General features: G+C 44.0%; 2 protein-coding genes across 5 annotated transcripts; both read right to left on the bottom strand.

Moving 5' to 3' along the window:
* Positions 1 to 238: 238 nt before the first annotated feature.
* LOC126980726 (uncharacterized) lies at positions 239 to 31,381 on the bottom strand. Of its 2 annotated transcripts, none has more exons than XM_050831003.1 (5): positions 31,220 to 31,381; positions 22,569 to 22,830; positions 21,565 to 22,331; positions 3,564 to 3,738; positions 239 to 1,926 (listed from the first exon to the last, which is right to left on the bottom strand). In XM_050831003.1, the coding sequence occupies exons 2-5, from the start codon at positions 22,806 to 22,808 to the stop codon at positions 736 to 738; spliced, it is 2,373 nt and encodes a 790-aa protein (XP_050686960.1). In that variant the 5' UTR covers positions 22,809 to 22,830; positions 31,220 to 31,381; the 3' UTR covers positions 239 to 735. The 2 variants fall into 2 exon arrangements, with proteins under 2 accessions (XP_050686960.1, XP_050686959.1); XM_050831002.1 differs by having other exon boundaries at positions 21,553 to 22,331.
* Positions 31,382 to 35,285: 3,904 nt separating this feature from the next.
* On the bottom strand, positions 35,286 to 106,656 carry LOC126980727 (COP9 signalosome complex subunit 1-like). 3 transcript variants are annotated; one of them, XM_050831006.1, is made up of 12 exons: positions 106,532 to 106,656; positions 90,713 to 90,802; positions 76,567 to 76,748; positions 65,040 to 65,208; positions 56,068 to 56,229; positions 51,726 to 51,809; positions 51,116 to 51,205; positions 49,957 to 50,105; positions 47,350 to 47,455; positions 46,983 to 47,071; positions 40,334 to 40,463; positions 35,286 to 37,049 (listed from the first exon to the last, which is right to left on the bottom strand). In XM_050831006.1, the coding sequence occupies exons 1-12, from the start codon at positions 106,562 to 106,564 to the stop codon at positions 36,819 to 36,821; spliced, it is 1,515 nt and encodes a 504-aa protein (XP_050686963.1). In that variant the 5' UTR covers positions 106,565 to 106,656; the 3' UTR covers positions 35,286 to 36,818. The 3 variants fall into 3 exon arrangements, with proteins under 3 accessions (XP_050686963.1, XP_050686964.1, XP_050686961.1); XM_050831007.1 differs by lacking the exon at positions 106,532 to 106,656 and adding an exon at positions 106,294 to 106,436; XM_050831004.1 differs by lacking the exon at positions 106,532 to 106,656 and adding an exon at positions 104,625 to 104,702.
* Between the last annotated feature and the right edge of the window lie 37,523 nt (positions 106,657 to 144,179).

The raw sequence follows: 144,179 nt of genomic DNA on the forward strand, positions 1-144,179 counted from the left end.
ACATACCCCAATCTCTCTACTTTACTTATTCCCCCCACCTTCCCCCCCACGCACCCTACCAAATATTTCGCTGCTTGGGAATAACATGCATTATTAACAGGACTTGGACAACAGCGCCCAGCATAACTCAAGCCGCCCTTGACTCCCATTTTTGTATTAATTAATCATCCCTCACATCCAGGTGGAGCCAAACATATGTTTTTATTTATTAATATATTTATGCAAAATAAATTAAACATTTTTCCCAAACATAAAAATAAATGCAAAACCAAGTGTGTTTCATTGTTCACCCAGCCTGGACGCGGCCGCACACTGGTGTCACGCCGTGAGCCTCTTAAATAACGCACATAGATCATTAACACAAAGATAGACATACGTGTGCACCTTTCAGGCCACGACGCAAGGCCGTCCGGCATCATAAATACATACTCTTCATAAAATATTATATAAATAAGGGAATTTCTAATTTTAAACGTACAGAAAAAATAAAAATAATAAAAAAACAGCATTTGAATCGCAATGAACTAAGAGAAAACTTAATTGAGTTACAAAGGAAATTTACTTCCTCCTCAATAAAACTTTACGTATTAAACCAATCAGTCAGATTCATGGCTAACACCTCCCCCCTCCCCACCCGCAGGCATACTGGGGAAGCGAGAAGGGCCGGTGGGGTGTCGCCCCTTATCTCATGAGTCATGCGTGCCGCGAGAAGTCCCACTGGGGTGCGGGCGTTAGCTAGTCAATATCGTGGGCAAATTGGCACCGGCTGCCGTACAGACAGTAACCCTTGTAGTGGAAGCTAAAGCACTGCTTGGTGCGGTACATCGGGTGGCGCGGGCACGAGCGCAGATCCAGCGTGCCATGGGCGTAGAGGCACGCGTCCCCGTAGCCGCAGTGGCTGCTATACTGATAAGAGCGGCACAGCTCCGTCTTATACTTAGATAGGTCATGACAGTGCCTGGTGGACCCACATTGCCGCCCGACTCTGCCCCGCTCCGGCCACGTCTCTGCAGTGTGGGACTGTTCCTGTACTAGGCCAGACAGCTGCTGCCATCCACTGCATCCGCCGTCGCCGCCGCCACCGCTGGCCTCTGAGTCAGAATCGCTCTGCAGAGTGCTGCACAGAACCGGCCGCTCCACGAATAGTGGCTTCACCTCGCTGACCCAGGTGTCATCACGCTGGTGTTGCCTTGGTAAGTATTCCCTCTTGCAGGACGATCCTCTCCTGCTGACATAGTTGGCCTCAAATCTAAAGTTTGTGATCTCACTGTATCTGGGCTTCAACAACTCACCGCCAGAAAAGCTCAAGTGACACCTCGCAGCGTCCATCTCATCGTCGGCTGGGCTCCACTGCGTCGTTGAGTAGCGTCGTCCTCCCTTAAGGATACTTTGCACCACCTCCAGATCCAGCAGCTCCTTGGCATTATACAAGCCGACACCGACTCCTCCACGCTTGCCGCCGCCACGTGGTGCCGGGACACTCAAACTTCCCTCTGAATGCAGGGGAAACCTGGCATTGCTGACTGGTGTCTGGGGCCGAAGAGGACTCTGCGGGGAGATGAAGTCAAACTCACTTGCTGAGTGTTTCCTCTTCAGGGGCGACGTAGGCGTTTCCGTCTTTGAGACATTTTTTTTGCCGCTTCGCAACAACGACGCTGAGGTCTTGTACAGGCCTTCTTGCTCCTTAGATGCCGCTGATGAGACGCTTCTAACGGCGGGAAGGGAACTAATGAGATCTGATTTGTGCTGGCATTCTTGTGGTTCACAGTCTGACCCCACGTCACCGTGCTGGCCGCACCATTTATTGGAAGTTAAGAAGTGGAGCTCGGGCGGTGGACTGGAGGAGGCGCCAACGAGCCTCCACGTGATCTTGGCAGTGCGGTACTCGTCCTCGTTGCCCGGGGAGTAGTGGAGTGCCTCCAGAACCTGCGTGTGGCACAGATACCATATGTTCTGGGAACGGTTTTGTTCACCTACACTAGTTGATTGATTGAACTGTAAAATCATGGCGCCGCAATTGCACTGGTCATATGGCGTCGAATAAAATAACCTAGTTTAAAATCTTAAATTTATAATAAGTTAAGAATAGTAAAATTATGAAAAGTAAAAGTGCATAATAGTAATTCTAGAAAACAATATAAATGTAACGACTACTGGCTGTAAGCCTACAGAATATGGAGGATACCAGCCTCCTGGAGGTAGTCGATGACCTCATGTCCCGGGGTGAGTGCATTCTCCCCCAGCAGCCTCTACACTTGTTACAAACCTATGTAATTTTCTGAGCCTAAATAACACATCAGAAGATACAAATCATCGGTCAGATCGACTGAACGGCAGCACAGAAATAGAATAACAGGCCAAAAGACTTACTCAAAGTCCGTCAAGAATGAGACAAAACAGATCAAACACTGAGGCACAGCTCGGGACACGTGGAACAGATGAACCTGAATGCTAAGGAGTGGAGAAACCCTTCCTTTGTTCCATTTATTCCATTTCCATTTACTCCATTTCATAATGTGCACGTCCGTCTGTTCCACTTGGTCACAGCTGTTTGAGTGATCGGCCTGTGTTGCTTCATTCCCGCCAATCGCCCCGCTACTGGCTCACCAGGTGGGCAGACACCATGACTCATTTAAGCAGGTCTAGTTGTGAGAGAGATTTAGGCATCTTATTGAGCTCTTATCTCCATCCAAGGGACCAAAGCATTCAGTCTAAGAATTTCGCAGAGGGTACCGAGTCTTATTTGAAGAAGCGTCAGAAATAGAAACGCTTAAGTCATTCTCAAGTTGTCCATAGCATTACTTAGAACTCTTCAGTGTGTTTGAGTCTGTGCAGAGAAGGATAAAAAATATTCACCGATTGTGAAAATTGCCAACAATGATAGGCTAAAACGTTTGAATTTGCATTTTTTCTTAGACAGACGAAGGGAGTGAAGAGGTTTTACAGGAACGATAAGACAGGATGCGGAAATAAAGTTGTGATCCGAGGAGTCCAACTGAGTTCAGTTTGACAGAATAAGGTGAAGGATTAGAGGTTAGGTTTAGGTCTAGAATGTTGAGCGTCAGGTATACGTGTAGGGTGCTGAACCAGCTACTCTAGATCAGTGAGGAGAGCAAAGTTGTTGGTTTGTTCACCAGGCTGGTCTGTGAAAGAGGATGACAGCCAAAGCTGGTGGTGAACATTGAAGTTTCCTAAGATGGAGGTTTCAGCGAAGGGGGGAGAGTCAAGATGTGCTTCATTTTGGAATTCAAAGAGTCAAAGAACTTTACTTAGTTGGTAGAGTTAGGTGAGCGATAAACATCACAGACGTATTTGGTAACAGAATAACAATTAAGTTTTATCCAGATGGTGGAAAATTCAGAAAAATCAAGACTGTGGGCACGAGAGCAAGTGATATCATTGCGCACATAGACGCAGCATTCATTTAATCCATTAGAGAAATTCATGCATAGGGAAGATAGGCGGCGTTAGGTTTACAGGAGCTTTCTGTGCAGAACCACTGGCCTCGGGTAGACTATATTCTTATGACTCTTAGCCCCTTTCTGTTTCTCCCCCTCACTCACCTCCTTGTTAGCGATAGAGCACTTGAGAACACCTTCCTCGGGGTCGTGGATGAAGGAGCAGCGGGCCCCGTAGCGGCAGCAACCTGTCTCATGGTAGGACTTGCAGTTGCGTGTCTTGTACTTGCCGTGGTGAGTGGCGCCGCGCAACTGGTGCAGTCCGTGGGCGTAGTTACATCTGGGATGACGGTATTAGGTTGTACGGCAGAACGGTTGGCAAGTGGATAGTAATGCACCCATAAGTGAAATGTTCTAGATATTTTTTTTTTCTAGTAGGAAAGTGTATTAAGAATAACAAAGAAAATAAAGCACGCCTGTCGTCAAATCTCTTTACATACATATCAATAACAAAACATTTTGCAGATGTGATCAAGAACCTAAGGCTACACACCAGAGATCTTTACGAGTACTTGACTTGACCTCGCACCCTGCCCACACCAGCAGTATATGTGTACTTGTACTTGTAGCAGACAGATCGGAGACGCTGGAATATATGGAGGCGGGCGCTGTGCGCATGCACTGAGAGGCCAACATATACTGTGTGTCTGCGTCGGTGTAATAGAATACAGCGAGATGCTCAGAATATTTATAGACGGCGGAACTCTGAGAAGCTAGAGCAGTGTATTGTAAACTCCGGTCGGTAGGGTCTCTATATATGCTTCACTTCTCATATTGCTTTCTACATCTGGGGATTGAGTGACTGGGTGGATGGGTGATTGACTGTCTGGCTATCTGGGTGAGTGCCTGACTGGTTTTGTGAGTTGTTAGCTGTGTGACAGACTGGCTGACTGTTTCAGTGAATGGCTAGGTATATGGATATCCGGGTGACTGCATGACTGGTTATGTGAGTTGTTAGCTGTGGGACAGTCTGATTGTCCACGGGCAAGGAGACGGTACGAGTGAGGGCTGCAGTGAGTGGCTGACAGCTGGTGGTTTAGCAGGGCATGCGCACAACGTCATCTCCAAATATTCTGGTATCGCCATATATTCTGCTGCATCGGCATTAATGACCGAGCTCTCGTGCAACACAGCAGCGGAGCTGTTGAGTCTCTCCGCGGACGGGCTGGCAGTCTGAGATGGGATGTTCAAAAGATCACAGACAGACGCTGTTTGAATCATCCCAACGCGCCCTTATCGTGATCATGGGCTACGAGGCCCACTTAAGTGTACTTTCTAAGGTTCGGAACTATGATCGTAGTTCACGATGATGCGACCTTAAGACACGATTCGTTCCGGTTCTTTGGTTCATAATGCATCCCAGTTGATTGTCGCTCGATTAATTAGAAGCAGGGTTTCATAGATGTTGGACACCGCAAACCAAACGTAATGCCCTATCAAAACGTAAACACGTACACTGCCAGCACATGCCTTCGTATCTTAACATCACTCAAGCTCACCCTCATGGTGGCACTCACAAACACAACGAAATTGGGAAAATAGCTGTTCTGAAGAATTTCCTCTTCGTTGCATATTATATTCTCCATCCCTGTGGATATATATTAATTCTGGTTGCCTCTTTACATAATGCAAAGGAAATACAGGTGTCCATTATGCATTGCATTGAGATGCGAGGAGGAGGGAAGGATGTTATATTATAAGAGTAAACGCATTTAGCATAGTTTCACAGAAAGGCGAAGAAAAAAACTTTTACTTATGCTTCTTGGCATCTTTATTTCTCCAAGAAACGTGTCATTCTGTCTATCAATTTCCTCATACATCTCTGTGGTAATCGATATGTCTCCCAGCACATTCTGGAAAGAGCCACTTAAAAAAATCTAAATGTCATTAAAATCTGCTAATGGCAATGCCCAGCACAGGGTCTTCTTGTCACTCGTACAACTACTGGTTCTAGTCTTTCACTCCTATGAATGAGTTCTCGTCTAGGGAACCTATACTATTTCGGCGAGTGCTCGTCACTGAAAGCAAATGGGCCCATTCTGTCGGTGTAATTTATTTTACCCCTCAGTGCTCTACGTGTCATGCTGCAATATCACATGTAACTTCATCTTCATTCACGTTACATGGGAACAAGGTAAATAAACTCAATATTACTAGAAACAAGATGTATTATTGTCGAGAAACATCCACTATGCGACCCTACAATACTCGCAGAGATAGTAGCTCTAAGAGCAAATATGGCGGACGGATGTTATAAAAATCGTTCGCACACACACCTTAGCGACCCACAAGCTCGCCAGGATTATCTTAGCTGCTTTGATGACCTCAGCGACCGCTGGAGCTGCTGAACATGCCACCCCTGATTCAGTGACTGGACAACAGAATCATGTTTCTATTAACTGTTCTGGGATTGGGAATGAGAAAATAAAGACTTGAAGATAAAACATGTGGGCAAAGTTTACTCGAAATAGGAATGCCATGCGTTCAGGAGCCTAGCGATGCAAGGTAACGTAGCCTCTGTCATGTCACTGGGTAACTGAGTGGGAGGTAAGAGCTGGGCGGGATCCGAGTATTAACTAACTAATGGGGAGCTATACCCAGGGGCGCTTCGCTTCACTCACTCGACGCCATACTCACGGCGGTCCTCCCGAGCAAGCTTCCACGCAGCCGCCCTATCCATCCCAAGTCCTTCCCGGCAGGATCGCCTGACTTGCCCCAGCCATGAGTTACGTGGGTGTCCCCTTGGTCTCCTAAACTCAGTGTTGTCTCGTGCAGAAACAACCCTGTGAGCAGGATCGACGTCCGGGAGGTACGCCACGTGCCCATATAGCCGGAGTTGGCGTTCAAGGACTAAGCTGGTAACAGGCCCCGATGCAGTTTCGCGGAGTAGGGGCTGGTTAGACACGAGGACATTCCATCGATGCCGTATGATCCTGCAAAGGCACTTGGTACCAAAGGCATCGACTCGCCTCTTCAAGTCACTATTCAGTGTCCATGTCTAACAGTCATACAGTAAGACAGGAAACACAAGCGACTTAAAGATTCGAATCTTTGTCCGCCTGTATAGATATCGACAATGCCATATACTCGTACTGAATAAGTCCATAACACCGTGGCCCAGGCTAATCCGTCGAGAAACTTCCTGGTGAGACCCACCATTGTTATACACTACGCTACCAACATCCTCCCACATGCATGAACAGACTGAACTATCTCATTCAGCAAGCCTCTAAACGATTTGACTTTAGTTTTGGCCCAGGAGACCTCCCGTCCCTGAGGCTTCGCCTTCTCATGCAGCACTTCGAGGACACACACATACCAGGACCTCCAGCGATACCTCGAGAAGTACAGCATCATCAGCAAAAACAAGGTCAGTGACCTTGATGTCGCCAGTAGATGCTCCGCAGCGACTTTAGTCAGCAACTTTGTCTGATACCCAGTCCATGCAAGTGTTGAAAAGTGTGGAGCAAGGACGCACCCCTCCCTTACTCCATAATTATCAGGGAAGAAGTCGACAACGCCTCCCCCACACTTCACAGCACTCTCAGTCGCAGAGTAAAGGCCAGTCATCAAGTTATTAATCCTTGCAGGAATCCGACGGGAATATTCCAGAGTGCTTCATGATGCACTGAACCAATACCCTTCTTGAGATCGACATAGGCTGCTAGCAGCCCCTGTCGACACTCATGTCGGCTTTCCACGAGGACGCTAAGTGCTAGGATCCGGTCAATTGTTGACTTATAGTGCGTGAACCCAGATTGCTCAGGTCTCTGAAACTTTAGCAGATGAGATCGAATTCGCATCAGCAGCGAATGAGCGAGCACATTGCCCGACATACTAGGCAGTGTAATTTCACGGTAATGGTTGAAGTCATATCGGTCCTCTTTCCCTTTTCAGATAGGGACAACCAACCCCCTTTTCTAGTCAAAAGGAATGACATCGGTCTGCCACACGGCAGACAGCACCTCATGCAACCCACGGATCATGGCTTCACCCCCAGCTCTCAACATCTCTGCACTGATATTACAGATTCCAGCTGTCTTTTCAACTTTCAACTTTCTTACAGCTTTTTTCACTTCCGCAAGCGAGGCTGGAGTTCGTCTGCTAGGGGATCAACAGCTGCCGTCTGCAACCCAGCCAGAGGGAGCTGTCCACTTGGTGACTCTGCTGTGTACAACTGCCCAAAGTACTCTGCCCAACGAGCCCGGTACCCATCCGCATCTGATACTATCTGCCCATCAGCCGTTCGGATAGTACTCGTCTGATGTGAGGATTTGGATCGGAGCTTCTTCAGAGCTCGAAAGGCAAGTCTAAGGTCGTTTGCATTTAGACAACCCTCGACATTCTCAACGAGACCTTTGACATACCTCTCCTTATCCCTCCTCAGAAGGGTTTTAGTCCTTCGTGACAGAGTTCTGTATCGCTCCGAGACCCCAGCAAGCCTGGCAGCACAACTCTCCTTTACATTCTCTAGTGTCTCCCTTGAGGCAACGCCACTCCTAGACCTTGGGTGTTCTCCAATGCACTCCGCGGCAGCTTTGAGAGTTTCACGTTTAAAAGTATCCCACAACTCTCCAGGGTCCTTCAAGTACTTCAATCCGATTTCAGACTGCCACTGCATACTCCTGAGCACATGCCTGATCCCTTAGTTTCTCAAGATGGAACCCTGGCGGGCTGCATCTGAGATTTTTTGGGACCTGATGCGAATCCCCAGTTTTACAACAAAAAAGCCTGTGGTCGGTATTGAATAACTCAGCACCCCGGAAAACCCTACAGTTCTGGAGGATCCTCCAACGAGTACTAACAAGGATGTGATCGATCTCCTTTGCCACACCGCCAGCATTGCTATACCAAGTCCAGCGGCGAGGCTCGCGTCTCTGGAACCAGGAACCAGCAATCCTCAGCCTTCTGGACTTTGCAAAGTTCAGAAAGAGTGAACTGTTTACGTTTCTGGTGCCAGAGCCATGGGGACCAACACATAACTCGTAGCCATCTCTCTATGTGCCAGTAACTGCATTGAAGTCGCCCAAGACAATGAGTGTGTCACGTGAGGGGCACTGGTCAACTATAGTCAAGCTTGGCGTAGAACATCTCTTTCTCCTCACATCTCGGTAGGGGAGTGCACTGCAATAAGAGATATGAAGTCAAAGATGTGCTTCAACCTCACCAGCATCATACGCTCATCAACCGGAGTAACCCCAACGACAGAGGACTGCAGTCGGCTAGAAATGGCTATAGCTACTCCCTTGCAATGAGCACCATCGCTCTGGCCTGACCAGTAGTAGGTATAATCTCCCCTACTGATCTCTCCATTGCCAGGTCTCTTAGACTCGGAGAGCCCCACTATGTCCATCCTCAGCCTCCTGAACTCGGCTGACAGATAGAATAGATGCTGATCATTCGAGAGGGTCTGGACGTTCCAGGCACCCACACGGAGAGAATGCCGGAGATTAACCCCGGGCCTGGCTCGACGAGCTCGTGTCTCGTCTCCACCGCCCTGGCGGTCCCCGAGAGAAGGGGGTGGGTGTGTTCGGGGAAGGGGAGCTCTCCTGCCCTGACCAGACCTGTCAAAAGTAGGTACTTGATGCCATATGTTCATGTTGGGAGGGTTAGCTCTCCTGCGACCTCACCCACAACGGAGCCCTACAAGGCGAGGCTGATCGTTGAACCTATAAACCAAACAGCCCCAGGGGTAGCAGGAGAGTATACGCGGCCACCACCTGACACAGTGGTGGTTGCTTGGCTCATGGTCACGCAGACTAGCCGATTGACCTCTCCGATCCAGAAGAGGCCGCCCGTCTTGGCCAGAATAAGGGACCAAAGAGGTGTGTTGCTAGCCGCAGCACACGACTACGGCATCGCTCAACCTCCAGGACTCCCACCTCCCAGCCTTACAGGGACGCCACACACGGCTAACGTATGGAAGGACTAGGATTAAGAGTGCACCAGCCTGTTCTCAGGGTCTGGCACGTCCAACAGAGAGAAGGATTAATTAGAAAGAGGGAAAGAAAGATACAGCTCGGGGTGGTTGGCCAAGATTGGTGACAATGGTTTAAACAGACACCGACCGGAAGAGGACGGTCGTAATACCATCTGTAGGTGATAACGACGTTAATAGGACGTTATTAGGACAGTTTGCGAACATCTTGAAACCTACTCACGTGTGTCCAGATGACAGTGAAAAGGGTACGTGCTCACCATTGATCCTACTTTGCCCAATTCTATAGCAACATCAACATCAACCACAGAGACTGCATGAAGGAGGATACAACCCAGAATTATGTGATTGCCTACCTCCACTACCGCCAGCAGAATGAATTGCAACACACATTGGATTTACTCCAACTGTTGATGAAGCTACGGCAATGGATGAAGCAAAGAAAAGCACGCCGGGTGTGGGTCAAACCTTATCTGAAACAGAAACCAATGCTTGGCCACTATGACAATCTGATCACGGAGTTTTTGGCTGAAGATCTAGACCTCTACAGAAACTTTCTCCGGGTTGACAATAACCTGTTTTATGAGCTAGTACATGTTGGTACTACACTGAAAAACAACAAACATTCTGGAGACAACCCCTGGCGCCTGGCCTGCGACAAGCGATCACCTTACGATCACCCTACGATCATCCCTCCTTCACACAGATGGTCGGTGCGGCGCTGTTATCACATCTGTATGCGGTCGCCAGACGTACGTTACAACCATCGGAAGTAGATGTTCTTAAATGCCGATCATTGCCGACGTCGAAACGACGTTGTTGAGATGGACATCCGAGGGTCGTGGCTTAATGCCGACGGATGACAGCTGTCGGGGAGGGCGCAGATTGTTTTGAAATTTCCTAAACCGTCGGCGTGTGGCCTGACGCGCCACGACGGTCGGTGAGGTATGGCGATGCCGCAAACGATCCCCGAGATAACTTGAAGATGATCGGGAAGAGAAATGGCGACCACCGTGGATGGCATAATATTCTAACGTCGGGAGGCGTCGGGACTCAAGATCGTGAATGTGTGACACTAGCCTTGGATCTTTGGCTAACGCTAGGCCTAATGGCGCAATGCGACTCTTTGAGTACCGGCCTTACGGACTTCACTTGAGCTTATCGTTGCGAAAGGACCCTTGAAGACATTCTAAGGGAGAGTTCTGAGTTGTAGGGAGTAGGCAGTTAGACAGCTACCGAATCGGGTGCAAGCTACTCCCGATGAGGTATATACGGGAAGCAAGGGGGTGCTGAAAGCCTATTAAAGACCCTCCCGTGTCCTCACTTTCCGTTTCCGTATTTTCTCACTAACACCAGAGAGTAGTTCAGCATGCGCTCTAAAGACAAAATTCACTTACTTCCCACACCACACCACATACACGCTACACACACTATTTCCTTAAAACTTTTTTACAAAATTCAAAAATTATTATGGCGAAAGAATATACTGCTTCGGAGTCCTCAGCTGCGAGGGGGACCATAAATACCCCCATATCCGACTTCCTTTTTGGTGCTGACAATAAGAGGTGTCCTGATAACTCTCCCAACTTTCTATTCATCTTCTGCCACATTCGCGGTCTTTACTCTATTTTCTATTCTGTGAAACACCATCTCTCCTCTAAATCTCACCTTCTCTTCCACACCAAAACACCGGGTTCTGAGGCGACTGACAGTAATTTCTTATGTTCCCTCTTATTATCTCAATCCTAAATTTCAATCCAAAGCTGGATGTTACGTCTACATACGCAATGCCATCACTTGCTCTCGTGCCCACGACCATGACTTCTGAATTTTCTACCATCTGGCTGAGGCTTCGTTATCATTCTATCACTAAATACATCTGTGCTGTCTATCCCTTGCCTAGTTCTAACAACGATGTAAAATTCATTGAGTATTTGAGTTCCAAAGTGGAGCACATCTTGACTCACTCTTCCTTCGTTGAAATCTCTATCTTAGGAGATTTCAATGTTCACCACCAGCTTTGGCTTTCATCCTCTTTCACTGTACAGCCTGATGAACAAGCCAACAACTTTGCTCTCCTCAGTGATCTAGAGCAGTTGGCTCAGCACCCTACATATATAATATACCTGACCGCCTTGGAGACACGCCCAACATTCTAGACCTCTTCCTAACCTCCAACCCTTCGGCTTACTTTGTCAAATTGTTCTCTCCGTTGGGCTCCTACGATCACAACATTATTTCTGTAATCTGTCCTATTGCTCCTGTACACCCTCTGGACCCACCGAGGAGGCGGTGCTTCTGGCATTTTGCTTCAGCTCGGTGGGACGACTGAGGATGTATTTTTCTGAATTCCCGTAGAATGATTACTGCTTCCTGGAGAGAGACCCCTCTGTGAGTGCCCATTGCATTACTGAGGTGATTGACTCTGGAATGGAGGCACACATTTCATGTTCTTTCTCTACTGCTTGGCTCAATAACGCTTGCTCTCGTGCTATCAAAAAATAGAGAGGAAGTTCACAAAGGATACCAGAGCCTTCGTACTCATGCTAATCATGATCTTTACATTTCTGCCCGGAATCGTGCCAAATCTACTCTCCAACTTACCAAAAATTCATCCATCGGGGATTATTCACGATAGGGTAGCCTACTAATTTCGAGATGCTGATTACTTATTTCTGGACAAAATATGATGCTGTTTATTATGGAGGCAGTATTTTTCTCCGGAAATCACTAAATGATTGACTTTTCAATGCCTTTTGTGCACCCGCCGCCGCAACCGCAAAAGAGCTCGCAGAGAGGTTCAACTTGCTCACTGTTTCTATATTTCACTCATCGCTCACAGAGATCACAAGTGGTGAAACTAGAACAAAACCAGGCATTTTTTTTTTTTTTTTTTTTAACGTCTTGGCCTATTGCACCGGTAGGCTTCTTCCCGGTGGATCCTGATGGTCGGCCCAAGCTTCTTCTTCCCGGTGGGGCCTGATGGTCGGCCCAGCCCGTTCTGGCGCAGGCGAGTGTTTATAGTGGCGCCATCTTGCGTTGGCTCATGCTGCCCTCCCGGAGCTCATCTTTAATCCTAGAATCTAGAGTCCGGGTTGATAGGTGGTCTTGTGGACAGCATGTGGGTAGTTTTAAGCCACTCGGCGGCGGCTGAAAAATCCCAGCTTGATGGCACCGGTCGGAGATTGAACTCCTCCTGAACGCCTGAACTCCTGAACGCGGGGCCGTCTCGCTATCTGTTCAGCCACCGCCTCCCCAAATTTATGTTTTTCCTGCTGTGTATTCCCCAGTGCATGTGTATTGAAAAACAGAGCAACTTGTTTCTGTGAGAAGGTATTTCTCGCAACACCGGCTGGACCGCCGCCGCCATATCCCGCTGCGTATTTTTCCGCCGCCCCGCACTGCGTGCTGAATACATTTAAACTAACCAAACCTAACTTTACATAACCTACCTAACGGGGGAGCTTCACCCCCCTCGACCCCCATTCCATTTGCGACGGAAAAGCAAAACGGCAGTGTACGTGTTGTATGGATACAAAATATACTTCATATATGGGGCTTCGCCCCCACCTCCCCCAGCCCCCCTTCTATTTTCCGGAAGTCACTTGTTACTGCACTGCATTCAGGTACCTACTAAAAAAAATCCAAGTTGTAGCTACGTATTAACTTAGCCAGAGGAGGCTATCCTTTCGTAAATATTATCCCTTCTATCAAGAGAAAGTGCCGCAATTTTACTTTCTCTAATTCTTCCAGAGACTTCTGGTACCTAGCCCAAACTATCTCTTACAAACTCACTTCGTCTTTCCCACCTCTCCTAAGTCCCGATGGCAGCACAGGTGTCACTTCTGTCTCTAAGGCTGAACTCTTCGATCAAACCTTTTCTAAAAATTCAACTCTGGACGATTCAGGGCATGTTCCTCCTACTCATCCCCCCCTCTGATTCAACTATGTCTGTTATTAAGATTCTTAGGAGAGATGTCTTCTATGTCCTCTCTGGCCTCAACCCTAGGAAGGCTTATGGGCCTGATGGAGTGCCTCCTATTGTCCTTAAGTCCTACTTCCGTGCCGACACTTTGCCTGGTAAAACTCTTTCGTCTCTGCCTTTCAACATCTATCTTTCTTTCCTGCTGGAAGTACGCCTACATACAGCCTGTGCCTAAGAAGGGTGACCGTTCCTCTCCCTCAAACTATCGTTCAATAGTTTTACTTTCCTGTCTTTCTAAAGCTTTTGACTCTCACCCTCACAGATGTCGTCCATAAACAAGGGCCTTGTCCACCTTCGTATGGAGTATGCATCTCATGTGTGTGTGTGTGTGTGTGTGTGTGTGTGTGTGTGTGTGTGTGTGTGTGTGTGTGTGTGTGTGTGTGTTGGGAGGGGGGGGGGGGGGAGACTTTATACACACACCTTTTGGGCACCGTGGGGTAAAAGGCATTTTGTCTTATATTCTGCCGCAGTGTTGCCTCTTTTTTTTTTTTTTTTTCTCTTCTATTGCTATTTTCATGCTGACTGCTCTTCTAAACTTGCTAACTGCATGCCTCCCCCCTCCCGAGGCCACGCTGTACTCGATTTTCTACTCAAGCAAATCGCTATACTGTCCTAATCACTTTTGTAATGGTTAACCAGTATCTTTATTCTTTTATCTCTCACTGGGAAATTCTGGAACAGCCTTCTTTCGTCTTTATATCCTCCTGCCAACGACTTGACCTCTTTCAAGAGAAGATTATCACGACACTGCTTCACCCGAAATCGGCCTCTTTTGGCCACTCTTCTCAATGTTATAATATAGGGGCATGTGATTAGCGGGATTTTTTTTTTTTTTGTCCTTGAACTGCTTTCTTTACTGTAAAAAAAATAATGTTTGTCTCAGACTATTAAAGATAAATTTGAACAACATTCATAACAAAACTATTTTTTTTTTCAGTCACCGCCGAGTGGCCTAAGACTACCCACATGCTGTCCTGAAGACCACTCATCAACCCCGACTCTAGAAGAACCGTCCAAGTAAATCAAGAATGAGTTCCGGGGGGCAGCATGAGCCAAGAATAGACGGCGCCACTATAATAATTGCCTGCGCCATGACGGGCTTGGGCCAACCACCGCATTCTGTACTATCACTCCTGTACAGCCTCCGGACCCACCGAAGAGGTGGTGTTTTTGGCATTTCGCTTCACCTCGGTGGGACGACCTAAGGATGTACTTTTCCGATTTTCCGTGGAATGATTACTGCTTCCAGGACAGAGACCCCTCTGTGTGTGCGCAGTGCATTACTGAGGTGATTGTCTCTGGAATGGAGGCATACATTCCACGTACTTTCTCTGGTCATGCTAAAAAGCCTTGGTTCAATCACGCTTGATCTCGTGCTATCAAAGATAGAGGCATTTCACAAAAAAATAGCAGAGCCTTCGCACTCCTGCTAATCATTATCTTGACGTTTCCGCCCGGAATCGTGCTAAATCTATTCTTCGACTTGCCAAAAACACTTCCATCAAGAGTAAATGCTAACACCTTGCTTTCTCTAATACTTCCATGGACTTCTAGCACCTAGCCAAAAACACCTCCAACAACATCACTTCTTCATCTCTCCCACCTCTCCTTAATCCTGACGGCAGCACCACCATCACATCTCTCTCTAAGGCTGAACTCTTCGCTCAAACTTTCCCTAAAAAGTCCGCTCTGTACGATTCAGGGCATATTCCTCCTACACATCCCCCCTCTTGACTCCACTATGCCTGTTATTAAGATTCTAAAAAATTATGTTTTCTGTGCCCTCTCTGGCCTCAATCCTTTGAAGGTATATAGACCTGATGGAGTGTCTCCAATTGTCCTTATAAACTGTGCTTCTGTGATGGCACCCAGCCTGTTCAAACTCTTTCGTCTCTGCCTTTCAACGTCTACCTTTCCTTCCTGCTGGAAGTACGCCTACATACACCCTGTGCCTAAGAGGGGTGACCGCTCTAATCATTCACCCTACTGTCCTATAGCTTTACTTTCTTTCTAAACCTTTTGAAACAATCCTTAACAGGAAAGTTCTTAAGCTTCTATCAACTTCTGACCTTCTCTCTGATCAGCAGTATGGATTCCGCAAGGGGGAGTTCTACTGTGGATCTTCTTGTCTTACTACCAGACTCCTGGTCATCCTCTCTTAGCCGTTTCAGTGAAACTTTTGCTGTTCCTTAGACATCTCGAAAGTTTTTGACAGAGTCTGGCATAAATCTTTGCTTTCCAAACACCCTCCTACGGATTCAATTCTTTTCTTAGTACTTTCATCTCCAGTTTCCTTTCTGGCTTATCTATCTCTACTGTGGTTGATGGTCACTGTTCTTCCCCTAAACATATCAACAGTGGTGTACCGCAGGGCTCTGTCCTATCTCCCACTCTGTTGTTCATTGATGATCTTTGCAAAACAAACTGTCCTATACATTCTTACGCCCATGACTCAACTCTGCATTACTCAACATCTTTTGATAGAAGGCCCTCCCAACAGGAACTACATTATGCCAGACTGGAGACCACAGAACCCTTAACCTCAGACCTTACTATCATTCCCGATTGGGGCAAGAAGAACTTTGATATCCTTCAACGCGTCAATTTTTTCACCTGTCAATCTCTCAAACACCTATCCCTTATTCTTCGATAACACTCAAGACACTCAGCTGTCACCTTCTTTTACAATAAACATCCTCGGTCTATAAATCCTAAACTCAAAATCTCAACTGGAAACCTCATATCTCCTCTATTATTAAATCAGCTAACTCGGGCCCATTAGCTGCTTCCTTTACTGTAAAATAAACAAACGGAAAAACTTTATGTACTCAAGGCGTTTCCTCACAAGCAAGAGCTGATATTCTCATTTGAGAATCAGAGAGAAAACTTAAAACATCGTCAGAGATGACATTGTCTGAAACTGAAAATTTCAGAAGCAATTAAATCCCCTCTAATGATGCCCAAGGAATGTGGGCGCCAGACTCATCGGGCCAACTGTCAGAGCAAGACAGCGGAGGAGTACTTCCGAGCAGCAGTGCTCATCCCATACCTGGATTCCTTGATAGAATCGTTGAGAACTCTAATATTATAATTATAATAATTAACGGTTCCGTGATAAATACATGCAACCTTTGGCTGAAAATATACAAACGCATAAAAGTCTAAAATATGTATAACCCTAAAATGAGGATAAAAAACAGACTGGTGACTTAAATTAAATGAATACAAACAGCCTACCGGCGCTATAGGCTCCTACCGGCGCTATAGGCTAAAACGTAAAAAGCAAAAACGGAAAATGATTTTTTTTTTTTTTACGTGCCAGCCTATAGCGCTGGTAGGCTTTGTTAAGGGCTCTGGATGGTAGTCGGCTCCAGCCCGTCATGGCGCAGGCAAGTGTTTTTATAGTGGCGCCATCTTTTCTTGGCTCATGCTGCCCCCCGGAACTCGTTCTTGATTCACTTGGACGGTTTCCTCTAGAGTCCGGGTTGATGGGTGGTCTTCACGACAGCATGTGGGTAGTCTTAAGCCACTCGGCGGTAACTGAAAAATTCGAGGTGGTAGCGGTGGATTCGAACCCGCGTCGTCCATCACGCGGTGAATGCGGGGCCCGCACGCTAATCACTCAGCCACCGCCTACCCTAAATGCAATGAATTGTTGAAAAAATTATCATGGTGACTATGAATGGAATTAACAGAAATAAAAGAAAAATGTACGTAATAAACTGTTGAAAACTCCACAATAGTGATTAAAGTAAAATGAATAAAGTATTAATGCAGTGGTTCCCAAACTGGGGGCCATGGCCCCCTGGAGGGCCATATAACAGAATGCAGGGGGCCATATTCTGAGGCTATGTACAGATAAAACCAAAGGAGTTTAGCGGGACAAGGATCATGTATGAAAAGTGGGTAACGACCAGAAAAAGTTTGGGAACCACTGTATTAATGTAATGAACTGATGAGAGCTTAAAATGTCTGGATATGGTCATCTATTACGTGTTTAAAAATCTTTCTATTGTCGGTTGAGTACTGTTCTTGTAGCGGTCAGTTCGGGCTCCGATGGGGACGCAGGCACTCCCAGAGATAGCCTTCACCTTGGCCCTTACATCTATGTTCCAGATCTGCACTGTGTTTTAGCTCCTGATTCTGTTGTGGTGTCAACCCAACACTTCCAAATTTTCCAAGGCTGTCTAGCCATCATAATCTAAGCCGAGCCGTGACACGTTTATTGCACTTTTGTTGAAATCAGTTAAATTCAGACTCAGGATTACATTCAGAGGATGGAGTAGGGTGAGCTTGCCTTTCGACTTGAGTACAAAAATGAAGCATAATTTTTTTCAATGGTGTCCTTTATCTTTTTGTTTGAGTTTGACATATGTATTTAATCTCCGAATGTAAAATACCGTCAGAACCCGAAATACATCAGAATAAAATACTTGGAGTCAAAAAGGACGAAAACCAGCTGAGCATGGCATTGAGTTGAATGGAAATAAAATGCAAGACACACAGCATCCTTCGCACCTGAATATTTTCGTATGTGTAATTTTCGTATTGTTACAAATTTATACTAGTGACTGGGAATGATAGAATTTTAGATATTGGATGTCTTGTCTTTCAATCTGAAGGAAAAAGGCACAAATAGAAGTGGGAAGTGAAGTGTGGTGAAAGTGATGTTGATCGACAGAACAGAGGATGGGGCGGGGGAGCCGCAAAACTCGAGGAAGGGAGGGGCTTATTATCGAGAGCCCATCATCGTCCAGGATGGATGAGATGCCGTTATTTATATTTTTATTTATATTTTTACACGACAGGGTCTTGCTTCACATAAAAAACAAAAAATTTATTTTTTATTTTATTTTATTGTTATATATTTATAAAATAAAACAGACCGAGTCCCTAAAAGATCACTTCAAAATTTGGTTCTTCACGTTCTATGAGAGTGACTATACCTCTCTATACTTGCCTTGGACGCAGGAGCATTACTTACTGTAGTTCTCTCTACATCCACATCTAATGATAGAGATAGATCACCCAGTCTTCAAGGACCGCATGCTGAAGCTTGGATGCAGTTTACTTTATATTCTACAGTCTCATGAATACTTCGATCACTGTATTTTTGAACCGGCAAATTCATTGAAATTAAGATCGTTGCTTTCAGCGTGCACAACGGCACGGATTCATGGGAATTTTATTTTTTAAATTGAGTAATCGATATATCACTCAGCGGTGTGAAATGCATTTTCGTCCATATAAGCATCCCGATTTTCAGACTACTTCTTTTATAATTAGAAATGTGTTTCAGGCAAACGGAATTTACAAGATCAGTAACTTCGCTAATCAATCTCTGGTGGTTCGATCTCTGGTGGCCAACACGGCTGATACCCTCATGGAGCTCCTGGGGAGATGTGAACTAATTTCAGCAGTTCGATAAGCCATTCTGGTGTTGCTAACACTTTCCGTTAGTACATGTGAAGTCGACAATTCATTTACCACACTGAGGAAAGTAGGAAAGTGGCTGCGGTCATCTATGTCGACTAGTCATCTCTCCTCCCGGTGTTTGCCGAGTGTGGACCGAAAACGGGTCGACACCCAAGAGATCACGGCCAGATACACTGAGGCTGTCTGTCACTGAACTCTTTCGTCATGATAATCGCCGACTTCAGTTTTTTTTTCTTCTAGTAACGTGTAAGTAGGCAAGCAGGTGAAGGGCAACGTCCTACTGAAGTTTTCTTCCGAGCCCGCATGAAAATGTGGAATATCATTGAAATATTATATATATATATATATATATATATATATATATATATATATATATATATATATATATATATATATATATATATATATAGTTTTTTTTCGTGGTGTGCATGACAAAAATTAATAATTGTGACCAGAAAAAAAAAAATCCAGCATCGATTGATTTGAGTTGTTGACGCTTGGTTTGGCTTGCACACTTTAAGCTGCCCAATCAGTGCAACGGTCCGATTGGTGGAATAGTGGCAAACTAGTTGGGGCATCACACCTGGTGCTGCAGTTATTGAAAAACTGTGCTGCCATTGCTTTGTGGCTCACCTTTGAAAATTTGAAATTTGATGCATATACAGTATGCATAGGCCTTAAAATAGCTTGGCTCTACTCCTCTTTTTTGTTTCATCTCCTTGTCATTCATGTACTTTTAATTTCATTAAATTTTCGTTTACAGTTTCAAATTCAGCACATCTTTCCGATTCAGATGGTATATGACATGTACAGTTGCGGAAATGAGTTCCTGTACCCACTGTGGTAAGCCTTCCCACCAACCGGCAACGTCGCAGTAGTACTACTCAAGTGTTGTTGTGAATGAACGGTGTTCGTCGTGTTTGGGTGTGAGTGGCGGAGAGGTTCACTGCTATTCAGGAAGTGTAAGGGAGGCTTTATTCATAATTAAGAGGTGAAAATAAATGTAGCATGTGTATGTAACACATGTTAAACCAAGATATCACTACAAAATAATAACAGCAGAGAGAAGACGAGACGTATTATCCAGAGTCGAGACTGATGTTCCGCTCCTCCATCAGCATTCACGTGTGAACGTGTGCACTCTCTCTCTCTCTCCTTCAGACACGAGAGAGAGAGAGAGAGAGAGAGAGAGAGAGAGAGAGAGAGAGAGAGAGAGAGAGAGAGAGATAATATATTTGACGGTTTGCTTGCCTGCCCACTACGTGACTACACCGCCATTCAATAGTTCACACTGTGTTACGAGAGCAGAAACCCACATGTAAGAGGTTGTTGTGGGTTACTGTTAACTTACTACAGTGAATCATGGCAGTGCTGAGGTAGAATGGCATATACTTATTTGGAGTTGATGGTCCTTTAACTGTATGGGTATAATTCAGGTGGTGTGTTTCGAAACCGTGGTCACGTGACGCCCACCATGGCTGAGTGCGTATAACATACTTCATGCAATAGTTTGTGGACCTTGCTCCTATTAGTTAAGTAATATTGTTTTTTACCACCAGCGTGTAGGTAGTAAATGGACAACAAACATTTGATCAGGTTCACGTTCATTGTGGGAGGTGTTCATGGTTTTTCGCATTTTCGTATACTGTTACTGCCAGTGTGCACACGTTCACACGTGAATGCTGATGGAGGAGCGGAACATCAAAGTCTCGACTCTAGATAATACGTCTCGTCTTCTCTCTGCTGTTATTGTTTTGTAGTGATATATTGGTTTAACATGTTACATACACATGCTACATTTATTTTCACCTCTTAATTATGAATAAAGCCTCCCTTACACTTCCTGAATAGCAGTGAACCTCTCCGCCACTCACACCCAAACACGACGAACACCGTTCATTCACAACAACACTTAAGTAGTACTACTGCGACGTTGCCGGTTGGTGGGAAGGCTTACCACAGTGGGTACAGGAACTCATTTCCGCAACTGTACCAATATAACAATAATCAGGGGGAAAAAAATGGACAAGAAAATAACAAGTCTATCTGACAGAGGATCGCCGAGGCGCTGCTAATTGAAGTAGCGAATAGTAGTAGCAGACATAACTATGTGATGTTAAGTTTCTCTGTCTCGCCATCCGTCACCCTAAGATGGCCGCCAGTTGCTTCAAAATCGAGGCTCTGGGAACCCTCTATGTATATAACTCTGTGGTTCGGCGCCTCTGAAAAAGGCACTGCTCTAGACCTTAGAATATTTTCAGACATTCCGCAAACTTTGTATCAACAATGATGCCTATAAGTGTTTAGAAACATCTTTTATGATCATGTAGAGGGAATAATGGCCTGAAACACTGTGCTGCCTAATTTACAGTCCTACTGTAGAATCTTATCAAAACACCCTCCACGGAATTCATTGTGAGTCCCAGGAACTAGACACACCATACACACTATCAATATAATTTTGGCTTGATATAATTTGTCTCATCATAGGCCATTCTACCTCAGCAATGCCAAAACAGAATTTCAAGCCGTCAGTGAATATCTTGACTGATGAGGTGATGCTGTTGTTTATGTAATTAACACATAGAAAGAAGAAGCCTCAAGACGGCCGCTGTCCAGGAAGACACAAGACCTTCTACCCTAAATGAACATAAAGCTGAAGCAGAAAATAGACTAACAACAGCCATTATCACTATGCCTTCTCTTTCCATGCGTGGGACCAGCCAGCCACTCACCTGGTGCCGTACCTGCAGTAGCCGTGCACCTGGAAGGACCGACACAGCTCAGTCTTGAATTTGGTTGGATCTGGTGTGTCTAATGATGTCACCTGCCCCCATCCGACCTCCCCACGGCAACAGCGCACCCCGTGCTGTATTTGAGTACTACAAGCTGTGAAGCAGGGGAGGGACGGTGAGGGTGGGGTAATCTGGGAGGCTTTTAGTGCTAGAATAGGAGGGGCAGGTAGGGAGGTACACTTGAGGGCGGAGTGGGAGGAAGAGGAAGAAATGGAGTGGTAAGCAAGGGTGGAGAGGGAAGGAGGGACAGAGCTCTTCGGATGTGTGTAGTGGGAGGCAAGGGGAGGAAGGGAGACGGGGGTAGGGTGGAAGGAAGGAGTGACGGAATAGGTGACAGGGAGTGGGCATGATGAGGCTGGAGAGTAGGTCGGGACAGAGTGGCAAGCATGGGCAGAGGGCAAGGAACCGGGGATATCTGTATGGGAAGCCGGAAGGGGAAAGGAGGAAAGGGACGTTGGAGGGTCAGAATCAGAGGGCGGGGCAGGAAGGGAGGCTGAATGAGAAACAAGTGTGAGTAAGGAGGAGTGGGAGGCAGGGGTAAAGGGAGGGGGAGGGGCGGAGTGGGAAGCATTATAAGAGCTTAGGGTAGGTAATGGTAGTGAGGGAGTGCTGTGGTGGGGCAGCTCTGGGTGGGGAGGGGGGAGTGAACTGTCGTGAAGGGGAAGGTTGGGCGGCGCGTGTTGCTGGCTCTCGTCTTTGGGGGTGCCGTGCTTATCAACCTGAGGGAAGATACGCACGTGAACCGATGACTTTTCTCACTTAAAGAAGTAATCTAACTTATTTTACCCACATGTGATTTGTTTCCTCATAATATATACAAAAAGGAGAGCGGAGCGGGAGGCGTGACACACGAACTGACTGACCCTCCCTGACACGTGCTGCCGGTCGACCAACACATGCATCTCCTGAGAACACATAGGAAGCAGCAAACTATGACCACTATGACCAGTTCTCACCTCGGTCCTAGATGAGGGAGAGAATTCTTCGAGCGGCTGCGTATACTCGAGGAAGGACGCCCTGCTGTTGGACGGATGTGGCGGAGACGGAGGGCTCACGGGCACTGAAGCCGAGGCACTCCAGCAAGTGGGAGGAAGGTAAGGGGTCCGTTTGGAGGAGCTGATGGATGCGGCGTGGAACTCCTTACTCTGGCCCGCCAGGAGTCTGTCTAAGGCTGCTGCCGCCTCCGCCAAGGTCATGTTCGGACACCTGGCACCGAGACTGGGAGAAAATGAGGTTAAGTGTAAGGTCAAGGATTCAGACTTGTAGTAAGTTATGTATCTTTATACCTAATGTATCATCTGATGCTTCCTGAAACTTAAACAAATGTAAATTGGAACTGTGAATCCCAATGGAGTTCCCTCCCTGGCGCCTATGTACTCAGTGTTTGGTTCAAACCCGCCACGCACGTTATACGAGAGGCTGCAGGCGTAAGTAAAGAAGTGGTTGAAGCATTGCAACTAACAAACACTGTTAGCCGATTGCCTCAAGCCTTCACTGTGCATAATAAAAATTGTGGAAGGGATTTTTCCACACTCGGATTATTCCAAACATACAATGTCGTCGGATTCTTTTCTTAAAACTATCCTTGCATGATATATTTTAATGGAGTGGCCATTTATCGATAATCAGCTCGGTTACCACCAATAATACTTAGGTCACTATTCATCGAGCAGACCTGAGTACGATGGGTTAGATAAGCGCCGATATATTGGCGGCACTGGGTTATTATCCGTTGAGTTGAGGTAGGGTTGTTTGTATATAGGTATAAGTAAGGTGATAGGTTGCGTCAATAGAGTTAACAGACTCACAAGAACAAATGATTTGCTGAGCTGCTCAGTAAGTAATTACACATAATCGATTCTTTTGCCTTCATTTTATTCGTCAGTCTTAAGATTATGGTTCCCCTGCCACTCTAAAGTTTAAAAGAATAGTGGCCGTACCATAAATCAGCTCCTTCGGCTGTTTAACATTGCCTATTTTGTGGTACTGTTAACGCGAAGAGGTTAGGGCAGGGGAGACGATGTGGGGAGGCAAGTGCGCATGTGCGAGCTTTGTTTACAAACATCTCATTCACTGCATTGAGTCTTTTAATGACTTACAATAATCCTACCTATCGTCTTATAATTTTCCTTCTGTCTCCTCAGAGTTCAGGGTGAAATGAGCCCTAAATGTCAGCCATTGATAAGCTCGTATCCTTTGAACCTGACGGAGAATCAAAAGAGAACTCTGAGGAGACAAGAAAAATCATATGACAAAATTAGGTAAGCTTATTATAACCTATTACGGGACTTAATGCAATCTATGAAATGTGTTTATAAATAAAAAACCGGACAGCTCGAGCATGCGCAGATTAGGGTGGGACAGCCCGTGATAGTGGGACAGCTCGTGACACCAGTGGCGAGAATGGGTGCGCGAGATTTCGAGGTTATTCAACAATTTCAACACTCAGCCATACCACCTTTCTCTCTCTCTCTCTCTCTCTCTCTCTCTCTCTCTCTCTCTCTCTCTCTCTCTCCTATTGCAATAGTTCCTTCAATCTTCAATAATATATCTTATACTGAACGGAGAGAGAGAGAGAGAGAGAGAATAATTATTACTATTATTATAGTTTGACAAAATCTCTCCAAACAAAATACACAAAAGAAACAAAATACTAAAAATACTTTAATAACAACAAAAATAAAATAAAATAAATAAATAAATAAATTAAAATTTCGTCCAGATAAAAACAGATTTCACTTTTCAAAATCATCCTTAACCAAATTAAAAAGGTAAAAAGGTAAAGTTGGGGGCATACGCTGTAGCAGCGCGTGGCCTCGGTGCTCATCTCCGTAACATTGGCCCTTGAGCCTGTGGTGGGAGGGAGCCCATTACCCCGGGACACAGGGCAAGTGTGACATCCGGGTTACCAGTTTACCTTCCCCGGGTTTCCCCAGGTACCCATTTATCGACCAGCCCGAAAGGGAGGATGAACAGCTGGGTGAGCTGCACGCCGACTGCCCGGGCCGGGATTCGAACCCGGGCCCGCGGAGTAGAAGCCAGGCACGCTGACCACTAGACCACCAAATTAAAACAGCAACGAAAATACATCTCTGCATGATAATGCATCTCTACAAATATTTTTTTTTAATAAATCGTATATACAACTACACGCGTTTCCAACTTCACTGTCCTTCTCCAATAAACTAGCTAGAGTGTTGAAATCCAGCATGTTAAATCTAGCTCTGCAGTCCCTAGAAGGAGAACAATCCATGATAACATGTGATTCGTTTTGTAGTACATTGTCGTTGCATGAACACAGATGCACCGGCGTTCCCTTCCTCAATTTTTGAATCGTGAGACATTAACCGTAGCCTCGTTAGTACTTATCGTTTGTAGTCCAGGATCAAGAGCCAATTTCACAGACCAACACAGTGGTTTTGTAATCGCCCAAACCAAACTATTTAATCTTCTACAATCCATGATGGTTAGGTTTTCGATGTAACACCACATACACAAGAGATTTTCCGAATGGTTTCTTCAAATTTCTCAACTTAAATATCAACAGCAAACACTACTCAAGGAATTTTCGAGGTCTCTGGTATTGGTCTGGAGGTTTACAAACCCATCACGCCGAACTGTGAAAGTGGCCCATAGTCAGTACTCGTATAAGCTGGATACGCAGATAGTTGGGGGTCAATTATTGTTCCGTAAGTTACATATTTAGAGGCTGTTGGAGTTTTTTTCTCGATGGCCCTCTTCACACTGAGCCGACTCTGGGCCACGACAGCCCAGCGACTTTTGGATTTGACAATTCGGCTCCCACGCTCTAAGAATGGGGGGAGTCTTTTGGTTTTGTTTTATTATTGTTGTTGTTGTTGTTGTTGTTGTTGTTGTTGTTGTTGTTGTTGTTGTTGTTGTTGTTGCCGTCTTGGTGTCGGCTAGTATAATTGCCGACGGTCGTCGCCTGACTGGGACATTCGGCCAACTAGTTGCCGGCATGTCGGCGACATGCAGGCAATTAGTCTCAAGACAAGTCTCAACGGTCATTTTTTTAAAAAATGGCGTCACGTTTACGACAACCACGACTCTGCCGACCGACTGGCCGACAGTCGCAGATGGTCTTGACGACGGTCTTGCAGACGGTCGCCCACTCTCGGCAAGACTGTTGTGAACTGGTTGGCCGACCAGCTGGCCGACAGTTTTCAAGGAGTTGGCCGACGGCCTTCCTGACTGTCTTGGCATGCAGCCTTGCCAACTGTCGCCGAAGTCCACCCAAATTTTAAAATGATATTTTGGTCGCAGGCATCTGCCTAGTGATCTCCTTTTCATGGGTCATGGGGTATATATATATATATATATATATATATATATATATATATATATATATATATATATATATATATATATATATATATATATATATATATATAATGGGCCGTGACTTTCTGTTGTGCCATTCAATCCCAGAGAGAGGCACCAGGAGTGTGTGCGTGCTGTGATGGCTCTCAAATTTGTGCCAATAAAACGTAACCATGCCCAAAAATTGTTTTGCTTGGGATTGCAAAAATGAAAATATAAAGTTCCTGATGGACGCAGTGAAGGTGCTCGAGGCCCGCAGAAGAAAAGGCTGAAGCGACGCATGTGGAGTTGTGGACTCGCCCCTGGCTGCTCCGCAGGACGCAGTATGGCATTTGATGAATTAATGGCCGAAATGGAGCAAGAAGACTCCACATCCACCCGAGAGTCGTCATGAACGTCCTTCATTATGCACGGTGGGCTAAAAAATCCAACATTGTCAGACTCTGCTCAGTCAATTGCGCAATCCTTCAATTAAGCCCGCACACGATGGAACTAGCTCAATCATGATTGCGGAATCACATGATTGCGCGATCATGATTGATAGTGTGTGGGCGCCTTTGTGTGTTTGTTATGATTATAAGCCGTGTCATCATCAGCTGATACGATTGCTGGTCGTTGTCGCTTCCCTTGACTGCCACTTCAACAAAGGCAAGCATAAAAATGTTTATATAATATTCATTATTTTAGCGCTATTATTTTATAAGTAGCTACGCCCGTCTTATTGCGGACACCTTTGCACTATGTGAAGTACTTTGTTCATGAAGAAATGTAACCCCACTGAGTGCCGGGGGGACCAAACCCTGAACCAGAGTACAAGTCGGGGCAGCACACAGCACACAACGCCGTATTGCTTTCCGTCGCAAATCGCTCGAGGGATAATTTCCGTTTATCGCATTATGGTGTTGGTACAGAGAGCAGATTATATTTAGTTAACTTAGATTAGGTCAGGTTAGATTTAGTTTTGTTATATTAAATTGTTTAAGATCAATAGGCTACTTTATACGCCTTGCGCTGTGCCATTGGTTGTTGTCACTGGGGGTCGGTGGTGGTGGTGGGCGTAGTACTTGTGGAATGTTACCATTTTTGCTTTGTTGTAATGGTTTAAAACGTGTTGGTTTAGACAGTTTAGATCCGGTGTGGTGTCATCTGCCACCCACGTATCCTAAGACATCCCATCCTGATTGCGCATCCGCGGGCTTTGTTTACAAACAGAGTGGATGAATTTCGACACGGTAGGCTACCGTGTCTTTTTTCGACTGCCTATTATGATCCGTCCCACCTAACTATTTTTTTTAAAGTAAATGATGACGCATGTTTTGAAATTGAAAATTACTTGAAATATGAAGGTTTCTTCCTGCGCCCCTTGTATGTCAGTAAATGTGAGAAAAGTGATATAGCCTGTAGGCCTACCCCTTGTATGTCAGTATATGTGATAAAAGAGATAACCTACACCCCTTGTATGTCAGTACATGTGATAAATGTGATAACCTGCACCCCTTGTATGTCAATAAATGTTATAATGTGATAACCTGCACCCCTTGTATGTCAGTAGGCCTAAATGTGATAAAAGAGATAACCTGCACCCCTTGTATGTCGGTTAATGTGATAAAAGAGATAACCTACACCCCTTGTATGTCAGTAAATGTGATAAAAGAGATAACCTGCACCCCTTGTATATCGGTTAATGTGATAAAAGAGATAACCTACACCCCTTGTATGTCAGTAAATGTGATAAAAGAGATAACTTGCACCCCTTGTATGTCAGTAAATGTGATAAAAGAGATAACTTGCACCCCTTGTATGTCAGTAAATGTAATAAAAGAGATAACCTTGTATGTCAGTAAATGTGATAAAAGAGATAACCTGCACCCCTTGTATGTCAGTAAATGTGATAAAAGAGATAACCTTGTATGTCAGTAAATGTGATAAAAGAGATAACCTACACCCCTTGTATGTCAGTAAATGTGATAAAAGAGATAACCTTGTATGTCAGTAAATGTGATAAAAAAGATAACCTACACCCCTTGTATGTCAGAAAATGTGATAAAAGAGATAACCTTGTATGTCAGTAAATGTGATAAAAGAGATAACCTTGTATGTCAGTAAATGTGATAAAAGAGATAACCTTGTATGTCAGTAAATGTGATAAAAAAGATAACCTACACCCCTTGTATGTCAGTAAATGTGATAAAAGAGATAACCTGCACCCCTTGTATGTCAGTAAATGTGATAAAAGAGATAACCTGCACCCCTTGTATGTCAGTAAATGTGATAAAAGAGATAACCTTGTATGTCTGTAAATGTGATAAAAGAGATAACCTTGTATGTCAGTAAATGTGATAAAAGAGATAACCTTGTATGTCAGTAAATGTGATAAAAGAGATAACCTTGTATGTCAGTAAATGTGATAAAAGAGATAACCTACACCCCTTGTATGTCTTGCGGCTCTTGCCGCCATCCTGCCTGGACAAACTACGATATCAACACTGTGTTTGTAAACATCGGGTTTCGCGCATGCGCAAATCAGGATGGGATGTCTTAGGATACGTGGATGGCAGATGACACCACACCGGCGCCAGGTATGCCAACCATAATATTCATATGTACGAAATAATTTTACCGATGTATTCATTACTCGATCGATCACTGTATGTATAATTATACATAAAAAATATATATACATTATTACACTGATGTGTTTTCCATATGCAGATGTCTGCCTGGGCTACCAACTTACTATGAGTTTCAGAGGCCGGGTTGTATTGTTTTTCGGGAACAACCTTTTTAACAAAGCGTCGGGTAAGGACGATAATCTGGCACAGCATGTTTCGGATCTTACCTCACTCTATTCAATATGTTCCATTAACAAGATATGGATAATTAAAGCATTTATAGGAGTGACGGAAGGGTAAAACTCAGCCAAATGTAGTGGATCGCGATGCGAGGCTAGTGTGACGGAGAGAGAGAGAGAGAGAGAGAGAGAGAGAGAGAGAGAGAGGTAAGTTAAATAGTTTATGAAAACGAGACTGACGCAATGAAACTTATCATCTTTGCTGCTGTTGCCAACTGTCAATGAAAAACAAAAAAACAAAAACATACACCGACCTCAAGAAGCATTCAATATGACTAGAAAATAGATAATGGGAGAATAAAGGCAATAGAAACAAGGTCAAACAAAGAATAAAGGATTAAAGCAAGCGGGTCAAAACAGAATATGTCAAGTCCAGATTCCAAACAAGGTTCACCGTGTCAACGCATCGTTCCGAAGCGCCAATACTCACGGCCCTGGCAGAAACAAGACGTCATCAAGAGGAGAGAATATTTAGTTTTGAGGGTACACTACAACAATCTCTCTCTCTCTCTCTCTCTCTCTCTCTCTCTCTCTCTCTCTCTCTCTCTCTCTCTCTCTAGTAAGTGTATGACTACGTCACAGCCACGTCTCGCTAGTCTTGCAAGGCGACCCACTACATTTTGGTTGAGTTTACCATTCCGTCACTCCTGCAAATGCTTTAATAATCCACATCTTGTTGATGAAAACTGTTGAATAACATGGGGCAAGGCCTGATACATGCTGTGCCAGATTACCGTCCTTATCCGAATCTATGTTAAAAAAAAGTTATTCCCGAAACACGATATAACACGGCTACGAAATCCATGGCAAACCGAAAGTATCCCCTAGGAAGGTAAGGGTTGGGTAGATTACTCGTAGCGATCGGAAAGGTAAAGGTACCATAGTTGGGGTATACGCTGTTGCTGTGCGTGGCCGCGTTGCTCATCTCCATCTCATTAGCCCTTGAGCCTGTGGTGGGAAGAGCCCATTACCCCGGGACACAAGGCCAGTGTGACATTCGGCTTACCACAGTTTACCTTCTCTAGGTTTCCCCAGCTACCCATTTATCGATCAGCCCGAAAGGGAGGATGAACAGCTGGGTGAGCTACACCCCGGCTGCCCGGGCCGGGATTCTAACCCAGTGTGGAGTCAACTCTTGTATACCCTTGTTATAGTGTTATAGTCCGTCCGCTTTGTTTACGTACACACTGGGGCGGATGAATTTCGGCACGGTGCCGTGTCTATGGTCAACTGCTCGTTATACAAGGGGTGCAGATTATCTCATTTATCACATTTACCAACATACAAAGGGTGCAGGAACAAACTTTCATATTTCAAGCATATTTCAAATTCAAAACATACGTCGTCATTTACTTTTATAAAAATAAAAATAAACTTGGGTGGGACAATGTCGGTAGGTAAATGTGATAAATGAGACAACCTTGTATAACAAGCAGTCGACAATAGACACGGTACCGTGCCGAAATTCATGCATCGCTGTGTGTATGTAAACAAAGCGGACAGACTATAACAAGGGTACGAGACTTGACGACACACCGGGCCCGCGCATTCGTGGCTCCTATAGTCTGAGTCAACTATTTAGTCAGTTTGGGCGGGGCCCGCTCGGGGAGTTCCTTGGCCACAGCTCTGCCAAAAATCTTAATTAATGTATACAGAATATTTGATACACAGTTTCAAATAATACGTAAATAACATATGAGGGAGAGAGTGATAGAAAGTGGGTGATGCAGCAGTGATGTGAAGTTTGGGCCCTACCCAAATTGACTTCATATTCGTGTCGGATTATAGACAAGCTAACCACCAGACCACGGGGGCAGGCGTAAATACCCCATATATGGGAAGAAGGGGAGAGTAATAGACCAAAAAAAAAAAAAAAAAAAAAAAAAAAAATGGTACGGGCGTAAGTCTCTCAATACACTGTTTTCTGTGGCTAGCAACACACAGGAAGACCACTCCCTACTTAAACTCAACCCCTTCAGACACTCCGTTCACCTCTGTCTCTGGAACACATTCACTGCACTAAGACCCATGGGCTCTGTTACACGTCTAAGTCTTCCACCATATTCCAGGTCATATTTGGGTCATTAATAACCCAGCAATACCTCACGCCTCCAGCACCTCAGGGCTCGGAATGGGGGAAGCGAGAACATGGCATCGTTTTGTTTACTTGTGACTTTCCTTTCATCACGGCGTCGGGGCAATATAAGTAACGTTCACTCTCTAATAAATCATAAGTCGACTATCAGGCATTAGACCACTTCACTACGCTGTCAATTTTCGCTGGTTCATCTCCTAAGAACAAAACTAGTCCCCTGAGGGTCATGAGAAACTACTTACACTTAATTAACAGGTGTATGCTCTCCATAGCCCAGTCACACAGCGTACTGACGGAAATACATACTATAGAAGACATACCCGAATCAGTTTGTCTCGAGTCCCCGACGTCAACAGGCAGGTAGAGGGCCAGAGGTGAGAAGCATACCTCCCCGAGACAACACACCCAAGGCAACAGAAAGAAGAGTGACCGCCAGCGCCGCCTGCCTGCTCTTGCCTCGCACGTCCACCTCGTCCAACGTCACAGTTCGGTCTCGTGTGCACGTGACTACAGAACAGAATAATGTTATGGATCCTTACCACTGCCAGGGTTTATTATTTTCTTATGATGTGCACTGATTAATAACTGTAGTGACTCGCCCATCGCGAAAAAGACACCAAAATATGCCACTTATCCGTTGGGTACCCTCCGTGGTGAAGTAGTTACTATAACCACGAATCCGTGGACCCGGGTTCGAATCCCGGCCCGGGCAGTTGGCGTGCAGCTCACCCAGTTGTCCATCCTCCACTTCGGCCGAGTCGACAAGTGGGTACCTGGGGAAGGTAACTGTGATAACCTGGATGTCACATTGGCGGGGTGATGGGCTCTTATCCTGAAGTTATCCACCACAGACTCATTGGCCAATGCGACGGAGATGAGCACCGAGATCACGCGCAGCTATGGCACAAGCCCCCAAGTTTACCTTATCGATCTTTACCCTGTTGGCAGCTAAATGAAACTTAATGGGTAATCAAAGCGCTGACTTCCCATCTCCATCGGTGCGATTTATTCCTCCCCTCCCCGGTTTCTGCTCATTCTGAAACATGGATATTTCATCTGTTAATTCTGGTCATCCAACCATCAAGTGATGACTCGACTGAGGAAATTTAATTTCTGTGGCAGAACACGGACTATATGCTGAAATGGATAGGTGGCCGACCCCGTTTTGTCTCTTTATCGTATTTGATAGACAAGAGGTTTTATTAATTTGCAAGTGTACCAGGTCTAACTGTTCCTGTTAATACAAATATTTAGTTTTCAAGATTAAAGGAGAATCTGAACCATCAGTCCCATGGTACTATTTGACCAAGTTAAATGGTCATGTAATTGAGTAGATAAGTTTTGATTTGATTTCATGTAGCCCATCTTGACAACATAGGGGTAATCTTCCATTATAAGGCAATGGTGAATTTCCAGCAGGCTGCATCCGTGTTGGTCCTAGGAATCTTCACATCCACGTGATGACCACTCACCCAGCTTCAAATGGAAGCATCACAGAGAAGGATGTGGCTGATCCATGGATGTATGTGTGGCGATTCTCTTTAAAGAGGTAAATATTTCAAGTATTTTCATTACTGCCACGTCCTATTTTTTTTTTTTTGTTCCTTTTAGCTTATACAGTATTTAGTTCATTTGAGTGTTTGGAGGCCTCATTTGTTGAGCAAATGAACGATAACCATAATATGACCAGGGCAATGAGTATATTGGAATTATTAACAGACCGATATCTCAGTTTTCTACTTCACCATCTGCTTCTCTGTTGTCATGTGTCTTCTAACCTTCACCCCTCCCAGAAAACTACAGGAAAGATTGTAACAATCAAAACAAGTGTGAAAATAGCCGTGAAATGTGTGTGCTAACCTGCCCGGCGGAGGAGTTGGAGTAGCCCATGGTGAGGTGGCAGTCAAAACCTGTGGCTTGCCAGTTGCCACAACTAAGATCCAGTAGGAGTGTGCACACACCAACAGGGGACTTAACCCCTTGCCCACCTTGAGTCAACATATATATAACCTCCTAACAGCCCCTGTGTTTCCACATTTCATCACATTGGACATTGGTCATATTATTGCTATCATTCATTTGCAAAACTGGAACTTAACTGGAAACTTCATATCTCTTCTCTTGCTAAATCAGCTTCCTCGAAGGGGGGGACAATATGAGCCTAGCAAGATAGTGCCACTATAAAACGCTTGCCTGTGCCACTAATTACCCCCAGTGGCACACGCACTCCCTCGCCGACAGACCGACTTGTTACCACGTCGACCAGTAGAGTCGGTCTGTCGGCTCCCTGGTACGGGCCACCTCTGGCAAAATCCCGAACTCTGTAGGGACCCAAAACTTCTCGGATTGGACGTAATACGGCCCCTAAACCGACCTTTGTAGGGACCCGAAACTTCTCGGGTTTGACTTGTAATACGGCTTCCCCCTACAGGGAGGGAGCATTCTTACACCACCACCACCACGAGAAAGATGACAGTGACACGCCCGTCCTTGTCAACAGACCGACTTGGTTGGCAAGTCCGCCATTTGAGTCGGTCTGTCGGCTCCCTGCTACAGGCCGCCTCTGGCAAAGGCCCGTGCTACCCCCTATAGGGAGGGAGCATTCTTAAACCACCACCATCACTAATTACTCAATAAAGGGTAAAGATGGGGGCATACGCTATAGCTGTGCATGACCACGGTGCTCATCTCCATTGCATTTTCCCTTGAACCTGTGGTGGGAGGGAGCCCATTACGCCGGTACAGGGTCAGCGTGACATCCGGGTTACCGCAGTTTACCATCCCCAGGTTTCCCCAGGTGCCAATTTATTGACCACCTCAAAAGGGAGGATGAACAGCTGAGTGAGCTGCACGCTGATTACTCGGGCAGGGAGTCTAACCTGGGGCTGTGGATTCGTAGCTAGGCACGCTAACCACTAGACCATGGAGGTGTAAAAACAATGATCGATGATATATGAGGACAGACTTAAGCATCAAATGCAGCAAATGTCAACAAGACGAGAAAACAATTAGAATAAGCAAATGAATTGAAGTTGCTAACCTTTGGCTGCACTGCACACATTCTAAATGTTTTGACTCATGATTTGGAAATTGGTAACATAAAAGAACATGTGGTTTACGTTGTAAAATACTTTTGAAATTATCACCACCTCAACAAGATACCGTCAAAAAGGCAGCCAACGTAGTATTCTGCCCCAGGACAATAGACAGACCATGTGTGACTGATTGAATAAATATATATATATATATATATATATGTATATATATATATATATATATATATATATATATATATATATATATATATATATATATATATATATATATATATATATATATATATGGTGTGGCGGTGGCGAACTGGTAGCGTACTGGGCCCACATTCACGCGTGATGGACGACGGGTTGAATCCCACGCTACCACTCGGATTTTCAGTCATCGCTGAGTGGCTTAAAACTACCCACATGCTGTCCTGAAGACCACCCATCAACCCGGACTCTAGAGGAAGCCGTCCAAGCAAATCAAGAACGAGTTCTGGGGGGCAGCATGAGCCAATGCAAGATGGTGCCACTATAAACACTCGCCTGCACCAGAACAGGCTGGGCCAACCATCAGGCCCCACCTGGAAGAAGCCTTGGGCCGACCATCAGGCCCCACCAGGAAGATGCCTACCGGCTCAACAGGCAACGACGTGGAAAAAAAAAAAAAACAAAAAAAAATATATATATATATATATATATATATATATATATATATATATATATATATATATATATATATATATATATATATATATATATATATAATGAACTAACTAGCCCCAAAAAATTTGGATAGGGAAAATATTAATAGCAAAGTTTCAGTGTTTTCTTTGTTTATTTTTGCCTTTTATATTGTTGTCCTGCAATAAGATAGATTTAAATCAATTACATTTAAAAAAATCATAATTTAAAGCAATGATTTTTCAAAATATCATTTGATTTGTCAACTTAATTTAAAGCAAACAACCCTGAATGAATCTTAAGTATCCTATTAAACAAACACATTTTCTGAGTTTTGGAACCTGGGGAAACCTTTGCCGTGTACCATCCAGCTCAACCCTTTCTTGATCCCTGACTATTCTTTTTAGTTCAGCAAGATACCCTCTCCTGTATGATCTAGACATTATTTTTCCCTGCCTCATTCCTTACCCAACTATTTTGCTGCAAGTCCTTCTGTCCTACAAGATTTTTTTTATACTGTGGGCAAAGTTGCACTGTACCTATCACCCTTTCATCCTGCTTTAGGAAATCCATATTCTGAAATACTGCTTCCACTCATTACTATATCCAAGATAAGATATTTAAAACTGTGTGTGCATAATCAATCCTGGGTAAGAGAAAGTCATTTGGTTGTGTCATTTTACTGTTGTCAATAGAAAATCACCATTACTCCCAGCCACTTCCAACATGATCAGGATCCACAGCAAGGTCTGCACAGTCCTTCCTATGAAAAGAAGCACTATAGTTCCCAACTATTGATGGACAGCACACAAGTGTGCCTGATAGTTTAAGTGAAAAGTGAACCCTTTGGATAGTATCTGACAATCCCACCGAGCGGAGGTACTGATCTTAACTCTCAACGTATGTATAGTGGTGGCAAGCCTTAAGAAGTGATGTTCCTGAAAATTCTTAAGACTATTATAAATAGTAGTATTTCCTGTGAATTCTCAACTCTGGGTACATATCAAGTGAATTTGAAAATACAGTACTATCTTGGCTACAGGAAATGATATATTTATCATTAATTTTTAGTGAATGTTAATACATCATGCCAGATATGATTTCCACTTATATATAGAATAACTGTGAAAATACTGTGTGAGCAAATTAAGCTTGTATAAAATTTATCATTCAGTGTATCTTATATGCTGCAGATATTTACTTCCTCAAAAATGTTAATATACTAAATTTACACAACTGCTGCACATTATAATACAATAACAATTAACAAAAATTGACAACCCTGTATATTTCCTAATTACCTCCTGTTTCTTCAACAGTCAAACTCCTAACTTAAGATATTTATATAGACTAGGGCTTGGTCTGTGCACAATAGAAAACTTTATGAATAAATAGAATAGTAAGACTTGAAAACTTAGAAAAAGCTAGTGGGTGAATTCATGGGTATCCAAAATGTAGTAGCAATGTAATAGCAGCACATGTGACCTACTCGTCACTAATACAAAGCCAACCCATCAACACCTCTTCCTTGCCACCACCAAATTTTAACATGACCAGTGAAACATGATCAATATATGTAAAAATGCTGAACTCAGTAATTTGCAAGTGTTATTTTCCCAGACAATGAATACAAAATTATTTGAAAATGTTACATAAATTATATTTCTTTCACATTAAAATAAAAATAAGTGTTTTGATCACTCCTAAAGATGCACTGTAGTCATGTGAGCGCTTTGAGAATTTATCATTTCTGTGTAGTGTGTAATTGCTATACAATATGGTATGATAAACACCAAGTAAATAGAGATACATAGTTCACAGACCTCCTGAGGTTCATTTGCTGGCATCTGTCATCAGAAAGTGCCAGAAACATGGAAGTAAGCTATGCACACTTTGATGTCATCTACTGTAGTGCTCAATATGTATGGCAAGAGTGTCATAGAACCCCTGCATAGTAAGTGTTCACAAGTGAGGAAAGTTCTTCCATACACATGATGCTCTGTCACATTACACAAGCAGCAATGTATCTGCAGAACTCAGGTGAGCAATATATTTTTACATAACTGTTTGAGTTTTGTTGCCCGTCTGGTGGCACAACACTGTGCCAGCAAACAAACAGTGCTGAAATTCAGCACAGGTTTAGTTTCAACACAGCCTGGGGACACTGGTCACTTGCGACTGTTAGTGAGTTAATTAGTTAGTTCCTTGGTGCAGCAGCAGAACTGTTGCTAGTTGCTATTGTCAAATCTCCGCTGCCCTGTCCTCCACCCCCACCCCCTTCCCGGGGAGGACTCTTCACGTGAATCTGGTTCTTTATGAGTGCCGACCGCAGGATGAGGCCCTTCACACGCATGATGTGTTCGCGGCCCATCTCCAGAGACCGCTCAAAGGTCATGCTTCTCTCCTCCACTGCCTTGGCATACAAGATCTGGGAACAGTGATGGATTAGAATACATATCAAGGAAATATAACCAATAATGTACAGTAGTCCCTCCACATGCATATTTTTATATGCATGATTTCAATTATGCATGGTTCAACTGGATAAAAAAATAAAATGTAAAATTATATAAAAAAAAAAAGTATTATATTATGTATTTATTATTTATACTAAGCATATAATTAACCCTTAAACTCCCTCATAGCATCTTAAGGTAACAGATGTTCCAAGCTGAATATCAAAAATTCCCACGATGGCAAGGCAAAATCCAATGAACCTCATGTTGTTACATCATCCCCTTCTCACACCATAATCTATCATGAGATCAATCGGCCTGTAATACTCATGGAGGGTTTTAATTTGTCAACTTTTGACACCAGCCAACCCCTGACTCTTGCAGTTGTGGCTGTGAAGGAGGCATTGGAGTTGGTAAAAAGGTGTTTGTGAGTAGAACGATTGTACTAGACTGTGTTCAAGGTGACATGATTCAGATTATAATTTTACAAGCATCAACTTATGCTGGTGTGAGGAAGCATGACAAGTGTAAATACGCTTCTGACACTCAAAGTCACTGACATGCTTCCAAACATAAAGTTACTGCCAAATATAGTGTCATTGATACCTTCAGAAATTTTAACATTGATTGTAGACTCTGAGCAACCACTGTCATCAATCTCCGATGGTCTACAGTGGCAGAAAGACCAGGAAAATGACAGTGGGGATATAGGAGAAGACTCAGCTGATGAACTGAGTGAGGGAAGGTTGTTAGCTAGAGTGAGAAAGGAGAAGGGGGAGGCAGAGGGAGAACAGAAGCCTCAGGGGGCTGATTCAGAAAGCACTTACATCGATGTAACTCCGAGATACATCCCTCCGTACTTATATCGGGATTCAGAAAACTGAAAAACGATGTAGCTGAGGATGTAACTCGGTTGTAAGTTACGCCTGTCTTGGAGACGGTGTAACACTTGCACCCTTTTTCAATTTTCAATGAAATGCTTTATATATAACGTTTCCCGATAAGATATGAGTACATGAGTCAATAAAGCAAAATCCTTCCATAATAGCGAGATACTACAGCAGGGATGGAATATATCTTGTGGAGTTCACTATAACCCTCAGTCCATCAATGGCTGAAAAAGAAGAGGAAGACTGGTGTTCTTTTTCTTCTTTTGACCTGTCCTACTTTGTATCGCTTCTTTGGTCCTCCTTGGTTATTCCAACTCAAATACTTAACTCTAAAAAACTTAACCCTTTCAATACGGTGATGCAGACGTTGTCGTCACAGTATGGAAAGAGTTAAGAGGAATGGGAAGAGGATTAATCCTCTTAATCCTCTTCCATTTCCTCTTAAGAGGTTTAGAAGAGGATTAAGAGGAAATGGAAGAGGATTAAGAGGTTTAGAAGAGGATTAACCCTTTCAGTATGGTGACGCCGACGTCGCCATCGGCGTCACCGTACTGAAAGGGTTAATAGTTAATTCACTTTGCTCTGAGCTCTTTTTTACCGTACACATTGCCTACACGGTCTTTTGATTGATTGATTAATAGTTTATTGTTGCAGGTAAACAACAAAGGAGAAGGGAGGAACATGCCATCCCAACCCCCAGGCAGTACAGTAATCCCTCGCCTATCGTGGGGGTTAGGTTCCAGAACCCCCCGCGATAGGTGAAAATCCGCGAAGTAGTGACCTTATATTTTTTTATTAAGGCTTTATAAACCCTCCACACTTACAAACCTTTCCTACACTCCTATTGACCTTTCCCACACTCTTTTAAACACTTCCTACGACGTTTCGTCATTACGACGCGGTCCCAATAAATGATTCTATAATTCTTGTTTTGACTTTCGACATTTGCTTCGTAAATATGAACTTCGCGCAGGAATTAGTTTGTTGAGCGGGGCGGAAGAATACTCAGAGAAAGGACAATGAGCGTAGCTCACTTCCTTTATATCACAATTAGGTAAATATGGATGGGGAAAGGGAGGAGAGAGACAGAGTCATGAAAAAAATACCGAGGATGTAAGAAGGGAGAACAAGGAAAAGGAGTGGAGGAAACAGGGAGAGATAGAGAGGATGAAAACAAAAAGGGTGTGGGGAAGGATGGACAGTGGGGAGTCAGGTGAGGTCCTGAGGGAGTCAGGTCAGGGCTTCAGTCAGGACATGACCTGACTCTCACTTCTGCCCCTCCCTCCCCATTTCCCCTTCTGTGTGTGTGTGTGTGTGTGTGTGTGTGTGTTCATATAATCTAATGGGGAAGGAGAAAGGGAGGAAGATCGAGTGATAGAGTGAGAGATAAGGCTAAAGATAAGAGGGTGTGAGAAAGGAGGAAACAAGGGAAATGAGTGGAGGAAATGGGACAGGAAAAGAAGAGAGGGGTAGGAAGGGTCAGGTAAAAGTGAGGTAAAAAGGGAGAGAGAAAAAGTGTGAGTGGGAAGGAAAGAGATTAAAAGAGAAAAACTGGGAGGGAGGGAAAGGAAAAGAAGAAAGAAAGGAAGTGGGGAGGAGTGAACCAGGGAAAAGACTAACGGTGCAATAGGTCGCGACGGAAAAATAAAAATTAGGTGGGTGACAAAGGTACTTATTTAGGTGTGTTCCGACTTACGTTGATTTATGTTGTTTTCATTTATTAGGCTAGAAAATGCTTATTTTACCACAAAAATATTTGAAATAATAAATATATAAAAATACCTATAAACCACAAAATCCCGCAATATATCGAAAAATCCGCGATACGATACAATTAAAAAATCCGTGATACACGGAATTACCTTATTCATGGGGGGATTCAGTACATATACCCTGCAAATAGTAAGGGTTAATTGTATAAAAAAGTGACGAAGATAAATTTCCATGGGATGGAAAAACAAGAAAAAGACGAGAAGAAACTGGAGAAGAAGAGGTGTAGGGTGTTTTGGTCAGGAAGGAAAGCCAGCAATCCACGTCTGTGCTTTACCGTGGATGGGCCGCCACTGCCCAAGGTCGCGCGGCCAACCCACCTTGTTGGTTAGGTGGTGGCGTTCGGAATTGTGTCGAACATTGGAGCCATCAACAACCCAACAAAAGGTGTGAAAAATAATAAGTAAAATAGTTTTCAATACAGATGAACTGAACTGTGGAATGGCCTGGAGAGGAAGATCATTCAGCCCAAATTTATAAATGAATCTATAGCTAAGTCTGACCACCTGAGACAGGGAGACAGAACCCCATGAGCTAGTTTTTCTGTAACTGACAACTAGGTTTACAAACACATACAAAACATAAAAACACTTTACCTTATTATGAGAGTCTATCCGAGCCTGGATTTGCCCATCTAGAATTAAGGCCATTAGTTCATCTTCTAATGCAGATATGGTTGTGTTGAAAGCAGCTGCCATCTTTTCTAAGTCAGCACTCATGTAAGGGCTGCAACAAAAATAAGTTAAATTGCTACAATTGTAAATAGAGCAGAACAATTTCTTAAGAAATTGCCCTAAACACCTCACATACTTACCAAAAGTTCAACATAAAATTTTTTGTCCATCACTAAATATGAACAAAGTCTAAATCATATCCTCCTCAAAACTCATTTTCTTCATGAGTGAGGATTAAGTTGGAAACAATTCTAGTAACTGTGTATATAATAATTTAAGTTACAGGGTAAAAGGCACTTTGCAAATTTCTTAGTGCTTTGTATCCTTATGCCTCTTAAGTTAGATGGGACAGATACCTGGTGAAATGTGCCACACTACCAAAGTGCTGTCACCCAAGGCCTTCACACTAGCTCTGGCAACTTCCTTACACTGACACTATGGGGCCATTTCACAGTGCCATTATCAGTGCACAAACTAAACTCTATACTCTATAAAAGTCAGGTTTTCAACACACTAGATAGCAAAGAGATTTCCTGTATAGTTTCCTCCAATTTAAAAGCCTCTATATGAACACTGAACATTATACAAAAAATGTTTGTAGCCTTTAGTACAGTAAACCCACTATAAACTGAAATAGGAGACCACATCCAAAATAACAAAATCCAATATATTCAAAGTTTAAAAACTTGCACATACTGAAGCAAGGCTGTTCCATAGTTTACCAATGAGTCTGATTAAGAAGGAATGAAAGGTTAAGGCATAAGATGCTACATACTGCCTAAATTTAAAATTTCTAGTTTCCTTTTGTGGACTTTGCAGAATGCTTGGATACAAGTGGTTCATCATACAGAGACTGCATGGACGAAGGAACAGAAGGTCTATGTTTTACCTATTAACTCATATATGCAGGACAATTTTGCCATCTGAGAACCACGTAATACTTAACCCTTGGAGTACGGGTGGCGATATATTTCTCTGGATGGTGTGCACGGGGAAAATTTAGACATTTAAAAGAGGTGGAAATGGTGTCTTTCTTCTTTGCAATAATTGTATATTCATCTAGTATATATGGTGGTGTAATAAAACTTCTCTCATAATAATAATAAAAAAGTTATGACAGCCGAAAATATTGCGCATTTTCTCGTGGCTGTGACGTGTCGCGTGGAAGCACCCCACTCTCTCTCTCTCTCTCTCTCTACCTACCTACTTGCTTCTCCCTCTTCTCTCAATGTCACTACCATAGCAGTCATCAGAGTCACTGTCACTTTGATTCGCCCGCGCTCTACTTCCGCCCGGAGCAGAGGAACTGCTTGACGTGTCACGAGACATGACAGATGTATTCTGAACAAAAGTAGAAAATGATCTGTGGCCTTCGGTAGGGCGCGCGCTGAGACGAATGAGTGTGTACAGATGCCAGATGCCTCCACCATTCTTCTGAGTCAAGAACTGGCGGTATATTTGAAACGTAGGGAGCATAGAGTGTGATGATTATATATATGATCCCCGTACGGGTGGTGTGTGTGGCAGTGCACTTATATATATGATTTCTGTAATGTAAGGGTTAAGGGGGTACTGAGGTCAGATTCAAGAAAAAATCTAATTTTATTTTATTTTTCAATTCATGCAGATTTGTGAAGTAAAACAATTTATAAACACTAGGAATAAAATAAATTGGTACAAAATTGCAATACCGCCTGCGGGCAGCCATTTAAAGTCGCTGGAAAGAGGTTTATTTCTAAATTTATTTGCCCCATCATTATCAACAAAAATGCCAGTTTCAAGTAAATATATTTTATTTCAGATTTTTAAAAAAAAATATTCTTTTGTAAAAAAGCATGCTTGCGAGTAATGGCACTTCAAAGTTCGGAAAGCCCTGTATCAGTCATTCTTTCTTTCCTGATTTGGATTATTTTTGCATTATGTGAATTATCACTGTGTTACACATGAATACATTGTGATAATGCGCCACATAAGTCATGTAATTATTTCAATATTAATTATATGCCGATTATGCACATTTACTTCCTCCTAATATGTATAATATTTACTTTTTTTTTAATCGTCTGTACATTTATTTGTCTTCTCATTATCAATAAACTCGCCAAGTTGCAAGTAATTGTGTTTAATTTTGGATTTTTTTATGAATAATTTTATTTTATTAACATCATGTTTGCGAGTAATGGCACTTGGTGTGGGGACAAATAAGTGTAGAAATAAACCCCTTTCGAATGAAGTGAGATTCTGATGATCCCCAGCAGTGAGGTACAATCAATTTAACGGCAAAGGTGGAAACTAGGAAATTCCAGGTCTCCGACAACGCCACTCCATGATGAATACCTCGCAATAATTAGTAGTAAATATTGAAATCATTACATTACTGTTATAGCGCATTATCACTATGAGTTCATCAGTAACACATGTAAAAAATAATCCAAATTGAAATATAAAGAATGACTGATACAGGGTTTTCCAAACTCTGAAGTGCCATTACTCGGAAACATGATTTTTGAAAAAGATATATTCATGTATCTCTCTCTCTCTCTCTCTCTCTAATATATATATATATATATATATATATATATATATATATATAAATATATATATATATATATATATATATATATATATATATATATATATATATATATATATATATATATATTGAAACTTGGTGTGTATATTGATAATGAGGGGACAATTAAATGTATAAATGTTTTTTTAAAAGTGAATATAATACATATTAGGAGGAAGTAAATGTGCAAAATCGGCATATTGGCGTGACGCCATGACATGCTATGTCATGCACCCAGGACAATTCATGACGTATGGGGAATTTTGCAAAAAAACAATCCCAACGTCAATTTATAGAACATATACATATTCACATGCATCAACATGTTTCTTAATGACATATAATAAGGCCAGTAGAGCATTTTAAATAAATCTGCATGACGTCATGATGTCATGCATGTAAAACATTTATATGCATACACAATGAAGGAAATCATATTCTGAACATATCCTGAAAATCTGGTCATAAATGCGAATGCTTTTTTATATTATTTGTTTCCTTTTTGACTTCAGTACCCCTTTGATGTATGTCTAGAGTACACTCGGCCCTCGATTTAATGGATTAAAAGGGGGGAATGGTGGTTTGTTGCTTGAAAATACGGTTTTGACGTTTCTAAAGCCGGTGTCACACCGGACAAATCTAACCAGCCTCCCTTCTAGCTCGGAACAATTTTTTTTTATGATCCGGGCGGCCAGGCGCATGTGTGGCTGGGCTTGAGCAGCTGACAGGCCGCTGATGATGGGTGTCAGCGGCGTGGCCCCCGCATCGGCGCCGTTTTCGTTGGGGCCCGTGTGTGTGTGGCTGTGTTTATTGTGGGCCAAGGCTCCTCAATTTGCTAATTCTTGTTTTCCACATGTTGCACAGGACTTCTTTCTTTTCTTCCATCTCTTCTTTTTCAAAAAGAAGCGATGGAAGAGAGGAAAGGGGTCCCGTGCAACATGTGGAGGATGAGAAGCCCAAACCCATAATAAACACAGCCACACACTCGCGGGTCCCGATGGGGATGCCGTTCAGGTGGCCGACGCTCATCATCGCCATTACCATCATCAGCCACCCATCAGTTATTCGGGCCCGGCGCGCGGCTGGGGCTGTCTGCATGCATGCACTGCATGTGTTTATTGTTATTTTAGGGTTCTGACGTTCCTAAAGCCAGTGTCACAACGGACAAATCTACCCAGCAACGGACAGAATGTCCAATGCTGGGTATTTGTCCGTTGAGATTTTGTGGTCCGTTAACCCTTAGAGTACGGGTGGTGATATATTTCTCTGGATGCTGTGCACGGGGAAAATTTAGGCATTTAAAAGAGGTGGAAATGTTGTCTTTCTTCTTTCCAATAATTGTATATTCATCTAGTATATATGATGGTGTAATAAAACTTCTCTCCTAATAAAAAAGTTATGACAGCCGAAAATAGTGCGCATTTTCTCGTGGCCGTGACGTGTCGCGTGGAAGCACCCCACTCGCTCTCACTCTCTCTCTACCTACCTACTTGCCCCTCCCTCCTCTGTCAATGTCACTACCATAGCAGTCATCAGAGTCACTGTCACGTTGATTCGCCCACGCTCTACTTCTGCCTGGAGCAGAGGAACTGCTTGACGCGTCACAAGACACGACAGATGTATTCCGAACAAAAGTGAAAAATGATCTGTGGCCTTCGGTAGGGTGTGCGCTGAAGACGAATGAGAGTGTGTACGGATGCCAGATGCCTCCACCATTCTTCTGAGTAAAGAACCGGCAGTATATTTGAAACGTAGGGAGCGTAGAGTGTGATGACTATATATATGATCCCCGTATGGGTGGGGCGTGTGGTAGCGCACTTATATATACGATCGCCGTAATCTAAGGATTAAATCCGAAATCCGTTAAATCGGGGGTCCGTTAAATCGAGGGTCGAGTGTATTGTTATTTATAGATAATATGTGTAAAACTGCTTATATTTCACAATTACTAACCATTATAACCAATGGTAGAATCTGTTAGATATACAGAAAATAACAATCAGTACCACTGAGGAGCTATATTAGTATTCTTCCTTATATAAACTCTCCATTGTAGTCATAAATTTAGCTTTAAAACTAAATTAACAGATAAATCTGCTGTAAAAGGATACAGAATGTGGTCTAGGCATTGGTCTGGGCTTAAGAACTCCTGGATGCCAGACGTATGACCGTTTGTCAATACACTTTGACAGCATTCGATATGACACACTTTATGTGTTCTGTGTCTGACTGCAAATCGAACTCGAGAAAGAGAACAAGAAAGAAAGATGCGAGTGCTGCCAGAGGCTGGGCAAAGTTCCCATCTGCCAAAAAAGAACCAGAGTGAAAAAAGAATTTGGTAACAGAGTGCAAATGGAGTGGAGAGCCACTCATAGTCATGCCATCTGCTCCATGCATTTCATAGAGTGGGAGAATGGAGGACCAACACCAGAAAATCCAGACCCAGTGCTGTTTGAATATAATGGGTGGGGGAAGAACTCCAGAGGGAATATTACCAAAAAGAGAAGTAGACTTCAGTGTCAATGACAATTATGTGGAGAAGTCATGGGTTCCGAACACCAGCCAAGTCTGGCATCCACTCCTAGTAACTGAAGGACATCAAATAATGAAGTGTTTGTGTTTGATCACAATCAAGACTGGACTGAGGCAGAAATATGAACCACTTTCTTCCCCTCCATCTTGCAAGATGCACAAAATCTTGCTAGTGTTCCTATTCTTGTTAGGGATTTGATGACTCGTGAAGCCGAGAGAAATACACTAGTATTTGACTGGTTGTTTAGATTTGTAGAGCATGTCATACCGTAGGCAGCGATCTGCTGAAACAGCTTTTTTTGTTTTGTTTTAAAACCATTCCTGGTGGGCATTGGAAGTATCTGAATAAAAGTATATATAAATCAAATAATATTCCTACATGTGTAAAAGGTGATAAATACTCATCCCCAGATGTATATAGCCAAATTTAAAGAACATCCTTACAACTAATTTGTAACCTCATCATGGACACGGCGCTCACCTTAAATGAATCATAAATATGTATATACAATATTTTTACGATAAACCACTCTTATCCGAGCATTCTGCAAAGTATGCAAAAGGAAAATAGAAATTAAAATTTCTGGCAGTATGTAGCATCTAATGCCTTGATGTTTCATTCCCTATTCTCGCATAAAATATTAATATACCATTGTGGAATTGGAGTACAGCAGACACCTACAAATATAAATTTATATGGCTCTGAAATACAACCTTGTGCAAAGGGGCATTGGTGAGTCTGTGGGCTCTAGTGGTTCTTGTAAACAAAGCACTGCAGAGAAAAGCATGAGGCACACCATGTGAGTCAGTAAAGCTAGTTTCTGGTGAATATGTTATGAGTTGTATCTGGTGCACACAAATGTAAACCATTGTTGAATTAGAATAGTAATTGACTATTCCTTGTGTGTCTTCAACGAATAAGTGGCAACAATCCTCTTGCTCTATGCGAGTGAGCGTTCATGAGGAACTATGTGTTTGGAAATGATGTGGTCCAGTTTTGTGGCAAATTCCTAGCTATAAACCAGATCTTTGTCCACTTGACAAAATCCATCTAGATGTTGTCCAGACAAGTGCCATATAACTCAGATTTCAGTCCGATTTACAGATGTCTGGAGTCCTAATTTACTCAATAGCCAGAGTATAGAGGTCTGATTTATAGAGGGTTTACTGTAATTGCTTTGGAAGCTTATAAACTCGCTGTGTTGGAAAGTGGAACTGGCCTTGAATATCATGTGGTGGCCTCCTAGAACAGCAACTTTAAAGTTAGAAAGGGATTTACCTATAATCATCCCCAAAACATAAAGAACATTGATAGAACACTGAACTTTAGTAAACATATCAGCTAATGCTGAACTAAAAAGGTATTATATTGATATCACACTAAAGATAATTTTTTGATCAGCATGATGATTTCAATTTGCAGCTAAAATACAATAAGTGCAGTCATGTGAAAATATTACCACCCACCTGAAGTATTGTATAAGAGCACGATTTCTTATGCGAGTGTAGAGTGTATTGAGATGAGGTGCCAAGTACATGTCTAGCATCAGAACATCCTGCAACAAGAAGATAACACTACTGGTTAACTTAAAAAACAGACACTAACCTTGGATATAATGAAGGGTAAGAGATCTGCAGTTTTCAACATAGCCTTAGCTACAAAGAATATTAAGGGAATTGTTTCCACTATTTTTGAAAATCAAAGTAATCCAAATAAATCATGTAGGCTGCATCACTGTAGGTAACAATATAGGTGTGGCATGAACAGTCTGATGAGCAATTAACTACCCCATGACTAAACTGGGGAACAATGAGGAACACAGTATACCCTTACCTTTAATTCATCTAAAAGCTTCAGGCATGAGGCATACTTTGACTCGTAGAACTTAAAAATTATGTCTCTTAACTGAGGTTCCACTTCCAAGAATAGCTTGAAGGAACTGAAAAAGAAAAATATTTCATTATAATAACTTTGGCTGTTGCTGCACATCCCCATCTATAAGATTTTTATAATTTACTGTTAAAAAAAAAGGTTAATCAATTCTGATCCCGCTTAGGTACACCATCCACCCATGCCTCAAACTGAACATACATAATAAATATTTTCTTGGTACTCCTGTAAATATATTGTATCGTCTATTTATAGATGTTAATCAAAACGTTAGAAGTTGATTTCCTGTACACTCATTATATTTCATGACTCATTCTTGGTAATAGGTCTGATTGTGTTCTGCAAGAGTTTGGGTACCTGACAACAAAGAATTCAAAGTTAAAACATTTTATGAGTAAAGTACAGGTTGTACAAGAGTTATGAAGGGGTTTGTTTCCAACAGGCAGGTCATAAGTTGAAACATATATTAAAAATAAAGCAAAATATTATTCAAATGTCCTGCCATGGATAGAGCAGTGTTCTCGTGGCTCCTACCCTGTCCCCTACCCCGCTTCTGACCTCATGAGCTTGATTCATCCCAGCCGTTAGCCATGCATCTTTGTGCAATGTTACGCAATGGAGCTCCCAAGTTTTGGGCAGGTACTGAATTTTGGCAGCCAGACTTAGTATGTATTGCAAATACCTGTAAATAGGCCATTTCTCTGGACCGTAGCAATTTCAGATTCCAAGACTTTTGTGATTCCTGGATAGGTGCTCCCCCTATTAGTCTGGGATATCAAGTTTTGAGGGTATTCACAAAAAATCACTTTTGAGAAAATGCTTTCTAAAGTTGAGACTGGTATGCATACATGTACCGTATTTCCCACCATATGACGCACACACACACACACACACACACACAAATATATATATATATATATATATATATATATATATATATATATATATATATATATATATATATATATATATATATATATATATATATATAAATAAAAAAAAAAAAATAAATAAATAAATAAAAAATAAATAAATAAATAAATTTTTTTTTTTTTTTTTTAAAAATCACCCTGCGTCTTATATGCCGATGGTTAGGTTTTGGTGGGCCTAGGGGTTATTGTTACTGGTACGAAACCAACACCAAAACATCTCTGTTTGACACAATAGTTCCCAGACGTCCCCAGAATGAAATATGCCGTATTTTGGGGCGTGTAATGCGTCCTTTTTTCACTCAGAAAATGCCCAAAAGTTACCCCTGCGTGGTATAACCCGAAAGAACAATTTTTTTTATTATTTAAATAATGAATAGTGTGATGCAATAGAAAAGGAAAGTGTGAATAAGCAGAAGAGAGGAGGACATGTGAAGCGATAAAACCATACAGGTCACAAGAAGAAGAAGACACCACACGTGCAAGCCATGGCACGGCGTGAACACTAAACACAACACTGCCGCGGCGCGCCAGTCACCGGTGTGCCGGGTACCTTGGCGGTGATGGTTAAAGCGGCTATTACACAGAAACAATATTGGTGGAGCAGGGTGCTGCCTGACATGACTGCTCGGCGACCGTGGGGTGGACTTGGACGGATTAATTTGGAGGTATTTCTACTGTGCAGCGGCCCAGTCAGCTGATGTTTTCTGTGATACATGTTTGAAAGAACGGATATCCATGGATGACTAAAGTGTTTATTGTCTTTGCGTCGCATGAATATTTCGCGACGCCGAGACCGAACGCAGAGTCCGCGAGCCATAGAGACCACACAACGTGGCACAACTCATCACTATCAGGCAACTCAGTGATGGCAGTGGAGCCTTGGTTAGAAACGCATTTTCTTTTATTTAATTTCACACATTTTTTTATTTCTTTGTTTTGTAATGTTGTTTTGGTGTAATATGTTAAGTTTATATATAGGTCACAGAATTAGGAATGTCTTCTAGTTTAAGTAAAAATTTTGTAACTGAACTTTGTACCATTCCTATATGTGTTTTTATGCCCGCAAAGTTTTTCCAGAATTCCGGACAATGATAGTAACCACATTATTCCAGCAACGATAGTAATCTAGGGTTAAGCTGCAGCTTCAAAACGACTTGTTTTCTCTTCACATTTTCTTCCTTTTTCCAAGATGCATATAATGAGATAACAAGGGAGATAAGTGGAAGAGAAAAGTCAGCTTCTCCATGGACAGGAACAAATAAGCGCTTTTTCAGTGTTTTCAATACCCTGAGTTTCGCGATCCTCGAGTTTAGCGCTATGCCTGGGGAATGAAGCAAGCGCGAAACTCAGGAGGGTACTGAAATTCCAATAGTGTTGTTAGATGCAGATTTGTTAGATGGCAGATCATACTGTATGCTTTCTTATTTCTTTACCTTGAGTCCTCCCCATCACCTCTATTTGAAGAATGAGGTGATGATGATAATGTTGATGGATGAGGAGGAAGGAGGGGGAAAAGGAAGAGGAGGAAAAGGAGGAGCTGGAGGAGGAGGAGGAGGAGGAGGAGGAGGAGGAGGATTTAAATGATAAAACTTCAATAGGAATGGACTGCACCACATACCTGCTTGATATAACAAGTTTCTGTAGCTCCTGGCGTGAGAAGGTGGCCAGAGCACAGAGTCCCCCATACATGGCAACGTTGGAGGTGGATAAAAGGTCGGGAAAATCACAGGCATCAAGCTGTGCCCCAAGAAAACTCTTGGCGGCAGGCTGTATAGAGGGAGAAAACACATTAGAAGGACTTCAAAACTAAGTATTCACTCTTTAAGCACTGAAGCTCATCATGCACTGAACTAGTTTTGGAGCCAGCAGCAACTATTTCTCCATTAAGCTATTTAATATACAGAAATTATGTTTCTAATTTCCATGAAATACATTAATGATGGTAAATAACGATGAAACTTGAACACAAGTGTGAATTGCGAGTTCAATATATGTGACATTTCTACCTAAACTTAATGCACAAAACATATACTCTGGGTGGCTGGAGGATTTATCATCATAGGGTCCTATATCCCTGTCCATAGCTAGCAGTCAGTCCAGCCCCTGACCTGGAATGGTTAGGGAGGGATCTGCAACCTCTCCCTGCAAAACTGTACTCTAGCCAGAAACAAAACTTGGGTAGGCGGTGGCCGAACTGGTAGCGTACTGGACTAACATTCGCCGCGTGATGGACGACGCGGGTTCGAATCCTCACGCTACCGCTCGGATTTTTTCAGTCACCGCCGAGTGGCTTAAAACTACCCACATGCTGTCCTGAAGACCACCCATCAACCCGGACTCTAGAGGAAGCCGTCCAAGCGAATGAAGAACGAGTTCCGGGGGGCAGCATGAGCCAATGCAAGATGGCGCCACTATAAACACTAGCCGATGACCAAGACCAAAACTTGGAAGGGAAGTGCATGATTAAACCTCACTGCATGGTGTTATTGCAACTTTCTTCAATTACCACACAAAGTTGCAAACAAGGAAAACCAAGAACCAAGACCAGCCTAAACAATAACAGTGGCGCCCTCCTGGCGCCCAACGCCACGAGGCCCCAAGGTTGTTATTAGTAGATATATTTTTCACACACACACACACAGATTTCACACTGATTCTGTTCAATAATGCACACAAAACCAGTGTTGGTGCTATAGTGCCAGGTCTACAGGAGCTGCTTTGTGTAAGGTAACTTCTCCATTGTAGTTTGTGTTTTCATGACTTTTCACTGAGCTTACCTTATACTTTCTTGTTGCTAGCTGTGCTAAGCCTGAGGCACAGGTTAACTTAGTCTGGATTATGGCTGATTGATCTTTATTATTGCTTGGCTGAAAGGAAAGAGTTCAATTATTTCTAATTGCATAGTTTTTTCAAAATTTTTATACTTAGTTATCTCAATGCACATAATATGAGGCAGAGTAAAGGAATGATGGAAGCACCAAACTGATATTTGTCAAACCACACTCACTTTGTATATCTATACCCACTATATAACAATAAGCCATGCGAGTTCCTTCATTTTGGTGGAGGGGAAAAAAAAAAAAAAAATCTATACCTTTAGAAAATCCATTTTAAATGGATATAATTTACACATCCAGCAACCCATCTGTGACAGTACAGCCTGTGGCCATGAAAAGGTTATTTTTTTATATGATATTCCAGTATAGGAATGTCGTACTGTCCATAATGAGTACATAGTCTTACAGTGATAAGAAGAGGTTCTAGAGACACAGAAAATGTAAATACAAATGGTTGAAACAGCATTCCTTTACCCACTTCATCATATGTCTAAAAAAAGTATTCTGTAGTAAACTGAAGACTGGAGTTTTGATAAATGTTTTGTCTTACCCTGGATTCTGCTACTTCTGGTGTCGCTTGAGCCTTGCTTACATAACTCAAGACATGGGACCAGTTGTTTAGGTAGATTGATACCTGCAATGAAAGATAGCCACTGTAGGAACAAAGTGATAGTGACTGGCTTTGACAGATTAGTGTTCAGGCATCCATGCATGCTGGACCTCTCCTCTTTTTACAATACATGTTAACTCCCATGATTTTGGTAATTTTCAGTAAGCTAAATATCTCAATTGGATTCTGTTTTACTGATGTAATAAATAATTTTGGGGATGCTTTCATACTGGTCATGAATCACTTGTCAAAAGAAAATGTGTTTGAAGTGCCACTACTTCAAGGATATTACCATTTAAATCAGTGTTCCCATTTGCATTTCCTTCTTATTACACTACCATAATTTATTTCTTCACATGATTTTCATGCCGCTGTGATCTCATTCATTCATTCATCTTTGACGCCTGCTCCTAGGAGCTCCCACCAGGGGATGGCCACGGCAGAAGAGTTTCCATCTCTCTATCCACACTCCCTCCTTGCCTGCTCAAAGTTTCTCAAGGATCTTTTCCCCCTCTCCCTGACATACTCTTGCACCCTATCTCTCCATTTCACTGGAGGTCGTCTTCTAACATTCCCTCCCTCTATCTCACTCAAATACACCCTCCTGGTCATCTTACTCTCCTCCATTCACTCCATGTGGTCAAACCACGTTAAAGTCTGTCCCTTCACTTCTTCCACCACTCCACACTTCTTCCCTTCACCCCACGTGACACATTCCAAAACGCTCATACACACTTTCATTACTCATTCCATCCATTCTATTCACACCACAAGCACTCCTCAAATAACTCATTTCCATTGCCTGCACTCTAGACTTCTGACTTTCATTCCAGGCCCACGTTTCACTTGCATATGTGAGGGTTGGTACTATTACTGTATTTCTCAAATCCCACTTTACCTCCATGCTCACATTTCTGCCATTCATGTTATGTCCCAAAGACCCTACCACCTTTCTTCCTTGCAATGCCCTTTCTCTTGTCTCTCCTTCTGTACCACCATGCTTACACATAACTGATCCAAGGTACTTAAACTCATTAACCTCCTCCATTTCTTCACCATTCAAAATTATTTTGCATTCTTTTTCACATTCAATTCCCACTCTATATGGGCATACAAAATCCACGACCTCACTTCTACTCTGCTCACGAACCATCACTTTACTGTTGTTGACATTTACTTTTAGCTTTCTATTTTTACATACACTATCAAAAACACTGGCCAAATTTTGTAAGTCACTTTCATTTTCTGCAATGAGCACTGTGTCATCAGCAAATAAGATTGAATTCAGCACCCACTTCCTTCCCTCAGTGAACATTTTTACTCCAACTTCCCCAACTTTGCCCTTCATTTCTCTCAAAACACCATCCATATAAATATTGAACAACCATGGTGGCATGACACACCCCTGGCTCAAGCCCACTTTTATCTCAAAATGTTCACTTGTTTCTCCACTAATTTTGACACATGCAGATGTATCCTCATAGAAAGACTTCATTGGATTAAGGACTTTTCCTTCCACACCATATATCTTTAAAACGTCCCACAACACCAGCCAATCGACTCTGTCATAAGATTTTTCTAGATCCATGAAGGCAGCGTATAGTTTTTATCCTTTTGCTAATATTTTTTCTACTACCATCCTGAAGGAAAATATCTGATCCACACATCCCCTTCCCTTCCTGAAGCCTCCTTGTTCTTCACTGATTTTCTCTTCTGTAAGTCTTTGCACCCTCTCTATTATGACTTTTCCATATACCTTTCCGGGTATACTCAGGAGACCTATTCCTCTATAACTCCCACATTTCCCTCTCCAGTCCTTCCCCTTGTAAACTGGGACAATGATGGCTTTTGTCCAGTCTGCTGGCACTGCCCCCCCTCCCATGCCACTTCACATATCTTGACCATCCATTTAGTAACTACATCTCCTCCACACTTCAACATTTCTGCTGTAATTCCATCAATTCCTGCTGCCTTTCCATTTTTTAATCTTTTTATTGCTTGATTTACTTCTTCATATGTTATACTTTCTTCTTTATATACTCCTCCTCTACCTTCACTCAAGATTACTGCTGTTATAACTGCTGGACTTCCATCTTCAAAATTCACTAAGTATTTGAAATATTCTCTCCATCTCTCTTTCACAGCTTCCCCGTCTTTCAACATCTTTCCATTCTCATCCATAACTTCATTTATTTTACTTGGGGAGATATTTTTTGCATTTCTTTCGTTCTTTACTTCTCTCCAATATGATTTTCGGTTTCCTTTATATTTTTCACTTCTTTTTCCAAAGTCTTCATCAACTCTCTTCTTACTTTCTTTTATTGTTTGTTTTAATTTCATTTTGCATTCTCTGTATTTCTTTTTCCTTTCCCTTTTTACTTGCTCAGCCACATTTCTTTCTTGAGTTTTCTTAAAAAGTTCCCTTTTCTCTTTTACTATCCTCCTTATCTCTTCTGTCCACCATGAATTTCCTTTTCTTTTTCCATCCCTCACCACTTTCGTCCCAAACACTTTTTTGTTGTAGTTACCATTATTTCTTTAAATGTCCCCAAAACTTTTTCAATATCTGTACTATCTTCCACATTTTCCCATTTTTCACCTGCCATTTCATGTTTATACTCATTTTTATTTCTTTTTCCTTTAACTTTTCTATCTTCAATATTTCCTTTTTTACTTCACCTTTCTTTTCAAACACCCACTTTTCCTTCAGCCTTAATTTTGCCAGCACTGCAAGATGGTCAGAGTCATCAAACATTCCTCTTACCACCTTCACATCACAAATATCCTCTCTAAGTCTTCCATCTACTGGCACATAATCAATCAATCCTTTTTGCTCATAATCTTCCCCCTCCTCCATGTGTATCGATGGACATTCTTGTGCTGAAAGGTGTTCGCTAGGAACAGCCCCCTCTCAGCACAGATGTCCACCAGCCACTCCATTTTCATTCTTTCAAGGTATCTCTCATTTTCCCACCACATCCATCACATTCATCACCCACTTAAGCATTCATATCTCCCATCATAATAAGTTTCCTTTCTTTATCAAAACTCCTCAAACATGCATTCACTTCCTCCCAAAAAGCTTCCCTTTCTCTCAGTCCTTTTTTACTTTTCACATTTACTGGTGCATAAATACACACCCATGCATACTTTACTAAACCTACTTTTCCATTCACCCACACAATTTTTGATCCCTTCCAACCATAATCAGTCACACCATTCCACACTCTTTCAGATATCACAATAGCACATCCTTTCTTACTCCTGCCTCTATACTTCTCATCCATCCCCGCCCACACAACCCCGCAAGGCACACCCTCCCACATACCCTCTCTACTATCACTCATACCAGTTCCTCTAATATGCATTTCACTCACTCCCAACACATCCACTTTACCATTCACAAAATTTTCAATCATCACTCTCCTCTTTTCCTCATCACCTAATCCATTCACATTAATAGACACCAGTCTCATGCACCCCTTTCTCTTCTGCTGCACTCTGGCCATTGCTGCTGCCTCCATAATACCAGTCCGATGTGGTATTATGGAGACTTGCTCCTCGTCTGGGCTAAAAGGATTAAAAACAAGACAGCTGATGGCCGCTGTCCCCCTCCCCGTTAGTTCTACCCCGCAGGGTATACTAACAGTGCGCACCACGTGAAGGTGAGGATGGGGTAGGCTACCCTCCCAGTCAGAGGGTAGCCGTACTGCTCTTTTCCCAATACCCCAAAACAAGGGAGCTCTATGCATAAGCAAAAACGCACCTCGGATGAACCCCATTGGTTACGATACTGCCACTGCGCAAAGCAGCCACCCAAAAAACTGCCATGCCAATTTATGTCCAACTAAATAATGCCAAAAGAACACCATCATCTGCATAAAATATTCAAGAAATAACATCAATCAATATTTTTTATCATCATTACCCTTTTTCCAATATTGTGGTCTTTACCTTTCTCAGTTCTCTACTCTAGTAAATGTTCAATAACTATGCAACCACCGTGGAATCATAACCAGCCATTACTAGCTCACTGCACAATGAAGGCATTTCCTAGTAATTTCTACTTGTCTGATGCTAGCTAGTGTAGTCTGTGTACATGTGAACCCATCCACTAAGATTTTCATTGACTCGTATATTTTAAGGTACCAAAATAAAAGCTTGTTGCTTCAATAAGACTTCTACCCCTTTTGTACGTACATGCATAGTAGTACTTCTGCATAAAACTTCCCCATAACTCTTAGACATCAATGGTTACTGTAGTGGAACAACTCAAGCTTACCTTTATAACATTAAGACACATATTAATAATATGCTTAAAGGAGGTGCAGTAATCTCTGGCACGAGAGTAACACTTGAGGGCATTTGAAAGGTCACCACAATCTAAATAGTGGTCCCCCAAGTCATCATGGCCTCGCCGAATAGATTCCTTTATGCTATTGACCTGCAATGGAAAAATTACAATTAGAGTAGAAATCACATAAGCCCCCATGGTGTGAATTAATTACATGAACAATAATATATGCTCACGCACAATTTTACCCCTCAAGGCTGTTCAACAGAAGAATTTATCTAAGCCCCTACACCAGCAGAACCTATGGGGTATATTCATCCTTACCATGTGTCACCACTGACTACGTCTTTGGGCCCAAGAAGTTTGAACTATTCTTTCAATTATCGTAAATTACCTGTGTCTCTCTGGGACTAATAACAATTATTCTTCAATACAATGAGATACTATTGTGCATGAAAATGTAGCTAATCATTCTTGTTGTTTTATTTATTGGTAAATGAGGGAAAATAAGTGGTACCAATATTCAGAGGGGGGAATAAGGAAGAACCCCTCAACTATAGACCAGTGTCAATGATGAATGTGGTTGCTAAACTGTGCGAGAGAAAATTAAAAGACAGATGGACACAAAATCTGGAAGCAGTAGGTACTCTGAGTGATAGCCAGTTTGGATTCAGAAGTGGAAAGTCATGTGTCACTAATTTGCTGAGCTTCTACTCAAGGGTGATTGATGTGACACAAGAGAGACGGCTGGGCAGACTGTGCATACCTAGATCCAGAAACAGCCTTCGACAAGGTGCCTCACAAGTGACTACTGTGGAAATTGGAGGATATAGGAGGCCTATAAGGGAGCCTCCTGGAGTGGGCGAGAGACTTCCTAAAAGACCGACATATGAGGACAGTAATAAAAGACAGAATGTCAAGGTAGAGGGCAGTAACAAGTGGATTTCCACAGGGCTCAGTACTGGCACCAGTAATGTTTCTGATTTACATCAACGACGAGGTGGAAGGGACAAACGGTTATGCCAGCAAAGATGATGCAAAAATCATGAAAGAAATAAAAACAGGAGAATTGCGAAGGGCTGCAGGAAGATCTTGACAGAATTTTTGAGTGGAGCCAGAAGTGGGAAATGATATTTAATGCAAAGAAATAAAGGGTATCAGAAATGGGCACCAGTACTCAATGACTGACATGGGACTACACAATGGGAAAAGAAAATATCCATAAGGCAAAAGGGGAAAAAGACAGGAGTGTTGGTCCAGGACAATCTGTCATCAGAAAAACACATTAACAAGATTGTTGGAAAAACAAACAAGCTGTTGACGAATATAAGAATGGCGTTTCACAACATGGATGAAGAGATGATGAAAAAACTGATAGTAGCCATGATTCGTCCAAGACTGGAATATGCAGCAGTAAAATGGTCCCCACACAAAAAGAAGCACATACACAAGATCGAAAGAATCCAGAGAGCAGCCACCAAGGTAGTCCCCAGGTTGGTGGATTTAACGTACCAAGAAAGATTGGAAAAGTTGGGGCTACCATCCCTAAAAGAAAGAATAGAGAGAGGTGATATGATTGTAGTTTTTAAAGTGATGACGGGAATAGATAAAATCGATAGAGAGGATCTGTTTGTATGGGATGGGAGAGCAACTGGAGGAAATGAAAGGAAGCTGAGAAAGACAAAATGCTTTAAACAAGTAAAGAAATACAGCTTCCCCAATAGATGCATCTACCAGCGGAACAGCCTAGACAAAGATGTTGTTCAATCCAGAAACATAAACGAGTTTGAAGCAAAGTTTGACCAATTGAGACTCAGAGATGGGACCACACGAGCATAGCTCCCTTCCTGTATATCACAACTAGGTAAATACTAGGTAAATACACAAACACACACACACACACACAAACACACACACACACACACAGACACACACACACACACACACACACTTATGGCTTATGGACCTGATGGAGTGCCTCCTATTGTCCTTAAAAGCTGTGCTTCTATGGTGACACCTTGCCTGATCAAACTCTTTCGTCTCTGCCTGTCAAAATCTACCTTTCCTTCCTGCTGGAAGTACACCTACGTACAGCCTGTGCCTAAGAAGGGTGACCATTCTAATCCCTCTAACTACTGTCCTATAGCTTTAATCGGCTATGGGAAAGTCGAGAAGTGGCCGAGAAACGACAAAATTACACTGGATTTTGAGACTAAGAAAAGAGCATGGAACGTACATCAGAGTAATCCTCTCATAACCATAAAGCCGTTAAAAATATTTACTTTTACTCAAACTCCATTCTTTTTGGGTGGTGTTTGTTACAAAATTAAGTCTCGTGACGCGTGGCATCTAGCTGAGTCGCTTGTTGTCTACTATAGAGAATTTGACAAGTGATTACTGTATGGATAGCTAATTCAGTATGCCATGACCTTACAGCACCACCTATGACAAAAAAGCCCACCTCAAGATCACTCACCCACCACAATGACCTAGGGCATTCATGGTGGGTTGTGCTATGCCACCACCACCTACAATTAGCTCAAATTAGGTGTTTTATGGCGAGCCCTTTTTTGGGTCCACCGTACCACAGTCACGACTCGTGAAAGCCCTGAAAAGGGTCTGCCGACGTTCTTGGGTAATGCATCTATCCACTTTTGAACTTTTGAAGGCCAGTATGGGTTCTGCAAGGGGCGTTCTACTGGTGATCTTCCTGCCTTCCTAATTGACTCCTGGTCATCCTCTCTTAGCAGTTTTGGTGAAACTTTTGCTGTTGCCGTAGACATATCAAATGCCTTTGATATACGTATATATATATTGCGCACCCAGGAGCTATTCCCGAATCTTAATTGCGCAGTTTATGGGTTAAGGGGATCAAGGGGGGCTAAGCCCCCCAGTTAGTTAGGTTAGGTTGTTATGTTTGGTTTATAAATTTTTTCGGCACACAGTGTGGGGCGAGGAAATATGCAGCGCGGGACAGGACATGGAGGCGGCATGTGGACGGCGGGCCGGTGTTGCGAGAACTACCTCCTTGCAGAAATAAATCACTCTGCTGTCCATCACGCAAGCGCACTGTGGAAATACACGGCAGGAAAAAATATTAATTTGCCTGGTCTTGTTCTAGTTTGTCCACTTGTGATCTTTGTGAGCAGTGAGTGAAATGTAGAAACTGTAAGCAAGTTGAGCATCTCTATCTGCGACCTATTTTGCAGCTGAATCTACGGGCTGCGGCGGGTGTAACACAGGCATTAAAAAGTCAATCATTTAATGATTCGTGACAGAAACAGTTAACAGATTATTTCATAACACCCCGAAAACTACCCCCCCCCAAAATTTTGTCTGCCAGTGTGAGATTGGAGCACTTGTAGCGTATACAGAGGAAGCAGGTTTACCAGAGCGGGCTCGAACGGGCTGGAGCAGGCAGGCTCTAACCTGTTTGAGCCCACTTTTTCCATCAACGCTTATACAGTACTGTCGTCAACGCTTATACAGTACTGTCTCCAAGTTTGCGATAAATAGGTCGACGTTGCGATTCGCAAACGTTGAAATTGCAAACATTGAACCATTATTCTTATGGGGAAATTTGAAAACCGTCGACATCTTGCGCTTGGCCACCCGGGTGGCCAAGCGCATATGTGCAGACGGCCCCAGCCGCACGCTGGGCCCGAGCAGCTGACGGGTGGCTGATGATGGTGATGGTGGTGATGAGTGTCGGCGTCATGACCTTTGCATCAGCGCCGCCTCGACGGTGTTTTTGTCGAGGCCCGTTTTTTTTTTTTTTTTTTTTTTTTTTTTTTTTACCTTGTGGTCTATTGCGCCGGTAGGCTTCTTCCCGGTGGATCCTGATGGTTGGTCCAAGGCTTCTTCCCGGTGGATCCTGATGGTCGGTCCAAGGCTTCTTCCCGGTGGGTCCTGATGGTCGGCCCAGCCCGTTCTGGCGCAGGCGAGTGTTTTATAGTGGCGCCATCTTGCATTGGCTCATGCTGCCCTCCCGGAGCTCATTTTTAATCCTAGAATCTAGAGTCCGGGTTGATAGGTGGTCTTCTGGACAGCATGTGGGTAGTTTTAAGCCACTCGGCGGCGGCTGAAAAATCCCAGCTTGGTGGCACTGGTCGGGGATTGAACTCACGTCCTCCTGAACGCGGGGCCGTCTTGCTATCCATTTAGCCACCGCCTACCCAATTGTGTGTGTGTGTGTGTGTGTGTGTGTGTGTGTGTGTGGCTGTGTTTGTTGTGGGTTTGGGCTTCTCAATTTGCCAATTCTTGTTTTCCACATGTTGCACGGGACCCCTTTCTTTTCTTCCATCTCTTCTTTTTGAAAAAGAAGAGATGAAAGAAAGGAAAGGGGTCCCACACAACATGTGGAAAGTGAGAATTGGCAAATTAAGGAGCCTGGGCCCACAACGGGCACAGCCACACACACGCAGGCCCCAGTGAAAATGCCGTTTGGGTGGTGCAGATGCCATGGCCGATGCTGCTGACACTCATCACCATCATGCCATCATCAGCCGCCCGTCAGCTGCTCGGGCCCAGCGCGCGGTCAGGGTTGCTCACACACATGCGCCTGGCTGCCCGGATCCTACTCACCATGCTTCCCGAGGCCAATGGAAAGGCCCAGGGGGTGGGTAAGAGCGAGAATGGGAGTCAAGGACCACAACAAGGTATGAAAAAACTCGGTTTTAGCAGCCTTTTCCTTTTCCTTTCAGGTCATATCGCAATTTCATTTTTCAATAAAAATCGATTTTTGGGGGTCCCTATCGCAAACTCGGAGAATCGCGAACTTGAAACTCGCAATCCTGGAGACTGTACTGTGCTTGCTTCAATGATGTAATTATTCGTACGGGTTGAAGCCGGTAGCCAGTACTGGTCAACCTGCTTTCTCTGTGTGTGCACCCTTAGGGTTGCCACCTTGAGCTAAAAAAAATAAGGAATGCAAAATCTCATTCTCCACTACAGAACAAATCAATATTTTAACCCGTGTGCGTCAGGTGATGGGAATTCCTGCTCGGGCAGAGAGCGTCGGGTGGCTGGAGTTCCCGCCCTCTGCTGTCCTGCCAAGATTTGTACTCCTGTGACGTAATTATTGTGTCCAGTGGTTGATGGCAATCCCTGTCCTACGTTTCATGCCACCTCCCAGAGCGCTACAGACCACTATGATGGAGAGACATGCTGAGAATGATTTCCCCGTGTCCGGATGCGTGGGCCAGCGGGCCCTGTTCCTCTACCCCTAATGTCAGGGAGCGCGCTAAGCCACCGTATAAGGGAAATTTGAATACATAACAGCGTTATCATGAGAGCCCTGTTCGATGAGAGGCAGAAACGTCATTCAGTTTTGTAAGGAGTTATTTCTATATAAGCTACAAACATGTGTAATATGTAGCCTAATATGTGTATATACAGTCACCCCCCGCCGTTCGCGGTCTCACCCATCGCGGTTTCGGCGTGATCATGATCAACTAATTGTGACCCCCGCTTATACGCTGGCCCCAGTTTCGTATACGGATGCATGGACGCTAAATAGGAAGGCAGAGAGGAGGGAGGGAGGCAGAGGAGGAAGGGGAGAGGAGGGAGGAAGGCAGAGGAGGGGGAAGGGAGAGGAGGAGGAAGGCAGAGAGGAGGGAGGAGGCAGAGGAGGGGGAAGGAGAGGAAGGAGGCGGGGCAATGGACGCATAGCGGTGTCACACTAGCACTAGTTCCGTCGATTACTGCCATTTCCGTCGATTTTTCATCGTTCCGCATGAACTTATCGCATGAATTTGTCAGACGATCAGGATCGTTTCCGCCTGCAAATTTCCGCCTTTGTTTACATTTCCAAGACCAAGACCGAGACTTTCCGCGTGGCTTCAACCTGTCTCAAACGCTCTCCTGCAGTGACAGCCTTCCTCATCCTGGTGTCACTTCTGGCAATGAGAGGTGTCACTAACTCCAGAAGTCTGTGGTACTGGCTCTTGTCCAACCTGATCCAATTCTTCAGAGTCTCATGATCCTCTAAACTCAGCTCTTTTAACAGCCTGTAGTACACACTTTCTCTTTCCCGACGAGCCAACCATGAGCGCATCCATGCACGCTTTTGGCTTGTTTAGCTCGTCTAAGTCTCACAATACACAGTATTAGGTTCAGAGCAGCGTATCTTTGGCGCAGCGTGGACTCCATGTTTGTTTACATTCCCATGGTCTGTGCCGACGGAAAGTTTCAGACGAAACACCGCTTGTGTGTGACAGGCGCAGCCAAGATATCGACGATTTTCAGAAAACGACAGAAAAGTTGACGGAAAAAGTGCTAGTGTGACACCGCCTTTAGGTTGCTCCTGAGTGACGCCACGGTTAAACTGTGGCGTCATGCTTTCCTATTGGCCAGCAGCTCACTCAGGGGCGACTGCTATTGGTGAGATTTTCTCATAGCAACATTATCCTAAAAAAAAAAAAATTCACGCGCCACACTGCAGTGTTGCCAGATTGGGCTACTTATCTAAATTGGGCTACTTTTGGGAACGAAAAAACATGTTTTATATGACGTGTCAGAGGTGACTTCCCCAAATGCATATTTTCCCATAGGGTTATAGTCCCGCTGTTCATGCGGTTTCGCGCATCGCTACCAAGTCGAACAAATATACCCTGAACGGCGGGGGATGACTGTATTCCATAATTATATTGTGTTTATGAAAGCTTTTTTGTGCATATAATGGCAAAAAACACATTGTCTCGTAAGGAGTTATTTTTATGAGCATCAAACAGCAGAAACATTCAGTTTTGTAAGGAGTTATTTTTATATAAGCCACAAACATGCATACTATATAGTAGAAGTGTATACAGTGCATAATGTATTGTTTTTTTTATGAAAGCTTCTGTTGTGCAAATAGAAACAGAAAAGTCATTCAGTTTTGTAAGGAGTTACTTTTATGTAAGCTACAAACATGCGTAATATGTAGCCTAGTAAGTGTATATATTCCATAATTATATTGTGTTTATGAAAGCTTTTTTTGTGTGTGCATAATGGCAAAAAACACATTGTTTCGTAAGGAGTTATTTTTTATGAGCATCAAACATGCGTAATATGTAGCCTAATATGAATAATCGCATTGGTAGGAGAGGATGCATGCTGTGTGGTGGCGCAGGGCGAGGCAGGAGACCCAGGTCCAGGTCAACAGCACCAGCACGAACAAGTGCGCTCGGCTTGGCCAAAAATAGCACCACTTCCCAACATCATATCTCTGCCATGCTGCAACCTAGACACTTCCAATTTATATCATCGTGGAGAGGAAGGATTGGCAGTGAGAAAGCAGTATAAATTATTATGTTTTCATTTGAAATTGCCACACAGGGCATTGATGAAAAACACCTATTTTTCCAAAATTTATCAACACCGCCTGTGCGCTGCGAGGACAAGTCCTCTAGCCCGACGTCTATGGGTTAAGAATCGGGTGGCAACCCTAAAATTTCTCTAGCCTGCCATGACTGACAGCCAGCTGCTGCCTGCCGCTGGTGAAGGCAGGAGGAAGGGGGTAGGGACGTTACGACGTGTATTTTACACATATTTCAGGATGACCCTTGACAAACATAATTTTATGGACTGGTTTTGTGGTTCACCCCAAAACTGCCCTCACTACAGTTTTAAAATACTGAATTTTATCTGGTTAACTATTCAGACAACCAAATACAGAACAAACGGTGTACGTAAATTTAGGTTTGGTTAGTTTAAATTTTTTCGGCACGCAGTGTGGGGCGGTGGAAATATATAACGCAGCGCAGGACAGGACATGGCGGCAGCGGTCCACTATACGCGAGTCGGTGTTGCGAGAAATACCTCCCCGCAGTAATAAGTCACTCTGCTGTTCAATACGCATGCACACTGGGGAAATACACAGCAGGAAAGAACATTAATTTGCCTGTTTTTTTTTTTTTTTTTTTGGTTTGTTCACTTGTAATATTTGTGAGTGGTGAGTGAAATATAGAAATAGTAAGGAAGTTGAACCTCTCTGTGAGCTATTTGTGGCTGCGGTGGCGGGTGCACAACAAGCATTGAAAAGTCAATCATGGTGATTTCGAGAAAAAAACGATCGCCATAATAAACAGCATCATATTTTGTCAAGAAATAAGCAGTCTCGAATTTAGTAGAATACTCTCTCGTGAATAATCCCCTATTTCAGTTTTCATTTCATTTAGATTCAAATAAAAATATTCTGAAATCCAAAAAAATCCCAAATCCACAACACTTTGGGTCCCATGAATTTTGGATAAGGGATTCTCAACCTGTACTGACATTATTGGCCTGGTTGTAAGTGCAAGCCGTTGTAAGTCGCATACGTTGTAACTTGAGGACTACCTGTATCTCCAAAGTGGTATACAGTAAACCCTTGCTTTTACTGACCTTGATATAATGACTTTCAGCTTTAACAAACTTTTTGGCCCAGTCTAGTATATGAGGGGATTTACTGAACAAGTCTGGTAATTGCCGGGTTTGGTTCGGTGTTGGGGTGGCCAAATATGTACATGCACATCAGTTGGTGGTATTGGAAGCAAAGCTGACTAGGCAGTGCACATCTAGCCAGTCTAGCTTCAGCCACCTGACTGTAAACACCTCTCACACTCATCCTTCTGTACCTCACATTTCATCTAATACAACAAATAAACTTTGTTTTACATGGATATATATAGTTATATTTTTTTTATATATTGGTAATTGCAAACTTTCAGCTCATATAATGAATGAAAATGGTTCATTATATAACAGACAAGTTTTGTTATATGCAAATAGTTCTATTCCCTCAGATGTAATGGATTTTCGGATATAACGTCAACCCCGTCCCTCCAACTGGTTTGTTAAAGAGGTTTACTCTCTAGATATTTGCTTATGTAATTACAATAATTGGTGAGACTCACTTAATCCTTGTTTTTCTTTTTTTAATGACTTTTGTCTGATAATAAAGTAACTTACTGAAATAACAATAAAAGAAATAATCTTACCTTGGAATTTTTAAGATCAGTATCTAGCTTCTCCAATTTGAGTGCGGCTTTTTTGGCACGAGACTCGACCCACTGCATGTCCAAGGCAGGGAGGTTGGCAGTTGCAACCCCTCCCCCTACCTGGCCCCCAGCAATGTCTGGTAAACTGGGGTTACCGGCATTGGCTCCACTGAAACAGGAAAGGAAGAGGTCATACATAAGTTGTTGTTTTACTTCAGTCTGTAATGTTCTATAAAGCATCCAATGGGAGTGTGTTTTTTGGTACTTCTGTTAAATCATAATGTCATCCCAAAGACGTCAAGGATGCTACCCTCGCCATCACCAGTACACATTGTTCTTTGCTGTGGTAAAACTAACTAACTAACAAGGACCATATGCCAGGGGGGCGTTGCTTCACTCACTCGCTGCCTCTACCCAACAGTTCCCCGAGTAAGCCTCCACACATCTACCCTTTCCACTCAAAGCCCCTTCTGGCAGGATTGAGCAACTTGCCCCAGCTGTGAGTTACATGGGCACCCCATAGGTCTCCTCCTCTCATGGTTGTCTTGTACAGAAACAACCCTATGAGTAGCATCAATGTATGGGAAGCATAACACATGCCCACACAGATGGAGTTGGCATTCACAGAGTAAGCTGTTCATAGGCCTTGGTTCAGTTTTACAGAGTAGTCACTGGTTCAACACGGTCATTCCAGCAATACCACATAGTCCAGCAAAGGCACTTGGTACCAAAGGCATTAACCCATAAAGGCCGACGATACCCCCCGCGTCTACCCCCTCACAGCCGCATTAATCGTCTTAAAATCAACTCTTGCAGAATGACCTGGAAGCAATTTTAGCTGTTAGTATACATATAAATACATCAGCATGTGAAATATTTTTGCTTAGCTCACCCTGGTTGCTTCAGAATAATTGCCGGTAGTTAGAGATTGTGTTGGCGCGTGCAAACCTCGATCTGAGCTGGGCTGGACTGCTGAGGTGCCAGACTCAGTCCGTTGCAATTTTAGCTGTTAGTATACATATAAATACATCAGCATGTGAAATATTTTTACTTAGCTCACCCTGGTTGCTTCAGAATAATCGCCGGTAGTTGGAGATTGTGGTGGCGTGTGCAACCCTCCGAGCTGGGCTGGACTGCTGAGGTGTCAGACTCAGTCTGTTGTGTGCCCAGGACCTTTTCCCGGTCTATTATGGGCCTGTTTGTTTGTTTTTGGACCTTCTGTGATAGTAGGGCAGTCACAGTGTGATTTTTTTCAGGCGTAGGAGGACTGGCCACCTGCCTTGGACCCCCACACGGCTGGCCCACGTGCATCATCTCCTGACATCATTGCAGCCGTTTTGGTACCCCTTGGACATTTAGGGCCACGTGCAGAAGCAGCAGCCGTTGCTACAGCTGCCGTAGCACTCATTGTTGGCGTGGCAGAGGTGGTGGTCACTTTACCGGGGTTGGTCTATGGGACAGAGGTAGGGTGCGTGGGGGAGGTGGTGATGGTCTGGAGTGACAGTGTAGACATAAGCCTCCTCCTCATGCCAAATTAGCAGCGTTACCAATGTTAGAGCAGTTATGATACGCGCATAAAGTAGCTGTCCCATAAGGGATCTATCGGCCTGTGGTGACGCAGTCCCATATGGGCCCTATCGGCCGGGACGGGTTAACAATCTTCTCTAAGTCACTATTCAGTGTACATGTCTCACAATCATACTGTAAGACTGGGAGCACAAGTGACTTAAGATTTGAATGTCTGTCTGTCTGCATAGATATCGACAACGTCATATATGCGTGTTGAGTTATCAAAACACTATGGGTCGGGCCAATCTGTCGAGTGAGTTCCTAGCAAGACCTACTACCATTGTTTTGCACTACACTCCCAAGGAATGTGAAACTTTAGTTGATGTTGATGTCCTTACCACATGCATAACAACCGAACTGTGTGATCTATTAAACCTCCAAATGACTGGACATTAATTCTGGCCCAAGAGATCTAGTCCCAGTGGCTTTGCCTCTTCATGCAGCACTTCGAGAGCCAACACCACGACCTCCAATGATTCCTGCAAGAAGTACAGCATCATCAGCAAACACAAGGTCATTGGCCTTGATGTCACCAACAGATGCTTTGCAATGACTTTGATCAACAACTCTGCCTAATACCCAGTCTGGGAAAGTCTTGAAATGTGATGAGGGAAAGACACATCCCTCCCTCACTCCTGAATTAGCAGGGAAGAGGCTGGAAATGCATCCCCCCGTACTTCACAGCACTCTCAGTCCCAGAGTAAAGGTCATTAATCAGGTAAAGTTGGGGGCATATTCTACTGCTGAGTGGCCTCAGTGCTTATCTCAGTCACATTGGCACTTGACTCTTTGGTTGATCTCATTAACCTGGGACATAGGGCCAGTTTGAAATCAGGGTTACCACAATTTACTTTCCCTATGTTTCCTCAGATACCCATTAATCAACCATCCCAAAAGAGAAGATGAATAGCTGGAAGAATGGCATGCTGACTACCTAGGCCAGGATACGAACCCTGGTTCACGGATTTGTGGTATGGCATGCAAACCCCAGCACCAAGGAGGCGAACGCATGTCCAAAAATGAGAGAGAGAGAGAGAGAGAGAGAGAGAGAGAGACGGGTAAATTTCAAGAGTTGGTAACCTCCTCCAATCAGTCAGTTCTATACTAGCTGTCAAGATATATGAGACATAAGAAAATGCTTAAGTCGATGGAGAAAAATACATCACATTAAATTTCATCATTTTCATATCTGAAACTATACTCAACATAACTGAACGAACTGTATTGCACATCAATTTTTTTTTTCAATGTTTCTGCCTATGGTGCTGGTAGGCTTCTTGGTGGGGCCTGATGATTGGGCCCAAGTTGTTATGGTGCAGGCAAATGTTTATAGAGGTGCCATCTTGCCTGGCTCCAGCTGCCCCCCTGGAGCCCATCTTTGATCCTTTCTTTACAAAGAGAATCCAGAATCTGGATTGATAGGTGGTCTTCAGGACAGCACGTGGCTAATCTTCGGCCACTCAGCAGACTGATAAATCCAAATCTAGAAAGGGAACCAACAGGGCTGCAACAATTACTGTGGCATTACATTGCTCAGTTTGCCGAGCAAAGTGCTCACTCGTCTGCTGCTGATGCAAATTCAATCTCATCTGGTAAAGTTTCAGAGACCTGAGCATCCAGCTTCATGCCTGGATCCGGTCAACAACTGACCGGATCCTAGAACTTCATGCCCTTGTGGAACGCTGATGTGAGTTTCAACAGGGGCTACTCACAGCCTATGTTGATCTCAAGCAGGTTTTTGACTCACTGCAAGGTGAGGTACTCTTAAACATTCTGCAGATATGTGTAATTCCTGCAAGGATGAATGACATAATGACTGTCCTTTACTCTGGGATTGAGAGTGATGTGAAATGTGGGGGAGGCATTTCCAGTTTCTTCCCTGTTAATTCAGGAGTGAGGCAAGGGGTGCATCCTTGCTTCATCACTTTTTAACACTTGCATGTACTGGGTATTAGTTGTGGATCAAAATTGTTGTGGAGCATCTGTTGGCGACATCAAGGTCAATGACCTTGTTTTTGTTGAGATGCTGTACTTCTCACAGAGTTGCTGGAGGTTGTGGTGTTGGCTTTCGAAGTGCTGCATGAGGAAGCAAAGCATCTGGGACTGAAGTCTCCTGGGCCAAAACCAAAGTCCAGTCATTTGGAGGCTTACTGGATGACACAGTCATTCGACGGATTGGCCTGGCCCATGGTGAGTATATGTGTATTGATATCTATGCAGGTGGACAAAGACTCAAATCTTTAAAGTTACTTGTGCTGCAAGTCTTACTGAGTGGCTGTGAGACATGGGCATTGAATAGTGACTTGGGGAGGCGTGTTGATGCCTTTGATATCGTGTGACTTCGCATGTCAAACCAGTGACCATGAAACTGGAATTGAGAGTTGTTGTCAATTTAGTCTGTGAATGCCAACTCAGGCTACAGCAGAACCTCAGTTATCTGTCATTCAAAACAATGGCATGAAGCTGGGGCCAGATTTATTTTTTATTTTTTATTTTTTTTATTTTTTTTATGTGCTGCCTGTAGCACCAGTAGGCTTTCTTGAGGGGCCTTATGGACGGTCCCAGCCCGTTAGTGGCACAGGCTAATTTTATTTATAGTGGCTGCCGTGATGTATGACATGCTGGGACCATGCTGCCCCCCGGTGCTTCTCTTGACTGAAGTTGCTGAAGTTAGGGTTGATTGAAGATCTGCTGTGGTGGACTGTTTGGTCCCCCCTGGTCCTCCCCCCCTACTGCGCATGCGCCTTACCGTGTTTAAATGCGCTACTTGGCCCACTCCAAAATAGATTCACCTCCGGAAGAATCGGTCCAGTCAAGCTCACCAGTACCTTACAAGTATCAGTATAAGCAACATGATTGTGTATGAACCTATTGGTGCTCTTAAACTTCATCTCTTAAGCTTGTCTCTTATACATTTTATAGTTTTGAGGATGCTTTCATTTTTCTTAAATTGGTTTAAGAAAATTGAAAGCTTCCACAAAACTATGAAATGTATAAGAGACAAGCTTAAGAGGCGAGGTTTAACCCTTTCATTGTGAGTGGTGAGGGAGGCAACGATCCCCCCAGGCGCACTCTGGCAGCCCGATGGGGGGGGGGGGGGGTGTCGTCTCTATTAAGCTCTGTATCTGAAAAACTATTCATCATTGGAAAGAGGAGGCCCAGATCTATAAGATTCAGTTATGTATGCCTCTCCTGTGAATGTACAGGCATGTTCAAGGATGTTGCCTGTGAACACTTATGTCTGTGCGTGCGCAACAGCCAGCCATATTGAGGCAACTGAGTAGATCTTGATGGGGTGCTGGCAGGGTAGTATTCTGACTGCAAAATTTACAACTACACTCGGCCCTCGATTTAACGGACCCCAATTTAACGGATTTCAGATTTAACGGACCACAAAATCTCAACGGACGAGTACCCAGCAATGTTTATTCTGTCCGTTGCTGGGTAGATTTGTCATGTGTGACATCAGCTTTAGAAACGTCAAAACCGTAAAATAACAATAAAAATATATAAAATCCTATTAAAATAAATTTTAAAATAATAGTATGTATACTAGTACGTATATTATAAAATCATAAAAAAAGAAAAATTGCTCCGAGCTTGAAAGGTTGGAAAGTTTCGTTTAGTCGGCGCAACATCTGAGGTCATATGCCGGAGAGAGACAGAAGGGGAAGGAATTATAGGAGAAGGGAACAGATCCCAGGAGACAGGACACAACCCCTGATTAATACCTGGTACCCATTCACTGCTGGGTGGACAGGGACGTAGGGTATCGGAAAAGCTGCCCAAATTTTTCAACTCTGCCCGGGAATTGAACCTGGGCTCTCTCGGGTGTGAGCCGAGTGTGCTAATCACTGCACCATGAAGCCCCCTCCAAGCTTGAAGGGAGGCAGGTATAGAGGCTGACGTAATATGTGTTAACATGGTGCTATCTACCGCTCCTCGACCCACACTGCGGGGCAGATTCAGAAAGCACCTACATCGATGTAACACCGAGATACATCCCTCCACACTTCCATCGGGATTCAGAAAACAGAAAAAGGATGTAGCCGAGGATGTAACTCGGGTGTAAGTTACGCCAGCCTCAGAGGAGTGTAACTTGCATCCTTTCTACAATTTTTAATGAAATGCTTTATATATAATGTTTCCCAATAAGCAAATAAGAGTTTATGAGTCAATAAAGCAAAATCCTTCCTTAAATGCAATATGCTACAGCAGGGATGGAATATATGCTGTAGAGCTCACTATAGCTGTCAGCCGTCAGGTCTGCCAACGGCTGAAGAAGAGGAAGACTGGTGTTCTTCTTTTGACCTGTACTGCTTTGAATCTCTTCTTAGGTCCTTCTTGGTTATTTAGACTCAAATACTTAACTCTACACACTTAGATACCTCACTCTGCTCTGAGCTCTGTTTTTTCCGTACACTTTGCCTTTTGCTTTTCTGTTTTATAATTACCTTTTACTTTAGCCTACTTTGTGTTTCTGCTTTTCCCTTCTCTATCCTTTTGTTTGTTTTCTACTATTACACTTGTTCTTTTCATTTATCTTTTACTGCTGTAGTCTTTTCTCCTTGGAGGAATAATACACCGTATTCTTCCTCCAACGGGCCAGAGTGGTAGATTGCACCATGTTAACACGCCACCCACGCCTCAGTCCAGCGGCTGAGTCCGCGCTTGTCTCGAGGAACGTACTACATTGTCCGTTGCTGCTTTGATTCTGGTGTTTGTTTTATGCCAAGATGCCTCCCAAACAAGAAAAACGTAAACATGTGACTCTAACAGTGATGCAGAAACTTGATTTGATAAAGAAATTAGAACGTGGGTTGAGTGTAGCAAGCGTGTGTGATGAGTATGGTGTTAAGAAACAGTTTCCGATATTCATGAGTAAACTGAAGCTGCAGCAGTATACCGCGAGTTATTGTGTCGATGCGTCCTCAAGTAAAAGTGGAAAAGTAGCCCCAGGAAAACACATGAAAAGTGGTAGATTTTTTTTTTTTTTTTTTGTATACCGGTATGTATCGCAAGTAAGTATTTTCAAGCAATGGCCCACCCTTCCCCCCTTTTAATCCGTTAAATCAAGGGCCGAGTGTATTTGTTAAAAAAATCAGTCAGGTGATAGGCGAAGCTATGCAAAAATGCCGCTACAGAGCCCCCCCGCCGTTCACGGCCTCACTGTTCACGGATTCGCTTATACGTGGGTAGGGTATTTGTGACCCCTCCTGCCGAACGCGGATGAAAACTCGCGTATATGCGGTCTGTAGCGCCCAGCTCGAACGTTGTGCAATGTAAACAAAGAAACCGTCCTTGGGGCTGGATGTACGGGACTGTCTCTTTCTAAAGGAAACTTACTTATTTTTGCCTTCTAAACATCAAAATTCGATTTAAGTGTCATATTCATGCATGGAAGACCGCATTGCTATTCGCACTCTTTGACCGTGGGTCTGATGTTTGGCTGACAGGATCATGGTGGTTAAGAACCACAGTTATCCTACGTGCACTGTAGTGAAAACTCATTAATCTGGGACACAGAAAACATAATTTATAAAATTGGAATAACTTCACATCTCTTTCCCTCCCCAACAGAACATTACAGTGTTAAAGTAAGCGAAATAATCCTTAAGTATGATACACATACATGCTTTTCGGGTCTTTCAAGCTCGGCAACGCTGTCCCCGCACTAATAATGATGTTCAGTTAAAGTTAGTGTTAAAACCGTTTTAATAAGGGATGTTTTATGCAATAGTTATGGGTCAGGAAACGGAATATACTATGTGCTAAGTACGATGATCTGGCAACACTGGTGTACCTGGAGCAAAACAAACAACTTCTTTGTTTTGCTCCGCTGCAGCCGCCATCTTGTTTGAAACAAGATGGCGGCTGCGGCAAAGACGGTGAGGCCACGAACCTTTACACACTCTGGCTTTCCGGGCAGGTCAGGGCATTAAATAACACAACTAACCATCACATCAGACAATTGAGATCACCAGGAGAGTGGCAATAGTAGCTTAAACACAAGATATATAGGGAAAAACAGAGCCTACATTACCCCTTGCCTGGACGTGAGCATCACAGTCCATATTTAATTTGTGATTTATTTGTATGTAAAGCTATATAACAATGCTTAGAAATCCATTTTTTTTAATTCAATCGAGATGGTAGAACAAAACCCTATTTTCCCTATTTGATTACAGTCCCGTCGATTGTGGATTTGCGGATCACGGGAATCTCGAGGAACCAAATACCCGTGAACGGCGGGGGTTTCTGTGTATTGAACAACAACATCTGCCAGTTACTCGTCCGTAGACTTTCCGTGCCAGGCTGATATGATTTTCCACCAAATTTAGTGGAAAACCCACTGAACTGGCAATGCTGTGGGGTGAGAAGAGGCTCGTAAAATATTGTTGGAACACGCTCATACGAGGGAAATTTAAGTGCAATTGGAGGTCGCAGCAAGCGTCTAGCACCACCAGCAAATGTCGCTACCGCTCGCTGCAAGCGTTTAGCAATTTAAGGGTTAAGAGCGCCAATAGGTGCACACACAATCATGTTGCTTATTATACTGATACTGGTAAGGTAATGGTGAGCTTGAGTGGACTGATTCTTTCGGAGGTGAATCTATTTTGGAGTGGGCTGAGTAGTGCATGTAAACACGGGAAGGTACATGCACAGTAGGGGGGGGGACCAGGGGGAACTGATCAGTCTGCCACACCGGACAGCATGTGGGTATCTTCCGCCACTTGGCGATGTCTTAAAAAATCAGCGTGTTTCAGTGGGGGCTCGAACCTAGTCCGCGCTAGGTCCTCGGGCTCACCACGCCCACACGCTGATCACTTGGTCACCGCCTCCCCAGAGTTCCACTTAATCTTGACCCTTTCAATATAGTGACGTACACGTTGGCATCACAGTATGGAAAGGGTTAAGAGGAAATGGAAGAGGATTAATCCTCTTCTAAACCTCTTAATCCTCTTCCATTTCCTCTTAAGAGGTTTAGAAGAGGATTAAGAGGAAATGAAAGAGGATTAAGAGTTTTAAAAGAGGATTAACCCTTTCACACGGTGACGCGGACGTCGGTGTCACCATACTGAAAGGGTTAAGTTTCTCTTAAAGTTGAACATTTCAGTAACTGAATGTGGAGTTATGGTACTTTATAAATGTTAAATGATATGTCTAATGTCAAGAAATATGGGCATTGTAAGGTAGCATTTATAATTATAAAGGTTACGTTTATCATCGGCACAAGGCGATAGTCTTTTCTTGTTTGTAGATAAGAGCACGTGTTCCTCAGCCATAGACCCGTGTAGTGTGCTTCAGTATTGACACCTGCCTTTCACCGTTATTACTGGACCATTGGACCTGTTATTCGGTAGCGTAGGATGTATTTACTTTATTAGCAATTCTATAGGAGTTCTTTTCTATTGGAGGCAGTGGCTGAGTGGTCAGCAAGCCTGTCCCTCGTTTTGCCATGTCCTGGATGATGTGGGTTTGAATCTGCTGCTACCAGCCATGCACAGATGGTGCCACTATAAACACACGCCTGCGCCATGATGCCAAGAAAGCCTACCGGTGCTATAGGCCTGGACATAAAAAAAAATATATAAATATATATAAATAAATAAATAAAAAGCAAAAATAAAAATAAAAAGGTTTTGGCAATTCTATAGGAGTAAGTCTCAAAACAACGGCAAAACGGTTTATCCGGCACGAGCTTCCCCCCATGGCTGCCAGATAAATGAGGTTCTGCTGTATATGGTAATATGGCACACTTCCCAGATGCTAATCCTGCTCAGTTTTTTTTTCTTTTTTTCGAGACAATCCTGAGTGGAGGAAACCAAGATGGCGCCCATGTTACTCATGGCTGGGGCAAGTTGACTGACCCTGCCGGGAGGGACTTTGAATGGAAAGGGTAGCTGTGTAGGACCTTGCCTGAGGGGGGGGGGGTCGTTGGGAGTGTAGGCGGTGGGTGAGAGAAATGACATGCCCCAGGGGTTATGCTCTCACTTAATGTAAGTTGAAATTGAGGAGCACAATTTTGCACATCAGAATGTCTCATATCTCACACTAGTACATCGAGGTATTATACAGTATCGTCTCAAATGAAGAAAAGATACTACAGAAGCCCCCCGCCGTTCACGGCCTCACTGTTCACGGATTCGCTTATACGTGGGTAGGGTATTTGCGACAACCCCCGCCGAACACAGATGAAAACTTGCGTATATGCGGTCTGTAGCGCCCAGCTCGGTACAGACACCCCAGATGGGGTAATAAAAGACGTGTGAAAATTTTCTATGCAGTGTATTGGGATAAACCATCCACATATTATTGGGGTAGAGAGGAAAAGTTATTCAGAGTAGAGATGTATCGGACATCTGCATCCGCATCCAGGACCTTGACAGGCAACATTTACCACCTCCACCAGCTGCTGTTGCACCTCCTGTGGCTTGGCAGGGGCAACAGGCGCACTGGTGCGTAGATTAGGCAAGATGAATAATTAGCAGCGACCAACCACTTTCAAAGATCTCTCTCTCTCTCTCTCTCTCTCGTTAGTTTCTTTATACACCAAATATATATCCTGAATGACTATAGTCATTATTGGTGAGGAAGAATGGGAGAGGAGATTAGAAGAGGATGGAGGGATAACTACAGTGTTAGGTCTGTACGGCGATAGAAAGGAATCCGATCAAATGGTGAAAAGTATGAAAAATTTCCTTGTGAAAAGTTGGGAAACAAGGCAGAATAATTGTTGAAATTTATCAAACAGGAAGTGACAGAAGAAAGAAGTGAACAACCTAAAAGCAATACAAAGCGGAACAGGTTACAAGAAGAAGAGAAGACAGTTTGTTTACCACGTGCGAGTGAAGGTGGCAGTGCTCTACAGTGGAGTTTATACAGCCTTTTTTAGTTTATCATGGCCTCCAAGCATTCCTCCACGTCTTCTTCAGGCATGAAGAAGCCACGATGTGTGATTTATGTGTATGTAAAACTATATAACAATGTTTAGAAATGCCTTAGATATTCCTTTTTTTTTTTTATTCGATCGAGATGGTAGAACGAAACCCTATTTTCCCTATTTGATTATAGTCCCGTCAATCGCGGATTCATGAATCACGGGAATCTCGTGGAACCAAATACCCGTGAATGGCGGGGAGCTTTTGTATTCACACACTCAATGAAAAAGAGAACATGGGAAAAAGCAGAAAATGTTTTTAAAAGACAATTTTTGATATAACAAAAAACATACTAAAAAGTAGTTTGAAGGAGAGATGTGCATGACAGGTTGTGGGAAAAATAAAATAAAAAAAATAAAAAAAAAAATAAAAAATAATCAATAGCAACTCTTTGTGGCTTTGGACAGAGTCTACAGGCAAAATATGCCAATCGTTAAAATATACTGTACCTTGGGGTTCATTGTTTAAATCAGATCAGAAGTTTGTTAGGAAACTTTTCCACCAGTATTTATAGCAATTAATTTTTCAGTGTACCTGGCTCAGATCAAATTGACAAGGTAGTGGAAACGGTGATGCAGCTCAGACTTTAGGAAATAAAGATTATAGCAAACTAATTTAAACTAACAGATTTTGAAAGCATGCGATGGCAGAAGAGTTTTGTCCTTATCATGACATGAGTGGCAAACTTGCTAACTTTTCTTGGCTCATAGATCTTGAGAATATTTTATGATGATAATGATGGCAATGATCTACCAAACACACACAACTGCATATCTTAGTTATAGTGAGAGATATTGAGACCCTGGGGACTAATATTTTTTTATACGACCCTTCCATCCACAGGGTATTTTTGGGAGCTTCCCAGCCCTCTCTTGATTGTTCGTTTTTATTGAAAAACAATACAAGCCTTGATATCCAATAAGGTCTCCTCCCCTTCTACTGAGGACAATAGGAATATTTTTACTTTATGAAGTCTCAAATTCCCCAGTTGGGTTATGTCATTTATCAATACCTACCTGACTGCCTCCTGCAGCTTTCTGTGCAGCTGTGTATAAAGGTTGACATTGTAGGTAGTCTGCACATAGTGAATGGCCATGCGGAGAGCCTCAACACGAAGCTGAGGACAGCGGTCAGCGATAAAGATGAGGCGCTGCAGCTTGGCCAGACCTGTGTAGCAGTTGGCATACGTCTCCAGGTCCTGTCAGAAGGAATGGTAAAGAGAAAACGTTGGCATGATACAAATTAACCATAAGCACAACAGTAAAAATAAATAAATGGAATAGCCAATGTAGAGTTGTGAAAAAATTCATTCCATGACAATGATGCATTTTTTTTTCGTGAGGTCTTACTAACTTCACTCAGAAAAAAAAGACCAATGAAATTTACCTCATTATTTATTACTAAAAATGATTAAAGTTTTAAGAATTCTAAGTCATGTGCAAAATTGCCAACACAACAGAAACATAATCAACCCGTACAGAGTCATCTTTTGGCATAGATAGGGGTCATGCCAGGTTGCACTTTTTTTTTTCCCCCTAAAAATGTAAAAAAAATTACAAATTATTTGATATATATAATATTTATATGCGAGGAATGGAACCCTAGATTGTTCGTTGTCTTATTTTTCTCCGTCTCAGAGCAAACGATGTCATACCAGGCAAGGGAAACTTATCTTTAATTTTTTTTAGAGCCTATACCTTTATAACACTTCTCACTACCCTAAAGCGTGAGTAATGTATAAGTACTTCTTTACATCACAAAAACCTAAAAAAATAAACAGGAATTGTAAGTACAAGAAAATGATTGGATGTGCATCAGGCAACACCATTCGCTTCAAGGCCATCTGTACTACAATTGTAGTTCACAAAGTTCAACAAAACACTATGAAGCTTTCGATGATAAGTTTTCATTTCCGATTACTCTGAACCATAATTTATGATTCCACATACCTTACTGATTATAGAATCATGGAGTAATTACCTAGAAGAAAGTAACTTACCTTCTTGTATAATGATTTTTGTTGGAATGCGGACAAATGTACAGAAAGGCCCTTTAACATCCATTTAAAAATACGAAGACTTGTCAAATTATTCCTCTTTACTGTCAATGAACAATGTTACATACACAAACAAAAATAAAGGGCATATAAGCCCTCAAAAGAGCTTGTGTATATATATGTACTAAACACTTCCCTAAGAGGTACGTATATGTACGTACTAAACACTGTACGGGTTTAAGACAATCAACTACATAGAGTGGATTCACTTAAATTAGATCCCCAAGAGTGCCACGATTCCAGGCCTGGTAGGTGAGCAGGGTGCTGACTGACTGAAGCTTACTGAAAGGAGGCAGGCACAGTCTTACCTTTCCATCACCAAACAAATAGGCAAAGAAAATATTTACGTTTCTTTACTTAGCTCATTTGTTACACAGAAGCTCCTTGGGAGTTGGGAGGGCTGAGAGGGGGTCACACCTTCCTAACCACACTTACCCCCAAGTCTCTAAGTCAGAGCTCAGGTCAAGACAGGGTGGGTTAATTACTGTTGCTACACTATTAACCTCCCCTCAGTTCTGGTGAGGGAGACAGGACAAGTTCACACCTAGTCTGAAGCAGGTGAGCCTTGGTATGAAAAGCTACAAATAATGTACGGAAAAATCGTTCAAATGTACTTCTGTACTGCAACATACTACAAGTACTTCTTAATTTACACATGTACTGTATTGTGTTCCTAGTGAGATCACGTAATGTAAACAATTTTCCCACACTATAGTGTTATATAGGCAACATGCCAACCCTGGTGCCCTGTGCATTATTGAACAGGATCAGAATCAGACACCAGTAATCCATACAGTATATTCCAATGGCTCTTGGTCATTGGCCCTGCCATGAGCTGACAGTAAACATCAATGAGTCTAAAGATAAGGAGAGGCAATGAAGAATGGGAGTGTGTACATGTGTATGTATGTGTACTGTCAGTGGTGGGCACGGTTTCGCTATTCCGCTAATTAGCGAAGCTAACTTTTTCGTTAGCTGTTTAGTGATTTCGCTAACTTTGGAGACAGCTAGCGGACCAATTAACTTCTACTAAATGAAGTTTCTCCTCCACTAACTTTAAGTCCCCTAAAAATTCATACAGGTTTGTTCTTGTCCGTTGTGAGCAGACTCAGCACCAGTTATGCCACATGGCGCAATAATTCCAGGGCTTCCACTTTTGGGTAAATTACTCTTTAAAGCAGGGGAATTGGACAATTATTAGGGAGGGAAACTTTTGGGTATTTAAGGGTAATGCATCTTCCATTTCCAACTCTTTGAACTCAGGATTTAATAACAAGAATTCAATATTTTCCACCTGACAAGAAGTAAACTTAAAATAATAAAAATAAAAGTGTCTGTTATTGAAAAAATTAAAAAATGTGTAAATTTGCGGGGAATCTTGGGTAAAATATACGGATTTAGGATAAACTGAGTTTTTTTCTCTTTATGTTGTTGCTTGTTGGGCTCTTTGTTCAGTTCAGCTGCGGTTCGTTGTCACCGTGTAGTCGTCACGTTCATTATTGTCGCCTTGTTTATTGTTATCGATGTCATGGAAGGTGACCCAAAAGAGGACATTTTTGTTCCACCTGAGGATATTGACCCTGTTAATTTAGCGTGTTTTTATATATAATACATGATGATTATGTTGATTTTATGGCTGAAAACTTGTTATAATCAGAAGTGACATTTGAAATTTGGCACGCTCGGACACCCTGGATATGACGCAGGGCGCTGTTTTTGCCCGCCCATAGTGAAGGGGTTAACCGCGCCATACGCTAAATTGGGAAAATATACTGGAATAAGTTATGGTTAGGTTTGCTTAGGTTAGGGAATTGTATCTTACTATTAGTCATACCCGGTGACAATTATACTTGGAATTGAAGAAGATACGTTAATAAGCCTTTATAAAAACTTATGTTTCATGGGAATTGAGAAATAAATATCGGCTGTAGAATCAATTCCCAAAATATTACTCATAGAACCACAATAATATTATGTACAGTCGCGATATGAAGTGATGTCGCCGTGTACGTTTATTTTCGATCACGCATGTATCGTTATATATTTTCAAGAGTACCATTATTTTCCTGTATCTTCATCCTAACTAAATATATTTTACAAGCTAGAAAAAAAAAAATAAAGAAATATTCAATGATGTCTTACGAAGAGTTGTCAAAATATTTTGACACAAAGTGTTTTCGTTCACCAAGGAACAAGTCAAATGAAGTCCAAATATCGTCATATTACTCAAACAGAATGTAAAATTATCTTTTCATGATCATTGTTGACAACAATAAATCTAACATATGCACAATATATAGGATATGCATAATTAGTCGATATCCTTGACTAGGATGGCGTAATTTATTTAATTTATACTCTTGTATGATGATGACGTCATTGCCCGCACACCATTTTACTATACCTATTATTCACCCCTGACTCACTTTTTGCCTTTCGTGGTCAAGAAAACGATAACGAAAGCTTTCCGTGGACTTCTAATGCATGATAGTGATCAAGGGAAGACCTATAACTACCGTGGGATAGTTGGAGATGGAAAAATAAGAATAAACAGCTTCAGAATAGTCGTGTTTTGTAACTCCAAGCTCACTCTTTGCCACCGATCGCAAACATCATTGCCTTTCTTGGTCAATATAACGATGACAAAAGCTTCATGTAAACTTTTAATGCTTGCAGGTGATCAATGAAACATGTCCACAGCTTATAAGTGCCAAAGAATAATCGATGAAGGTGGGGAAATAAGAATATATGGCTCTGAAATGGAGGTGGTGGTCGTGGTGCGGGCAGGTAGGCTAATTGCAGCGTTGCCAAACATTAGGCTATGGTCGAGTGTTCCAAGAGGCATCCGGAATTTTGATAGTTCAGATATGGCAACCCTACCTATGAAGGCATTCTTCATTCATCATCGTTACTGAGCAATGTTACTATATATTTCAATGCCCATGCTTATAAGAAGTGCCATCATAGTGAATAAAAGGTGTTCAATGTGAAACCTTATTATTTGATCGTTTCTTAATCAATAAAACACAAAGTACCGCCAGTAACTGTCCATTCGCTTCGTATCATACTGTGTGTGTGTATTAATAGCTGCAGAAGACAGTTCATGGAATGACCCAGAATATATATATATATATATATATATATATATATATATATATATATATATATATATATATATATATATATATATATATATATATATATATATATATATATATATATATATATATATATATATATATATATATATATATATATATATATATATATATCACCTAAATCCGAACAACGTATAACAACTGTTTTGCAAAGATAAGCACATGACTTGAGCTAAATCATTTCAAGGTTGTCATCAGTACTGAAGACAACACATGACATTCGCAGTCGCATCTTTTAAAACAAATGAATGTATAATTGTAATTCAGGTACTATTATGTTATTTTACATCACAACGTATTATAGATTATCATTAAAAGGGAACATTATAACATAAACAATAAATACACATCACTTCCGTTACCTTTAAATGCTCCCGTACAAAACATTTTGAGAGTGGCGACATCACTTCATATCGCGACTGTACATATGGCCCACATGACTTATTCCCAATATCAATAGTGTTCAGCATCAGTATACCTGCTGAGAGAATAGTGTGGTTTTATTCATCTGATATAGTGTTAATAATGTCGCTATACCCTTGTCTCGTGGCTTATTGGCATTAATCCGTGTGAATTCAAGCTTTTCCGAGCTACATTCTTACAGTTTTCATGGTCATTAGTTAACTCATTACAATATTTTTTTTTCTATTTTTGTGGCATTATTTATCATTCTTATAGTTTTCATGATCATTAGTTAACTCATTACAATATTTGTTTTTCTATTTTAGTGGCATTCTTTGTCATAATGATAGGAATGAGTCTTTCAATGTTAAACAAGTATTTACTCAATCTTTCTAAGACGACATATTTCCTCTGATGATGATGTTTGTATGATGATTCTATCTCATATTTTAACGGAGGCAAGCTCGTCCAAGACACATTCGGAACAAGCTTGAGGCTTGTCTCACAGCTTACTGGCATTAATCAGTGTGAATTCAAGCTTTTCCGTGGCCTGACCTACATTATTACAGTTTTCATGGTCATTACACTATCTTTTTTTTAGTGGCGTTATTTATCATAATGATAGGAATGAGTCTTTCTATGTTAAACAAGTATCTGTATTTACTCTTTCTTTCTTGGCTGACATAATTATTTTCTCTTATGTTGTTTATATCTCGTCCAAGACACCTCTGGAGCAGGCTTGAAATCTAATCTCTTTCTTGACATCAGTCAAGTTGTCTTCACATCCACAGTGCCAAAACTGCCCGAAAGAGGACGACAAAAACAAGCCAAGGCTGACATCATCGAATCTCGTCCTCGAATCCAAACCAGAATCCAGCCTACAAAAACATGCCTTTTATAATTTGATTACCCCTATTTCAGCCTAACCTTCCCAAACACAAACTCATCGTTGATAGATGATGCACTTGTTGTGGAGGCGAGGCTCCCTGATTGTGGCCCTTTGAAAGCCTTCAGTTTGCCCCCTGATTTTGGAGGCCCCTGGGCAGCTGCCCACTTTGCCCACTCCTAAATCCGGCACCGGAATTTTTATTTATTTTTTATTTATTTATTTTTTTTACGCCTTGGCCTATTGCGCCGGTAGGCTTCTTCCCGGTGGATCCTGATGGTCGGTCCAAGGCCTTTTCCCGGTGGGTCCTGATGGTCGGCCCAGCCCGTTCTGGCGCAGGCGAGTGTTTATAGTGGCGCCATCTTGCATTGGGTCATGCTGCCCTCCCAGAGCTCATCTTTAATCCTAGAATCTAAAGTCCGGGTTGATAGGTGGTCTTCTAGACAGCATGTGGGTAGTTTTAAGCCACTCGGCAGCGGCTGAAAAATCCCAGCTTGGTGGCACCGGGCGGGGATTGAACTCGCGTCCTCCTGAATGCAGGGCCGTCTTGATATCTGTTCAGCCACTGCCTACCATGTGTGTGTGTGTGTGTGTGTGTGTGTGTACGAGTTGTCTCGACGGCAGTGTGTGTGTGTGTGTGTGTGTGTGTGTGTGTGTGTGTGTGTGTGTGTGTGTGTGTGTGTGTGTGTGTGTGTGTGTGTGTGTGTGTGTGTGTGTGTGTGTGTGTAAAGTTGTCTCAACGGCTTTTTTTTTTTTGTGTGTGTGTGTACAAGTTGTCTCGACGGCAGTGTGTGTGTGTGCGTGTGTGTATTTACCTAGTTGTGACATACGGGAAAAGAGCTACGCTCGCGCTGTCCCGTCTCCATATCCTCTCTTATCCAACTTTTCCTTAAAATCATGAATGTTTCTTGCACAAACCACCTCCTCCTCCAGTCTATTCCATAGCTCAATGCTTTTGTTTGGGAAGCTAAACTTTTTCACATCTTGCCTACACGTGGTCGCCCTCAACTTCTTTCCATGTCCTCTCGTTCCACACACACAGGTCCTCTCTGTCCAGATTCTCCATCCCGCTCGCCACCCTGTACACCACTATCAGGTCTCCTCTCTCTCTTCTTCTCTAAAGGGTTGTGAGCCCCATGCTATTGAGTCTCTCCTCATAAGTCCGATCCCTAAGTTACGGTCCCATCTTAGTTGCCACTCTCTGCACTCTTTCCAGCTTTCTTATGTTCTTCTTTTTGTGAGGAGACCAGACCACTGCTGCATACTCCAACCTTGGCCTTATCATTGTAACTATTATTTTCTTCATCATCTCCTCGTCCAAATACACAAATGCCGTCCTTATGTTCCTCAGCAAATTCATAGTTTGTCCCGTTATCCTGTTGATGTGTTTGTCCAGTGACATGTTCTCCGAGATAGTCACTCCCAAATCTTTTTCTTCCATTCCTCTGCATATTATCTCACTTCCCATCTTAAAATCATATTCAAATCTTCTACCGCTCCTACAAAACTATTTTTTTTAACGTTTCCCAAGGTTGAACTCCATCTGCCATGTACCACTCCACTCCCATATTTTATCCAGGTCCCTCTGCAATGCCTCACAGTCCTTCACATCATTCACTCGTCTCAATAGCTTTGCATCATCTGCAAACAAACTCACATAGCTGGTCACTCCATCCACCATATCATTTATATAAACAGCAAATATTATTGGCGCCAACACCGAACCTTATGGGACCCCACTCATCACAGGGCACCAGTTGGAAACCCTGTCCCTGATTATCATCCTCATTTCCCTGTTAGTTAGGAAGTCCCCCAGCCACTTAATCAGTCCATCACCCACTCCACCCCTATTTTTAATTTTCCAAATTAGTCTTCTGTGCAGTACTTTGTCGAATGCCTTTTTCAAATCCAGGTACACTCCATCTCCCCAGCCTTCTCTCTCTTGTAATAAATCTGTCACCCTTGAGTAATAACACAACAAGTTGGTGACACACGATCTCCCTCTCCTGAATCCAAACTGACAATCCGAGATAATTTCCTCACTTTCTAAGAAATCAGACCACCAGTTTTTAACCAGCCTCTCGCATATCTTTGCAACCACACTAGTGAGTGATACCGGTCTGTAATTTAATGGGTCCTCTCTCTTTCCTCCCTTAAAAATTGGTACTATGTTCGTTCTCTTCCAATCTTGTGGTACCCTTCCTTCAGGTGCTCATTATGGAGTGCAGTTTCTCTGCAAGTTGCTCACTACATTCTTTCAAGATCCACCCTGATACTCCATCCGGCCCCGTTGCCTGTCTTACATCCAGCTTGTTCAAGCTTTCCTTGACCTCCTGCACCGTTAACTGTATCTCCTGCATAACCCTTCCTCTTTCCTGGCCCGGTGGTTGTACAAATTCATCTTCCTTTGTGAAAACTCTATGGAAGCTATTGTTCATCACTTCTGCCATCTCTGCTGAGTTCTCATATGTAGTTCCATCCATTTTCAGTTTATCGATTCATAAATTTGCCGTTCACGTCTATAGAATACTATGGGTTGGTCTTTGTACTTGTCGATTATATTTTTTTCATATTTCCGTTTTTCTTCTCTTCTAATCTTTGTATATTCATTCCTTTCTTGCTTGTAATCATTCCACGAGTTGATTCTTCTTCGTCTCCTCCATCCCTTCCAAGCTTCCTCCTTTCTCTTTCTAGCCGCCTCGCATCTTTTGTTAAACCATTCCTTTTTACCAACATCCTTTTTGGTTACCTTTGGGACATATCTATTTTTGGCTTCCTTGTATAGTTTTAAAAACTCTTCCCACTTATCCCGTGTACTCTTGGCCTTGTACAGCCCACCCCAATTTGCATTTTCAAAAAAAGTTCTCATGCTAACAAAGTCTGCCTTAGAGTAGTTACTTCTCCCAATTTTGTGATCCTCTGTTCGGTCAATCGTTCTCTTTTCTTTTACTTCAAATTCCACAACCGCATGGTCGCTCTTTGCTATTGGACATTCTACTTTAAGATTTTCTATTACTTCTGGCTCCTTGCTAAATACCAGGTCTAGTCTTGATGCCTCACCTTCTTTCCTGAATCTAATATGTTCCTTAATCCATTGAGTCAGTACATGTTCCATTGCCAGTTGCAGGAGTCTTCCTCCCCACGACTCTTCTGTTCCCTGCGTCTGCCAATCCTCCCATTCTACCTCTTTGCACCAATCATAATTATTCTCTCACACTCTCTCAACATTCCATCCAGGCAACTCACCATGTCTTGTATCATTTGTTCATATTCTTGGACCTTCCATGCATTGGTTCTTGGTGGCACATACCCTACTACATACTGCCTCCTTCTACTTTCAGCACCCACAATTTTTACTTTCAGTACCTCTGCCAAGCCTTCACCCTCAATCACCTCCTCCACCCTAATGCCTAATGTGTGTGTGTGTAAGTGTGTGTGTGTGTATTTACCTAGTTGTGACATACGGGAAAAGAGCTACGCTTGCGCTGTCCTGTCACCATATCCTCTCTTATCCAGCTTTTCCTTAAAATCATGAATGTTTCTTGCACAAACCACCACCTCCTCCAGTCTATTCCATAGCTCAATGCTTCTGTTTGGGAAGCTAAACTTTTTCACATCTTGCCTGCACGTGGTCGCCATCAACTTCTTTCTATGTCCTCTCGTTTCTCTCTGTCCAGATTCTCCACCCCGCTCGCCACCCTGTACACTGCTATCAGGTTTCCTCTCTCTCTTCTTCTCTCCAGGGTTGTGAGCCCCATGCTATTGAGTCTCTCCTCATACGTCCGATCCCTAAGTTCCAGTACCATCTTAGTTGCCACTCTCTGCACTCTTTCCAGCTTTCTTATGTTCTTTTCATGAGGAGACCAGACCACTGCTGCATACTCCAACCTTGGCCTTATCATTGTAACTACAGTACCCTCTCGAGTTTCGCGCTATCCGAGTTTCGCGATCCTCGAGTTTAGCGCTTAGTCCTAATTTCTTACCATCACGACTTTCGCGCATTACCGCCAAGAGTTTCACATTCCTTTGACATGTACCGGTCGCGTCTACCTACCGTCGGCGTCATGCGTGCTGCCTTAAAAGGCGGTGTCCAACCATTGGGGCTATGGGCAACCGCAGTTGCCCGTATGCCCAACCGGGAGCGAGCTGTTGGTTGTCCTTATGAATGGAAAACGGTTGTGAGTACATGCGTGGGTACGTGGGTACCGAACGGCTGCATGTAAACAAACAGACGACGGCAGTGGCTGAGGAGTGAGGAGCAGTGGAAGATGGCCCACCAAGAGACTCGTAAATTGGACTGGCAGAGCTGCTTTGCTTACTACTTAATTAACAAGATAAGAGAACACCCCGTGCTGGGGAACCACAGTCCAAAAATCTTTTTTCTCGAATCTATGAAAATTGTAGATCTCCCAGCGATGTTTTCCTCTTCTCCTTCTTCTTTTGACCTGTAATGCATGGCAGCGATGGTGAAAAGTAACAGTGGAAAATAGCAAAAGGTCATAGAAAACCAAAATCAGGGAAAGAAAAGAACAGAAAAACACCTAAGTTCAGGGTGAAGTGTATAAGTGCGCACTGTTAAGTAAATAAGGGCCGCTTTCACAGTCACTGTTTGTTTTGATCGTTACCAATGGCGGCGATCGACGCTATAGTTTTCCACTTGAAATTGGCCTATGGGGTAGTGGTGGCTGCAGAGAAAGCGACAGGTGTTGAGAGTGTGGTGAGGTGCGGGGCGAGGCTAACCCCGCAGCCGCCACGAGGTGCCTTTGTAAAGGCAATACCTCCGACACCATCACATCGCATCACTACCCATTGGCCAGTTTCACGTGGAAATACTAGAGTGGCGATTGCCGCCATTGGTAACGATCAGTACAAACAAAATGACTGTGAAAGTGGCCCCAAGTGCATGTTGTGAAGTATAAAAGTGTGGAGAAGGAGGACCTAAGAAGGGATACAAAGCATTACAGGTCAAAAGAAGAAGGTCCACTACACTGGCCGGTGCTGCGAGAAATATCTCCCCGCTGAAATTAGTCATTCTGCTGTCCACCACGCATGCGCGCTGTGGGAATACACAGCATTAAAAGTGTTAATTTGCCTGGATTTGTTATTTTTAGTCCGCTTGTGGTCTTTGTAAGCGGTGAGGGAAATATGGAAGCAGTAAGCAAGTTGAACCTCTCTTCGAGCTATTTTGCGGCGGCGGCACCAGTTTATGTTCAATAGGCATTGACAAGTCAATCATGATGTTAGTGATTTAATGATATATAACAGAAAGAATTAGCAGATTATACCATAACACACAGAAAACTACCAGAAGCTATAGGTTTGTCCAACTGTACCACGGGTGACCGTGAGCAACCACCCTTACATTAGCAGACGACACCACGTGGATCACAAGCGTGTATTCAGAACTGCCAGCCAATTGTAAGGCAGCCGCCTTCAACTGTGGCTTTAGAACGACCTGTTCTCACTTCCCATTTTCTGCCTATTACCAAGGTACGTATTTTGATATAACAAGGGAGTAAAGTAAAAAAAAAAATTGTGATAACAAGGGAGTCAAGTCGAAAAAAAAAAAGTAATTTTTTTCCACAGGCCAGAACCAATAAGCGCTTTTTCATGTATTTCAATACCTCGAGTTTCGCGATCCTTGAGTTTAGCGCTATACCTTCAGAATGAAGCAAGCGCAAAACTTGAGAGGGTACTGTATTATTTTCATCATCATCTCTTCGTCCAAATACACAAATGCCGTCCTTATGTTCCTCAGAAAATTCATAATTTGTCCCGTTATCCTGTTGATGTGTTTGTCCAGTGACATGTTCTCTGAGACAGTCACTTCCAAATCTGTTTCTTCCATTCCTCTGCATATTATCTCACTTCCCATCTTATAATCATATTCAAATCTTCTACTGCTCCTACAAAACTCTATTTTTTTTTACGTTTCCCAAGGTTGAACTCCATCTGCCATATACCACTCCACTCCCATATTTTATCCAGGTCCCTCTGCAATGCCTCACAGTCCTTCACATCATTCACTCGTCTCAATAGCTTTGCATCATCTGCAAACAAACTCACATAGCTGGTCACTCCGTCCACCATATCATATAAACAGCAAACATTATTGGCGCCAACACCGAACCTTGTGGGACCCCACTCATCACAGGGCACCAGTTGGAAACCCTGTCCCTGATTATCGTCCTCATTTCCCTGTTAGTTAGGAAGTCCCCCAGCCACTTAATCAGTCCATCACCCACTCCACCCCTATTTTTAGTTTTCCAAATTAGACTTCTGTGCAGTACTTTGTCAAATGCCTTTTTCAAATCCAGGTACAGGTAACTCTCAATTTACGCGAGTTTGGTTTACGCGTTTTTGAAATAATGTGGGATCCAAAATGCAAATAAATGTTTAATTTACACGTTTTTTTCACTTATACACGATATTTTATGGAGTGGCCACCAGATGTCTCACGCAACTGGACTCACACGGCGCCGTGGACACACAGCTGAGCTCAGTTCTTCCCGCGCGCCACTTGAACAACAATACAGTACCCACACTGCCACGCTGCTCAACAATAGGGATGGGCAGATACCGGTACCAGTACTAACGGTACCAGCTATACAGTACAGTACCGGTACCAGACTGCTCGGTACCGGTACCAATACTAGCCAGTCGCTCATGGTGTCCCTCATTTCTTCCTCACACGAGTGAGGCTGAGACTGAGTGCCTGAGTGGATATCTCGGTGATATGGATATTCTCTCTCTCTCCATTGAATGAAGTGAATATTTATTTTTCAATAGAAACCTACCTCTTGTTTGATTTACGTTGTTTTTGATTTACGCGACCTCTTCAAGGACACAATACTCGCGTAAATCGAGAGTTACCTGTACACTCCATTCCCCCAGCCTTTTCTCTCTTGTAATAAATCTGTCACCCTTGAGTAATAACACAACAAGTTGGTGACACAAGATCTCCCTCTCATGAATCCAAACTGACAATCCGAGATAATTTTCTCACTTTCTAAAAATTCTGACCACCTGTTTTTAACCAGCCTCTCGCATATCTTCGCAACCACACTAGTGAGTGATACCGGTCTGTAATTTAATGGGTCCTCTCTCTTTCCTCCCTTAAAAATTGGTACTATGTTTGCTCTCTTCCAATCCTGCAGTACCCTTCCTTCACTCAGGGAGGCGCTCATTATGGAGTGCAGTTTCTTTGCAAGTTGCTCACTACATTCTTTCAGGATCCACCCTGATACTCCATCCGGCCCCGTTGCCTGTCTTACATCCAGCTTGTTCAAGCTTTCCTTGACCTCCTGCACTGTTAACTGTATCTCCTGCATAACCCTTCCTCTTTCCTGGCCTGGTGGTTGTACAAATTCATCTTCCTTTGTGAAAACTCTATGGAAGCTATTGTTCATCACTTCTGCCATCTCTGCTGAGTTCTCATATGTAGTTCCATCCATTTTCAGTTTATCGATTCTTAAATTTGCCGTTCACATGTCTATAGAATACTATGGGTTGGTCTTTGCACTTGTCGATTATATTTTTTTCATATTTCCGTTTTTCTTCTCTTCTAATCTTTGTATATTCATTCCTTGCTTGTTTGTAATCATTCCACGAGTTGATTCTTCTTCGTCTCCTCCATCCCTTCCAAGCTTCCTCATTTCCCTTTCTAGCTGCCTCGCATCTTTTGTTAAACCATTCCTTTTTACCAACATCCTTTTTGGTTACCTTTGGGACATATCTATTCTTGGCTTCCTTGTATAGCTTAAGAAACTTTTCCCACTTGTCTTGTGTACTCTTGGCTTTGTACACCCCACTCCAATTTGCATTTTCAAAAAAAGTTCTCATATTAACAGTCTGCCTTTGGGGCCACTTTCACAGTCACTTTGTTTGTTTTGATCGTTACCAATGGTGGCAATCAACGCTTTAGTTTTCCATGCACGTGAAACTGGCCTATGGGGTAGTGGCGGCTGCAGAGGAAGCGAGAGATGTTGAGAGTGTGTGCCAAGGTGCGGGGCTAGGCTAACCCCGCAGCCGCCACTACCCCATCGGCCAGTTTTACGTGGAAATACTATAGCAGCGATCACCACCATTGGTAACAATCAAAACAAACAAAATGACTGTGAAAACGGTCCTTAGAGTAGTTACTTCTCCCTATTTTGTGATCCTCTTTTTGGCTAATCGTTCTCTTTTCTTTTACTTCAAATACCACAACTGCATGGTCACTCTTTGCTATTGGACAATCTATTTTAATAGATGGTCCAATATTTAATAGATTGCCCAATGTGTATGTGTGTGTGTGTGTGTGCGTGTGTGTAGATAGCTGAATGTTCACTGCATGAAGATTCTAAAGAAATAAACAAAGTTTGCTAACTAAATGTAACAGGAGAGTTAAGTAAAGAAAAAATAATATTTTCTGAGCCTCCATGAGGGTCATGGTTAGTAGAGGTGAGACCCCACACCTGCCTTCTTTCATGAAATAGTCAATCAGCAATATCCTTACCTCACAGGCTAGGAATAGTACAACTCTAGGAAATCTATATAAAGTGAATCCACAATAATTCTATTTTTTTTGGAGAGAGAGAGAGAGAGAGAGAGAGAGAGAGAGAGAGAGAGAGAGAGAGAGAGAGAGAGAGAGAGAGAGAGAGAGGGGGGGTATCACTCACCAAGGAAGTGCTCTCCACTATTACTGGCTCCTCCTCTGTGTTGTCATTTTCCTCCACTGCCATGTCAATGACCATTGGTTCTACATTGTTCTGAAACAAATAAAACATCACTCTGTTAAACTTTTCACAATATTCAATCATAAATAACATTTTGTCTTCTTAACTCCTTCGTTACCGACTGCATACTGCCCCCATGTATCAACATGCTTCCCCCAGCACTGACTTTTTCACCTGCTCTGCCCAATATCATGGGGGCAGTTTATACTTATCTCTACACTCTTATTTAGGAATTTATATATATATATATATATATATATATATATATATATATATATATATATATTATATATATATATATATATACTATATATATATATATATATATATATTTTTTTTTTACATGGTCAGATATATTTTGGCCACAATGTACTTTAAGCAAAATACAATTTGTGACATTATTTCTTGTGCAGAGAAGCTGCAAGACCATATGGAAAAATGGCACCTCCGCATTCTACAGCTGGGCAAACACTATTGTACATGCCCATCCAATTGTCCTTGAAATATATGTACTACCACAGCTCCGATGTCAGTAATTAAATTTCATATGTATATTTGAATGTGTTAAAAGTACATCTATATACATGAAAAATGGTAATATTATAGACTATACTACAAAAAAGCTATAGTAAACACAAAAGTATTAGGTCACTCTATAACTTTGTCATAGGCTTCATCTCATCATTACTTTATAGGTCACAACTGATGGTCAGTTGCCAATCATCAACTTGTCAATTTGAGACATGAAAACAACATAAATTGACAAAATAAAGCCCTGTGTAGTCAGGGTAGCTATAAATTACAGGTGTAATACATTGGTTCATCAGCAGATATTGTCATGATTACAACAGGTATTCATCCATCATCCATGAGGAGGTTGAAGTTCACAAACATTTCACAAAACAAGGCACTGAAGTGCAGAATACATTCCTTAACCCATACAGTGTTGACTTCAGATGAAGAGAAGGTATATAGACACAATCAATCAATCAGTGGGGGCATACGCCCGGGGGCGTGTTGCCTCGCCCACCCTACGTCGCAAAGTACGGGAGTCTCCGGGCGAGTCTCCATTCAGACCCCTTTCCCATCCTCTCAAACCATGAACTCCGTGGTCATCCCCTTGGTCTCCTCTACTCAGGATTTTGTCTCTTACAGAAACAATCCAATGAGTAGGATCAGGTTCTGGGTAATGTGCCATATGCCCAATTGCTAGAGTTGGCAATGATGGACTATGCAGGTAATATATAGAAGAGCCTCGTTTATCTGGCACAAACAAGGGGAAGCTTGTGCTGGATAACTTGTTTTGCTGTTGATTTGAGACTTACTCCTATAGAATTGCCAAATTCCTCCATCAGACTATGGTGGGACTCATGATTTTCAAGTCGCTGGCAAATCTCCAACTTCTGCTTCAAGGTAAGCCCCTTGCGCTTTCTCTTCTCGGTAACCTTAGGCATGTTGCTACCGAATAACAGGCCCAACGGTCCACTAATAACAATGAAAGGCAGGTCTCGATACAGCCGCACAACACACTGGTCTATGGAGAGTAAACGCGTTGGGTGTACAGGCGATGCTGCATAGTTGCCAACTCCACTTTGGCAGCCCTGGTGTAAGCAATGGCAGATCAGACCCGCGCTGCTGTTTTGGATGCTGGATAAACGAGGTTCTACTGTATGTTGAATCAGTCTCACGGAGTAGTTGCCAGTTTGACACAAAGGCCCATATTCCCGTCTCGCAACATCTTCCTCGAAGTAAAACTTAGCATTTCCAAGGTACCTCCAGACCTCCCTTGGGACATAATTAGGCATTATATCATCATTTATGCATAATGAAGTGCTAGTATAGTCTCACTGGCGTAAAATACATAAATTTCAGTCCCCCTTGACCCGAATATGATGAAAAAATTAGATATAAACACGTTTTCAAGACTTTAACCCTTTCCATCCGTGACGCAGACATCAGCGTCACAGTATGGAAAGGGTCAAGAGGAAATAGAAGAGGATTAATCCTCTTCTAAACCTCTCAATCCTCCTCTAAATTCCTCTTAATTCTCTTACATTTCCTCTGAAGAGGTTTAGAAGAGTATTAATAGGAAATGGAAGAGGATTAAGAGGTTTAAAAGAGGACTAACCCTTTCCATACGGTGACGCCGTCGGACGCCGACGTCAGCATCACCGGAGTGAATGGGTTAATGCAGAAGTGAATAAATAGGGTGATGTTTTCCTGCAGGGTGTCACGTTTATTGACAGCGTAAAGATGTTCTATAAAGTGAAACGTATGGGCGACAATTATGTTATCAGAATAAGAATTACATTTTGTTTGTTCATAAGTGGAAGTATGAAGAGGAACTGGGAAATATTCAACTGCTCAAGCTATACACTTTTCACATGAGGAAGCAGCACCACCGCGTGTTCCACAACCGTCAGCTGAACGTTGCCAGGTTGTCATATTCTGCCTCTTAGGTTTGCCGATTTCCGACCCAACACTGCTTTCATCACCCAAAAAACTGCCTCCATATATGGCTATCGTTTAACTGGTTAATTATTGGTGCTTCTTGGCAACAGTTATGGGCCAGAAACCAGTACACTCAACCCTCGATTTGCCGGACCTCCATTTGCCGGATTTCGGATTTGCCGGACAAGAGTCCGTGGGGTAAAAAAAAAAAAAAAGTCCGGGACAAGTCGATTTCAAACTACCGCGCCAGACAAAGTTCGCAAATCGGGCACTAGATGGCAGCGCGGGCGGACATACACGTCTAGTACTGGACTGTACACAAGTCTGCCGCGTCACACGAGTGTTGTGCTTACGTGCTTGTCGTGGATACACCTCTTCTTCACAACGATGCCACCCAAAAACCCACCAAAGTATAGGACAGCTATGCGAGGTGTAGTCCGGGGGTGGGTTGTGTTTCCCGGACATATATAGGGTAAAGTCCGGCAAGGGGGTAGACCCCCGGACATTTGCCATTCCCGGACAAGCCTTCCCCCCTTTTAGTCCGGCAAATCGAGGGTTGAGTGTATATACACAGCCCTTGAGAATGATAATCTGGCTACGTTGACCATGGACCAACACCTCGTTAATTCAACTTTTCTCATCCATATTTCGTACATGAGGTAAGAACTACATCGATAATCATCTCCTGTGCTGGGCAGGAAGGTTTATATAGGGATGCTACTCAGATTTCTTGTGCCCAGGATGTTTACAACATGTTCAAGGGCGGGCTTTTTAAGCTGCCAACCCACATACTGTAGGACATATTTTGCATGCTTTTAGCCTATTATTAAGGATTTTAGCCACAAACGCTTACATACAGGGTGCAAAAAGCTATTCCTAGGCAGCTACTGCTTGTTACATTGCGTACAAGCAGACGGCCATATGTGACTACAGGCAGCATTGAAGTCAATGAATGTGACCTCACGTAGCCCAGTCATTCTAAAGATTATGGAACGATCAGGCTGCTTTGCTGAAAACAACACAGTCTGACGAAAATATATGGTTTGTATCTTAATTAATAACATTAACCGAAAGCAGTGTTACCAGATAAGAATGTCTCACAGATTTTGATCTGCCATACCTGCCAGGTAGGGAGGAAGGACGCTTGGGTGCCATAGTAGAGGTTAAAATGCAGTGTACGTATTCCAGAGAAAAGTTCTCCTCAGTCTGAAGCTTGCTGGCACTGTGAGTGGAACGTTTCTCTGGAATACGTACACTGCATTTTGACCTCTACTATGGCACCCAAGCGTCCTTCCACCTCCTCACAGGAGGTGGAAGGATGGGGTGAGGAGGGAGGAAGGAGAGCGGGGTGAGGATTTGGCAGACAACGAAAATGACCAGTGACGCATCAACAGAGTGATGGTGAGTGTGAGGATGTGTTTTTGTTGTGTCAGTGACAAACAAATGTAATGTAGCATTCTTTCTTTAGAAAACTTTAACTTAAAGGAGTTATCTTTGTCACCAATAACATGGGTAGTCAAAGGAAGAGGAAGGAGGCAAGCGAGGCGGAGGTGAAGGGAGTGGCTGGTGACAGGAGCATGGGGCGAGGACGGTCGGTGACTGACGCAGGTGAGGAACAAATTTAAATAAAATGAGAATGTGTGTTTTTGTTGTTTCTGTGACCTACTAATGTATTAATGTTTTTTTTCTTTTTTTAAGGTTAGAGTAACAAAATCCCCAAAATAGGCAGACTTTCCCAGTGTCCAGGAATGTAACCCCCCCCCATTACCATTGTTTCCTATGGGGAAATTATGTTTAAATAACGCGATTTTAAATAATGCGACATCTCCAGGAACATAACCCTCATGTTAATCGAGAGGTGACTGTACACTCGAACGCCTGGCATCACAACATGGATCAAACAACAGATAAACATGGAACCTCTTCACATACGCAGACAAGCACTCAGACTTACACTTATATACAAGATCACATATTAACATGCAATGTGGTGTGAAGTGTAGTGTGGTCGGGTATGGTGTGACCCATGAGGTGTGGAGTGACTGGGTGTGATGTGACTGTGATGTGTGGTGTGGTTGGGTTTGGTGTGACTGAGTGTGATGTGTGGTGTAGTGGTGTGGTATTGCTTGGTGTGATGTGTGATGTAATGTGGCTGGGTGTGATGTGCGGTGTAATGTGGCTGGGTGTGATGTGGCTGGGTGTGATGTGTGATATGGTGTGGCTGGTTGTGGTGTTAGGTATGGTGTGGCATTAGGTGTGGTGAGGCTGGGTGTGGTATGGCTTGATATGATGTGTGATGTCATGTGGCTGGGTGTGGTGTGAGGTGTAGTGTGGCTGGATGTGGTGTGATATGGTGTGATGTGTAGTGAGGTGTGGCTCGGTGTAATGTGTGGTGTGGTGTAAGGTGTAGCATGGCTGGGTGTGGTATGGTGTGGTGTGGTTTGATATAATGTGTGGTCCAGTGTGGTTGGGTGTATTGTGGGTGGATGTGATGTTTGCTGTGGTGTAACTGGCTGTGGTATGTGGGTTGGTGTGGCTGCGTGTGATGTGTGGTTTGGTGTGGCGGGGTGTAGTGTGGCTGGATGTGGTATGTGGTGTGGTGTGGCTGGGTTTGTTTTTCCTACCACAGTACAGCAGAAGAGAGGGAGGGGGAGGGGGGTGGAGTCGGAGTCGCAACCTTAAAATTTCCTGTAGTCGAAGTCGGAATTTTTGGTCTGACTCCACACCCCTGATTGACAATGCCATATACTTGTGCTGAGCGAGCCCATAACACTGTGGGCCAAGCCAATCCGGTGTAAGATTTCCTGGCAAGACTCACCGTTGTTCTGAACTACACTACCAAGGTATGTGAAATGTATGTTAATGTAGGTAGGTAATTTGGCTGCCCAATAACTGGTTGTGGTGGTTGTGTACTTCTCAACAGGAAGTACACGACTCCAGACTGGAGGCTGCAGAACGCTTAACCTCAGACCTTGCTATCATTTTCGATCGGGGCAGAAGGAACCTTGTGTCCTTCAATGCCTCAAAAACTCAATTTCTCCACCTATCAACTCGACACAATCTTCCAAACACCTATCCCCTATTCTTCGACAACACTTAGCTATCACCATCTTCAACACTAAACATCCTCAGTCTATCCTTTACTCAAAATCTCAACTGGAAACTTCACATCTCCTCTCTCGCTAAATCAGCTTCCTCGAGGTTGGGCGTTCTGTATTGTCTCCGCCAGTTCTTCTACCCCGCGCAGTTGATATCCATATACAGGGGCCTTGTCTGTCCTCGTATGGAGTATGCATCTCACGTGTGAGGGGGCTCCACTCACACAGCTCTTCTGGACCTAGATCCAAGAAGCGTTAGCGATCTCATTAACCGAGATACCGATGTAAACATTCGTTAATGGCATCCAAGAAGCTAAACTATGACGTCACAGTGTGGTTAACTTAACGAGAGCCCCAGCTCCCTCGTAAACATAACGAAGTTCATCATGATAAACTTATTTATGATTTTTAAGCATTAGATATAGGTTTTAGAGTACACAGAGCAAATTTAATTATAAATGGATGATCTGTACACACTGCACACGACTAAAATATCAACACAAGTGCTGCCTCGCTGCTGCTTAACTCCATCCCGGGCTGTGCCCCGGCCCCCTCCCCAGTCAAGTCACTGTCACAAGAAAATATGGCATCTCTAAGCACCATTGCCAGATAGTCGTACTCAGAGCATCGTATTTACCTGTTTCTGACCCTTAACTATTGCCCAGAAGCACTAATAATCAATCATTATGACTATAACAATATATGAATCTAGTTATCGGGGCCCAGGAGAGAGTTTTTGTGAGGTGACCATACAAATGCAGCATATTCAAGTTTTGGTCTTATCAGTGTTGTTATTATTTTCTTCATCATTTCCTTGTCCATATAATGGAATGATACCCATGTATTTTACATCATCCTGTAGGTTTCTCCAAACAAATTATTTGTATGCTTCTTTGGGGATAGTGTGTCTTGCATCGTTACTCCCAAATCTTTTTCTTCATGTACCACCTTTAAGTTTTTTTCTCCCATCCTGTATGTTTTCCTCGGTCCTTTTTTACTTTTCCCCATTTCCATAACATGGCATTTGTTTGCATTAAATTCCATCTCCCATAACTGGCTCCATCTATGCATTCTGTAATTATGTGCTCATGACATAAAAAAAATAATAATAAAAAAAAAAAAGCCACAGTTTCACAGTTCTATAGTCATACTTGATAGCCCGTGCATTCCCTATTTATTGACCAATTGCAGTGAATGAATGAATGAATGTAGATATGGAGATAGGACTATTAGAGCTTAGCTCGGGCCCTGTAGACTACAAAGTAGGTAAATACACACAAAGATGGGGAAATGAGAAGGGTGTGGGAGGGGCAGAAGGGAGAGTCAGGTCAGGGCTTTTGTCAGGCCTTTACCTGACATGCGCGAGTGTGTGTGTGTGTGTGTGTGTGTGTGTGTGTGTGTGTGTGTGTGTGTGTGTGTGTGTGTGTGTGTGTGTGTGTGTGTTCATATAATCTAATGGGGAAGGAGAAAGGGAGGAAGAGAGTGATAAGAGTGAGAGATAAGGCTAAAGATGAGAGGGTGTGAGAAAGGAGGAAACAAGGGAAATGAGTGGAGGGAATGGGACAGGAAAAGAAGAGAGGTAGGGAGGGAGGGTCAGGTAAAGGTGAGGTAATAGGGAGAGAGAAAAGGTGAGTGAGAGGGAAAGAGATTAAAAAAGAAAAACTGGGAGGGAGGGGAAAGGAAAAGAAAAAAGAAATGAGAAGGAGAAAAATACAGGGACAGAGAGGGAGAAGAAAGAAAGGAAGTGTGGGAGGAGTGAACCAGGGAAAAGACTAACGGCACAATAGGCCGCGACGAAAAAATAAAAAATAGGTAGGTGATGTAGGTGCTTATTTAGGTGTGTTCCAACTTAAGTTGATTTATATATTTTCATTTATTAGACTAGAAAATGCTTATTTTACCGCAAAAATATCTGTAATAATATATATATAAAAAAATACCTATAAACCGCAAAATCCTGCGATATAGCGAAAAATCCACGATGATACAATTTAAAAATCAGTGATACAGCAATAAGTGAACTGCGATATGGCGAGGGATTACTGTATATTTACTAGTCTTTTAGTGACCTTGAGGGAGGTGGAGAAGGGGCAAAGCTCCCCTGTACTTAACCCTTTCATTGCTAAACGCTCGCAGTGAGCATTAGGTGTATTTGCTGGTGGTGCTAAACGCTCGCTGCGAGCTCCACCCACACTCAAATCTCCTGTGTATGAAAGTGTTCCAACACTATTTCTCACAACACAGGATTGCCAATTGAGTGGGTTCTTCACTAAATTTGGCGGAAAATCATATCAGCCCAGCACGGCAAATCTATGGACGAGTGGATGTTCTTGCCCAATACAGCGGCATTTCTGCATAAATTCATCTATCACCTGACTGATTCTTAGACCAAATAGTTGTAAATATTGCAGTTGGCAATACTCCCTTGCCAGAATCTGAAGGAAAGATGTCCGCAGTTCTCTCAATATGGCTGATCATCCCGCACGCACCAACGTAAGTGTTAACATTCAACATTCCCTGAACGTGCATGTACGTTCGCAAGAGAGGCATACATAACCGACTCCTATAGATCTGGGCCTCCTTTTTCCAATGGTGTTTTTGGTTTTTAGCTGTGATGAATAGTTTTTGAGATACAGAGGTTAAAAGAGACCCCCCATTGGGCTGCCCGACTGTGCCTGAGGGGATAATCGCGTCCCGTCCCGCGCACAAGGAAAGGGTTAAGAGCCTATTCGTTTTGAGCTGTGGTGACCCGTGGGTTCTGGCTGCCACAGGATACTGTGGACTTCTCTGTTATATGCAGCCATGTGGGTTCCCACACACATTCCATGGCTATTTAAATCTTTACACTCTTTCCTATGGTTTTCTGGGAGGTTTGATGGATGGATGGATGGAGGATTGTGGCCACAGTTATCATCAATTATTCGCCAAAATCTTGGCTTAGTGTGAAGTGCTACATCTACTTATGCCTGGAAACTTATTAATTGGATAAAGATTGCATATATAAATTTACGGATGGAAAATATAAATAAATACCACTTGCTACTGGCTATAAGGCACCTTACCCCTCAGAGAGACAGTGCCACGAGTGGTCACTTAGCAAAACATAAAACAGAGGGACCAACGAAACTCATGCCATTTGTCACATGATTTGTTGCAGCCAATCACATCAGAGCCCCCACAGACGCCCTAGCCAAGGCGAGGCCATTGCAACAGTTTGAATAGTAACTGACGGGAAGAATGATTTCTTTCTTTCTTGAGGACAATCATAATGATTTAGAGGTATTGTGAGAACATGGTGTTTTCCCACAGCCACTATCTGCCTAATCTGTGGTGGAGCACATAATAGCCATAGTACTAAGCCCTCAAGAGGCATTTTATATCACATAAGAGAAAGTGCAGACACCGCTTATCGCAGTAAAGTTACAAATTTTCTTGGTTAAAATTTGTTTTATGGACAAGTCAATATCTCGTTTCCTACTTAACCCTTTCAGTGCACAACGTGTCATGCCCTCCGATCCCCCTGTGCACAGCTGGGCAGTGGGATGTGGGGGCCGCTTTTCACCTCCACATCTCTTGAAACTATGCATTGTAGCAAATATTCAAGCATATTATTGGAAAGACAAAGACAAATACTATACAACTAGCTTATTGTCATTGCAATGTTTAATGCTGACTGAGTAAACACAATACAAAATTTTTCATATCATATGAAAGATTACATATTGCCTTCGTATCTGAAAAATATATAATATTACATTTATTATAGTTTAGTATATTATTCACTATCACCTGAAGGTTGTGACAGCCAACTAAGCAAGATGCAATTCACCCTGCTTTGGTGACTCACGGCATGCAGCTGTTTCACATGATGGTGAGGTTGTGTAGGAATTGGTGGTGGGGGCAAGGACAGCCCACTATATGATGTGGATAAATCAAAATAAAGTTACAATGGGGTGTGGAATAATGTTGGAATATGTACTGCGAGCGGGAGATTCAAAACTGATCAACTGTCGCGGCGATGATTTAGAACCACCAGCACGGACCACGTGGTGTCACTGCGACGATATAGCACTGAAGGGGTTAACCAACTGCTCTTCTGTTGTCATACATATCTTCAACTAACCTTCAAACCCCCCAGAAAACCACAGTAAAGAGTGTGTTTATAGCTACGAAATGCATGTGGGAACCAGCATGGCTGTGGGCGTCAAAGTAGCCCAATGAAACAAAATGTGAAAACAGAGGGGTAAATCTCCATTAGGGGTTCACGATATTCACCAGTCTTTAGTGACCCAGTAAAATATTGGAGGCTTGTGCAGTCCAATTCAGACAATAACAAATCATTTTTGTATAAAACATGGTGCTTTATCATATTTTTTCACTACTAACATCTGCAGAGGCACCAGATTGAATGTCTCAGAACCACAACATAACCATTTCATGGAGAAAATATTTATCTCAATGACCAAGGTCACTAACTTTTCCACAGAAATAAAGTCGGTGTTACTGTTTCCGTTCACCGTTGAGATTTCACGCCCCACTCCACTGCCAGCACAGCACTCCGCAAGGCCGTCAACAATTACGATGTTAGCCTCGATAATAATCCTCGATGCACTTATTTGCAAACATCATAGTGAGTGAGTGAGTCTTAATTGCTTTCATGAATAACCTACTAATGTCCTTTTAATAAACTTGGCATTATCATAGTCACTTGGCCGTGTTCAGGTTTGTACTAATACCAATATCTATTCTTTTTATAGTACGAGGGGCATTCAAAAAGTTTTGGCAATTCAGTCTCAAAAAGCACCCAGCCTCTTTCGAACGAGGCGGCAACTGTGGCAGTGTGATGCACCATCTATTGGGAGAAAATGAAAGTCGGCTGACTTGTGTCAGCTGCTATATTAGAGGGATGCCACAAGGCTGAACATACACAGCTCCTACGCTCTGCCTGAAAATGTCCTCACCGCACAGAACTGACTGGAGATTCTCTGTTTTCTTGAGGACGAAGCTCGGCGAGGATGCAAGACATATTCAACCTGACTTGAACAAAGTTCTAGGCAAGGATTGCCCTTCATATCGCACTGTAGCAAGGGGGGTATTGTCTTTTAAGAATGGGAGAGAATCATTTGAAGATGACCCACGATGTGGACGTCCTTTAACGTCACGGACCAGGAACACATTGCTGCTGTCAGACGAATGATCCACGAAGATCAACACACAACAATTGCTCTTATTAGTGACGAGCTTGGTCTCTGTTGGCAGTATCCATATGATCATTCATGAAGATATAAAGATTAGGAAGGTTTGTTCTGGATGGGTGCCGCATCTGTCAGACGATGAAAAAAAGAGAAGAGTTCAGTTTGCTTCAGCAATTCTCTCTAAATTAAATTTGGTCCTGAAGGTAAAAAATGCATCACAGACATGGTGACTGGTGATGAAAAGTGGTTTTACTTTCAAGTGCCACACAAGAGGCAAAACATGGTTTGGCTTGGAGAGTAAGATGCCCAACCCACTGTTGTCAAGGGAGAATTTTGTTCATGAAAGCAAATGTTCGTGTTCTTCAGTTCAACCGGCCCTGTATCCATTGTTACTGTGCCCAAAGGTCAGAATATTAATGCAACTTACTATACAGAAACAGCTCTCAGGTCAGTAGTTAAAAATCTAGAAAAAAACGAAGCCCACACGCCTTGCCTCGGGAAAGGTCCACCTCCACCACAACAATGCATCCAGTCACACTGCTGTCAAAACTCGCCAGTTTGTGGAGGAGAGCAAGCTGCAACTTATTGGCCATCCACCTTACAGTCCTGACCTGGCACTGTGTGACTGTTGGCTATTCCCTAAATTGTCAGAAAAATTTGTTGGAATCAATTTTCATAGGGAACAGGACCTTGCCAGAAGGATAAATGCAGAACTGAAGAGTATACCTGTTTGTGAGTACTCTGAGTGCTTTGTCAAATGGATGACATGGCTCCAGAAGTGTGTAAACCATGGAGGAGAGTATGTTGGAGTGTGAGGCTCAATAAATGTGTATCTCTATTAATTCTGTTTTTGGTACCCTGCTGCCAAAACTTTTTGAACGCCCCTCGTATTGCAAATATCCATTGGTTCAGTTTTCATATGTCTGACATTTTCTTTATAGTGTCACAATTAAATATCCCATGATCATTTCCAACTCACTGAACATTTATCACACACAATTTATCATTGAATACAAAGACTAATTAATAGCCATGATCAGTTATGTTATGAATTCTCTCAATTTCAGTCTGAAGAGATACACAACACTGGTCATTCGCTGAGTGGTACATTTCAGGCTTCTTGTACCTCACATAATTTATGCATTTCTTCTCAGCAATGGTGCAATCCTTTGATTGATTTGATTGATCACCAGCGCATTTGTAACACTTTGGGGCCTCTCCATTGTTCTTGGCAGTGCAGTTGGCCTCAACATGGTATCTGTCTCACTGTGTATGTATGTTCCCCATTCTAATTTCAACTTGTCATAATTCTTATAAATCAGCTCTCTCACAGTTGGGTCGCACCTCAAAATGTAGTGCATTGTACTGCCAGCTGCAGGCTTAAGCCCCGTTTACACTGTACCGACTCAGGGCCAAGACAACCCAGCGACTACTGCATTTGACAAGTCGGCTCCCACGCTCCAAGAATTTTTTGGCGTCTTGGTGTGGGCTACCATGATTGCTGACTGTCTGGGACATTCGGCCAACTAGTTGGCAGAATGTCTGTGGCATTCTGCCAACAAGTCTCAAGACAGTATCACTGGTCAATTTTTAAAATGGCGCCATGTCTATGACAACCACGAATCTGCCCACCAATTGGCCGACAGTCTTGACGACAGTCTTCCAGAGTCTGTCAATTGGTTGGCCGACTAGCTGGCCAACAGTTGCCAAAGAGTTGGCCGACGGTCTTCCTGACTGTCTTGCCGTTCCTTAAAATACGGAATCGCCCTTTATTCGAGAATGAAATGTATCGCTCCATTTTGAACCAATACGGAACAGCATTTGTTCCGTACGGTATTTTGTCATCTGAATGGTCAAGCGGATAAAATTCAATATCTTAAAATTGTAGTGAGCACATTTTTCGGTTAATCACAAAACCAGCCCGTAAAATTTGTCAAAGGTTCATCCTAAAATACGTAAAATACGCGACGTGACGCCCCTCCCCTCCCTCTTGCCTCCACCAGCAGCGTGCTGCGGCTGTCACTCATTGCATGCTCGAGAAATTTTAGGGTTGCCACCCGTTCCTTTAAATATGGATACACTCCATTTTGGAGAGTGAGATGTTGCATTCCACATTTTTCTGACCTCAGGATGGCAACCCTAGTTGTGTCATTCAACACAAGAGAGATCGAGGCAAAAGGAGTGCACGCATACTGTGTGGCTCCCAAGTTTGTGCCAGTGAAACGTAACCATGCCCAGAAGTTATTATTATGCCTGTGATTGAAAAATAAAATATAAATTTCTTGATGGTGAAAGTGTTAGCCAATATTTCTGAGCTGACAGTCATCACGAACGTCCTTCATTAGGCGAAGACTGTCGTCACGACAGTCCCTCATCATTCTTAAGTAGTCAGCACAGATGACTGTGCTGACAGGAAACGGTAAAAATTTGAAAAATGGCCCCGACATTCGTCATGACTGTCTCAAGACAAGCCAAGACTGTTGACGACAGTCGTCACGACTGCCCCAGACCTCCCTCAGACCTCAACTGGAAGTGACGGTTGGTCCAGACCCTTGCCGACTCTTGTCATGAAAGTTTAGCATGGAATACGTCATGACGTCGGCGCAGCAGTCTCAAGACCTCTTTCAAGACATGCCCGACCCTTTCACATCAACACCCAAAACCTCGTGTACCCTAGAGTCGTGGGTTGTCTTGGCCCAGAGTCAGCACAGTGGAACGGGGCTTTAGGCTACTAAAAATCGGCTCAATTTTATTCTCAACACCCTGAATTATATGTAAGAACTCACAGCGGTCCAGGATGGTCTCCTTCATTTTTTCCGTGGTCTCCTCATTATGCACATTGCATATGCATACCAATCATGATCTTTGGTTTAATCTTCCCAATACTCTTGGTACTCAATTGCTCAACAGACTCCAATTTTTGAGCAGCCTCATCCCTTGTGTTCTCATTGTCAGGTATCTGGTCATTTTGCCCACATGCCACTTCGCCCACACCAAAAGGTCATTTCGCCCAAAGTCAATTAGCCCACACGCAGAAGGCATTTCACCCACATTAGATCACAGTTGTGATATTTAGAGGGTAAGTATAAATACGAAGGGCCCTACAAATACCTGTGGAAACTGATGGCCCTGCTGTTTCTTCCGGAGGGAGAAATAGCTCCGATGTTTGAGCATCTTTCTCATCAAGCCACCACCACCCAAGTATGAACTGTGCTAGAGTATGTTTCAAGAATGTGGATCCACAGCTCTACATGGCCACCTTCCTGTTGGAGCATTTTCATTAAGTCTGTAGGGCACTAATAATGACACTGAAGGATGGCACTGCCACCTAAACAAGCATGCAGGAGGCAGATATAGTCTCATGTTCAACCTTTTGGTAACCCTTCTTCACAAAGAGACTAAACTAACATCTTAACCCTTTCCATACATGACGCAAACATCAGCGTCACAGTATGGAAAGGGTCAAGAGGAGATGGAAGGGGATTAATCCTCTTCTAAACTTTTCAATCATCCTTTAAATTCCTTTTAATCCTTTTCCACTTCCTCTTAAAGAGGCTTAGAAGAGAATTAAGAGGAAATGGAAGAAGAATAAGAGGTTTAAAAGAGGACTAATGGTGATGATGTTGATCTTTGGGCTTGACGCGACGTCAAGGCCACCAGATTGAAGGGGTTAACATTTACGGCTGGTGTTAGAAAGAGAGCTCCAAAGGATCCAACGGAGACATTATAAAGAGCAGCAGAGTAAATTGTTCAGTCTTTGGGATAAACACATTAGGGGTGAGAGATGGTCATTCCAACTTTTGAAAGCTTGTTCATATCTTAACCATTTTAATTCCTCGATTTTTGCTCACGGGATTTCTTTTACAATTAGTTTTATTGTTTTGTTTTTAGTTTTTCTTAAGTTTTAATTGCTAACTCTATTTTTTTGCAATTATTAGTCATGATTTTTCTTAAGTTTTAATGTCCTTATATTTTCATTAGGTTTTAATAAAGTTATCATTACATGATTTGTGTATTGAATAATACCTGTGCAAACCAACATTAGTGTGAGCGAAGAGACCCTTTCATGTGGGTGAACAAACTCTAAATTTGGGCAAAATGACTTTTGGGTGAACTGACATGTGGGCAAAATGACCTTAAACCCATTGTCAAAGTTCATGACAATACTGCCTCCGTTTGTGAATCTTGAATCTGTTATTTGAATGCCATTCAATACCTGGGAGACTTCATCCTTCATTACCTATGTTGCCTTCTTTTCCTGGGTGTCTTACACTACCCTGCAAACTTCTTGAGAAACCATGGGAAAGATTGTATTAATACCAAGGGAAGTGCTGAAATGTGTACAAATAGCAGTGCAGCAACCTTCAAAATAGCCCAGAGCAGCTAAAAACTGTGACTCACTACCATTAAATTAGCCCTAGGAGTGTTTAAGCTCTTGCTGATGGGGATTTGGGAGAGGAGGCTTTTCCTCCATGGACCCCCCTTAGGATCAGTGGTCAGTATAGACATGACAATAGGAGCACTAAGTAAAGTGGGAAATGAGATTTGAAGAGTACATAAAGTAAATCTTTACCATATCTTGTTTTGGAGGCGCAGTGAATCCCCACAATTACCTGATAAAACACAGATCCACCACCCCGTCCTGCCTTGACTCACAAAATTTCTTGGGGACAACACTGGCCTGACCTCCCAACGTCTACTCCCCACTCCCGGCCCAGCCACACCACACACGCCCACACGGCCAGGCAATACGTATTCCTGTACAAACGCGCACACGTACTAGCCTCTGGGCACACATTGCGGGCAGCCCTCGTCACGCCGCCGTCTCAGGCACGGCAACAGCCAGACCCCGACCACGACAGCCTACAAAAATGTTGGCGAGCGAGGCGCCGGGGCCAGCACTGCACCGCCACCACCAACACTGCCCCTCGCCCACGCCCTCGCGCCCCCAAGTGGCCGCCTCTCCTCGGCCCATGCCCCTCCAGCACACCCAGGGCTCGTCCGTAGCAGTGACTGACCTGCATGAGGCCTCCCTGAACCTGCAGCGGCATTGTGGCACCAAGTCACCCTCGTCTGCGCCACAACACTCATTATGGCGCCAACCCCGCCTGCCAGGCCGGCCCCCCAACACTTTGCAGGATTTTCACTTTTTTTTTTTTAATTCTGCTCCTGATTGACCCATAATATCAAATATAGGCATTTATTAATAAGTTTATGTATTAATACAAATGTCTAAATCTTGATGAATGAAGAATCCTTATTTCAGGGATCCCACACTACCTTATTTATTAGGAATGTCTTGACTATTGGTACTTTATTTATCTATTTACTTGTTTATTTGTATTATTGACAATTTAATAATTTTTATTATAACACACACACACACACACACACACACACACACACACACAAACACACTGCTCCGTAGTGCCGGGGTTAGCGCGATCACTTGAGTGAGGACGGATGGGCAATCTCCGTGCCCCCTGTTCACCCATCAGTGATTGAGTACCGGGTTTAATTAAGCACTGATCTCAAAATATATGTATTGGTTAACCCCGTCCAAATCTTGAGGCCCGCAGCTGCCATATTTAGATTCCCTCGGGCCTATATGTAGGGTGCTGTAGGGGTATACCCACTGATCTCTAATATAACTGGATTGGCTGACTCCGTGCAAATCCTGGGGCCGTATGCACAAATATTCTAAGAATAGTACTAAGCCTTGCACTTAACAACTTTTAGCTAAGCATAGGCCCTTAAGGGCCCACAGTAGATTTTTTAGCGAATTTGGAGCAAATGTGGTGTTTTTAGGTTTAAGGTTCAATTCACCAACACTTTGGCAATAACTTGGCAGAGTATTATGGGTCTGAGAGGAATTTAAATGCCTCTGCGCGGCAATTAAAGCAACCCATATGTTCAGCGCGTGATTAAAGGTCCACGGTGACGTATGAGAAACTTGCGCTTTTCTTCGATTTGTTCTAGAATTTTTAAATTTTTTTTTTTTTTTTTTTTTTTTTTTTACTGGAGAGTATGGCAACAACCTTGAAGCGGCTGCCTGCACACTGTGAGTCACGGCCGGGCACATGCTCATCCAGGGCTCTCATTTTTATGGTAATTACCTCAGATTAGCGTAATCTCACCCCTTTTAAGGTAATTTTGAAGTAATGCTATTTTTAAGGTAATTCTGAGGTAATTCAAGTATTCTTAAGGTAATTCTGACGTAATTGGAGAACTTGTAACATCATTTTTTGATATGGTTGTAATAGAAAAGTCTGATGCCCAATCTTTGCATGCAGCTATCAAAAAATGCTTTGAGGACAAAGATATCCCACTTAAGAATATAGTTGGGTTTGCATCAGTTACATGTAATGTGATGTTTGAGGAGAGACAGTGTAGCTTCTCTCATGAAAGCTGAATTTCCTCACATTTCCTTCATTAAATGTAGCTGTCACATGATACATCTGTGTATGTCTCATGCATGCTTGAAACTGTCAACTACATTAGAAGACTTGTGTCGGAATATATTTTCTCACTTTAGTCACTCAAACCTTAGGCAACATGAACTGAAGGAATTTCAAATGCTTTTGAATTTGTCTTCCCATAAGAGGTTGGCAGTTTGGCAAACACGATGTCTGTCTTTAGAAGCGTGCTTTAGCCGCATTTTAGAACAGTGGCATGCTCTAATAGATACTCTACTTTACATCAGTAATTAGTGAGTGCCGGGATCCTTCCTATGTGACAGACAGTGTTCTCAGGAGCCTAAATAATAATTTTATTAAGGCTCAATTGCAGTTTGCACCAGTCTAGTTGCACCGATCAATGAATTCAACACACTTTTCCAGAGTGCAAGTCCCAAGTTGCAATACCTTCATGATGAAGTCAGAAAATTACTGCAAGAGCTCATGGGAGATTTCGTTAACAGAGATATCTTGCGTAACTGTGACCCATTTTCTTTTGATATCCAAAATACTAATTTCCATGTCCCACTTATGGAAGTGTATGTTGGAATTCATGCTACAGAGACATTTTTAAATTCTCCTGTATGCAAGGATACAGAAAGCGTGAAAAAGTACAAACTGAGCTGCAAGGCCTTTCTGATTGAGCTAATAAATCAAATTCGCTCTAGGTTTCAGACAGTCTCTTAAAGTTCTCTCAATTCTTCTTGCCGAGAATGCCTTGAACCTGAGACCCAGTACCCTGAGAGAGATATTTCAATCTTTCCCTTTCATGAAGGAAATGTGCGACCGTGAACAAGCAGATTTAGATTAAGTGTGGACGAACAGGGCGGGGTGGGGGAGTGTAGTACTGAGCAAGACATTGTGGAGTTTTGGAAAGAACATCTAAGTAGAAAGAAATTGAATGGCCAGCCCAAGTACCCAAATCTCATGAAAGTCATTGGATCTCTGCCACATTCCAATGCTGCTGTGGAGAGAATTTTCAGTCAGGTGCGTCATAGCTGCAGCGATGCGACAGAAGGAGTGCCAGCAGAAACTAGCTGCACTATATAAAATCTAATACACAGAGTTGAGTACGTTTTTTGTTTTACGTTGTTTCTTGTCACCTAATATGCTATGGTATGTTTAAAAAACTTTTTAGTGCACTGCTTGAACCAATTAGATTGCATGTAATTCAAGATGATATGCTTTTAATGATTTATTTTGGGAAACACATGCTTATTTATGATCTCAGTATTGTGCATGGGGTGTATTTTGGTGCTTTGCATATTCCCGGATGTGCTTCATTTTTATTTTCTATGATTACCATGTAAGTTATTGAATATCATATCCCTTCAATGTTTCGTTTTGAGGAAGACATGCTTACTTATGATCTCAATATCGTGCAGTTTTGTGCATGGGGTGTGTTTAACTTTCTATGATTTGTACGTAAGTTTGTAGTGACACGACTTGCCTGATGGGCGAGCCTCCCATAACCCACTTAACCAGGGGGGTACCTCTTTGGCCGACTGGTAAAGGAGTGGCTCTTCCGTTACGCTGGTCGCGGGTTCGATTCCCAGCGCCGGCAAACCTTTCCTTGTCTGGATTAATTTCTCGTGTGTTTCGTTACACGCAGTGGCCGTGTGAGAGTGTTGTAAAGAAAAAATTCTGGCATTTCAAGTTATTGAAGATAATATGCTTTCAATGCTTAATTTTGAGGAAGACATGAACATAAGAACATAAGAACGTAAGGAGTCTGCAAGAGGCCGGTTGGCCTATACAAGGTAGCTCCTGTACCTATTATGATCTCAATGTTGTGCAGTATTGTGCATGGACTGTGTTTAATTTCCTATGATTAGCATGTAAGTTATTGAAGATAATATGCTTTCAATGTTTCGTTTTGTGAAAGACATATGCTTACTTAAGATCTCAGTACTGTACATGGGGTGTATGTTGGTGCTTTGTATGTTCCTGGAGGTGCTTACTTTTTTTATGATTATCATGAAAGTTTATTTTAATGTCAAGTAATGCATATTGATTAATTGCCATGATTATATCAGGATGATTAATATTTTTTAAGACTATTGTTGTGCTGGAAGCTTCCCCCGGCGTCCATAGGCCTCTAGAAGGCTCCGGGAGAAGCGAGCAGGGGGGCGGGGAGCAAGGCGAGCCGTCCGCGCCCGAAGCTCAGCCCGAAGCTCAGCCCGAAGAAATGCTGCCTATTCCAAAGGGAGGTCCAATACTTGGGACACATCTAGAGCGAGGCTGGAGTACGCACTGATCCTGAGAAGGTGGTTGCGGTAAGAGATTGGCCGACACCCACCAACGTGAAGGAGCTGCGGAGCTTCCTCGGGTTATGCTCATACTACCGCAGGTTTGTAAAAGGCTTCGCTACGATTGCTGCACCACTGCACCTCCTGACGAAGAAGGGGCGCAAGTTTGAGTGGACAGCGGAAACTCAGGTTGCCTTTGAGAAGCTCAAGGAGGCCCTCATCAGCTCGCCCGTACTCACCTACCCAGACCCCTCTAAGCCTTTTATACTGGATTGTGATGCCAGTGATGAGGGGATTGGTGGAGTGCTGTCCCAGGCATGTGCCGACATGGAACGGGTTGTGGCCTACTTCAGCAAGAAGCTCACCCCAGCCGAGAAAAACTATTGCGTGACCCGGAAAGAACTCCTGGCAGTAGTCAAGAGCCTTGACTTTTCCCATGCTTACCTGTACGGTGCAACTTTCACCATCCGCACGGATCACGCTGCATTGATTGATTGATAGTTTATTGTTGCAGGTAAACAACAAGGGAGAAGGGAGGAACATGCCATCCCAACCCCCAGGCAGGACAGAGTGTGATTATACAACTATTAATACATGTGTAGGTAGCACCATGAAACTAAACAGATACAATGGTAGGAAGGAAAGCACAACAAGGGAGGGGGCGGTACCTCCCCCTGGACAATAAGACAATAAAATGTGGGGACGGAGAACATTGCCCAAGCACTAGATGGGAATGAATACAGAGATAGAGTAAATACTAGTCCTTAAAGTAAAATACTGCAGAGATCACAGCCTTGTATAGCACAGCAGTAGTTCAGTCTGCCACACACGGCATCACCACCTTAGTGCAAACTGAGGTGTTCTTTGAGGATAGCAGGAGGACATCATGGTTCAGGAGCCAACAAATTGTCTGGGGCAGGTCAAGGCAGTCCTGTGGCTTAAACTTAGCAATGAGAGGGCATTCCATGACATAGTGATGCAGTGTGGCCCCTCGGCCTGGCACAGAGCGTGCAGCAGACACCAGGGAGTTACTAACCTCCCAGTAGTACCTATAGCCTAGCCTAAGGCGCATTGCTACCACATCCTGAGGGGCACTGTGTTGCCCATAGGGGTAAACACAGCGCTGGGAGACACTAACATAGTGGAGGCTGCTGGCGCTGCCATTGTCACAGAAGTGTCTGAGTTGGGTAGCAATGCTATCACGTGAATAATGCCTAAGTCTATTCTTAACATAGCTAAGCGTATAGTCAGTGCCAGGGTCCACTGTGTCATCCTGAAGGGCACGTCGAGCAAGGCAGTCTGCCTTCTCATTGAGCTGGATGCCCACATGAGAGGGCACCCAGGTGAAGTGGACCGTGACACCTGCGGCCTCAAGGGCACGGACGGGAGTCAGGCACTTAGTTACAAGATCACAGTCGGTAGGGGAGGAGGACACAAGTTCATGCAATGCAGCCTGGCTATCGACAAACAAGTAGATATTTTTGTGCAAAGCTGCTACAGTGTGGAGAGCCTCAAGGATGGCATACAGCTCAGCCCGGGTCGAGGACATCTGTCCACAACACGAGGCAGATTCAGTTCTGCCCTCATGACCTCAAGTTTTGCAGTTCTGGGGCACCCCAGAATGAGGCGCATGGCCTCATTTTGAATAAGTTCCAAGGGGTGAAGTTGTGCTGCACTAAACTGTACCAAAACAGGGGCAGCATAATCAATGAGGGACCTGACGACAGAAAGGTAAAACATCTTCATCATCTGCATAGATAATGACCTGAGTATTGCCCGGAAAGGGCCACCGAGCAATTTTCTCCATTAAAATGTTGAAAAGCATGGGGCTGAGGACACCCACTTGCGGTGTGCCCAGCTCAAACACTTCCTCCGTGGAGGTAGCACCCTGGAAAACCACTTGCGCCCTCCTACCATACAAATAGTCCCTGATCCAGCTTAAGAGTCTTCCACGGACACCCTTCAGAGTGAGTTCCTCCATTATGACATCCTTGTTGGCCCTATCAAAGGCCCCTTTTAAGTCCACAAAAGCGCGACAATTCACGTCTGGATTACTAAGGCACTTAAGAAAACAGTCACTTGTGGAACGGCCCTTCATAAACCCATGTAAGTTTGGGAGAGCCGGTCCCCAGCTTATAGAGAAGTCTGTTCAAGATCACCCGCTCTAACAGTTTACACACGCAGCTCGTCAGGAGATAGGGCGAAAGGTGCCATCACCCTTAGGGATGGGAACGATCAATGCAGCTTTCCATGGAGGGGGGAGGCAACCTGCGGCAAACGACATGTTGAACAGGTCAAGCAGGGGGTTGTCACCTTGCACAACAAGTAAGGCATTAAGAATGTCGTAAGTCAACCCGTCGTGGCCCGGGGCTGTCGACTTGCCATGTTTGACAGCAAGAAGGAGTTCATCGTGGGTAATGGGGACACATGTGTCATCCAGAAGTGTGACGTGGTGCTGAACGAGGGCTATCCGCCGCTCCCTGTGGCGGGCAAGTTCGGCCTGGTGTTGTGCAGGGAGACCACCAAGGGAGGAGGCCCTCTGCCACTGGCGTATCAGGTCCTGGGCCCGGCCCGCAGGGTCAGGGTCACTCACCAGCCGTTTGGTCCTCCCTCTCACCCTGTTGACATGGTGCCAAACCTCCCGCAGGGAGCGGGTCTTGCGCACGCTGGCAAGGAAGGCGACCCAGTGTCGTGAGCGGGCCTCTTGTCTGAGTTCAGTGAGGTGGTGGTGCGCCACAGCGACCATGGCATCGCGGGCAGCCCGATCGGCGGGGCCCGGGTCCTGCTGCCAGCGTCGCTGGTACGAGGCAAGGGTCCGCTGACAGTTGGAGACAGCCGGGTCCGAGGCGTAGGTCTGCAGGCGGCACTTGGCGGGCCTTGGAGGGGCCCTGCCAGCTGCAACAAAACTCTCGACGGTGTCCAGCAGGCCGTGGTACAGCGAGGCGGCGTCGGTAAAGGATCCCTTCACAGTATGGTACCACGCCCCGACTTCGGCAACGAGGCGCGGCATCCGGGCAGCAGGGACAGCCAACCGCTTCCGGGACACAGCAGGGGCAGGCTGGATCGGGATGGTCGTCTCCAGGGCAAAGTGGTCACTCAGCAAACACCTGGAAATAAGGGTCTGGGCAGTAAAAGCTGGCATGTTAAAAAGAGTGACATAGTCTAACCTGCCCCCCTGAACATGTGTGGGCACATTATCCCCCGTGAGGACAGCCGTCTCGGAGGCATCAAGGAAGGCCTTCCAGCGGACACCATTGACATTATTGGTGTGGTGGCTACCAAGATCTCGGTGGCGAGAGTTAAGATCCCCCACAAGAACAGTCGGCTCCTCATGAACATAATCAGGAAAGTTAGCAAGATTTAAAGCCCCCGCATGAACATACGTGTTAACAAAAAATAGGGTTTCACCCATATGGAGTAAAGAAACAGTGATATATTCAATGCCCTCATTAATACCCATGTCCTCAAAAACTATCGCCGTCCCCTGTCTGACATACGTAGCCATCCCCCGGGTACTGCCTGCTGCGCCATCTAAGACATATAAATCATACCCCCTCAGGTCCGACACCCGTGGCCCAACCTCCTGAAGAGCAACGATATCTGGCCTATGAGTGATGACATAGGAGTGAAGGTCAGTGAAGCGGGCATGTAGCCCGTTGACATTCCAAGTTAAGAGGCGGACACACTCACTGGTCAGGAGGGGGTGGTTGCCGGTCAAGGAGTGGGGTGATCCGATGATGGAGCTCAGCCACCTGCTGAGTCAGGGAAGCAAACTGCGCCAGCAGCACCTGGAGTGTGGCCTCCCACTGCAGTGGAGGATCAGCAGGTGAAGGTGAAGGACCCGTCTGGCCATGGCGAGGTTCGGCCGTTCCCTCGGCAGCTGCAGTCACCACAGCCGGTGGGGTTGCAGGGGTGTTCTGCATCTGGCCCGCAGGGGGAACCACACTGTCCCCACTATCGGCGTCCATGGCCTCACCAGCAGACGGCAGGGCAGGGCACGGGGCCGGGGCCGAAGATGGAGCAGGGGCCGGGATGGAGGAGAGCTCACGCGCAGGCGGGGGCGTGGAGACTCGCTGCTCCAAGGCCGCCACCCTGGAGATTGTTGCAGCCAGCGTCTCCTGCAGCTGGGTGACTGCAGCGAGGATCTGATGGAGGATAGGGGTCGACCCATCGACAGCGGGGGGACTGGCAGCCGGCACAGGGGGGACGGTAGGCTGTGGCTGGGGTGCCGGAGCAGGAGCCTGGCGAGGCACAGGGGTGGCAGTGGGTTGTCTCCCTACTGCGCATGCGTGGCCCGGTGTTGTATGAAAAAACTTCGGGGTATGAAATATCTTCGGTGATGAGATTTCATACTTAGGTCATGAAAATTAAAATACTAGGTTATTTTTTTATGCTACTCAAAAATCAATATATCATAGAGAAAAATCATATAACTTTGCCCCCAAAAGGATTATTCACTGCCTCAAATTTGATATTCCATATTCGTTTGTGAGCATGCCATGGTATTGAAGGCACCCGGTGTTGTGTTTTTTGGTGTCCCATCGTCAAAAGCTGGCGCTTTTGTGTACAAACACTTGTCTCTCGTGAACTGCGCATGCTCAGACCATTAAGTGTAGACCTGTACAGTCTCACAATGCTTTTTTAACACATTAAGAGTTGCTGGAAAGCTGAATCAAACATACAGTACCACCATCCTCGCTGCTTCTAGAACGACGTACACTCTGTACATATAAATACAACTCGTACAGAGTGTCGTCCTAGAAACAGCGAGGATGGTGGTAGTTGTACTATATGTCTGATTCAGCCTTCCAGCAACTCTTAATTACGGTTTAAAAGCTTTGTGAGATTGTACACGTCTACGCTTGCTGGTCTGAGCATGCACCGTTCACGAGAGACCAGTGTTTGTAAACAATTTTTGACGGTGGAGACGCCAAATAACACAACACCGGTTCAGGCATTTCTAGTATTAACGTCCATATGTACGTGTCAACGTGTGGTTTTAAGGTTTTGTAAGTTTCCTAAAATACAGATAATGAAAATTTGAATTCATCAATGTTGTTCTATCTGAAATATCGATATAGTATCGTTTTCGCCTATCGGCCTTATCGCTAGCTCGTATCGGAATTGTGGATTTATATCGGGTATCGGTTATCGGTTATCGCCTATATTTGTGTCTCTAGTTAACGAATATCGGTTATCGACGTTAAGGTTTTTCATTATCAGTTATCGGTTATCGGGAATAAGGTTTTCTGTTATCGTGCCCAGCTATGGCTGATTTGTGCGTGCCCGCACAATACCGGCACCGAGGGGCCGATCTGCAGCGCCTCTCCTGATGGCCCCACCGGCAACAGTGGCGACAGATGTCGGGCTCCGCCGTGTAGGGCTCCACAGCCTTACGACCCACCCCGAGGAGGTGCACCTCTGTCGGGACGTGGCCAACCACCGCTCCAAGAAGCTGCTAGCGAGGGGCCGTGCCCGCATACCTGCGCTTTATCCACAGAAAGTTGTCTGGGGTCTCAATGAGGTTGGCATTCATGTAGAGCGGCACATTGTGGATGATGACAGTGTGCTGCCGCTCCGCTGCATTTTCGACCAAAACTACGTCGAGGAACCCCTCAGTGAGGAGCCGCTTGTAGAAGGCGACGTCGTCCTTGACCGTGAGATAAGGTCGGAGCCTACCCTCCTTGAAGAGCGGCTCCAACTCACCGTGCTGCTTCAGTAGAGAAGCAAACCACGCGTATTGCTGGGCTGGTGTCAGCCCGGCCTCGGCGGGGAAGTCTAGGCGGCGGCGGGTGGTTTGGCGCGGGGCAGCAGAGGCCGCGGCTGGGTGCGTGTCCTCCAGGGGCACCTCACCGTCGACCAGGACAGTCTCAGAGCTACCAGACTGCACACCCTCCATGGGTGCGGTGGCAGCTTTAACAGGAGAGGCAGTGGGGGAGACGCAGCCAGGATTATCCGGCTTGAGCCGCTTGCTAGCGCTGGTCACGTGGTCCTACGAACAAAGGCGAGGGTCAAGTTCGGTAGAGTCGTCCATCTCTTCAGTCTCTTCAGACCACAGGCGCCGTTCCTCAGGGGCAGGACACTGCCCGGAAGCCGCCGAGTAGGAATGTTCGTCAGCCATGTCCTCTAGACACCGTTTATTCCGTGGAAGGCAGGGCATCCACGGACGGAGCACAGGACAACGCACGTCTAAACAGCACGGCCGTGTAGACGAGACTGTCACGCTGCATTACGGTGGTTGAAATCACTGAAAAACCCTGAGGGCCAGCTTGCTCGCTGGATAGGTAAACTAGAGCAGCATCACTACACTATTGTGCACCGATCTGGGCTAACACACGGTAACGCGGACAGCTTGAGCCGGCGCCCCTGCCTACCTGAGTGTCAACATTGCCTCCAGAGGGAAAGAGTCCAGAATATGTGCCGCCGCACTGCAGTGGAACAGACAGCGGAGGTGCCATGGGAAGACTTGGGAAAACTGCAGCGGGAGGACCGAGATCTGAGACCAGTTATGGAGTGGCTGAGACAGTCGTCAACGTGACCTGGGTGGGAAGTAATCTCGAGAGAAAGCCCTACCACCAAGAATTACTGGACTCAGTGGGACACTATTCGGATAGACGACGGGGTGTTGCAGCGACGCTGGGTCTCTCATGATGGTCTTGACCACTACTGGTCCACGGTGCTACCTGTGAAGTCCCGGGAAGGCGTCTTGAAAGAAATGCACGACAGCATCACCAGCGGACACCTTGGGGTAAAGAAGACACTGAGTCGCCTGCGCCAAAGGTTCTACTGGGTTGGCATGAGGAAGGACGTGGAAGAATGGTGTCACGCGTGTGAGGTGTGCTGTGCAAAGAAGGGCCCCAAGAAGCGTCACCGTGCCCCATTGCAACTATACCAGGTTGGAGCCCCCATGGAACGAGTGGCAGTGGATATAGCAGGACCCTTGCCTCTAACGACGAACGGAAATAGGTACATCTGCGTCACAATGGATTACTTCACCAAGTGGCCGGAAGCCTACGCCATCCCTGACCAGGAAGCCACTACCATCGCCAAGGTTTTGGTGGAGGAGTTCTTCTGTCGCTTCGGTGTGCCTAACGAGGTCCATTCCGACCAGGGAAGGAATTTTGAGTCAACAGTCCTTGCTGAGTGCTGCAAGCTTCTGGGTATCAAGAAGACCCGGACCACCCCTCTGCACCCACAGTCAGATGGAATGGTGGAGAGGTTTAATTGGACGTTGGGCCAGGAGTTGCCCAAGCAGTGCAACAATGATCAGTCTTCATGGGATCAGAAGCTGCCTGCGCTTCATGGCCTACAGGTCTGCCGCCCACGAAACTACGGGGTATTCACCGGCAAAACTGATGTTTGGACCTGAGCTACGATTGCCGGTGGACCTACTGACAGGAAGGCCTCCTGGGGAAAGACTTCCAAGGAACGCCTCCAGTTTTGCCCGTCAACTAGAGGAACGGCTGGAAGAGGTGCATCATCAAGTCCGAGGTGCCTTGAAGTTCTCCGGGGAGGCCATGAAGCGCGGTTACAATATGAGGGCAAGCCACGTTGACTTCAAGGAAGGAGACCAGGTCTGGCTATACAACCCGCAGAGGAAGAAAGGACAGTCTCCGAAGTTACAGAGCCCCTGGGAAGGCCCTTACACTGTGCTAGAACGCCTCTCCGACGTGACTTACCGAATCCGGAGAACGGAAAGGACCAAGCCGAAAGTTGTCCACGTCAACCGCCTATGGAGGTACCACGGTCCGGGAAACTACACCTGGAACAACTACAGACACCCAGCAGCCGACGAAAACGCAAGGACGTCCAGGACCGAGAGGAGGTCGACGACGACATAGGTCTTCTGGACCTTTCAGTCGAGGGAGATAACCTCCCGGCTTCGGCAGATGTTCCAGGGACACCCCAAGAAGCGGACGACGACGAGGCGCACCAGGAGACAGACGCGCAGGAGGCACCGAGCAGAAGACAGAGACAACGCAGGCGTCCACAGCGATACGACGATTATTATGTTTTTGATTGATTCTCTTATGTTTATATATAGTTAAGTGTGTGATCGGGACGATCACAATTAAGAGGGGGGGATAGTGTTGTGCTGGAAGCTTCCCCCGGCGTCCATAGGCCTCTAGAAGGCTCCAGGAGAAGCGAGCAAGGGGGCGGGGAGCAAAGCCTCGTCCGCGGCCAGGCGCCAGGCGGGAAGTGTTGCCAACTCGCACATACTTTAGCTACATGTTCTTGTATGATCTAAAATATACTGTAACATTCTAGACTGTAGAGCCGGTATGATTCGGACAGTGGGATGGTCCGGCCATCGCACTTATTGTAAAGTGTATGGGACTGAGTGCCGCGAGATTTTGTGTGAATGTGCAAAACTTTGTTGCCTTGGCCCACAAAGGGACAACCACGCCCTCAGAGCTGTTATTTTCGATGCAATTCCTATTTTATGTTTTTCTGCATCTCGTATGTAATATTTTCAGGGTGGATCATAAGCTCTCGCTTCAAAAACGTGCCAATTAGCGAGATGTAAATTATTTCGGTGACGCAGCGATGCACGGCGAAGGTATTGCCGTATAACATAATCACCCAGCTCTCGTGCTGGAAAAGGAGTGTGACCACACATTTGCTTTTTTATAGTCGTGATGATTCGGACGGTTGATTTTTTCATGATTTTTATAAAACTTTTATGAATTTAAACATTATAGGTGTTGCAACGGTTATATAAAGGTTAATTTGGTTGATTTATATTCAGATAGTATGCTTGTGAGAAGAGAAGGAAGCCATAATACCAAAAATTTTGAGATGTTTCTTGTAGTTCTCCTTTTATTTATTTCCCCTCTAAATATTGAGAGGATACTTTGTCCTTATATAAATGTTTTGTAGAAGATATAATCTTGTTTATTAGCCAATCAAACTTAAGTTATATTAATATTATTACGAGTATCATGAGTGTCCGTACCATCCCACCTCCCAGGCCGAACCATCACCACGGGTGGGGATGGTTCGGACGATTTAGAAACTTGTCTTTCACCACCTACATCTGAAAACTGGAAATAGCTACGAGTGTCATATTAGCAGCCTAAAGAGCCAAAGGATGGAGGAACATTTTGAGATCAACAAAATTACACTATTACTTAAACTTCTTTTTCTAAAAATATTTCTCTAAAAAGTGTCCGAATCATACCGGCTCTCCCCTACTGTTCTGGATATATATAGGAGAAGACGGCGAGAGGAGCGCAGTCCCAGTCATAGTAAGCTAGTGGTAAGTGAAGAGTCAGAGTGAATCTTTAACAGCTGGAAAAGTTCCGTCGGATTGGAAACTTGCAAATGTCACACCAATTTTCAAAAAGGGGGACAAGTCTCATCCAGGAAACTATCGACCAATTAGCCTGAAATCTATTGTTTGTAAGTTAATGGAGACTATCATTCGCGACAATATGGTGAGATTCTTCGAAGAAAATAATATAATAAATAATTCGCAACATGTCTTCCGTAGTAAACGTTCGTGTTTGACTAACTTACTTGATTTTTTTCACTATATTTTTGAGGTGTACGATGAAAGCAGATCAGTAGATATCATATATCTGGATTTTCAAAAGGCATTTGATAAGGTCTCCCACCAACGATTGCTCAGCAAACTACTGGCGCACGGTATCTCGGGTAACATTCACAATTGGCTTGCGGACTGGCTCTCTGAGCGGAAACAGAGAGTAGTTCTAAACGGTGTTACATCTAACTGGCTCGATGTCAAAAGCGGCGTACCTCAAGGATCAGTGCTTGGCCCCATGATCTTCTTAATTTATGTTAATGATATCGATGATGGGCTCACTTGCAAAGTATCAAAATTTGCTGATGACACAAAAATTGCTAGTAAAGTAACTGCGATACTCGACGAAGAAGCTTTACAATCAGATATAGATCGACTTGCACGTTGGGCCAATCAATGGCAAATGAAATTTAACGTTGAGAAATGTAAAGTGTTGCACATCCGAAAAAATAACAATCGCGTTCGATACGTAATGAACGGCCAACAACTTTCTGCAGTAAGTAAAGAAAAGGATCTTGGAATCACTATATCAAGCGATTTAAAGCCCGGTCAGCATTGTTCAGAGGTAGTTAAAACTGCAAACAAATTGGTTGGCTTCATCGGACGAGTCTTTAATAATAAATCGGAAAAAGTAATATTAAAACTGTATAATTCGTTGGTTCGACCCCGTCTAGAGTACTGTGTACAGTTTTGGTCTCCCTACTAAAGAAAAGACATAGAAAAGTTGGAACGGGTCCAACGAAGAGTAACAAAGATGATTCCTAGGTTGAGAAATTTGTCATATGAACAAAGGCTTAAAGAAGTAAATTTATTCAGCCTATCAAAACGAAGAATGAGAGGCGATCTAATAGAAGTGTTTAAAATGTTCAAAGGATTCAGTGATATTAATGCGGAAGATTACTTTACAATTGATCGATCAAATAGAACAAGAAGAAATCACAATTTGAAGATAAGTGGTAAAAGATTCTCGTCGCACGAAGCTAAACACTTCTTCTTCAGTCGAGTTGTTAATGTTTGGAACTCTCTACCTTGTGATGTCGTTGATAGTACAACAGTTACGGCCTTCAAGAATAGATTAGACAAGTGTTTTGAATCCAACCAGCAACTAAGATATTACTCATTGTCGTAATAACGTTAAGTTCTTTCGAATACTGGTGTCCTTGTCCGCTTTTATCGCCCGGTTAGTGGTAGCAGTAATGGTAGTTCTTTCCTCTTTCCTACATAAATTCCATGCAGTTTTTCCATGCTGCATGGTTCTTTTTCCTTTCCTGCCAGCTTTGGCTGGAGGGATGGGGGGGTGGGGAGGAGCCTTCGCCTTTGCTGTCCTTCATCTTCCACCTTTGATTAGATAGTTAGTGTAGCTTGTCACAAACAACCTCGTAAGGACCAGCAGGTCTGCTGTTGTTTGTTCTTCCTTTGTGTTTCTTTGTACTAAGGAAGAATATTAAACTACAGAAGCTGTGCAAGGTGTTTACATATCTCCCTCCCACGGAGTCTCCTGACGGCGACACGGAACCCAAGTAACACGTCCGGCATAACAATATATTGATTACCCTTTTTTGTTTTCGGCAGGGGACCAACAATGTCAATGACTATTTTTTGAAAGGGTTCCGAGGGAACAGCAATGGGATGGAGGGGATAGGGGGGAATAGTTTGGTTAGGTTTGCCTGCAACCGAGTTAACATGATTTTTGCCATCCAATAAAAGTCTATCAGGATCTTTTCACTTGTTTTCTTGATCCCCAGGTGGCCGGCAAAACTTTCTTGAGCGATCTCAAGAACAGGTTTTCTTAAAACAGTAGGCAATACTATTTGATTGGCTTCGGCCCAAGTAGCTTCATCTGAAACTTTAGCAGGTCGAAACACTCTCATAAGAATCTGATTCTGCTCGTAGAAGGAGGGATAGTGAGTGATTTGGTCTTCGGGAGTGACTCTATTGTAAAACTTGGCCAAGGTGGAGTCTTCCCGCTCTGTCTCTGTAAGTACTTTATTTGTGAATAGATGATTGACTTCTGCAGAGGAATGCCTGCCTTTAGGGGGTGAAGGTGGTAATTGATCAGCCCTTCTAGATTGTGCACGAAATAGATAAGGTTGCTGTTTCTCAAGGTGCACTGTGGGATTTTTTGTCAACAATGTTTTGCTGATCACCAAAGGTGGAAGGACTGAACCTCCGGCTAAGTCATTGGCTAGCAGGAATTCAGAATCGCAAATTGGCAAGGATGAGTCGTCACTTACTCCCACTATCACTTCTCCTTTTACGAGGGGACTATCAAGGTATACTCTGGCTAAGGGAATGTAAAAGGGTTGATGGAAGTCTTTCATGTACACCTTGTCACCTGTATAACACTGCTCTATATCTGGAACTGCTGACTTCAGTATGATTGATTGAGCGGAGGCAGTGTCTCGTACGATTCTGACCTTATGAACATTGTTGGGGTCAAGATGAACAGTCCCTGTTGATCTAAAAGGCTTAAAGGGATCGTTAGGTGGAGTGGCTGTGAGGGGAACTTGAAGAGAAGCCACTGGTTTTGAAATTTGGGCTTTAGCTGCTTTGCATTTAGGATTAGGACAGTTCTTTATGAGGTGGCCCGGTTGTTCGCAAAATGAGCAAAAGAGGGCTGTTTGGAAACCACTACCTACTGGCTTAACCGACCCTGAACCACCTGCGCCTGACTTTACAGTTGATGCAGCCTCGGCTTTTCTCCCTCCCGAGGAGGCAGGACGATTAATCAGGGAGAAAAAGCCCGCTAACTGGGCGGCTTTGATTAAGTCTGTTTCCTCCTTGTTGGTGATATGGAGTATTATGGAATATGGTAACTTCCTTTTGAACTCTTCCAGTGCTACAATATTAACAAGCTCGTCGAAAGTTGTTATAGCGGCTGACTTGAGCCAACGGCGAAGAGCCCAAAGCTTTTCAGATGCAAACTCCAAACAGGTCTGGTGATGAGTATTAGACATCTTGCGGAAGGCTTGTCGGTAGCCCTCGGTTGTTTTGGAATAGGCTGCCAAAATTCCTTTCTGAACGAGGTCATAATCGGTGTTGTTTTCGAGACCGTTCAAGATAGTTAAGACTTTTGGAGTGAGTTTAGGTTTAAGCAGCCATGTCCAGTCTTCTCTAGGGAACTCGAAGTGTTCAGCTGAACTTTCGAGCTCTCCAAAGAAAGTCTCTGGATCTTTATCAGAGAATTGAGGGAGTTTTCTTCTTCTTCTTCATACGACCTTAATCCCACTGTATTGCAGAGTCGGCCGCTCGAGTTATCTTTCGCCACCTGCTTCTATCCATTGTATCATCTTCTTGCACTCCTAGTAAATTCATGTCAGAGAATTGAGGGAGTAAAGGTAGGTATTTAGTGATCTTAGTTTTATGCTGAGGCTGAAGAGTGGATTTTAATAGAGACATTTGCAATTCATTCTTTCTTTTTCTCTTTCCTCTTTCTTTTTCTCTTTCCATCCATTGCATTTGTGCATATTCTTTCTCTGTCTTTCTCTATAGCTGTTCATATTCAAGTTTCATCTGCAGAGATTGCATTTTTACTTTCTCAATCTCCAGCAGAAGACTTGAGTCTTGAAGTGGAATGGGACAGGGGTTTTCTTCCCCAAGATGAGTTAAATTGAGGGTTCTGAATTCCTCTTTTCGAATGTCAGAAGGGAAAGAGATATTAAAGTTCTGAGCGATATATTTTAAGTCATTTTTAGTTATTTTTGCCACTTTCAGCTCAGCGACCGACGGGTTAACGATAAATTCATCCAAGTTGAGAACGTGCGCCGTGATGAATCAAGTTGGCAATGCAAGGAAGCTTTAAGAGCGTGATAAGATGTCGAGGAATCAACCTTAAGTACTTCCGAGTCATTACCCAAAGTTAATTCGTGACATAAGTTTCGTTGACTTCGAGTCGAGTTAGGATTAAGTTGAACTTGGGTTGAAGTTAGTTTAGTAAGATTGACTCGAGTCAAAACGATTTAAGTTAAAGACTGACTCGTATTTAGGAGAGTCGAGATGAGTCGATTGACTCGGGATGAGGCGAGTGAGTTGCCTCGAGTTGAGGGGAGCGACCCCTAAATGTTTGCTTCTGAGGAGGTAACGAACCAGTTGAATGTTAGCGATAAATCGATACCCCGGGCGATATAACAAGAACTAACATTAAGTACTCTTGAGAGTTTGAGGACTGTGAACGCTACTTTCAAGCTTAAAGATTTGATTTGGAACGTCGCTGGTTCCGATAAGTTAATCTGAGTCTCGAGTTTGGGGTGAAAGGTAAAATCACTGGAGAATAATCCGACGTGACGTCAACACTTATCTCCTACCGTGTGCACGTGCGAAGATGTCTAACGCCTCTACACCAGGCCTTCGTGTAGTGAAAATTTTAAAGGCACAACTCGCACGATCACCAACAAGAATGTGAACAACCAGAAACACTCAGGGCTGAAAGTGTTACAAAGTGTAAGTTATGTGTAGATCCCGGACATAATGTTATGAATACAGTTAACTGACGTCTAGGGGTTGATTTGTGTTGAAAAGAGAGCTAATTGTGACATAACATAATTGTAAGGTTAATTGAAAGTAAATGGTGATTTTACGTATTATTAATGCTAACAGTGGTGCTAGTTTGGTGGCCTTAATGCTAACAGTGGCGAGAGTTTAGTGGCCTTAATGCTAACAGAGGCGAGAGTTTAGTGGTCTTAATGGTAACAGTGGCGAGAGTTTGGTGGTCATAATGCTAACAGTGGCGAGAGTTTGGTGGTCTTAATGGTAACAGTGGCGAGAGTTTGGTGGTCTTAATGGTAACAGTGGCGAGAGTTTGGTGGTCTTAATGGTAACAGTGGCGAGAGTTTGGTGGTCTTAATGGTAACAGTGGCGAGAGTTTGGTGGTCTTAATGGTAACAGTGGCGAGAGTTTAGTGGTCTTAATGGTAACAGTGGCGAGAGTTTGGTGGTCATAATGCTAACAGTGGCGAGAGTTTGGTGGTCTTAATGGTAACAGTGGCGAGAGTTTGGTGGTCTTAATGCTAACAGTGGCGAGAGTTTGGTGGTCTTAATGGTAACAGTGGCGAGAGTTTAGTGGTCTTAATGGTAACAGTGGCGAGAGTTTGGTGGTCATAATGCTAACAGTGGCGAGAGTTTAGTGGTCTTAATGGTAACAGTGGCGAGAGTTTGGTGGTCTTAATGGTAACAGTGGCGAGAGTTTGGTGGCTTTAATGCTAACAGTGGCGAGAGTTTAGTGGTCTTAATGGTAACAGTGGCGAGAGTTTGGTGGTCTTAATGCTAACAGTGGCGAGAGTTTGGTGGCCTTAATGCTAACAGTGACGAGAGTTTGGTGGCCTTAATGCTAACAGTGGCGAGAGTTTGGTGGCCTTAATACTAACAGTGACGAGAGTTTGGTGGCCTTAACGTTAACAGTGGCGAGAGTTTGGTGGCCTTAACGTTAACAGTGACGAGAGTTTGGTGGCCTTAACGTTAACAGTGACGAGAGTTTGGTGGCCTTAACGTTAACAGTGGCGAGAGTTTGGTGGCCTTAACGTTAACAGTGGCGAGAGTTTGGTGGCCTTAACGTTAACAGTGGCGAGAGTTTGGTGGCCTTAACGTTAACAGTGGCGAGAGTTTGGTGGCCTTAACGTTAACAGTGGCGAGAGTTTGGTGGCCTTAACGTTAACAGTGGCGAGAGTTTGGTGGCCTTAACGTTAACAGTGGCGAGAGTTTGGTGGCCTTAACGTTAACAGTGACGAGAGTTTGGTGGCCTTAACGTTAACAGTGGCGAGAGTTTGGTGGCCTTAACGTTAACAGTGACGAGAGTTTGGTGGCCTTAACGTTAACAGTGGCGAGATTTTGGTGGCCTTAACGTTAACAGTGACGAGAGTTTGGTGGCCTTAACGTTAACAGTGGCGAGAGTGTGGTGGCCTTAACGTTAACAGTGGCGAGAGTTTGCGGCCTTAACGTTAACAGTGACGAGAGTTTGGTGGCCTTAACGTTAACAGTGGCGAGAGTTTGGTGGCCTTAACGTTAACAGTGACGAGAGTTTGGTGGCCTTAACGTTAACAGTGGCGAGAGTTTGGTGGCCTTAACGTTAACAGTGGCGAGTTTGCGGCCTTAACGTTAACAGTGACGAGAGTTTGGTGGCCTTAACGTTAACAGTGGCGAGAGTTTGGTGGCCTTAACGTTAACAGTGGCGAGAGTTTGGTGGCCTTAACGTTAACAGTGGTGAGAGTTTGGTGGCCTTAACGTTAACAGTGGTGAGAGTTTGGTGGCCTTAACGTTAACAGTGACGAGAGTTTGGTGGCCTTAACGTTAACAGTGGCGAGAGTTTGGTGGCCTTAACGTTAACAGTGGCGAGAGTTTGGTGGCCTTAATGTTAACAGTGGCGAGAGTTTGGTGGCCTTAATGTTAACAGTGGCGAGAGTTTGGTGGCCTTAATGGTAACAGTGGCGAGAGTTTGGTGGCCTTAATGGTAACAGTGGCGAGAGTTTGGTGGCCTTAATGGTAACAGTGGCGAGAGTTTGGTGGCCTTAATGGTAACAGTCACGAGAGTTTGGTGGCCTTAATGGTAACAGTCACGAGAGTTTGGTGGCCTTAATGGTAACAGTCACGAGAGTTTGGTGGCCTTAATGGTAACAGTCACGAGAGTTTGGTGGCCTTAATGCTAACAGTCACGAGAGTTTGGTGGCCTTAATGGTAACAGTGACGAGAGTTTGGTGGCCTTAATGCTAACAATCACGAGAGTTTGGTGGCCTTAATGGTAACAGTGGCGAGAGTTTGGTGGCCTTAATGGTAACAGTGACGAGAGTTTGGTGGCCTTAATGCTAACAGTCACGAGAGTTTGGTGGCCTTAATGGTAACAGTGGCGAGAGTTTGGTGGCCTTAATGGTAACAGTGGCGAGTTTGCGGCCTTAATGGTAACAGTGGCGAGAGTTTGGTGGCCTTAATGGTAACAGTGACGAGAGTTTGGTGGCCTTAATGGTAACAGTCACGAGAGTTTGGTGGCCTTAATGGTAACAGTGACGAGAGTTTGGTGGCCTTAATGGTAACAGTCACGAGAGTTTGGTGGCCTTAATGGTAACAGTGGCGAGAGTTTGGTGGCCTTAATGGTAACAGTCACGAGAGTTTGGTGGCCTTAATGCTAACAATCACGAGAGTTTGGTGGCCTTAATGGTAACAGTCACGAGAGTTTGGTGGCCTTAATGGTAACAGTCACGAGAGTTTGGTGGCCTTAATGCTAACAGTCACGAGAGTTTGGTGGCCTTAATGCTAACAGTGGCGAGAGTTTGGTGGCCTTAATGCTAACAGTCACGAGAGTTTGGTGGCCTTAATGGTAACAGTCACGAGAGTTTGGTGGCCTTAATGCTAACAGTCACGAGAGTTTGGTGGCCTTAATGGTAACAGTGGCGAGATTTTGGTGGCCTTAATGGTAACAGTGGCGAGAGTTTGGTGGCCTTAATGGTAACAGTGGCGAGAGTTTGGTGGCCTTAATGGTAACAGTGGCGAGAGTTTGGTGGCCTTAATGCTAACAGTCACGAGAGTTTGGTGGCCTTAATGGTAACAGTGGCGAGAGTTTGGTGGCCTTAATGGTAACAGTCACGAGAGTTTGGTGGCCTTAATGCTAACAGTCACGAGAGTTTGGTGGCCTTAATGGTAACAGTGGCGAGAGTTTGGTGGCCTTAATGGTAACAGTGGCGAGAGTTTGGTGGCCTTAATGGTAACAGTGACGAGAGTTTGGTGGCCTTAATGGTAACAGTCACGAGAGTTTGGTGGCCTTAATGGTAACAGTCACGAGAGTTTGGTGGCCTTAATGGTAACAGTCACGAGAGTTTGGTGGCCTTAATGCTAACAGTCACGAGAGTTTGGTGGCCTTAATGGTAACAGTGGCGAGAGTTTGGTGGCCTTAATGGTAACAGTCACGAGAGTTTGGTGGCCATAATGCTAACAGTCACGAGAGTTTGGTGGCCTTAATGGTAACAGTGGCGAGAGTTTGGTGGCCTTAATGGTAACAGTGGCGAGAGTCTGGTGGCCTTAATGGTAACAGTGGCGAGAGTCTGGTGGCCTTAATGGTAACAGTGGCGAGAGTTTGGTGGCCTTAATGCTAACAGTCACGAGAGTTTGGTGGCCTTAATGGTAACAGTGGCGAGAGTCTGGTGGCCTTAATGGTAACAGTGGCGAGAGTTTGGTGGCCTTAATGGTAACAGTGGCGAGAGTCTGGTGGCTTTAATGGTAACAGTGGCGAGAGTTTGGTGGCCTTAATGGTAACAGTGGCGAGAGTTTGGTGGCCTTAATGGTAACAGTGACGAGAGTTTGGTGGCCTTAATGGTAACAGTGACGAGAGTTTGGTGGCCTTAATGGTAACAGTGGCGAGAGTTTGGTGGCCTTAATGGTAACAGTCACGAGAGTTTGGTGGCCTTAATGGTAACAGTGGCGAGAGTCTGGTGGCCTTAATGGTAACAGTGACGAGAGTTTGGTGGCCTTAATGGTAACAGTGGCGAGAGTTTGGTGGCCTTAATGGTAACAGTCACGAGAGTTTGGTGCCTTAATGGTAACAGTGGCGAGAGTGTGGTGGCCTTAATGGTAACAGTGGCGAGAGTTTGGTGGCCTTAATGGTAACAGTGGCGAGAGTTTGGTGGCCTTAATGGTAACAGTCACGAGAGTCTGGTGGCCTTAATGGTAACAGTGACGAGAGTTTGGTGGCCTTAATGGTAACAGTGGCGAGAGTTTGGTGGCCTTAATGGTAACAGTGGCGAGAGTTTGGTGGCCTTAATGGTAACAGTCACGAGAGTCTGGTGGCCTTAATGGTAACAGTGACGAGAGTTTGGTGGCCTTAATGGTAACAGTCACGAGAGTCTGGTGGCCTTAATGGTAACAGTGACGAGAGTTTGGTGGCCTTAATGGTAACAGTGGCGAGAGTTTGGTGGCCTTAATGGTAACAGTGGCGAGAGTTTGGTGGCCTTAATGCTAACAGTCACGAGAGTCTGGTGGCCTTAATGGTAACAGTGGCGAGAGTCTGGTGGCCTTAATGGTAACAGTGGCGAGAGTTTGGTGGCCTTAATGCTAACAGTCACGAGAGTCTGGTGGCCTTAATGGTAACAGTGGCGAGAGTCTGGTGGCCTTAATGGTAACAGTGGCGAGAGTTTGGTGGCCTTAATGCTAACAGTCACGAGAGTTTGGTGGCCTTAATGGTAACAGTGGCGAGAGTCTGGTGGCCTTAATGGTAACAGTGACGAGAGTTTGGTGGCCTTAATGGTAACAGTGGCGAGAGTTTGGTGGCCTTAATGGTAACAGTCACGAGAGTTTGGTGGCCTTAATGGTAACAGTGGTGCTAGTTTCAGTAGTTTGGTAGCCTTGATGCTAACAGAGGTGATAGTCTCTCTTTAATCGCAACAAACCCGTAACCGTGATCCCGCAAGTACCACCACCTCTATTACCAAGCCTCTAGATAACTTAAAAATCCTTAGTTTCAATGCGCGTAGCCTAAGAAACAAATTTGATGAACTGAGATGTCTTGCTTTAACAGAAAATTTTGACATAATTGCTATAACCGAAACATTTATCGACAACACAAATATTGATTTAAGTTCCGAATACAACATAGATGGCTACAGACTCTTCAACAAAGATCGTGTAAACCGTAGAGGCGGTGGCGTCGCCCTTTATGTCAAAAGCTATTTGCAACCCACTGACAAAACACCGGGAAACAGTAACGTTGAACATTTGTGCGTGCGAGTAAACATTGCAAAAGTCAATTTAAATATATCTGTCACCTACAGACCTCCCGGGCAATCACTTGATGACGACCTTGAAATGTACAGCGTCTTAAGGCAGTCACTTAATAACAGCGACTCACTGATATTAGGAGACTTTAACCTCCCCCATATCGACTGGGCGACACTGTCAGGTACAGAAGGCGAGTCACATAGAATGATCGAATTTCTTGAAGAAAATTATCTAAGCCAAATGGTTTCTGAGCCAACTCGACAAAATAATATACTCGACCTTGTTATAACGACCCAAGATAACCTAGTCAGTAGTGTCACGGTAGGAGAACACCTCGGTTCTTGCGATCATAAATTAGTGCGCGTCGACATTAAAGCTCAATCATCAGTGACTGAAAATAAAGTAAAGGTGCCCAATTTCAAAAGAGCTAACTTCGTAGAAATCCGACAAAAACTAACAGAAATACAACTATCAGATGACGGCAACGTAGAGGAAGCCTGGCTAAGCCTTAAAAATCACTTACTCACTCAGCAGAACACATTCGTTCCCTTGTGCGAGAAGCGAATTAACACTAATAAAAGCCCACCGTGGTTTAATAGCGAAATTAAACAATCAGTCAAAGAGAGAAAATTGTTTTACAGGTTAAAGAAAGAACAAAGCACGCCCGAAAACATTAGACTTTATAATGATACCAGGCGACGAGTAAAAAGACTAGTAGGTCAGGCAAAGCGTAGATATGAAGAAAATATTGCAGCCAACTGTAAAAATAATCCGAAATCTTTCTTCAGTTATATAAACAACAGAAAGGCGATCAAAAGTGGTATTGGACCTTTAACAAACAGCGACGGTGCACTAGTGACTGACAGCCAACACATTGCAAACCTCTTAAACAATTACTTTTCCTCGGTGTTTAATACTAACAGTCTTCCTCTCGCTACCACCAACACCAGTAATGTTGTAAATCTCGAGCATGCATTGCCTAATTTTGAAATAACAACCGATGAAGACCTTAAAGCTCTCCATTCACTTAAAACAAATAAAAGTCCCGGACCTGACAAAGTATATTCAACTCTGCTGAAAGAAACAAAGAGCGAAATACTCTCCTCCCTCACAACCGTATTCAATATGTCCTTGCGACAAGGCATCGTCCCTTCAGATTGGAAAAAGGCTAACGTGACACCGATTTTCAAGAAAGGAGACAAAAAAGTACCAGGTAATTACAGGCCCATTAGTCTAACTTCGGTTGTAGGTAAGCTACTTGAGGGCATAATTAGAGACAAAATTGTGAGTTACCTTGAAAGCCACTCATTGATTGGGGACTCACAACATGGCTTCCGAAACAAAAGATCCTGCCTATCAAACCTATTAACCTTTTATAACGACCTCTTCACTGTTTATGACGTAACCAAATCACTGGACGTAGTCTATCTTGATTTCCAGAAAGCGTTTGATAAAGTCCCGCATCATAAATTACTTTACAAATTAAAGCAAATAGGTGTTGACGGTCAAGTAAACCAATGGATCGCGAATTGGTTGAGCAACAGACAACAAAGAGTAGTGATTGACGGATTTAACTCAGAGTGGGCGCCTGTCACTAATGGCGTCCCTCAGGGCTCGGTCCTTGGCCCAGTGCTCTTCATTATTTACATCAACGACGTGGATGTTGGACTCAATAACCGCATTAGTAAATTTGCAGACGACACAAAGATTGGTAACTCGGTTCTCACTGACGAAGACAGGCAAAGCCTCCAAGAGGATTTGCACAAAATTTCAGCTTGGTCGGATAGATGGGAGATGCCCTTTAACGTAGACAAGTGCCAGGTCCTTCAAGTTGGAACGAGGAATAAGAAGTTCGAATACGAAATGCGCGGCGTTAAATTCAAAAGCGTTCAATGCGTCAAAGACTTGGGGGTCAAAATCGCGTCAAACCTCAAATTCTCACAGCAATGCATCGATGCAGCAAATAAAGCGAACAGAATGTTGGGCTTCATTAAAAGAAACTTTGTATTCAAGAATAAAGATGTAATACTCCCGCTCTACAACAGTTTAGTCAGACCCCACTTGGAATATGCGGTACAGTTTTGGTCCCCCCACCATGCAAAGGATATTGCTAAATTAGAAGGTGTTCAGCGTCGGGCAACGAAAATGATCCCTTCCTTGCGCAACAAATTCTACGAAGAAAGGCTTTCTACCCTTAACATGTTCTCTCTTGAGAAACGTCGCCTCCGAGGAAAACTGATCGAATGTTTTAAAATACTTAATGGTTTCACGAGTGTAGACAGATCAACATTGTTTCTGATCGATGACACTCTGCGCACGAGGAACAATGGCGTAAAACTCAGATGTAGACAAGTAAATTCAGACTGCACCAAATTTTTCTTCACCAACGTTGTAGTGCGAGAATGGAATAAGCTTCCACCATCAGTGGTCCAGTGTAACACGATTGACTCCTTCAAAAATAAGCTCGACCGTCACTTCCTTCAACTTAATATCAACTAGAGTAGAAATGCAACGTTTTGGAGTCTTCTGATTAATGTAAAATCACTTAGGTTTAAGGACAGACCACCAAGTCTGGACCATGGGGTGTGTGTGGTCTGATTTTCTAGGTAAATCCTCTCTCTCTCTCTCTCTCACTCTCTCTCTCTCTCTCTCTCTCTCTCTCTCTCTCTCTCTCTCGATTTACATAGAAAATCAGACCACACAGACTCCATGGTCCAGACTAGGTGATCTGTCTTAAACCTAAGTGATTCTACATTATATAATCAGATGGCTCCAAAACTTTGCATATTAACTAGAGTTGAAATGAAAAGTTTTGGAGCCATCTGATTAATGTAGAATCACTTAGGTTTAAGGACATAATATCACCTAGTCTGGGGTCTCTGTGGTCTGATTTTCAATGTAAATCTCTCTCTCTCTCTCTCTCTCTCTCTCTCTTACACACACACACACACACACACACACACACACACACACACACACACACACACACACACACGCACACAGGTTCTTGTTCAACGAACTTGATGTGCTTTTAGCCTTTTACTCACGAGTGGTTAACATAGTGAAGGAAAAGGAATTAAGGTTGAGCTGATGGAATATATTTAGATCTAACGAAAGCATTCGATAAGGTGCCACATAAGAGACTGCCGTGGAAGATAGAGTGCATCGGAGGACTGGGAGGAGGACTTTTGAGGTCGATGAAGGACTTTTTGGAAAATAGGGAAGTGAGGACGATGATCATGGGTGTGGGGTCCTCGTGGGGGAAAGTGATAAGTTGAGTCCCACAGAGGTCGGTGGTAGCTCCGGTCATGTTTGCAATCTACATCAACGACATGGTGGAGGGAGTGGATAGCTATATGAGTTTGTTTGCTGATTACGTTAAGTTGCTGAGGGGGATTGGAAGTGAAGAGGACTGTGAACACTCCAACAAGACCTGGATAAAATTTGGGAGTGGAGTCGTAGATGGGAGATGGAATTTAACATCAGAAAGTGCAGTGTGATGGAATTTGGAAATAGCATAAAGAAAATTTCATGCAGTTATACATTAGGAAAAGAGAGCATTAAAAAAACATCAATGGAAAAATGGGAGTAACTGTATCGGATCATTTGTCGCCAGAGAAACACACAGACAGAATTGTAAGTGAGACATACAACCTGGTGAAAAACATATAATTTGTTTTTTAATATTTGGATGAGGAAATGCTGAAGAAACTGAGTGTAACCATGATACGTCCAAGGTTGGAATACGCAACAACAGTATGGTCACCGAGTATAAAGACAAATACAATCATATCTCGGCTTACGAGTTTAATTCGTTCCGGAATTTTGCTCGCACACCAAAACACTCGTAAACCAAAATTGATTTTTATTTTGAAATTAATGTGAATCCTATTAATGCGTCCTATATCTCAAAAAATATTATGTAAAAATCATTTTGCATAATAATTATTACAGAATTAAAGTAATTCTACTAACAAATATCAATGATAAATAATTCAAAACACAAATCAATGTTACGGAGACTTCCGCAACAGCCAACTACGCTCGAGGTGGAGGCTTCACACCGAGGTTTAGCAGCCGCAGTTTCCCCATTCTCGTGGCACCAGAACTACGTTCGACCACCAACGTGAAGTTAACCCGACTTATCGTCCGAGATGGAGGGTGAACGGGAGTCAGCCACGTCCAGGAGGGCATAAAGCCGCCAAGGCTCGCACCCCGTTAAGCAGATAAAATTCAGTATTTTAAAACTGTAGTGTGGGCATTATTTGGTGACCTACAAAACCAGCCCATAAAATTATGTTTGCCAAGGGTCGTCCTGAAATACGTGTAAAATACGCGCCGTAACGTCCTTACCCCCTTCTGCCTTCACCAGCAGCGGGCAGCGGATGTCAGTCATGGCAGGCTAGAGAAATTTTGTGGTTGCCACCCGTTCCTTAACATATGGATTCGTTCTGTATTGGATAATGGGATGTTGCGTTCCTTTTTTTAGCTCAAGATGGCGACAATAATTCAAACTCTATTCATGTTGTTTACCACTGTGAGCACTCTCGTTTTGCGGGGAACAAAGGAAACCTACACTCACGTCGTTAACTTGTACAGAGAGACACGCCAGTCCTAGTCGAAAGACCGACTTGGTCGACTAGGCTGACGTCAGCCGATAGAGTCGGTCTATCGGTGTCCTCCCCTCCCTTTCATAGGCCGTCACCCCGCAAGGGCCTGTGGTCCCTCCTCGAAGGGACGTACGCGCTTCACCCTGACGGCCTCCATATAGCCCATATAACCCTTGAGGTGTCGACAAATAAAAAAAAGAGACTTGTACAAGCAGGATGCTCGTAAACCAAGTCACCGCTCGTAAATCAAGGCATTTTTAAATATTTATTTTGCTTGCAAATCAAAACACTCGTAAACTAAGGCACTCGTGAATCGAGGTATGACTGTATAATGGAACTGTTGGACAGAAATTATTTAATCGAGATGAAAGGGAGGAGGCAACTAAAGAGGACACAGTAAGAAATTGAGAAATGGGACTTATTTGAAGGACCTAAAGAAGTTCGGTTTTCCATACAGAAGTGTGGATACATGGAATGAACTTAGCAAAGACATTGTTGTAGCGGGCAGTGTGCATAAAATGAATGAAAAGCTGGACAAATATAGATTGGGAGACAGGACTGTCCGAGCTTGAGCTCAAGCCCTGTATACTATACAAATAGGTAAATACAAATAAGTAAATACCCGCCCCCCCCCACCCCCCACACACACACACATACACACATACACACATACACCGAGATTTTTCATTGACAAGGATCGGTTACTGTACCCCCTTTAGCAAGGAGGATGGGGTGTGAGGCCTGTTAAGGTCCCAACAGTACCCATGCAGAGATCGACTAATGAGCTTTGCCGGCGATGACGATTCCATCTCGTGATCAGGCCATGGATGAATCACACACACACACACACACACACACACACACACACACACACACACACACGCACACAGCCCTACCCAAAGATCGGTACTATGAGCTCTGTGCTCTACCGTAGGGGAACGGCTGGCTGTCTCGAGAGAGACCCGCAACATACCAAGAGATGAATTACACACACACACACACACACACACACACACACACACACACACACACACACACACACACACACACACACACACACACACACACCTACAGGATGTCTTGGCTGAACAAGATAAACATCACGTTCAGGGTCACAAAACAGGTGGCGAGCAACACCTGGAAGGCAGTGTTGTACCTTTTGGCCGCCAACACCTTTTTCATCAGGTCTTTTTGTGTGTTCACCCTCAAAACCCTTAGAGAATTGACAAGCGCATTGGCAACTACAACAGAAAAGCAGAGGAAGATCAACACGACATACCATACGTCAATTAACTTATAGTAAGGTGTTTTGACGTAAGTGTTCATCGCCTGAGAGAAGAGAGTAACGAGAACAAGGAGGGCGGTCAGCGAAACCATTATTTTCTCGTTGAAACACTCGAGGGGGAAGAAAAGAGACAAGTAACAGATGAGAAACATGAGGAAGCTTGGGAAGAAGCTATTTGTGATGTGGTAATCAGGCTGTGCCGCTAAGTGAAGGGTTAAGGTTAACATTTTATGATTATCCAAGTGATGTTCATGTATCGTTATATTCTCTAGACGGAAATCAAGAAGGTCCATGTCATTTTGGTAATTGATATCCTGAGATGGAATTTTCCATGGTCCAACAGATGGTGAAAAGGTGAGGTTACACATGTACCTGCCGAATGGGTACCTGGACAGTCGCAATTGGCACGGGAACTCCACTGCAAGGCCCAGCATCTCCGTGAGGTTTGGCTTGGTGAGCGTTATGCCTGTGAAGGGAAGATTGGAGGGGAGGTGTAGAGTTTGAGGGAAGGAGAGAAATGGAAGGGAGAGGAGAGTAAGAGTAGGAGTAGAGAGGAAAGGAAAAACGAATGAAAGAAAGTGGAAAATGAAGAGAAAGAAGAAGAGACTGAAAGGAAATGAAGATAAGAAGAGGAATTTATCGAAAATGAAAGGGTAGGACAAATATTATGTGTTTACAAAGGAAATGAATGAACGGACGGTGAGAGGTGGAAAGAAGGAAAAGATTAAATAGACATAGACAAGGAAGGTAAAGGAAAAGTGAAATTAGGGAAAAAGAATAAATGTGACATTAGTACTTGGAATCTTCTGTTTCCTCAATATAATGAAGGAAATAAGTATATCACTATGCCACAAATGTGTATCCTTGTATTAACCTCTAAACCCTCCATGGCCTACTCACTCTTCTTTCCCCCCTCCCCCCCACCCCTCTTCCACTCTTCTGCCTTGCTCTTTCGTCTCCCCTATTCCCTCATCTTCCACTTTCCATGCTCTCCCACATTTTATTCTTTCTCCACACCTCCAACATCACACTCCAACCCATTCTTTCTCTTATCGCTCCTCTCTTTTCCCCCTTTTGCCTCGCCCCTCTCTTCCATTCTCACATCCTCATTCTCGTCTCATTGCACCCATCCTCGATCTCTCCATTTCCACTTCGCCCTTCCTCACCTGTTCTCTCGTATCTGCACCCATCCACTACCACCACATTCCCGTTGCATTCCTCACTCACCTCTATATTTACCTCTCACATTCCCTTGCCCCGCATTGCCACCCTATTCAATACTACCCTTCCCTCATCTTATCTCACTCCCACCCTATTTTTACCCCTCTTCTCTCCCCCTCCACGTCCCATTACTTCTCATCACCACCACATGCACACCCACACGCACCCATCAGAGGATCTTCAAGATGCATCTCCACCGTGCCATGAAATGAGTTGAGAAAACAGGCACTGCTGTTGTGGCGAGGGTGAATGGCTGGTCCAGAGGTGTACCCCGCAAACATAACAAAGGAAGGCGTCCAGACCTCCTCACACGGGAAATGCCCTTTTTCCTTGAAATTGGTACGTCCAGTACTTAAATCTTGCCAATTAAAGGTTATATTGAGCTCCACGCTGGCCTTCCCTTTCACGGTGTTTATCTTGTCAATCGTTCTAACTCCTATCTTGCCGGAAATGTTGCCCCGTTGGTATTGTGTATATTGTGTATTGTAGTCTTCAGCTGTAGTTATTGATGAGGTGCCGCAGTACCTCTGATTACTCCTGCCTGGGGAGTTTCCTCTGCGAAACAGACACACGTCGTTGTCAGAGGAAAAATAGAGGGCATTACAGACTGTGAAGGTGAGGAGCTCTGAGGTAGTACAATACGCGTGTGTATCAGATTCTTTGGAATTGTCTGTGAGAGTGCCTGTGAGGTCATCCAGACTTGTGCGGTGCCAGCGGCGGCGGCCCATCACCCACGACCTCTGGTGGAACTCTTCGCTGTGTAGCCTTGAGCTCAGCGTCCACCCCAACGCTCCCTGGTAGATGGCGCTCGTCATCTTCCCTTGGAAGTAATATGTCCCATCCGGTAGCGTCCTGAGGATATAGTGGCGGTCGAAGTCTGTGACGTGTCCGAAGAGGGTGTACGTCAGGCCTTCAGGAACCAGGCAGAGTGCACAGCCCAGCTCACTGAGGCAGGCCCGCTGCCCTACCCCGCCCCCCGCCAGCAGCACGGGGCAGAGGGCAGCGGGGCCAACATCCATTTCTTCACTACTACTCGCCCAGGTCAGATATTTCCCTGTGGAGCAGTTGTGGGCCTCCACTAGACCATCAGTCGCCGCCGCCTCCGTCGGAAGGTCTCCTCCAAGGCTTTGACACAATCGTAGAAATGCCTGGTAGCGTCCGGGCCCCTGGAGCCTCACCGTTCGGGGGGGGTTCCGCAAGCAGGGTTCCTCCGGCAACTCTTCCTCCACGGTCAGAAGCTGGCCAAAGAAAGACCAAGTGTCGTCTAGGGGGTGAGTAAGGACATTCCGGGCAACTAAAGCAGAACAGTTAGCAGGAATTCGCATCCTTCCCCCTTCCTCTTCCTCCTCCACCTCCTTCCCCGACAGCAGGGTGAGTCCGGTAACCATGCCAATAAAGAAGTTATCGAAGCACACTTTCATGCCGTCCTGCCACCCCTGCCACCCACTCATCAAGTCGCCGGCAGGGGTGTCATGGCGGCGGCCGTCCAGGGACGCCCACACCTGAAGGGGAGAGAGATGGCAGTCATTACTTGCCTGTCCCTCAGTCCTCCATCGCCTGTTCGTCACTCCCTCATCACCTGTCCCTCGTTCCCTCCCTTCCTCCTTTGCTACCTTGTATTTGTATACCTCAATAATTATAATAATAATAATAGTAATAATTATAATAATGTTGTGCTGGAAGCTTCCCCCGGCGTCCATAGGCCTCTAGAAGGCTCCGGGAGAAGCGAGCAGGGGGGCGGGGAGCAAGGCGAGCCGTCTGCGCCCCGTGGGGCGCGGCCAGACGCCAGACGGGGAGTGTTGCCAACTCGCATATATTTTTGCTACATGTTCTTGTATGATCTAAAATATACTGTAACATTCTAGACTGTACTGTTCTGGATATATATAGGAGAAGAGGGCGAGAGGGGACAGTCCCAGTCTTAGTAAGCTAGTGGTAAGTGAAGAGTCAGAGTGAAGTGTACTACTAAGGAAGAATATTAAACTACAGAAGCTGTGCAAAGTGTTTTACATATCTCCCTCCCACGGAGTCTCCTGACGGCGACACGGAACCCAAGTAACACGTCCGGCATAACAATAATAATAATAATAATAATAATAATAATAATAATAATAATAATAATAATAATAATAGTAATAATAATAATAATAATAATAATAATAATAATGATAATAAAAATAATAACGATAATAATAATAACGAATATTTACCTTATACCTCCATGAATCTCGCTCATCCTCTTGTGCGGGCGTGGCTTGGGTGACGGACACGCCCACACACACACTGTTCCACGCCTCTGCTCTCAGCGTAGCGTTCAGCTTAGTCCTTTTGAAGTGATTGATGTGACCCTTCACAAAGAATGCGAAAGAGTCGTCAATACCTGTTGGAATGGTGATGCTGTAGCTTTGCCATTCCCAGTTCAACAGGTAAGACAGGTAATGGGAGAGATAGACGAATAGACTAGAAGGACAGACAGATGGAACGATAGTCTTAATGAAACGCCTAGTCAGGAAAATTTATATTAACGAACAGACAGTCAGACAGATAGATGCATGAACAGGAAGGCGGTGGCTGAGTGGTCAGCGTGTGGGCGTGGTGTCCTGGAGGACCTCGGCTCAAGTCCCGCCCGCCGTACAAGCAGACAAATTTTAGTCATCGCCAAGTGGGATAGGCTATCCACATGCTTTTCTGATGACCACCTATCAACCCGGACTCCACGGAATCTCTCCAAAGAGGATCAATTGGAGCTCTGGGGGCCAGCATGAGCCAGAAAAAAATGGCGCCACAATGAAAAATTCTTGCCTGCGCCATTAACGGGCTGGAGCCGATGAGTAGGCCCCAGCATGAAAGCTTACCAGCTTACCAGCTTACGTGTTTGTTTGTGTTGTATGTGTGATTGCATGTGTAATGTAATGAAATCGTGGTTAGCATGATGAAATGTTAACTTAGAATGGTGCAACAGTCGGGGGTGAGCAATGCAGGGAGTAGGAAGATGAGACACAGAGGGGTAACGGCGTGTGGAGCGGGGGAGTTGCGAGAGAGACGTGCTGCGGGGCGGTTGACGCGTGACTGCTGCGTCGGTGTGGTCGTGTTTGTACTTGCCTGGAGAGAGCCGTGTGCGTATCTGTCGTGCCTCATAGTGCCTGTATAACTCGTACTGTGCCCCGAGAGCTACTGTACTGTGTGAGGAACTTGCCAGTAAACTAAAAATTAGTGTTGAAAGTGTTTCCTTGTGCCCCAGCTTCTAGTGTCCTTGTAGCAAGCCACCGCTGAAACGGTCGCGTACTCTCCTCCGGTGAGGCAAAGAAAATGTGGCGCTGCAAGCACAGACTCGTTAAGTCTGTTCATGTGAAATGTTTTCGTCTCCCCTCGTCTTGTATCTCCTGTGCCGTCTATGTATTTTCATTGCAGCTGTCCTCGTCTCCCTGTGTTGTGTCGCTTCTTCATTGTTAACTTCTCTTGTTACTCGTTTATATTCTACTGTCTGTCCTCGTCCTCCTATTGTTAACTCTTACATATTGTTCCACATATACACCAACACATGAATGTTACCTTCACAGTACAACATTCACACACAATGTATATGTCCATGACCTGTGTGATTTTTGTCAATAAAATAACCCCGGCGGATATGAGTTTCTCTATCCGTGAACCAATTAGCACTTAGAACACTCGCTACCAACAACAACTGGTGACCCCTCAGTGTTGCTATGGTTCAAGGTGGCTTGTAAACCGGTGCCGTTTTAAGGACACTCTCTCCCAGAAGATGGACCTGAGTCAGAAGCATCTGATTCATTCGTCCTACCCTCTCCTGGGGCAATAAGTCTCAACTCCGCTTGGGGCTCGTGAGATTGAGCCTCGAGTCGGGAGCAGCATTAAGCCGTGGACGTAGTTGCCACCTTCAGGGTTCTCCCTCTCCCAGGCACCCTTTGTGCCCTCCTCCAGGCACCCTCTGTGCCCTCCTCCAGGCACCCTCTGTGCCCTCTCCAGGCACCCTCTGTGCCCCCTCCGGGCACCCTCTGTGTCCCCTCCAGGCACCCTCTGTGTCCCCTCCAGGCACCCTCTGTGTCCCCTCCAGGCACCCTCTGTGTCCCCTCCAGGCACCCTCTGTGCCCCGTCCCCAGGCGCCTTCTCCAGGCACCCTTTGTGCCCCCTCTCCAGGCACCTCCTGTGCCCCCTGGTGCTCCTCCCGGCGCTCACCCACCAACCCACCCCTCCTCCTCCCTGCCCTCCCGCTGGTACGGCGACTGAGACACGCACACAGACTCAGTGAACACTCAAACACAGTGCGACACATTACTGAGACACGCAGTGCCACACAGACTCAGTATATACGCCAACACACACCACACAGACTCAGAGAGACACGCAAACACAGTGTGACACCCCACTGAGATTACTGGCTGCCCCCTGGATTTATCACCGCCCTTTTGGATTACCTTACTCTCTTGTGGACCCTTACGTACAGTGTAGTGTGTCCATCAACAGTTCATTGCAGCAAGTCTCCAGCAACAGTTAGCCACAGTGTTACATTCTAAGCGTGCAGTGTTCCACGCAGTCGTTCGACGCCCTCACGGACTGCCGAGGCCCCTGGCACGCTGGCAGCTGGCGCCTTTAACACACGCAGTTCGTTCTACTCTCGCGGACTGCCGAGGCCCCTGGCATGCTGGCAGATAGCGTCTTTAAACGGGGGGGGGGGGGGGGGGGGGTATCTGTAGCAAGCCACCGCTGAAACGGTCGCGTACTCTCCTCCGGTGAGACAAAGAAAATGTGGCGCTGCAAGCACAGACTCGTTAAGTCTATTCATGTGAAATGTTTTCGTCTCCCCTCATATTGTATCTCCTGTGCCGTCTATGTATTTTCATTGCAGCTGTCCTCGTCTCCCTGTGTTGTGTCGCGTCTTCATTGTTAACTTCTCTTGTTACTCGTTTATCTTCTACTGTCTGTCCTCGTCCTCCTATTGTTAACTCTTACATATTGTTCCACATATACACCAACACATAAATGTTACCTACACAGTACAACATTCACACACACGCACATACACATAACCACCTTTTTTTATGTGTCCTGTATATGTCCATGACCTGTGTGATTTTTGTCAATAAAATAACCCCGGCGGATATGACTTTCTCTATCCGTGAACCGATTAGCACTTAGAACACTCGCTACCACTTACATCCTTCCCTCCGGTGTTTTGTGTGGGCCGCTGTCGGATGGCTGGCGCCCGCCTTGCTGTCCTGCTGGGTTCACGACCCGTGGGTTGGTTCTGTTGCGGCACGCCGCTTGCCCGTACTTGGAGTGTGGTGCGGGGGGGGGTGGCGTAACAGTTATAAAAGGGAGGACAAACAAATAGACGAAGACTTAGAGCCACTCTCACAGTTCGCCATGATGGGTTAGTAAGCTCCCAAACCAATACAAAAGACTTCGAAAATTCCTTGTACAGTGTTTGGTGTCGATATTTAAAGGCGGCGTCACACAGGGCAAATTTCTCCTAACATGTTGCTCGTTTTTTGTTGGCGGTTGGGCAAAATGAACAACCACCAACAAGATTTGGCGGATCGGGAAGGATGGACAACGGTTGGTTGGTTGGGAGAAATCGGGGTCAAATGACATTCGTGCTATAAGCTGTAAATGTAAATTGAAAATCAGTCATCGTACATATTTACTCAAATTGTCAGCTGTAAAACTCCAAAAACCGACGTACATGAGCAAGTATGTGTTTGTGATTTATTTGTCCACTGTGTTAAGTTATTTATAACACTCAACTGACTGTGACGGTATGCTGGGCAGAGTCTGTGCCAGGCGCGGGGTAAACAAACTGTTGATATGGAGAACACTGCCTCTTCTGGCGCTTCTGCAGCCGTAGCACATGCTTCATTATGTACAATGCACCAGCACAATCTTCTAAAACCTCAAAATCCTTCCGATTCTTGGTAAAGTGGCTGGAGAGATGCTGACGTAGTGTTTGTTGTTGTTGGAGCGCGGTGTCAACACAACAGTTCAGGGTCAGTACAGTGTGATCCACAACATTGTTGTTTGACGATATCACCAACGAAAACAAGCAACATGTTGGGATAAATGTGCCCTGTGTGACGCAACCCTAAGTCAAGAAAGTTGAATAAACCATACGGGAAGTCTCTTACGTATCTGGTGTTGCATCGAGAGCTTAACCATTATGAAGTGTAGAAGATTAAATAGTCCAGTTTGGGCGATTACGAAGCCATTGTGTTGGACTGTGAAATCGGCTCTTAGACAGACACTTAACAAACAGACGAAGACCAGACATGGATAGGTGGACAGGCAGACACAATTTAAGAACCGAGGGGCAGTAAGACGGAGACACAGTGAGACATAGCTCCGATAAACAGAGTGGAGTCAAACTCTGTGGAGACCGAAGAACAATCATAATTTAATGAAGAGATTTTCTATTCTCTTTTTTCTATTACTCTCTCGGTCCCACACGTCCTCTGCATGTATCGAAACACACGAGAAATTAATCACAACAAGGAGAGGGTATTCCCCGGCTGCCTGGGATTGAACCCGCGACCAGCGTGACGGGAGGGCCACTCCTTAGCCGCTTAGCGAGTCGGCCAAAGAGGTACCCCCCTGACTAAGTGGGTTATGGGAGGCTCGTTCATCAGGCATAGTCGCCGCACTACAATAAGATCAAAGATAAGCTTATTATAAGCTATTAAAAGACAATGCATTGAATGAAAAGGACAGTATAGCATAGCCCGCGCATGCGCAATTCAATTTGGGATAACTCCCGACAAAGGGGCGGGATACGACGCCACACCGGCACCACCACGCTGCACTCCACCCCCACCCCACCCCCCACCGTTCCCCATCTCAAGATCTAAATAAAGGGAGGTCAACCCAAGGTCGGCTCAAAATTCGTCCCATTCCGCGCATCCTCCCGAGGCTCCTCCCCGAGGTCCATGTGACGTAGCACAAGGTATAAAAAAAAACTGACCGAGCAGGCAACCCAACCAATATGTAACCACACATGCGAAGGCAACCACACATGATGTGTGTAGCCATTGAGATGGGGACCACACGTTAAGTATGTAGCCTCGCATGTGCACATTAATATAAACAATGTATTTAAATCACGCAAGATGTATGAAACAAACAGCAACAACAACCCGAAGAACTCCAGTGAACTCGGGAACAACGAAATATTCCAACAATAAATGTACTAATAACCTGAATCATAGCAATAAAGTTATAGCAAGGTGGACAGCCCACCATTTCTAACTCTCCTACTAATTTCATCTTTACATACTTTACCTTGTGTTCCCCCCCTCTTCTTCCCGTCCCCAATCCTCTCTCTCTCTCTCTCTCTCTCTCTCTCTCTCTCTCTCTCTCTCTCTCTCTCTCTCTCAAAAAAAAAAAAGCAACCTCATCAGTCACACCACGACACAACCTGACACACACCTGCCCTCCGCTCTCCGCCCCTCTACTCTCCCTCGCTCCCGCCAAATTCTCTCTCTCTCTCTCTCTCTCTCTCTCTCTCTCTCTCTCTCTCTCTCTCTCTCTCTCTCTCTCTCTCTCTCTCTCTCCAGAGACATGCCAATCCTCGTCGACAGACCGACTTGGTCGGCAAG

The sequence above is a fragment of the Eriocheir sinensis genome, chromosome 45 (genome assembly GCF_024679095.1).
Source record: "Eriocheir sinensis breed Jianghai 21 chromosome 45, ASM2467909v1, whole genome shotgun sequence".
NCBI lineage: Eukaryota > Metazoa > Arthropoda > Malacostraca > Decapoda > Varunidae > Eriocheir > Eriocheir sinensis.

Coding starts and splice junctions, on each gene's coding strand:
- LOC126980726 (XM_050831002.1), bottom strand. CDS start 22,808: ATGACCTTGGCGGAGGCGGCAGCAGCCTTAGACAGACTCCTGGCGGGC. Junction 22,332..22,568: donor CTCCCTCATCTAGGACCGAG/GTGAGAACTGGT, acceptor ATCTTCCCTCAG/GTTGATAAGCACGGCACCCC. Junction 3,739..21,552: donor TACTGCAGGTACGGCACCAG/GTGAGTGGCTGG, acceptor CCGTCATCCCAG/ATGTAACTACGCCCACGGAC.
- LOC126980727 (XM_050831004.1), bottom strand. CDS start 104,696: ATGAGAAAGATGCTCAAACATCGGAGCTATTTCTCCCTCCGGAAGAAA. Junction 51,810..56,067: donor TGTGTCTTAATGTTATAAAG/GTAAGCTTGAGT, acceptor CTTTCATTGCAG/GTATCAATCTACCTAAACAA. Junction 37,050..40,333: donor GGATAGACTCTCATAATAAG/GTAAAGTGTTTT, acceptor CACTGTTCCCAG/ATCTTGTATGCCAAGGCAGT.